The following is a 144,179-nucleotide window of genomic DNA, read 5'->3' as shown; positions in this document are numbered from 1 at the left end:
CATCTCTGGAACTTGGCCCAAGGGATAAGACTTCAGTCCAGTCCAAGATTCCACTGGCAAAGAACTGGAGTCAAGTTACCTGGGAAAAAGAGTCAACTAATAGTCATGGGAATGTGGAAAAGTGTAATATAGACAAGTGTGATGAATGAAAAACTGAGAGACAAAGTTTCCGGATAGTTAATAATCAATTCATTAATTAAGCTAGCTAATAAGCAATAAATTGATGGCCAACAGTTTCTCAGAGTGACCAAAAACAATGGAGATACTTAATGCCTTAAGTATTTTTTGAAAGGGAATGCCCCTCACAGGAGAACTCAACCCTTATTAGCGGACATTTAATGAGGAGGGGGGCTAAAAGTCCTTAGCTTCTCCTACTAAGAACATGACTTGATCATGAGACTCTGCAGTCTCTAGGAATCTGGACAGGGGAATCCCTCTCCACCCTGACCCCTCTGATTGATTTTCTCTTTCATAAACTAGGTCACCCTAAACTTCAATGTAGGGTTGCAAGGGCATGGGCTCATTGCTTTGGGGCAGGAATTCACCTTGATTAGATTCTGTTTACACTCTAACAGAAGTAAGGTCTCCTAGTTGGGGGTCCTGTCCAAGTTTGAGGAGCATGTACCCCAAGGATTAGGGCAATCTCTTCTATCAGTTATGTCTTTCAGAAACTGGTTTACTGACCTATAGGGGCTGGTCCCTGAATTAAAAAACCTGGATCCTGATTAATAATGGATTGTTAATATAATAAAAAACAATAATTTATCTCATTAGGACATAATTGAAGAATATTCATGCCCTTAACAATGTGAATCAGTTTTCCCCCAAAAGTATATATAATAGCTAGCTAGCATTTACATAGTGCTTTAAGATTTGCAAAGCATTTTAGATATATTATTTTATCCTTACAACCTTGGGAGGCCGATGCCATCATTATCCCCATTTTACAGGTGAAGAAACTGAGGCAGATAAATCACTTGTTTAGATTTCATACAGCCAGTAAGTGTTTGAGGTAGGTTTTGAACTCAGGCCTTCCTGCTTTGTAGGGCCAGTGTGCTCTCTTATGCATCACTTTGCTGCCTGTATGATCTTCTCATATACCCCCAAAGGAGGGCAAAGCAGAAAGAAATCTTAGGAAGATACTGTTAATGTACTGTTATCAGAGAAGAGAGTCAGCACCATGGCCAGGAGGTGGTTCAGTGATGCTGTAGTTAGCTGGTTGTTTCAGTTCTGAAGTAGCAGGTGATCGGTGATTGTATTGCCTCTGCTAGATGTATAATTATATCAGTTATAGTCACCTATAGAGGTAGCATTATTTGGGATATTTAAGGAAGAGGAAAGGTGTTCATCTGATTTAATTAAGCGGGACAACTTTTTTTCTGTTGGTCAGTTGTCCTGAGTGAGAATAGGTGTGAGAGCTACTGCATCATAATAAAACCAGTAATAAATAACTCACATTTCTCTAGCATCATAAGTTTTTAAATGCACTTTCCTCATCATAATCCTGTGAAATATGTGATGAAAGCTTTCCATCCTCAGTTTACAGAGAAGTAAGATTTCTGAAGAGGTCAATTAACTTGCCTTTGGCCATATGGGAAATACATTTCTGAGGTGGGATTCAATCCCAGGTCTCCTGATTCTAAATCCAGGACTGTTTCCATTATACCACACTGCCTGATGGAAAAAAAAAAAGCAGGTGGGGGTGAGGGAGGGGGAGGGCACTTTACATGCATTATATCAAAAGGCAGGCATTATGGGTAATATAATCTCTATTTTGCAGATTATGAAACAGACTCATAGAAACAAAAATAGCTTGCTTGTAGTCACATATCTAGTGGTAGAGACAGGATTAGAAGTGTAGCATTCTTTCCATTAAGCTACATTGCCTGAATTCTCTGGAGGGAGGATCTTCTTTGATGTGGCAGCTACATGGTACGCAGGGTAGAGCGATGGATCCGGAGTCAGGAAGACCTGGGTCCAAATCCCGCCTAAGACATTTACTAGCTATGTGATCCTGGGCAAGTCTTTTAATCTCTGTCTGCTTCAGTTTCCATTCCTGTAAAATATGGATAATAATAACAAATATCCCCCAGCGTTGTTATGAGGCTCAAATGAGATATTTATAAAGTGCTGCAAATGTTAGCGATTAGGATGATGATAATATGTCTCACCGTCTATCTCTTCACTATGTTCTAGACAGCTGGGAAAAGTGTATGTATCTATATATTCCTTCCCTAGGAGTCTAGTGTTTTGTGGCAGTGCTTAGAATGCGTCCTGTGTGACAAGGACATTGTCCTAATAATGGTTGAAAAAGTGAAGAGAGGAGCTTTTGGAAATTGCTTTCTCTTTCATTCTGAAAGTGTTTGCCCTGAGACTGCGCCTGATTACCCTAAGGGTATGTAATACTTAGCGTAGTGTCTTGCCAGTAGTAAACACTTAATAAATGCTTGGTAAATTGAATTGAATTGAATAAGTGTGCATCCTCTAGGCAATAAATTGTTGGAGTCTTTTAAATCTAGTTAAAGATACTTCTTTGTTACATTTAATGGAATAATTGATACATTTGCACCTCTGAAGCCTAGTAAATTTATTTTTATTGTTATTACTCTTTGCTTTTTTCTTTTTTAAATTAACAGGTTTCTGTAGTGGACTGCATGCCTCTTTAAGCTTGATCCTTAGGGAACTTTGTATAAATTACCTATCCTGACATTATTAGCATCAACATTCCCCCCCCCCCTCGATTTTTATTTTTTACAATTACATATAAAGGTAGTTTTCAACATTCACATTTACAAGCTTTTGAGTTCTAAATTTTTTTCTTCTTCTCTCCTTCCCTCCTTCCCCTCTACCCTCCCCAAGAAGACAAGAGATCTTGGGTTGTAACATAGCATCAGCATTTTTAACATGGCTGTTTCTTTTATTTCTTCTTCTTAGCTCATGTTGGGATAGAAATAGGGGATGTAACTGTGATTTTAGCGATATAGGGAGCTTTCTAGTGAGAGAACTCCCAACACCAATTTCAGACAACATCTTCCCTACAACTTTAGGATCTTACAGATTGTCTACAGTGTTGAGGTCAGAGTCGGGAGAGCTGGTTCAGATTTGAAAGAATTCGCTTAGACCTTCTCTGTAGCCATTGGGAGCTTTATTGACATACAAGCAACAGTCCTGAGATTTAGCAAAGAGCTAAAAAAAAAAAAGGCACTGATATAGGAGAAGAATCAGACTTATATAGGCAGAAAGCTATGTAGCCTGTAGGCTGATTTTAGGGTTTTTTATGGGGGTTGGAGATATAGAGACAGGATAAGTTTTGCAAGATAAGGACATAGGATGAAGACGATGAATGACACAAGATAAGGGAGACAAGGAATCTTGTGAGCCTGGATGGGGAGAGACAAGGAATTTTGTGGTCCAGGATAAGAAGGAAATTTTATGGTATTTCAAGATAAGAGGAAGAGATTCCAGGATGCCCTCAAGCTCAGGAGGGGCCTCACAAGGTACTGAAAAAGCAACCCTTAATATTAACTCTTAGAGCACCTTTGTATCCACATCAAGGACACTGACCAGATAAGTGAATGTGATGATCCAGTCAGAGTGTGTCAGAGGGAGAACTAGACCTTCCTGACTTTGAGAACTGCTGGCCATTCACTAGGTCAAGCTGTCTCTCTGGTTTCTATTATTGTATTAAAAAATTCAAAAAACAAAAAACCTTGGACTCCCTTCTAGAAATAACATGAAGTTAGCTTTTGAGATAAGCTCTCCTCTCTCCAGGCCCACATACGTTATTATAGCTAAGTATGCCGCAACTTTGAATGAAATTTTCTATTTATTACCCACAATTCTAACCCTGTTGTCTAATTTGCTGACAAATTTTACTTCATGGCATTATGTATACTTTATGTCCTTTGTTCATGTCCTAATCCACTTACTGAATCTTAAAGTTTTCTTCTGCTTGTGTCAGATTTCTACTGCTCTTTGTAGTTGTGGGAATTTATTGCCAAATTGTTTCCAGTCCTCTGTTTCTGACAGTACTCTTTCTTCAAAGAGTAAAGTAAGCTTGTCCAGTTATTGTATTTGCAGTTAAAAAAAAGTTCCATTTTTTTTTTTGGTCTTTGGGTAGATTTTTCTCCCAAATACTTCTTCAAAAGTCTTCGGGGAAGGTAGAAATGAAGTCATTCTTATCCTTACCTACAAATTCTCTCTCTCTCTCTCTCTCTCTCTCTCTCTCTCTCTCTCTCTCTCTCTCTCTCTCATTTTTGTTTTTTAAGTGTAGCTTCCACCCTCTATCCTCCTCTGCATAGGCCCCCCAGAAAATCATCCCAAGTTCACAGCACATTATTGCTTACCATCCATTCAAAACCATAGATCCTGAGACTCCATTGATGTATTTCCCTTTACTTTGCCAATCAGGACACATTAATTCAAAGTACATTCAATGATACTTCAAAGAAAAATAAATGATAAGAAAGATTTTCCTTCTTAAATACAGGGGTACATTTTCTCATAGATTACCCCTGGGGAAAGGGGCACACACAAAGAACACACATGAAGAGAACATGTAGAAAGGGACATCTAGATAGGGCACAGTTTTGGTGAGGCACATGTTTGGCCATAATAACTCATGCCTCTTATATTCCAGAAAATTGATGCCCACTGATGTTACTGGGTAAGCTACTTTCTCAGCCAGAGGGGTCCTCAGCAGGGTCCTCTGCTTCTCCATTTTTTCTGCCATACTGTTTTCTGATGAGAGTCTTTGCTGAGCTGTTTTCTGTTGGAAGTATCCACTGCTTCTGATACTAGTGCTTTTCTGTCATCTGCTATATATTGGCTTCTTATGTAGTTTCTTCCCTGGAATGCGAAGGGTTCATGAACTCTTTAGTTATAGCTCTAGGGTTATCTAACTCTTTCATGAGATAGACCCCAGCCAGGTACACTCAGACAAATAGCCAGAAAGCCCTTAGATTTTTCTAAGTTTGACCTTTGAATTCCGTTTTCCCCTCCTTGCTACTGTTTTCTTTGATGTAAGCTCATTAGTTATGGTCCACAGTTTCTTTTCTCTCTTGTCATATTTCTGGATCTGGAGTCTAGGTCTCCTTCAAGATCATTCTGGGGGTTCCACTTAGCAAAACTTCAAAGGAAATGTGTAGAACAGAAAGAAGGAAATTCTTTCCAACCCTTAAAATTCCATTGGTTTCTGTATCCATCAACACAGGAGTAAGACTGAAAAAATGACCACATAGAGCTCATGAAGCTGGAGAACTTTGCCCTATTTCCCATAAGCAATAAAACTCAATATACTCCCTACATAATTCTGAAGTCAATCTATCAATAAACATTTATTAAGCACCTACTATGTGCCAGGCACTGTGCTAATATTCTGCAAGTACATGTAGGTGTCTGGAGTAATATTATTTGAAAATACATCTAAACAGAACTTAGTGCAACCCTCTTAATATTCCATCATTCAGGTCATGAAAACTTTAAAAAATTATTTTCTGGATATAGTTTTCCTGTTTTGGGTTTTTCTACCTTTTCTAGTATTCCCATGCTGCTGTTCAATTGTTTCAGTTGTGTCTAACTCTTTATGACCTCATATGGGATTTTTTTGGCAAAGATATTGGTTTGCCATTTCTTTCTCCATTTTATTGATGAGGAAACTGAGGCAAACAGTGACTTGCCCAGGATCACACAGCTAAGTAAATGTCTGAGGTCAAATTTGAACTTAGGAAGAAGAGTCTTTCTAACTTCAGGCCTGGCACTATCTACTGTATTCACCTGGTACTCCCATACAGGGGTTGCCAATGGTGGAAGATAGAAAAATAAGATTAAGAGCTATGGAAATGAGGTGCAGAGGATCAGTCTCAGAGGGCATCTAGAGCTAGACTGAACACTATTAGCAGCCAGATTTACATGCTTAGAGCTATGGTCTTTGAACTGTGTCTGTGCACAAATACTATCTCTGCCCATGTATTTCTGCTGATTCTTAACACCTCTATTACTGGTGAGATTTAGAGATAGGTCAACATCTTCCATGAACCACTTTCCATTTTTCCATAGCCACCTCCCCCACACCCCTCACACTCCAACCTTTAGGCTACCTTTTGACAAATTCTCAAAAATACTTTCCTTCCTTCTTTGTATGCTTTTCTCATATAGCTTCAGACATTTCACTCTTTTAGTTTCCCTATTTCTCTAACTGAATCAATTTCTGTCAATAATGAGAGGTCCATGCAAATAAGCCTTGAACCAAGACTTATAGTTGTCTTTGCTTCTTGTTTTAATTTTTGTATTTTGTCATTTTTTGCTTTTTGAATTTTTGTATATTATATGTACAACATACTTTGTATTTGTATATGCTATATAATATGCTTTGTATATCCAATATAATATACTTTTTGTATTTTTTGCTTTTGCATTTTTATCTCGTCATCCTCTGCCATCAAACCCTTCCTTGTAACAAATAAAACATTCAAACATAATTGATTGACAAAATAATTGTATTTGACAGAAGCAACATTGTGGACACATAGCTCCAGGATAAAATGGAGTGCTTCAAAAAGACAGTAAACTTGAAGAGGTATGTGGGAATCTTAAATCTGTATCAGGATTCTGAAGGGTGGAAGACTGCCATACAGAGAAGGGAGGAGAAAGAATGCCAGGAGAAAATATTAAGCTACATAATAGGCCTGAGGTCTGCTTTACAGGAGTAGAGCTGAATACTTCAAAGAAGCAGCAGTTTCTTATGCTCCAAGGAATGATATTGGGAATCCATGTGTGCCACAAGGAGAGAGGGAATAGTCAGATATAGGGAAGATGATCAATGCTGTTTAGTTACTCCCTGCTGATGGGCACTGAAGCTGCATTTCTTGGGCTAACAACAGGGAGTTTGCTGTCTTCCTGGGATCTGTCTCCAGGATGTGACGAGAAGTTTCCAAGATATGTCAGTGATTCACATGGATAGAAATGACTCCCAGATGTAACCTACATCACAGGACACCTGAACATAAATGAGGAAATCAACGAGGAATTCAGGAAACAAATCATAAGTCTGGTGTAGACCTTATGCTATACCAGTGATGGGTCACTTACATCATTTGAGCAATAGCTGGACTTCTTTCACTTCAGGCTGATAAATGCTTGACTTACCTTTGTAATAATTTCATTATTCAAAAGACAGAGGAAGCAACAATAAAACTGTCTTTTGAACCTGGTTCTGACCAATGGGAAAAAGATAGTTGCTGAAGTAGAAATGATGGGAAAACTGAGGTACAGTGGGCATTCCATCTTATTATTTATTCTAGAGAAGGATAGAAAATTTGGGCACAATTGAATAGGCACCCTAGATTTTGAGACAGTAGATTTCAGAGATTTTAGAGCTGGGATACCTAAGATCTCAGCTTAAAATTTCTATAAAGGAAATCTGTGCAAAGGCAATGGGGAAGTTCTCAAGAATGACATTCTAAGCATGTAAAAAACCCAAATAATTATTATTTAAAAGAAAGGGAATAGAACAGTTTAACTTAGGGTATATGTAGAAGAATAGTGAGAAACAGAAAAGACAGGTGGCAGCCAGATCATGGACAACCTTGAATGCACAACTGAGGCATCTGATCTTGGTTCAAGACTCAGCGTCCTGAATGGAATCAGTAACAATTTTTGAGCAGGAGAATGATATTACTAGAAGTAGTTATCATACAACAAGAACTAAAATGCTCACCCTAGCAGCAGCGTTGAAAATAGAAAGACAGATGAAGTCATGAGGAGAGGTAACTGTGGCAGTTGACCAAGAAAGAGGTCACAAGTAATACCTTGCTCCCTGAGATGGCTGCAGGAAAAGAGGGATTATGTCAGAGGATTGACCACTGAACCAGGAGAACTGCCCAGCACAATAGACTTTAAAGGGAGAAACAACTTGTGCTCTCACTCTCTCCTCTTTTTGTTTGCCAAGGATGAGGGGACTTTGGAGACTCTCCTTTGAATTACCCAGGATAGGGGAACTTTTCCCAGAAGCTGTGAAAATTGTTGGCATGTGCTATCTTGGCAAGTCAGAATCTAGATCTTGGGCCCTTAGCTAACTCTTCTGCTTTGTGATTCTTTCCCAGGGGCATAGCTCTTTGAGCAGTGGTCATAAGATGATCATTTAGATGATGGTGACAATCTTGTGAGTTCAAGAGAAACTGAGCTCTTCAGTTCCTCAGTTGAAGCTAACTAGGTGTAGGAGGAATTTTCTGCAGCTGCGCCCTTTTTGGAGAAATGATCAATGACAAGAGCATAAACCAAGCCATGTCCCATCTTACTAGAAAATGTAGACCTCAAGGCATGAATCTGAGATGGAGGTGAATGTGAAATGGTTATTTAGTAGTCCTGTGAAATGTTTCATGTTTTGGTGTTTTAAGAACCTACCATTTGAGGATACAATAGGAACCAAGGATTTTCTGTTTTAAGTCTTTGTCAGAGCATGCTTGTAAGTCTTTTTTTTTGTCATAAACATTTCTTTTCTGGGGAAGAAATAAATAGCTGCCCTAGGCTTTATCTACAACTTACATAGAAAATCTCTTTAGCTCCTTTTGGGAAGATTCAGACTTGAGGCAAACCTCAGCTTTCTTTAAGTCGTTTTTCTCTAGGCTCTGAAATGAGGAACATGAAGACAATGAGAAAAACCCCCTGACACCTTTCTTTAAAGATCAGGCTCTTGTAGGAATGGCTTGTCTACATGAGTCAAAAACATTGGGCTCTTAATTGAAGAAGGTGCCTTACAGACCTTTGGGGACCAACTCTGGTTTTTTGTTGCATGAGACTAACCATATATCTTTTGTTGACGAAGGGACTAGATTGATTGGTCAAAGGGAGGCAGATTTGGACTTCATGTAAGGAAACTTTTCCTAACAAGTAGAGTTGCCTAAGGTGAATGAGTTGTTGGGGATAAAGATGGATTTCCCCCCTCACTGGAAGTTTTCAAGCATGGGTTGCTTACCTACTTATAACTTCTGTCATAGATGATATCCCCAATTAGGTTTGCGTTGGATTAAATGATGGCTGAGCTTCACACAATGACATTCTGGGGAAGAATTCTACCCCCTCCCCCATTTCCAGGTACAACCTCAAATTTTAAATATGATTTCTAGGGAAAGAAGTGTACTCTTTTAACTTCATTGCTTCTGGCTAGGGCTGTGCCTAGCTCAGGTTTGTTTATGCAGTTTTGTGTCAGGAACTACATTCATGTCATTCTAGCTATTTCTATTTACATACCTCCCCACCTCCCTGTCAGGGAGAGGACCCAGCGCACCTAGCCTGTACCACAAAGTGCTTTAGATGGATTATTTTGTTTGATGTCTATGGCAACTATCTAAGACAGGTAGTACACTATCAATTTCCATTTTGCAGATGGGGAAAACTGAGACTCAGGGTGGTGATAGTTGAAGAAACTGGGCATATTTAGCCTAGAGAAGAGAAAATTTAGGTGGGGGGGCCATGAGAGCTGATTTCAAATATTGGAAAACATAGGTTTTTGGCTTGCTCTGTTTGAGCAAGGTGGGAGTTGAAAAAAAAACAACCAAAAAGCAAATGCAGGCCAGATATCAGGAAAAACTCCATAAAAAATAAAGCTGTCCATAAACAGTATTGGCGCTGTTGAAAGGTGATGGGTTCTTTCTCCCTGGAGTTCCTCAAACTGGATGGCCACTAGTAGGACATTTTATGATATGAATTTTTTTTCATGTGTGTGTTGTATTCAAGGATGTGCTGGTACCAGATCAAACAAATTTCCTAGAACCAATTGTTAAATTTTCATCGTGAGCATTTACTCCTTAGAAATCAACAAATGCTACAAAGCAAGGCTTGATTTATTGTTTTATTGATTGTCAGGATTTAAGAGTGTAATGGAGAAAATGTTAATTATGCAAGTTAAAAATAAAAGCACATCGTATTTTTCTTTTCTTTTCTGAGAGCCAGTTTAACCTTTTATCAGTACCCTGTTGGTTGTATTAGTTGGTCACTGAGGTCCCTTCTAACTCTGAAATTCCATGTTTTTGCCTCTTGTCCAACATTAGAGCTGGGACTTAGGGGTCTTCTGACTTTAGGTGATCTTTCCACTATGTCACTTTATCTCTTGATATCAGAATTCTGTTTCTTAAGCCCAACTATTACTTAATATTCCTAAAACCAGTCATGCATAAATCCCTTGGCTTGCCTCCTTCCCTGTACCCAGCAGGAGGTTGAGATAATAGCACAGCAACACTCTGCCACACCTCTCTCATGGCTCTGTTAGAGCCATGTTTATAATGTGACCTTTGGGAGATTACCCAACTTGGCTTCGAATTGACTCAACCCTCTTTCACTTCTTAGAGCAGTTCATAACTAAGGCTAAATATGATTTAGTGGAGGTGCAGCTCATTCATTCATAGAGTAATGTAGCCAATATCCACTGCCTGTGTGATCCTCATCCCCTCACATGTGCCTGTGGCCCCAAGAACCCATGTTATGTTGGGGATAACACATCCTCAGGGCCCAAACATGAAACTTATGAAAACCTGTAACAGTGCAAAAAACTGATGTCAATGACCAACTTAGAAGGATGCTGGCCAGAATATATCATAGGAAGATTTTGTTAAAATAAAACCACTGAAGGTTAAATATTCTACAATCAGTAACTTGGACCAATGGACAGCCCTAAAGATCCCAAGATGAGTTTTATTCATTGTCATTCATGCATATTGCAGATGTTGCTTCTATGTCCCTAAATGGCTTCTTTTAGCCGAAGGGTTCTTAACCTGAAATCTATTAACTTCTTTTTTTTTCTTTTTTGCTAACATTTAAAAAATATGTATTTATAACTGTTATTTCAATAGTTTCTTTGGGATTCTATGTATTTTATTTTATTCATTTCCAAGTGGTCCTAGGTTTTATCACACTGCCAAAGTAGATATTTTATACACACTGAAAAGATTAAGAACCCTTATTTTACTCATTGTTTTTGTTCAGTTATTCCTGATGCCCATAACTCTTCTGGAACCCTAAATGTTAGTTAGTATGGAGATCCAGAGAGTTCCTCTCTTGGAATGGCCAGTGGTTATAGATCTTTCCCTTAATTCCATATCTCTAACAGTGAGATTCCAGACTAGACCAGGACTTTCCCCTTATCAGGAAAACTGGTCTTATTATTCTTCATACATAGCCATCTCCCATCTTTATAGCTTTGTATTCATTATTCCCCCACCTGAAAGGTAGTCTCTTTTCACCTCTGACTCTTGGAATCCCTAATTTCCTTCATGTCTCAGATTATATATCATATTCTACATTAAGCCTTCCCAGGTACCAATACCTCTCTCCCCTGCCTTGTATTTATTTTGTGTGTATCTGTATACATCTGTCTATCTGTCTGTCTATCTGTCTATCCATCTATCTTCTCTAATCAAATGGAAGGTCTTTGAGGGCAGAGATGATTTCACTTTCGTATTGTATCCCCACATAGTGACTAGCACTTTTTAAAAGTAGGACCTAGGATTTCATAGGTGTAGAGTACTTTGGGTGAGGATCTCCTATATCATTCCGGATCAGCATCTTCTCTGCAACTTAAAGTCCTAGAGAGCTGCCTTTGAGGCCCTGAAAAGGTAAATTGCTTGCACAGCATCACACAGGAAGTATATGTACATATGCACACATGTGTATGTATATGATATCGATATAGTATTTATCTATTGTAATATGTATGTGTGTATGTATGAGGTAGGATTTGAACCTGGTTCTTCCTGACTCCAAAGCCAGCTCTCTCAACTACGTCTCTTACTTGACACATAGTAGGTACTTAGTAAGTGCTTGCTGATTACTTAAATGATCAGTTGTCTACAGTCACTGATTTGTTGGTATAGTGGAGTGGTGGACTTGGAATCAAGAGACCTGAGTTCAAATCTCAACTCTGACCTTCATTAACTAAATGACTGAATAAGTTACTTATCTGTTCTGACCACGATTTTTCTTCTGTGAAATAGTGATTATAATGTTTGCCTACTTTACAAATCTGAGTTGGGTTTTTTTTTTTTTGAGGAAAGAGATGAGAATAAATATGACTTGTTTTTTATCACACACAGAGAATCATCCAGGGGTGGGGCTATTTGTTTCATGTTTGAGGAACATCACACCATTGTTCCCTAGGAGCTCCCTTTGCTTATACAGGAACTCCCTGAAACAAAGTTCTTATTATCACTTCCAAGCGTCTCTGAAGTCTTCCTGTTCATCATTTCTTATAGTAAAATAGTATTACCTTACATTCATATACCACAACTTGTTCAGCCATTCCCTAGTTGATGGACATCCCCTAGATCTCCAGTTCTTGGCAACCACAAAGAGAGCTGTTATAAATATTTTTGTACATATGGGGCCTTTTCCCATTTTTATGATGTCTTTGGGATACAGTCCTAGAAGCAATATTGCTAGGTCAAAGGGTTTGCACATTTTTGTAACTCTTTGGGCATAGTTCCAAATTGCTCTCTAGAATGGTTGGATCAGCTCACAACTCCACCAACAATGAATTAGTGTTCCATCTCTCTCACATCTTCTTCAACATTCATCACCTTCCTATTTTGTCATGTTATCCAATCTGATAGGTGTGATGTGATACCTCAGAGCTGTTTTGATTTGCATCTCTCTAATCAATAGGGATTTAGAGTATTTTTTTATATCACTATAGATAGTTTTAATTTCTTTCTCTGAAAACTGCCTGCTCATATCCTCTGACCATTTATCAATTGGGGAATGACTTATATTCTTGTACATTTGACTCAGTTCTCTTTATATTTTAGAAATGAGGCCTTTATCACAGACACTAGTTGCAAAAATTCTTTCCCAGTTGTCTGCTTCCCTCCTAATCTTGGTGCATTGGGTTTGTTTGTACAAAAACTTTTCAATTTAATGTAATCAAAATTATGCATTTTTCACTTCATGATGTTCTCTATCTCTTGTTTGGTCATAAATTTCTTCATTCTGCATAAATCTGACAAATACACTATTCCTTGTTCCCCTAATTTGTTTACAGTATCAGTCTTTACACCTAGATCATGTATCCATTTGGACTTTATTCTTGTGTATAATGTCAGGCATTGGTCTACTCCCAGTTTCCACCACACACTGTTATCCAGTTTTCCCAGCAGTTATTGTGAAACAGTGAATTTCTGTCACAGAAACTGGGGTCCTTTTGTTTATCAAACAATAGATTGATAGACAATAGGTATTCATGGACTACTGTGTCTTGAGTACCTAATCTATTCCACTGGTCTACCCCTCTGTTTCTTAACCAGTACCTAGTAGTTTTGATGATTGCTGCTTTATAATACAATTTGAGATCTGGTAGGGTTAGACCACCTTCCCTAGCATTTGTTTTCATTAATTCCTTTGATTTTCTGGACCTTTTGTTCTTCCAGATGAACTTTGATATTATTTTTTCTGGCTTTAGAAAATGTTTTTCTGATAGTTTCATTGGTATGGCACTGAATAAGTAAATTAGTTTAGGTAGAATTGTCATTTTTGTTATATTAGCTCAGCCTACCCATGAACAACTGATATTTTTCCACTTACTTAGATCTGACTGTGCAAAAAGTGTTTTGTAATTGTGTTCATGTAGTCCCTGGGTTTGTTTTGGCAGGTAGACTCCCAGATATTTTATAGTGTTTACTTAGTTTTAAATGGGATTTCTCTTTCTATCTCTTGCTGTTGGGCTGTTAGTAATATATAGAAATGCAGATGATTTATGTGGATTTTGTAACCTTCAACTTTGCCAAAGTTGTTTATTATTTCAAGTAGTTTTTTACTTGATTCTCTAGGATTCTCTAAGTATATCATCATATCACCTACAAAGAGTGATACCTTAGTTTCTTTTTTGCCTACTTGAATTTCTTCAATTTCTTTTCTTTCTCTTATTGCTAAAGTGAACATTTCTAGTACCATATTGAATAACAGTGGTGATAATGAACATTATCACCTTGTTTCACCCCTGATCTTACTGGAAATGCATCTAGCTTATCCCCATTGCATATAAAGCCTGCTGATGGTATTAGGTAGATATTGCTTATTATTTTATTGAAAGTACCATTTATTCCTCTGCTCTCCAGTGTTTTCAGTAGGAATGGATGTTGTATTCTGTTGAAAGCTTTTTCTGCATCTATTGAGATAATCATATGGTTTCTGTTAGTTTTATTGTTGATGTCAATGATCAATAATGCTGATAGTTTTCCTAATATTGAACCAGCCCTGCATTCCTGGTATAAATTCTACCTGATCATAATGTATTATTCTCATGATAAGTTGCTGTATGTTTTTTGCTAATATCTTATTTAAAATTTTTGCATCTATAGTCACTAGAGAAAGTGATCTATAATTTTCTTTCTCTGTTTTGGCTCTTCCTAGTTTAGGTATAAGAACCATATCTGTATCATAAAAAGAATTTGGTAGGACTCCCCCAATTTTCCCAAATAGTATATATAGTATTTGAATTAGCTGTTCTTTAAATGTTTGATAGAATAACCTTGTAAATCCATTAGGCCCTGGACATTTTTTCCTAGGCAGTTCATTGATGGCTTGTTCAATTTCTTTTTCTGAGATGGGGTTTTTTAATTATTTAACTTCCTCTTCTGTTAATTTGGGCAATTCATATTTTTAAAATATTCATCCATATGACTTAGATTATCAAATTTATGGGCATACAGTTGGGCAAAGTAATCTCTAATTATTGTTTTAATTTCTTCCTCATTGGAGGTAGTTGACCCTTTTCATTTTTGATGTTTGTAATTTGTTTTTTTTCTTTCTTTTTTTAAAATCAAATTGACCAAAGGCTTATCATTTTTATTGGTTTTTTCATAGTTTCTTAGTTTTATTTACTAGTTCAATAGTTTTCTTAATTTCAATTTTGTTAATCTCTCCTTTGTTTTTCAGTATTTCTAATTTGTTATTTACTTGGGAATTTTCAATTTGTTCTTTTTCTAGCTTTTTCAGCTGCATGCCCAATTCATTGATTCTCTCTTTCTCTATGTTGTTCATGTAGGTGTTGAATGATTTAAAACTTCCCTTAAAAACTACTTTTATAGCATTCCATAAGTTTTTGTAGGTTGTCTCATTATTGTCATTCTCTTCAATGAAGTTGTTGATTGTTTCCAAGATCTGTTGTTTAATCCACTCCTTCTTTAGGATTAGATTATTTAGTTTCCAATTAATTTTTGGTATATCTTTCCATGGCCTTTTATTACATATAATTTTTATTGCCTTATGATCTGAGAAGGGTGCATTGACTATCTCTGCCTTTCTGCACTGGATTGTGAGGTTTTATGCCCTAGTACATGGTCAATTTTTGTATATGTGCCATGTACCATTGAGAAAAAGGTATATTATTTTCTATCCCCATTCAGTTTTCTTCAGAAATCTTTCATATATACCTTATCCAGAGTCCTATTCACTGCCTTCATTTCTTTCTTATTTATTTTGAGGTTAAATGCATCAAGTTCAGAGAGGGGGAAGTTGAGGTCCCTCACTAGTATAGTTTTGCTTTTTCTTCCTGTAACTCCCTTAACTTCTCCTCTAAGAATTTAGATGCTATACCACTTGGTGCATATATGTTTAGTAATGATATTGCTTCATTGTTTTTGTTGCCTTTTTAGCAAGATACTTATCTCTTTTGATTAGAGCTATTTCTACTTTTATGTTTTCTGAAATTAGGATTGCTACCCCTACCTTTTTACATCAGTTGAAGCATAATATATTCTGCTCCAACCTTTTACCTTTACCCTGTGTGTATCTCCCTTTTTCAGATGTGTTTCTTGTAAACAACACATTGTTGGATTATGGTTTTTAATCCCTTCTGCTATCTCTCTCCATCTTATGGGAGAGTTCATCCCATTCACATTCAAAGTTATGATGACTATCTGTGTCTTTCCCTCTATCCTATTTCTCCCCTGTTTATGCTTTTAGTTCTCCCTTTTCCCTTCCCTCCACAATAGTTTTAGTTTTTAATCACCACTTCCCTCAGTCTTCCCTCCCTTCTATCAGCCCCCTCCCTTTATTTCTGCTCTTCCCTTACTACTTCTTCTGTCCCTTTTAGCCCTGCTTCCCTTTTCTTTCCCCTTTCCTCTCCTCCTGTCTACAGGGCTAGTTAGTTAGTTGATTTGGCTTTTAAACCTTCTTGAGCTCTTCCAAGAATGCTCTTTGGGCTTGAGACCAGTTTATGTTCCCTTCTGAGGTTTCAGATGGGAGTATAGTTTCAGTGCTGATCTCTTCAGTATTCGTGTTTTGGTCCTTGTCCCCATTGTAAGATTCTATGTTCTTTTCTTTTCTGGTTTGCTTCTTGCTCATGATTATTGCCTTTTTCCTGACTTTTATAGTGGATCTCTGCTTCTGGGACACAGAAGGCTGTGTCCCACAGTTCTTGAGCTTAGGACTTGAGGCTTTGTGTATTGTGGTTTTTGGTTCTTTCAGCTAGAAGCTAGAATGCTGCAGCTTACCTGGTACTAAGCTAACTGGTGTGCCAAAGCAGAGGCTAGGTAAAGTCTTTCCTGAGTTTCATCAGTTACCTTGGTGCTCGCTGCACAAGATACCTGGCAGGAGTGTTCTGGCCACAAGAGGTCTCCTTTCCTGAGCTAGAATGCAGACAGGCTCAGTAGCTGGTGAACCCCCATCTGTGCTGGTGTCTGCCCTATTCCCCTGGCTGTGCTAAGGCACGCTTGGGGTCCTGGTGTTGGTGTTTATGGGCTTCACCCCCTCCCCTCCTGGGACTTAGGATCTCCTCCTGGTTTGCTGAGGTCTGGGACAGCTCCAGTGCTGCACTGGTCCCTTTCAGCCACAGCAAAAGGGACCCCCCCACACTTGTGATTTTCCTAGTCTCACAGGCTAAGAGACTGTTTACTCCTTCTGCTGGTCCCACTATTCCAGGATTTTTTCCTGGGAAAATATTCTCTGAGTTGTTTTCAAGGTCAACAAGGGGAGGGTGAGAGCATTTACTGATCACTCTGCCATCTTGGCTCCTGGAAGTCAAAAGTTTCAATTTCTTTTTCCATAAAACATTGTCCAGTATCAGCAAACAATGATTGAAATTAACTGGGTGGCATCTTACCTTCTCTGGACCCAGGGCCTGTTTATATCAATTATTAAACACAATTATTATCCACAATGTGGATAGAATTCTGCCTCACTGGGTGGGGTATAACATTAGAGAGAGGGGGAATAAGAGGAAATAAACATTACCTGCTACATGCCAAGCACTGTGCTAAGTGCTTTATAGATATTATTTCATTTGATCCTCACAACAACCTAGAGCAAGGTAGGTGCCATTTTACAGTTAAAGAAATGGAGACAAATAGAGGTGAAATGACTTGTTCAGAGTCATAGAGCTAGCTAGTAAGTATCCATGAGGCTAGATATGAACTCTGGTCTTTCTGATTCCAGGCTCAACACTCTATTCAGTGCACTACCTGGCAGCCAAAAAAAAATATTACAGTGTCTTTTAATTTTTGATTTGTGACTTTTCAGAGGAAAGAACCCTCCTGGACAGTAAAAACATTGTCCTTTAGAAGCAACAGTTCTTTTGATATAGCTATTCTATAGCCTGGACTTGATTGAGTCTCAGAAGCTCAGTTGATGTTTGCCCTGAGTTGCCAGGTGCAGTTGGCGTCAGGGGTGTGTTGTAGCCAGCTTGACCTGGCTCTTGTACAAATCAGTTGTTAAACATTTGAAAACAACTATTATGTATTTACTTCCTGAGTCTTCTACACACTAAATATCTTCAGTTCCTTTAACTGACCTTTGCATTTATCTCATTTATCCTTGTTTCTTTCCCAAGGATGAGTAAAAATATATTATATAGCTGGTGCTTAATGAGTGCTTTTTCAAGGAATGATTAGCTTAATAGAAGTGTTCCTATTGCTCAGTAAATAGCTTTCAGATGAAATGTCCCTTGTTTGTCCTTTCCGCTTCCTACTGTTATGGACATTAGTTCTATTCAAGGCTATGTGACTTACCTCATCAGTGGACAAAGAATTGTTTGAATAAGAAAATGAGAGTGTTTTAGGTTTCCTTTTCCACAAGCTTCACAAAAATTCCTGTCTCTCAAATCAAATCAATGAGAATTTATTAAGTTCTTCCTGTGGTCCAGTCATTGTGCTACAAAATGGGGGGTATAAAGACAGGAGCAAAATATGGTTCTTACCCTTAAAAAGCTTATGTTCTAATGTGGAAGACAGCATGTAAATAGTCATGTACATACAAGATACATATATATATGTGTGTATACATATGTGTGTGTGTGTGTGGGCATAAATAGATAAATAAATATAGGTATCATATATATGGCAGCTAAGTGGCATAGCAGATAGAACACTGGCCCTGGAGTCAGGAGGACCTGAGTTTGAATTTGACCTGAGACACTTACTAGCTGTGTGACCCTTGGCAAATCACTTAACCTTGTTTGCCTCAGTTTCTTCATCTGTAAAATGAGCTGGAGAAGGAAATGATGAATCACTGTAGTATCTTTGCCAAGAAAACCCCAAATGTGATCAGCAAGAGTCAGATGTAAGTGAAACGACTGAACAACAACAAAGATAATACATATGTATATATAAAATTTTCTGGCTTTTAAAGCCTTTCATAACCTAGGTCTTCGTTATCTTTCTGGTCTTCTCACTCCCCTCCACATACTGGCTTCCTTAATGATTCTTGAGCTCAATACTCCATCTCCTGAGTTTGGGTCTTTTTCTTGGTTATCTCCCATGCTTGTAATATTCTACCTCCTCATTTTTGCCTCTTGGCTTCTCTGGCTTCCTTTAAGTCTCAGCTTGAATCTCATCTTGGGTTAATAGCTTTTCCCAGTCCCTCATTTCTTCACTGCTAGTTTCCTCCTTCTGAGATTATTTTTACTTTAACATATATATGTGTGTGTGTGTGTGTGTGTGTGTGTGTGTGTGTGTGTGTGGTGAATTAAGCAATTTGTCACTGGTTTGTTATTACTGGAAGGAGCCCAGAGTATAGCATCAAAATTGAATCATGGTTTAACCATCATGTTAATTCACGAAGTGGTGGAGGAAAAGAATATGAGTGAAAAGTACTGAAGAAGGAGGAAAACAAAAGCAATGTTGGCATGATAGAGAAGGTGAGGACACTGAGCCTGGAGCAAGAGGAAGTTGCTCTTCAGTTGTTCAGCTATGTCTGAGTCTTCATGACCTAATGGTTCATAGCATACCAGGCCCTTCTATCTTTCACTATCTCTTGAAATCTGTCCAAGGGAAAGGAAGTACTGTGGACAATATTTCTGGAAACTGTATCTACTGTTTTCCATCTTAGATCTTGCTATAGCAAGGACACGAAACTGCAAGAAGGTAGGGTTTCGCCATTGTTAAGCTCAAACTGATTTGCAATCAGGAAGACCTGGGATAAAATCCTACCTCATACACTTACTAACTGTGTAACACTGGGGCAATCAATTATTCTCTCTGGGCCTCAATTTCCTCATCTGCAAAATGACAGTCTCAATTACTGCTAAGGTCCAGTTCATCTCTAAAACCATAATCTTACTATTATCTTTGGAAGTCTTGACATAGATCTTGTCACCGGGGAATGGGAACAATGATGTCTTGAGTCCCTGGTTCAACTTTGAGTAGTGATATGATTGTATCAATTAAAACTGTTCCTCTTCCCTGATAAGTAGGGTACACTAGGAAGAAGCATTTCCCAAGTCCAAGCTGGCAGCTTTCGCCAGGAATCATTTTGTATAGAGGGGAACTGGGAAGCACAAATACAAAGTGCCAAGGATCAGATTAGTAACCTCAGTCAATTAGTCGAGCTAGTCCCCCTTAATCCTAGAGCATTCAACATGGCTTGGATGAATCCTGTGGAATTTGAGATCAGGAGAGTGATTCTTTGTTTGCTCTGGGATTGCTGGGAGCCTTCTGCTTATCCTTTCCAATGGAAAAATGCAGCTAAGGTGAGCATTTTCTTCTCCACGCCTTCCCACCTTCTCTCTTTCTTTGTGGTACTGTCTTCTCATCCTCCTAGTACGTGATCTCCTAGATCAAAAGTAAGATGATCCTAAGGTTTCAGTGACTCGTAAAGCTTAGAGTACTGCTCTGTGGGATGTTTTCATTTTAGCAGAGATCAAAACATTAAATTCCAATGGTACCATTCCCAGGATCAACTAGTTTAGGGGAGTTTTAGTCATTTACAAGGCTATCCCTGCCTTCTGTAACAATATCAGCTGACATTTATACAGGACTTTATGATTTGCAAAATATTTTGCATATTATACCTCATTTTGTCCTCACAGCAGCCTTGCAGGATAGGCATAATTATGCCTCTGTTACAGTTGAGTGAATTGAGGCTCAGAGAATTTAATGAGCTTGCTTAGTGTCATAGGACTATAAATATCAGCTGTGGGATTTGAATCCCAGGCTTTTCTGTCATCGGATCCAATGCTCCTAACACTCCTATATTGTATTTCCTCAGCTTAGAGAAGAGGAAATGTTTCCTATGTTTGAGTGTAGCCTTGAGTAGACTCCAAATGCACAGCTCCAGACGTGGGTGAGATTGAGGCTGAAGCAGAGCCGGCAGGTGTGTTAACTCAGTGTTCTTTTTAACCCCTCCATATATCCCTGTGACCTAGTAGACCCAACTGGGCTCACACAGTAGGGAGAGGGCCGAGGAGAGAGGCTGTTTCCTGGCAGGAGACCATGCTATGTAAAATTGAGTTTAGCATTTGTTGCCGTTATTTAGTTGTTTCAATCTGATTCTTCATGACCCCTCTTTGGGGTTTTATTGGCAAAGTCACTGGTTTGCCAAATGGTTGGCCATTTCCTCTTTAGCTCACTTTACAGATGATGAAACCGAGGCAAACAGAGTTAAGTGACTTGCCCAGGGTCACACCAGGTAGTAAATGTCTGAGGCTAGATTTGAACTCAGGTCTTCCTGACTCCAGGTCTGGGACCCTATTCATTGTGCCATTGAGCTGCCTTGTGCTTAGTATATATTCGTCAAATTAACCTTTACGGGGATTATACAAGGGATAATAAGTACTGTTTTCTTCCTATAAAATAATTGCTGAGGCTTAGAATTGATCACAATATATATATAATTTAACCTCAAAATAATAAGGGGAAGAAAGAGAGAGAAAGAGATGGGGGGAAGAGGGAGAGAAAGTGGCAGGGAGGCAAGATTATGTCGTGGAGAGAGAACTGGTCTCATAGCCAGGAAAACCTGGGTTCAAGTCCTGCCTCTGATAAATATTGATCATGTGATTCCTTGGCAGGTTACATAATGTCTTGATGTCCTAGAAACTCCCACAGACTATAAATTTTTGAAAAGGTGACAACTTGCATTGGTAGAGAGTTTCCTTATCTGGGAGTTTCCTGGATCACTGATAACACAGATCCAATCCATATCCTTTCAACATAGCCCTCAACCATTTCCATCTCTTCTCAGGAAGGTAGTATAGTTATCATTATCTCCATTTTACCAAGGAGGAAACTGAGATTTGAAGGCATGAAATAATTTGCCCTTAGTCACTCACCTAGTAAGCATCAGTCAAAATCCAGAGCTTAGCACAGTGGTTGGTACATAATAGGTGCTTAATGGATGTTTATCAAATCAAATTGAATTAAAACTCAGGCATCTTTGGTTCATGCTAATGTAGCTTCTGTAAGTTTTTTGGGGACAGGAAATGTTTCATTTTTGTCTTTTGCCTAGCATTGTACCTTGCACTTAGCAGGTGCATAATAAATGCTTGTTGAATTGGAGATAGGTGATGACTTACGTGTGAAAACCATTATGCTCATCTCCTTCTTACACCCCCAGAGGTTACCTCTAAAAGGTAACCAACTCCTAATAGAATCATATACGGTCTTTGTATGTATACTTTATAGATAATTTATACCTACATATATCCATCCTTTAAATTCCACAGCAAATATCACCTTTTCCATGAAACCTTTCCTAATTTCCAATCAGTAGTGAAATTTTTCTTCAGACCTCACATAGAATTTGACTTGTAACTCTCTAATATACCTATTACCTGATTTTATATATTATAGATATCTATGTTTTCAACTCCACAAAATTAATATTCTGATGCCTCATGTACTATGGAGATGAGGAGTCATCAAATTCTATACCAGTAAAGTTAAAGTCTGGGCAGAGTCCACTAAGCTGAACAGAGTCTGAGTACTAGTTTGGCAACATATTGCCTGCTGTCTGATGACCAGCCAGCAAAGAACAGTGCCCAGAAGGTAGGCTACCAAGAGATGCATTTTTTGGCCATGGTACCTCATGGAACAGATAATGCCAAATTCCCCTTAGTTCCATTATAGCCCCTTTCTTTCCACAATGATAGTGACAGAGTGGCAGAAATGGAAGTAGATGGTGGTAAGAATCATACAGTTCTTAGTTTTCAATCAATGGTGTAGCCACAGAGACTTTTAATGTGAAATCTTTGTCTTATAACCAAGAAGTTGATAGAGTATAAGAATGAAATCAGATCTGTATTGACATTCTCACTGTAATTAAAACTGGAAGACATAAAGTAGTTGAAGCTAAATGGAATGATGGTTCCCTTTAGAGAGACAAACAAAAGATTTGGCAGTTGATTTTATCATGCACCCAAAGAAAACAAGAAACTCTCTTTCATGAACATTTGGTCATCTTGCCTTTGCAGGGTTTGTGGTGAGCATAAGTGAAAAGATCACCAACAAAATGTTTGTAGCTTATGTACTAAAATATTAACAAAGACTTGATAAGACTTTCTAAATGAAGTCAATGCATATCTTGATATATGAATTGTGCTGCAATAATTTTGCTATAGTCAATGGTGAACCCCACCTCACCCAGGATCTTATGTCTCCTGCTAAGTATTTTCACTGGGTTATGGCTTTCCCTACAGGGGAAAAGAACTCAGAATTGCTAGAGAGTTGAGATATTCTGCTTCATCGAGTCACAGCTCCTCCTAGGGATCTATACAGTCCTCTAGAAGGTCCTTTACTCCTTGCAAGCAATGCTCTGGATTGCCAGATAGTCTACACTACAGGCAAGTAGGTGGTTCAATGGATAGCATGAAGATCTGGAATCAGTAAGACCTTAAGTCGCTTAACTTCTGTCTTCCTCAATGTCCTCATCTGTAAAATGATAATAAGGGTAGCTCCTACCTTTCAGGATTGTTGTGAGGATAAAAGTAGACAATATTTGTAAAACTTCTTTTCAGATCTTAAAGTGCTATCTAAATGCTAGGTATTATTATTGTACCCCTTTCCTACAAACCCACACAGCCATGTAACTCAAAGTACTCCTCTACATTGTGACTCTGTCCCTTGGTGCTCCTCAGTTCTGGCTCCTGATTGGTTGTCTCTGTCTAGCGATTCCTCCTTCATCCAAAAACCTGGTCTATGAATTCTTCTGCATGTTTGGGAACTGCTTTCTGACTGCTTCATATACCTGTAACTCACAGCTTGGCCAAGGATCTCTTGAACATTCCACTGCTTTCTTCATCTCCACCTCTGGGGCCAGGGATTCCCTGGAGAGCTTAACAGATGAATAGCTTCCCTTTCAGAGAACCAAATCAAAATCTCTGAGTAAATAGTTCATCTCTAACCCGAGTCTTTCTTAGCACAGGACTCCTTCCATCTCTGTGCCTCTTTTTAAAGGCCAAGACATAGTGCAATGGTAGAGGCCAGATATATAAACAATGCCCTTCTGTGGTGTTAAAGGTGAGAAGTGGGACATACGCAGAGTAATCCCTCATGAAAGAACTAACTTGTCAAAGAGATTTACACCTTGTTAAAGAGATGCAAGATGAGTTCGGGAAGACTTTATCACACTGGTGCATGACCTCTACATCATAATGGTTGTACTATAAAATGTCTCAATTAACAAGGCAGTCTCTTCACAACAGCCCTTTCAGGTACATATTCTCTATCTCCACTTATATAGTTAAGGCAACTAAACCTGAAGAGATTAAGTAAATTGTTCAACATAACACTTAGTAACAGAACTAGAACTCAAACTCAGGCTTTCCCCTTTGAAGTTCTGTTTAATATAGCTGAAATAATTATTGTGAACACCAACAGAAAACATTATTGTTGCCAGTGTACGGTATTTCGTCTATGTTATGGGTTATATAAGGGATGTTTGTAAGTCAAGGATTCTTTAGCTTGAAAGACTTGCCAGGCAGTATCCCTGCCTAGCTCCAAAGTCTGAGTGGGTCCCTGAGTAGTAATAACAGCTGACATTTTTATAACACTTTAAAATTCACAAAGTGCTTTAATACAGTATCTCATTTGACCCTCCCAATAACCCTGCAAGGTAGGTACTTATAGGTATTATTATCTCCGTTTATTCTTTGTTATAAGGGATGGGTCTCTGGAAAGGCAAAGGGGAAAGGGATACAGGAGCAAATGTGGGCCATGTAAATGGCCTAAAACCTTCCTTTAGCTTGATAATATTAAAATATCCTTGTTCACTTAAGAATAGAAATCGGGATTAAATGTATGATTTTGTTTCTAAAGAGAATTTCTTTACCAATTTCCTTATTAAAAACAAACAAACTAACTAACTAACTCAGTTTACCAATGCAAGTCAGAGCCTTACAAAGGTAACTTACCTACAGAACACTTCCTAGAGCCTTGAGGGGGTTAGTGACTGACCCATATTTACAACTACTGCATGTTAGAAACAGAACTTGAATCCAGTTTTTCCTATCCGCTCTATGCATTCTCTAGGCATTTTAAGTCCTTCACAACTTATTCCCCTATTACTTGTCCAGCCTTCTTATAATTCACTTTCCACTGCATATTCTTTGATTCCGCCCCCTCCCTCCACCCGCCAGCCTCCTGGCTGTAACACAAACAAGACTTTCCCTCTCTCAGCTTGGGGCATTTTCTCTGGTTGTCCCCCATGCCTGGAATATGCTCTGACCACTGACCTCCCTGGCTTCCTCTAAATCCAACTACAATCCCCTCTTCTACAGGAGCCTCCTTCCCTAAAACCTCTTCATTCTAGTGCTTTTCAGCTGTTAGCTGTTTCTTTATCCTGCATACTGCTTGCTTTGTATGTGTTTGTTTGTATGTTGTCTCCCTCACTAGACTGTAAGTTCCTTGAGGGCAGGGATTTTGTTTTTTTCCTCTTTTAGTATGCCTAGTGCCTAGCCTAGTGCCTGGAACATAATGAATATTTATTGACCGATTGATTATATCACACTAGCTCTCTAAAAAAAAGATTAAAAAATTCTTTGTATACACATCCTGATGAATTGCTATATGCATGTCTACACAGTTCACTCTGTTGCTGTATGGGGGCATCTAGGTGGTGCAGCAGATAGAGGAGCGTTGGTTCTAGAGTCAGGAAGACTCCTCTTTATGAGTTCACATCTGGCCTCAGACACTTACTAGATGTGTGATCCTGGGCAAGTTTCCTCATCTGGAAAATGAGCTGGAGAAGGAAATGGCAAACCACTCCTTGGCATCTTAGTCAAGTAAACCCCAAATGGGATCACAAAGAGTCAAATGTGACTGAAAAAAAAAGATTCAGTAACAACTTCCCTGTTTGGGCTCATTATCCACCTGCCTCTGGGAGAGAGCAGACCTTGCCTTCCTCAACCTTTGAAGCATTTCTTTTCCACAGTTCACTTTGCATATCCAAACAGCAACTAGTTGCAGAATATAACTTTTAATTTGGAGGAATATTCTTCCAGGCTGCTTTAGATCCATCTTTGAAAAGGAGAGGAGCAAGGATTTCATCAGAGATCAAAGAGGCAGGCTACAAAGGGAATTCTAAGCCTGTTAGCAGATCCCTAGGAGCGGGGGTGGGCTTGTCTTTGTCCTGGACTTCAAGGTGGTCAGTCCCCCATTTCTGGGCCTGCCCAAGTGAATGGAAGGACAAGACAGAACTTGCTTTCCTTTGGCTTAAATCCCACCATCATTTGAAACAGTTTGCACACCAGCGGGTGATTGATTTTGAGCACACGTCAAGCGTCTGTTTTGCACATAGTAACCTTCCCCACCTCCCGTCCACCTTGCCTCGTCCCCACACCCCACACAAGGCTGGCGAATTGGACAACTTTATCCTGCCACAGTGGGGAAGTGAGTCTTCTTTAGAGTTATACATTGGACATCCCACACATCACTCCAAGCTTAGGCAGAGAAGATGGACTGCCCTTATCCCCATTATCTGCCCCCAAGCAGGCAGTGAGAGAAAGTCTGATCGATAAAGACAGCTGCTGTGAACCTAGAAATGTAAACCTGTTCCCAATTAGAAACCCATGTTATGTTGTACTTAAAGGCACTCAAAATGCCATTTATCTTCATGTAGACTTTGGGAGCCCCAGGCCTCTGACAGAAAAGTTTCAGCACTTAGTATGAGGTGAGATGACTTCAAAAGCATTGAGCTAATGAAGATGGCATTTATGGGAACAAGGACATTTGGGTTCAAATCTCAGTTCTGCTACTTGTAAACTTTGTGACCCTAAGAAAGTCATATACTGACTGAGTCTGAATTTCCTCATTTGCAAAAGGTGAGTAATGCATCCCCACCCACTTTAAAGGCTTCTGAAAATCAAAGGGAGACGATGTATGTGAAAGCCCTTTATAAATAGTAAAGCATTATAAAAATGTGAGACATTATCACTATGACTAGGCTAGAATTTTGTACAACAGGAGGATGATAAATGTTGACTGAAATGACTAATAGCCTAGGAAGCCAACCTAAGGAAAAATATTACTGATGGGACTCAGGAGCTCTACATGCAACTTGAGAATCAACATGCTATGTCGATAAATGAAATGAGATAGAAATCTAAAGTAGTAGGCTACAGGGATGATTTTTTTCTTTTTTAAAAAAATTCTCATTAATTTAATTGGTTTTTTTATATTACTTTCATTTCCCAATATAGCCCCTCCTTCAACTCCACCCAGAGAACAGTCTCATAACAAAGAAGACAGTTGCTCTTCCAAAAGTAGCCTCCATACTAATCAAGTACAATAGCACATACTGTGTTCCATCCTTAATTTTCCTCAGCTTTTATGATAAAGAAATATTTTGTTATGTTCATGGACCACAATTTGTCAAACCATTCCTCAACTGATGAAAGTCTACTTTACTTCTCACTCTGCCACTCCAAAAAGTGCTGCTATAAATATTTTGGTGCATGTGGGATATTTCTATCTTCCTTAGGGCATATTCCTAGCAAAGGGAACTCTGAGTCAAATGGTATGAACATGTTATTTTAACATAATTCCAAATTGCTCCCCAGAATGGCTGGACCAGGTTACAGTTCCTCCAACAGTATATTAATCTTCCTGTCTTTCTACAATCCTCTAACATTGATTATTTCTGTCTTATGTCACTTTTGCCAGTTTGCTGAGTGTGTCCTGAAAGAGTTGTTTTAATTTATTTCTCTTATTATTAGTGATTTAGAGGAATCTTTTATACAATTGTTAAGAATTTTTAATGCTTTAAAAAACAAACTACGTTCACGTCCTTAAACTGCTCAGAATATTTTAAAAATGATAGTTTTCACCCATTTCCTATGAAATTTCCTAAAATGTATCTAATATCAAGGTTTTTATTCATACTGTGTATGTGGGGGGAAAAGCACGAACTCCCTTACTCAAATTGACTACTCAAAGGGGTCTCAAGGTAAAAACAGAAAATCTCCTTTATTCGGTTCTCCCGAGAAACTGGGGCAGTCCCTTCACCAGTAAAGCTGGAGTAGGGAGGCACCTTAAGAAGCAGAATGGCAATTTATATAGACCCTGACGTGAAAATCCCCCTCCCACCACTGACCATTATTCTCATTGGCTGAGAAGCAAGGGCTTACATTCTAGGCGCAAAATCTAACCAATCCCTTTTGAAACCCTGTTCAAATTTCCTGCTCCTGGACGTTAGAAAGCCCTCGAAAATACACGTCATTATATGCAAATTAGGCATTGAGGAGTTAGTGAGTCATATCTAATCACTGATCCTAAAGCAATACATGGCCTTATATGGAAATCACCCGACTCTGGAGGAATGGAAACCTGGGCCCAAGGTCTCCTCCACTCCAGGGAGAAGGCTCCACATTCCTGAGAAGTCTTCACTAAATCTGTTCCCATTCAATACCATATACCTGCATAGTCAGTATTGTGATCCCATATAGGTACCAAATATGTTTGTAAAGACTTCTCAGTAATGTGCTTATGACGATGGCTCACAGGCATCCCTCAAAAGTTTTTTGTGAGGGCCTAGGTCTCCTGTAACTGAACAGGGCTGGTACTTAGTCACCCTAACCCACAATTATCCAGTGCTCCTCTGTGTTCATACCTACCATAGTGATTGCAAGAGACTTTCTATACATTGCAGGAAACCTAGGCTCTCAAACAGAAAATCAGAATTTAAAAATTGTAGATGAGTCCTTCCAAAGTCAGCTCATATGATACAGTTTTGGAGGATCTATTCCAGAGGTTACCAAACTTATTTGACCTACTACCCCTTTTTCAAAAAACATTACTCAGTACCCCCTCAAAATCTTTAACCTTAGATTTTTTTGGAAATTTGCCTAATTTCAAAAAATATATAAAATATGTATTTTTAAAATGATGTCTTAAATTTAATAATTAATTGTAAACTTGTGGGATTTTTCCTACATCAAAATTTTGATGATGGGATAAACATTGTGTGATGTAACTGTATAGTATCATATTGTAAATAAGTCATTACACACACATATTCTTGCCAATTCATGCTGGATTTCTCAACAATGCATGACACATTTGCCTGTCAATAGTTGCTTGTTAAGACCTGTCATTGGACTTGACCTCTGATTGGATATAACTTGCATTTTGTGTGTTTATTTGGAAAATAATATAATCACTATGATTTTAACTCTATTATAAAACATGTACGTACAGTTTTTCTAAATTTTCTTCTCTCCTTTCCTTATGTTTCCACCACCCCCTTAAATTATTCAGTGACTCTCAATTGCACCCAAGGCTACAGCTGCCACCCATCATTCCAGTACCCCCCCCCCAGGGGGTGGTATTGCCCACTTTGGAAACCTCTGCTCTATTCTGATTCATACAATCCTCATTCTTGCTGCATAGACCTCAGAATACATACATACCTACGTACACACACACACACACACACACACACACTCACACACTCATACACACTCACAAAACTTAAAAAAAATCCTTGAAAAATAATCCAAATACGGTACATGTCCTATACCACAGAAAAGCATATCTAGGGTTTACAGAAATTAGGTTCTTGGAAGATTTTCAGTAAAAAAAAAAACCAAACACACAAACAAAAAAAATCTTTTGGGTTCATGGTTTCACACAATTTTTTCCCCCCTAAAACATCATAATTTGACTTCTTTCGTTTCTCACCCATGGTCTTCCCTTAGGAATGTCAAAATTTGACTTGTGTCTACATTTCCACATAGAAAAGAGTATGCCACAGAGCTTCCTTTCAAGTGCTCAAGCTAACAAGGCATCTAAGACTGAACAAGCTTTATTAAACTTGACCAACATATGGAAAGAACTTCACATCCAGAACCACATTCAAAATAGCTCTCCTTCCCCATCTGGTGTGCTCTCTCCTTGCCTCAGAATCTATAGTCCTCTAAACTTTTAGCACTATTCTGAGAGTAAGAGCATCCTAAAAAGGGAAATCATTCACTGACAATTAGAGGTTGACCCAGTTACCCAGCACCTCAACAATTCACAGAACTTAGTGACACTGACAAGGCCCAATTTCACTTTTCATTTGTTGCCCTATTCCTTGTTCTTCCTTGGTTCCAGTTCTTTCACAGTCAAGGAATCCTTCTTGGTCTCAGAAATAAGGTCTAATTAGTCTAATTATCTAGGAACTCCTTGGTCCCTCTCCTACCATTGTTCTGCTGCTGCCTCCTTATATTCCTACAGTCTTTGGCTATTATCCAAGAACTCCTTGATGGTCCATTGCTGCTTCCATTTACTGCTATCCAGGAGCATGCTGGTAAATGTTTAACAACTGACTCAAAAAAAATAAAGAAAAGGAATTTAAATTTTATAAATTTAAATTTCTATTGTAAATTATATTTATATTTATAATTTTTATAAATCCAATCTGCATTACTAACGTTTTTCTCCATCAATTTCCAGAGTCTAGACAATCAATAAAACAATAAATTAAGTCCTGATTTGTAGAGTTTGCAGATTTTCAAGGTATAAATGCTCACATTGAAAAATTTAACAATTGGCTCTCATGAGTCAGCTGGAGCTGGCTCCCACACAATCCTGATTCTATTTCTGGGACCATGTGGTTTCCTGGAGGAGCTTTACAGATGAACAGTCTTTCCAGAAGTAGCATAATCTAGTAGAAAGAAGACTGAGTCTGGAACCAGAGGATCTACAGTCAAATATGACCTCTGATACTTAGTACTTCTGTGACATTGGACAAGTCACTTAACCTCCCTCAGCCTCAGTTTCCTTATCTATAAAATCAGGGAGTTGGTCTGGATGACCTCTAAGGTTCCTTCCAGTTCCATACCTATGTTCTTACAACAAGGTCTGGTATTCTCTGTACCTTTCATATTCTGCATATATTCTGTATGTATAATAGGTATATTACATATTGCATATATTTTGCGCATATAATAGGTATATCTTGTACCTAGTTTGCTTTAAATGCTCATTTTCAAAAACCTCCCTATTACTGTCACTACATACCTTCAGTCTGAGGCAAGCACAATAGACTAATAGTAGAACCAGTCTTAAGTTAATAAAGGTATTATAAAGATGAGAAAAAAACTGCTAAATATGATACAAACTTCTAGCTTATGTGGAAATTAATAAAAAGTGAGATAGTCCCTGCCCTCAAGGAGCTAACATTTCACAGATAAGTATGTAGCACAGATAGGGATAGGGACTGGACATGTGTGTGTTTTGCATGGATGTGCACACACACACATATGTGTGTGTGATGTGTATAGACATAGGGTATTCCAAAAGTCTTACTGCAATGTAAACTTTAGTAGTTTTAACAGCTTAGAATTATCCTAAGACTTTTTGGGACACCCTGTATATATGTATAGAACATATATAAAATAAATACACAGAGATTTAGGCCAGGAAACTAAAAGTTGGAAGAATCAGAAAAGATTTTTTTGAAGAAAATGGAATTTGAACTGAGCTATGAAAATTACTTGAAGTTCCATGAATCCAAAGTGAGGTGGAAGAGCATTCCAGGGATAGAAAACAGATTATGAAAAAGCATGGAGGTAGGAGCTGGAAGCAGTAAAGGTCCAAGGGGAGTATTTAGACCTAGGTAAGTTTGCTTCTTATCAGACTTACTCCTTGAAGGAAAACTATAGCAAATCTGGACAGCATACTAAAAAGCAGAGACATCACTTGGGCAACAATGGTCTGTATAGTCAAAGTTATATAAAGAAAACTGAATGCCACAGAATCGATGCTTTCAAATTGTGATGCTGGAGAGGACTTTTGAGTGTCTCTTGGACATCAAAGAGATCAAATCAGTCAATAGTTAAAGAAATCAATTCAGGCTACTTACTGAAAGGTCAAATACTGAAGTTGAAGCTTAAGTGCTTTGGCCACATAACAAGAAGGTGGGACTCATTGGAAAAGATCCTGATGTTGGAAAAGATTGAAGGCAATAGGAAAAGTAGATGACAGAGGATGAGATGGATAGATGGTGTCATAGAAACAATGAATATGAACTTGGACAGACTTGGAGAGACAGTGAAGGATAGAGGGGCCTGATGTGCTCTGGAGTAATGAAGACTTGCATGCGATTGAACAACTACAACAAATGAGATTTTAAAAAAGAAACGAGACTTCTAAAAGACTTTACGAGGGTAAACACTCCATGTAGTCTACATCATTTCACAGGTCATAAGTTAAATGAGCTCTTTTGGGATAACCTGAGAACTTAACTATGGGGTAGAGCAGTTTTTTCTGTAGGAATATTCATTCTGGTCTCTAATTGACTAATTTACAAAAGGACTTTCCTTTTTTTCTCATCTATAAAATAAAGGCATTGGTACTGGACTAGGTCATTTCTAAGATTCTTTCCAGCTGGACTAGTCTATGAAGCTAGGAAACATGTGAAACAGAGTCATTGGTAAGTTGGAAAATGACCACAGGCAAGTTCCAAGTAAGACCATTTTGTATAGCCTACGTCATTATAGTGACTCTGTTCATAGTAGGCACTGGAGCATTTGTTGAATGAATTAATGGAACAAACTGCGCAAAAAAAACTTCCTAAACTGGCAACTAAAATCACAGAGACAGCCTTGACACGAGCTCTGCCTGTATCTGACACAGCTACATTATTAGAAGAAGAAAAAGAGACTTTACTCTGCAGGAGGTAGGGAAAAAATAGACTTGGCTCAATATGCTTTTTGTTCATCACTAGCCTTCATGGTAGAATTTTGGTGCAGCCTTCCTTTAGCTTCGGGGTTTATGGGTCTTTGGTCAGAGGTAGACTCAGACAAAAGAACAGTATTATAGTCTAGAACCAACCTCAGGGGTTAGAAATGGACTTTCTCATTGAGTGATGTAGTCTTATCACAAACTTTATAACAAATTCCCAGATGTGACCCTTGTGATCTTAGAGACTGGCAAGTCAAGTGGAAGGAGATCATTTTGTGCTGTCATGGAGAACGGGGCATTAAGAAGGAAAAAAACACTGTGCAGCCAGGCTGAAAATTAAACAGATATGAATTTCTTTCATTCAGATTCCTAGTTATTTTGATGTCTTGCTGTAACTTAATCTGAGCCATCATTTCAGCTGTAATTATATGTTACAGAATGGATTATTTTCAATACCTAATATGGTAAGAAAAAAGCTAGGGAAACCGGATTTTGGAACGTAGCTGATGTTCATTCATTGGAGACAGATATGTTGAATCACTTCTATGTGCAAGGCACTGTACAAGATTCAGGGGATGGAGTGGGGTGATATAAGGAAAATTAAGTCATAGTAAGAAAAAAATTAAGTGATTTTTCCAGGATCAGGGGTGAGCATATTTCATCATTAGTGGTGAATTATTGGCTGTTGGTCAGTTATGATGGTAATAAGAATTCCTAAGTCTTACAAAGCTGTTTATTTTTTTAGTATTGTTGTATAAATTCTTCTCCTGTTTCTACTTACTTCACTCTTCATCAGTTCATACAAGTCTTCCAAGTTTTTCTGAAATCATTTCCTTCATCTTTTACAACACAATAATATTGTATCACATTTATATACACCATAACTTATTCAGCCATTTCTCAATTGAGGGACACCTCCTCACAGTTTCCAATTCTTTGCCACCACAAATTCATCTCCTATCAATATTTTTGTATCTCATAAGTTAGGATTTGTTTCACTTAGGACTAATCCCTCTTATTCTCTACATTTTCCATTATCCTTTTTCCCTCCTGTTTCTCTGCTTAATGAAATGTATTTCAGTGCTCAATAGTGTGTGTGTGTGTGTGTGTGTGTGTGTGTGCGCGTGTGTGGGTGTGTGGGTATTCTTCTTCCTCTTTGACCAATTCAGATAAGAGTCCAGTTTGTATTACTCACTCCCACCCAATCCCTTCTTCCTGGTTTGTTTCAACTTCTCCTTGTGCACCAGATTTATGTAAAATACTTTTCCACCTTCATCTGGTGCATTCCTCTTTCCTTCCTTTTCCATTCTCCTTTTAAGATCATCAAGACATAACAAAACCACTCCCAGGCCCTTGTCTAATTAAACTCCCTCTAGGATCCCAGATGGTGAGAGAGGGTTCAGAGAGGACACATATATCATCTCCTCAGATTAGAATAGAAAGTTTGTCCTTGTTTAGTCCCTTATGATTGTTTCCTTATGCTTGCCCTTTTGTGTTTCTCTCATCTAATCTATTCTCTTCTAGATTTGTGTCTAGAGTGTCCCTGTTACCATAATGCATTTTATGGTGGGAATCTTTTTTGGTGTGTGTGCTCATTCTTTCAGCCTACTTTCTGACTTCAGATTAATGTTAGGCTGGGCACTTCTGAAGGAAATGTTTGAATCCTGTTGATTCTTTCTTTGGATAGATACTAAGTGTTGTTATTCTAGGCTCTCAGGGACATCTCAGGCTGGGAAGCCACAAAGTTCCAATGCTCCCAAAGTAGTTTGATCCAGAGTAAAATCTGATTGCTGCCCTTCAGTCTGACCTATACAAGTTCCTGAATGGGCTTTGAGTTTGAGCAATATGTCTATGGGTTTGCCCAATTTGGAGTTCCAGTAGACTGTTGCTGGACTTGACCATCATCAGCCAACTGGAAACCTCTGTTGGTTCAGAGTGGCAGAGCCATAGGTTTCTCTTTGGTCTTAGATCTTACCTTAGTTATTCCTTTCTAGGCTTCTGAAGGTTTGGAAGTTGCAGTTGAGACCCCACTCCACTCTTAGGACCTGAGCTACACACCTGCTGCTTGCTTGGTACACAGGTTATTATTCACAATGGCTTCTTACCTTGGAGCAGTATGCCTAGGCACAGGTGCCTTCCTCAGCCTGCCCCCAATCTATGACTTGGAGCTAAGTATTGAGCATCTGAACTATTAGTAGGTACTTATTCCTGTACCCTACACAAGCTGAGGTCCCTCTATGCTGGATCTGAAACATTTCCTGCTCTGTATAGGGTACTCCTACATATCCCTGTGTAGGGTACTCCTGACCATTATGTAGTAGCTGTACTACTTTTGGATTTCTCTGGACTCTTCATAATGCCCTTATGCCTGGTGCCTTTTCCTCTTACCCCGTTTCAGCTTCTTTTTGTGTATTATCTTCACCCATTACATTGTAAGCTCCTTGAGGGCAAGGACTGTTTTTATTTGTGCCAAACACATCCTCAGTAATTAGCACTGTGTTTGGCACATAGTCATTGTTTAATAAATGTTTGTTGACTGACTGACCAAAACTCATCCCCAGTATTTGCAGATCTCTCCATCTTTCTCCCTATGCTGACTTGGCCTGGGCAAAGTGACTTACTGTGATTTCTTTGTGTTTCTTGATCAGATTAATTCTGGTGCATTTTCTAGGTCTGTTTGGAGGAGTTGTGGAGGATAGGGACGTGGTTGAGAAGATATTTGTTGTACTTTCTTCTACTCAGCCATCTTGATTCCACTTCTCAAAAGAAAGGATTTTGATAAGAGTACAGTGAGGCAAAGGGATGAAAGAGCTCAAGGTAGAAGAAATGATAAGAGCAGAAGCATGGAGGGGTGTATTTGGGTAATGATGAAATGACTGGATCACAGACTATAGTTAGGAGAGTAGGGAGAGACAAATATAGGAAAGAGAGGTTGGGGCCATGGCAAGTAGGGCCATGAATACTAAACTGAGGAATCTGAACTTAATTCAGAATGGGAATAGTAAGACAAAAGATATTTTTGAGCAAAGGAGTGACTTAGCATGATCCATCTTGCAGCAGCATTTTGGATGTTTTGGAAGGAAAGGCTATAACCAGTGAAATCAGTTTAAAAGGTTGTTGTAATTGATGGGAAAGAGGAAAAAAGTACCTAAATTAGAGTGGTGGCATTGGGAATAGAAATGTGATGAATAATGCTTTAAACTTTTTGGAGGTAATCTCATTAATGTTGTTGTTGAGTTGTTTTTCAGTGGTGTCTGACTCTGTGTGACCCCTCTGGGGTTTTCTTGACAAAGCTACTGGAGTGGTTTGCCTTTTCCTTCTTCAGCTCAGATGAGGAAACTGGGAAAAGGGTGAAGTGATTTGCCCAGGGTCACACAGCTAGTAAGTGTGTAGGCCAGATTTGAACTTAGGAAGATAAGTCTTTCTGACTCCAGGTCTGACACTTTATCCTTTGTACCACCTTGCTGCCCCACAATATCAGTCGTACTTAGAAGTTATTGGATGTAGAGAACAACAGAGAAAGAAAAAAATTCCTAACATCCTGGATTATCATTACAATGAAAAAACAAAAGACTGAAAGTGGTGCCTGATAAGTGTAGGTCTCTGAGCTTAACTTTAATTCCAGGACAAATTCAAGGAAATACTAATGGGATGGTTTGTGAACACTGAAGTAGAGGAAGTAGTAATAACTAAGATTCAGTATGTCTTTAGCAAGAGCAGGATATTCCAGACTAATCACATTTCCTTTTCTGACAGGGTAATTAGACTAGACTAGAAGATTGAGACAATGCTATATTTCTCATCTAGCAAGTGTGCTGTGGTTCACTCTTGCAGATTGAGGCCAGCTCATTTGTTCCCTCTTGGTTTCTGGGCTATCCAAGCTATCTTAGGGTATATCTCTACTCTAAAGCTCTTATCTCAAGCTCCCTCTAGCTATGTCCCCTTCACTGTTAGGTATCACTGAGTTGTGCCTCAGTTTCCTTTGGCCACTTAGCACCACTTACCTTTTACAAAGGGATATTTCATTCAAAGATAGGCAAGAACTGAAGTATAAAATATTTCCCCCAAACACCTCAGAAGTCCACGCTCCCCTTTCCTGCCTCAGTCTTTGGGGAGAGTGGGCTCAAAATGAGCTCAGTTTCTAAATAACAGTGGTTCAAATAAGTTCATATCCAAATACAGCATTGCACTGGACAAGTCCTTATCTCAGTCACCATGGCCTAGGTCCAGAAGGTGACTATTTGTTCCTTGGGTCATTAGTATTGAGCTGGTTGCAAAACCTAGTTGCTGGGACACTGAGATACTTCACCTAAAACAGAAGAAAATAAATGCTGAGGTAGTCAAAGAACTGAGGCCTATATTCATATGGCCGAATGGCCTTGGAGGGGAGAAGGTACAAGGCATTTCTCCTTAAAGCATTATCTCTCACTGGATGCCAAGAGTGAAGGAGTCAACAAGATCTGCCAAGACTGAGCAAAGAGAATGACTGAGGTCAATGGACTCCTTTTGGAAGGTGCCCCTCATTCTAGCTATGCAGTCAATCAAAAAAGACTTCTTCTACGCAATTTGTTGTCGTTCAGTCATTTCAGTTGTATATGATTCTTCATGACCTGCTTGGGGTTTTCCAAAGATGCTGGAGTAATTTGCCAATTTCTTCTCCAGCTCATTTTACAGATGAGGAACTGAGGCAAACAGGGTTAAGTGACATGCCCAGGCTCATACAGCTAATAAGTATCAGAGGCCGAATTTGAATTATGGAGGATGAGTCTTCCCAGCTTCAGGTGTGGTATTCTATCAACTGTGCCACCTAGGCTCTCTATTAACACACTTGACAATTAGCAGACTAGAACCAGATACAGAATGTCTACCCATGCTCCACAATTTCTCCAAGATATATCCAATTCATGTCATCACATGCTAGGCCTAGAGGCCTGAGGGCTACCCGAGTCTTACCTTACCTATCACAGGTCTTCGGCTGGCCAAACCGGATAAACGTATGAGAGAAGAGACTTTCCGGAGTCGAACAAGGGTTAGGCTTTATTCAGGGTCCTGGTTACATGTGCAGGGGGAACTCTTCCTTAGGAGAGAGAGAGAAATCTCCCAAGGAGGCAAGATCTTACAGTAAGAGAATGAAAGCAGAAGTGGAAGTGGGGAGAGAGGGGGGAGGGAAGAGCGAAGAGAGGAAAAGGGGCCTTCTGTCCTGTAAGGGCCCCTCAGTGCTAAGAGCGCCTTCAGGCTTCCCTGACCCTACTTAAGCTCTCTGGCCGCATAGTTTGCACCTGAATACCGTGCCTGTTAGATAACAATAGGTGTGCCCAGATCTGGGCCAGTCTCGAGGGCAGGGATGCTCTCTCCCATCACGTTTCTCACGGGAAGAGGCGGAAATACACGAGATCTCACTCCTCAATTCCCTGCTGTTTCCTGGGGGGCCTCATGAGAACTCTAAGGTTTAGAAGCTCTCACCTTTACCCGCCTGAGACTGTCCACATGGAACTGAGCTTACACCCCAACAATCACAACTCTCCTATATGGAAAATTTGCGTTAGTTGAACATGCAAGATGTATCCTGTGTTTACATCAGTCTCTTTCACAATAGTTTATTGAGATTTTGTGTGAAGGATTTGGCAAAGGTAAAAAAGAGCCAGGTTGCGAGGGTCTTTAAGCACTAAATAGAGGAGTTTACTTTTGATGCTAGAGTGAATAGGAAGTCCCTGGACTTAATGAGGAGGAGAATGACATGTTCGGACCTACGCTCAAGGAATTTTACTTTGGCAGCTATGTGGAGAGTGGATGAGAGGGGGTAGAGGCTTGAGGCACAGAGACCAGTTAGGAGGCTGTTGTAACAATGGTCCATGGGAAACATGATGAGGGCTTGACCTAAGGTGGTGCCTGTTTGAGGAGAGAAAAGGGTAGTGATGGAAGACATGTTGTGGAGGTAGAAATGGCAAAATTTTGTGATTGATCTATATGTGGAGTGAGAGAGAAAGTGAGGAGTTAAGGATAACACTGAAGTTGAAAACCTGGGAGATAGGAAGGATGGTATCATACTCTATGGAGATAAGAAAGTTTAGAAGAGGGTGGGTTCAAGGGAAGGAAATTATTTCTGTTTTAGACAGATTGAATTTGAGATGTTTATGAGACAGCCTGTTTGAAATATCTAATAGTCAGTTGGTGTTGTGGGACTGGAGCTCAGGATACTGACGATCAAGAAAAGACCATCTGATGTGACAATTAAGAGAACATTGCTAACTTTTTAGTGAATAGTTCAGCTGAGTAAAACTAGATATTGCCATGTATTGAGAAGCAACCGAGAGGAGAGGAAGAAGAAGCCAGGCAATTAATTAACTTTATCTTGTAGTTTGTCCGAGAAAGGGAGGTATGCTGGCTGTGTTTTTTTTTAAATGATGGGGTAGTTTGGCATGTTGGCAAGCATCAGGGAATGAACCAGGAGGTAAGAAAAGATTGAAGGTTAAAGAGGAAAGGGGTTAGAAGGTAGACCAGAGAGGTGAGTGATGTGCCTAAGACCACACAGATAGGAAATGGTGGAGCTAGAACTCTAGGTCCTTTGACTCCTAAGCTGTCATCACTCTTTCCCATTATACTGGGCTGCCCCTTTTATCAGAGGCAGCCAGGTGGTGCAATGGATAGAGCACTAGACCTGAGTTCAAATCTAGCTTTAGAAATTTACCAGCAGTGTAACCCTGGGCAAGTCACTTAACCTCTGTCTGTCTTAGTTTCCTCATCTATAAAATGAGGGTAAACCTCCTCCCAGGGTTGTTGTGAGGATCAAATGAGATAACAATTATAAAGTACTTAGCGTAGTGCCTGCCACATAGTAAATGCTATAAATATTAGCTATTATTTTTATTATTTTTACATTCAAGTGAGAAATGAAATTCCTTGAGAATCCTTTTAAGAGAAGAGTTGCATGATGACTAACACATTTGACACTCAGGTACCGTTTATCCGTGACAGGAGAATAATAAGCCAGCCAGTGTTTAGAACCTCCCTTAGATACAAGTGAGAAGTTTTGTTTGATTTCTTACTTGGTAGCAGGACTAGCAGGGTAAAAAATAAAGACGAGTGTCACAGGCTTTGGGAGATCAGCTTCTCACTAATATGCTGGCCCCTGGAACAGCAGTGAGCTAAGAAATATGCAGGAAACAGTCTGTCTCCTTGTCCTGCTAGGGATGGTATCGGGTAAGAACTCAGTCTTTTTTTCCCCCGAATTTATTAATTTATTTGTTTTCAGTTTTCAACATTCACTTCCATAAGTTTTAAATTTTCTCCCCCTCTATTCACCCTTCCCCACTCCCAAGACGGCATGCAATCTAATATGGGCTTTATAATACATTACTATTAAACACATTTTCACATTAGTCTTGTTGCATAGAAGAATTATAATGAATGAGAGGAACCGTGGAACCCAATATTATTGCTCATTTTACATTGGATGCACTGTATGATCTATTCCAGTTTGTTGAAAGAGATGGTTGGTATTATAATATCTTTGGGGATTAAATTGCATAGAGTTGAAAGTCAACAGCTTAAAAGAATATCATGAGATGCTCTGTTAAGCCAGAAATGACTTTGACATTGAATTAGCTGGTTTGGAGCTTGAGACTGTTTCAGGAACTAGGAACATAGGAGAATCATTTTAAAAAAATATTTTCTTCTGAACTTAGCAAATATCAAACAAAACAGGCATTTCCAAATACATTGTAGAATGGAAAAAAGAGAATTGCACACGAAACTGCAGATCTCTATTATGTACAGTTTACTTTTCTTTTAAAATAGGTCCCAAATTCAATATGTAACTTTCAAAGTTGTACTGATTGTGATTCTTTCTGACTCCCCCTTATGTCCTCTTTCATGCATTTAAAAATGTTTCAATGATAATTTTTCCTTCCTTCTTTCTTTCTTTCCTTTCATTTCTCTCTTTTTTCCTTTTTTCCATCCTTCCATCTTTTCTCCTTTCTTCTCTCTCTTTCTCTTTCCCTCTTCCCCTTCCTTCCTTCCTTCCTTCCTTCCTTCCTTCCTTCCTTCCTTCCTTCCTTCCTTCCTTCCTCCCTCCCTCCCTCCCTCCCTTCCTTCCTCCCTCCCTTCCTCCCTCCCTCCCTCCCTCCCTCCCTCCCTCCCTTCCTTCCTTCTTTCCTTCCTTCCTTCCTTCCTTCCTTCCTTCCTTCCTTCCTTCCTTCCTTCCTTCCTTCCTTCCTTCCTTCCTCCCTTCTCTCTTTCTTTCTTTTTTCTTCCTTGGGCTACACTTTCCCTATTCCTCATCCCTCCCACTCACTTCTCTCAAACTGTAAAAAAAAAAAAAAATAAAGCCTACATCTTCTCTAAGAAGTCACACTAATTTGTTGAGGTTGCTTCAACTTTGCTTATATTTCTCCTACCATTTTCATTGGGCTGTAGGTGAAGGTCTTAAAAGTACTTGAGGGGAAAAACCCCATTTTTGTGGTTTTCACTTGGGCATGTTGTCAAAGAGGTTGAGACCTCAGTTAGTGGTTGAACTGGATGAATAACGTCCCTTCTACCTCTAAGTCTCTGAGTCTACATTTCTTCATGGTTATGTAAGTTCATTCTTTCAGAAGATTCTGAAATTCTTCAACCCATTCAATTCAACAAATCCGAAAGAATCTAAGCTCCTCAATTGGGGGCTGTTCTTTATTTTTATGTTTATATCCCCAATCCTCAGTATAATATTTTGCACAAAGTAAATGTTTATTAAATATTTTCCAGATTGGAGAAGAATATGTGAGAGGATTATGGTGTAGGGAATAGCATCTGGAATTTAGAAGCAGGAAGATCTTGGTTAAATAATAATAGCTGGCATTTCTATAGAACATCTGGGTGGCAAAGTGGATAGTGTGCTAGCCCTGGAGTCAGGGGGACCTGAGTTCAAATTCTATCTCATGCACTTACTAGCTGTGTCCCCAGACAAGTTACTTATCCTGTTTGCCTCAGTTTCTTCATCTGCAAAATGAGCTGGAGAAGAAAATAGCAAACTACTCCAGGATCTTTACCAAAAAAAACCCCAAATGGGGTCACAAAGAGTCAGACACAAATAATCGACTAAACAACAACGAAGCATTTATGTAGTGTTAATATTTGCAAAACACTTTACAATAATATCTCATTTTATTATTACAACCTGGGAGGGAAGTGCTCCTATAGCCCAACTTTACAGATAAGGAAACTGAGGTTAAATGACTTGCCCAGGGTCACACAGCCATTAGTGTCTGAGGCCAGATTTGAATTCTATGACCCTGAGCAAAGCACTTAACTATAAACAGCATTCTAAGAATATAAGTCTACAATGGTGTAGAGTGTTTCCTTATCTGGGTTCCCTGTATTAGTGAAATCAGAAGTTCAGGCCCTAAACTTTAAAATTATGCCAGAAATGGAAATTTTAAAAGGATGAGATAAAGGTAAAATATTTGATCCTACAGTCAATAAGGGATCTTTGGAGTTTCTCAATGAAAGGATTGATAATGTCCGACCAGTGCTGAAGAAAAATCTCTTTGACAGCTGTGTGGAGAATGATTGGAGAGGGAAGGGACTTGAGACTAGGAGCCCTATTAAGAGGTTATTGCAAATAATCTAGGGGAGTTGTAGTTATGACTGGAGCTAGGGTGATATCTCTGTGAGTAGAAAGAAGGGTATGGATGTAAGAGGTGTTATGAAAGCAGAAATGACAAGAGGCTATGTGAGACAAGAGGGAACAAGGATAAAACCAAGTTTGCAAGTTCCTAGCTTGGGAGACTGGAAAGCTGATGGTACTCTCTACAGCTATGAGAAAGTTTGGAAGAGGGATGGGTTTGGGGAGGGAACAATTAATGAGATCTGTTTTGGACATGTTGAGTTTGAGATGTCAATGGGACTCAAGGAGTGTATTGGGAGACAAGATAATATAATGAGTTCTGCAATACAGATCTATGCCCATTCATCCTGTGCCTGTACCCTATCCTGCAAAACAAAAAGGAGGGAAACAGGACTCCTACTGGTCTGTGCTGGAGTCAGATCTCCAAGGGGTAGCTATGATAGCTACCAGGTGATCTGGGAGATAGGAAGTGGTTATTCTGGAAAGTGTGTGTGGGGAGAACTTTTCGTATAACACTGGCAGAGATGTTGTTGCAGGTATTTTGTGTACTTAGGTTTTTAACTGAGGAGCTAATATTGAGAGGACAGGGAAGATTTGGAGTGGATGAGGCTAGATGAGGTTGTATTTTAGACAAGATATTCTGAGGAAGGCATGATCCATCTTCCCACTCTCCCAAATGATTGATCACAAACCCCTTAGGATCAATTCACAGCCCTCTTAGGGTTAGTTCACGACTCTCCAGAAGGCCTAGTCCCCACTTTGAAGACCACTGATCTAGTCCATCCCTCTGTTGTGTTAATCCTTTGTTTTGAAGAGGATCAATGACATCGCTGGTGATGTCTTGGCTTGTATGTGAATTGGATTTAAGTGAGATAGAGTTTTTGCATAGTCAACAGATTCATTTTCTTTCTGAGTAACTGAAGTCCAGTGGCAAAACAGAAATCAAGACAACTGATGATGGCCCAGGATGCAGTAGATGACCCTGGTGTCTTCAATGTCTGACCAGGCTCTAAGTACTCCACAGCTCCTGCTTCAGCTACTTTCATGGCCATTGGAACAAATTGTTCTCATCTACCCATTCTGCTGGGGAAAGTCTTCACATGCTTGGGGTAGATAATCCCCAACTCACTGACAGGTTTGAGGTCTCAACCTGGTTTAATCATGCTATAGCTTCTTAGAGCTGGTAAGACATAGGCCACCTCTCTATTTCCAGTAAGGAATACGTTTTAACCTTCAATAAATGTTTAATTGAATTTAAACACCTGTGTTATGGGAGTCATGTAGATTAAACATTAGGTAGATGATATATGGACATATCTTTTCTCTATGTTAGTTACTCTACACCATGGCAATAAGAGCCCTAGGAAGAGGTTGTATATATAGGATACTGTAGTGCCTTAATTATATTTTCCCCTAGAAAGTGTATTTGAAAACATATTTTTAGTTCATTACTATCTTACCAGAGAGAGTTAGCAAATACCTGGTATGCTCCTCCTCTGAGCAGTTCCATTGTAGTGACTGAGGTCAGAGGTAAAGGTTTTATCTTCTGAACCTACCAGGGAGAGGGAAAAAGATTCCATCATATATTTATGAAATCATATTCCACGTCTGTAGTATATGGATGATAAGCATCCTAGTAAGAAAATTTTGAAGAGAACCTTAAGGATGATTCCACAGCAGTGGCTATTAAAGTCTAATTTTTTCTACAACACTGGTTTTAAGTGAGACAGCCCTATTTGTAAATTACTGAAATGGCCTTAATACAAGCGAAACAAGATAGATACATCATCCATCTAGATCTTAATCACAATTGAGGAGATGTTTCAGTGAGTTCAGTGACTGATAATAAATCTTTTGCATATTATTTCTTTTTTTGGGGGGTATGCTTCAAGTAATTCTAATTTGGATCTTAATTAAGATGTATTTGTAAGTCAAATTCCATTAAAGTCTCTCTCTCTCTCTCTCTCTCTCTCTCTCTCTCTCTCTCTCTCTCTCTCTCTCTCTCTTGCTCTCTGTCTCACAGATCACCAAATTTTGGGAGAACACTCTGGTAGGAAAGAGGGTGGTATAATGGAGACATGTTTTGCTGAGAGTCAAGAGACCTCTGCTCCTGCCCATGTTCTATTGCTAACTAGTTGTATCCTTGAGTAACTCACTTCCCCACTGGGCTTAAAAGGAGGCGGAGGGCAGGGGGGAGTTGACTATATGATCTCTAAGGTCACTTCCATTTTTAACATTGCATGACCAAGGGAATGGAAAGCCCAAGATATAAGTATGAATATTGTGTATATGTGAACCAATCCTTTCATATATTCTGTCCTGTCAAATCCCTGCCCTCTATGGTGGAAGATGTTGGCATATGTTGATGGCTAGAGACTATCAGGAGGGCTCAAGAGGAGCAAGGAGTAAACATTTAGTGCCTACTACATGTGAGGCCTTGTGCTAGGCACTTTAACAATATTATCTCATTTGATCCTTACAACAATACAGCAAAATAGGTACTATTACTATTTTCATTTTACAGTTGAGGGAACTGAGGCAGAGAGATGTTAAGTGATGTGTGCAGGGTCACACAGCTAGCATGTGTCTGAAATCAGATTTTAACTCAGGTTTTCCCAACTTCAGGCCCAGCATTCTATCCACTTTACCACCTAACTGCCTCAAGAGAAATAACCCTGGTGGTCCAAGAGTGGTCCAAGTGCTGCAGAGACATAGCAAGTAGGAGGTCCTTATGGATCAAACCATAATGGGATAATTAAATCCAAAGGGTTTGCTAAAGAGAAGGAAAGGGAGTTTATAGCAGTGTCCTAACACCGACTTAGTTAACATCAAGTCAGGAACAAAATATGAAGAAGGGTGACTAGATTTCAGTGAAATGATGGTTTGACTCATAACTCTTCTGCCTGGGTTGTTTTTTTTATGGTGGTGCCATGCTAGCCATGTCATATTTCCTTATGATGCTTTACCTCTGGGCCTGGACTACAAAACTCCCATTGTTGTCATTACACTTCCTCATTCTAAATGGAGAGAGGCAAAATTCTGAATTTGTAAGACTGGAATCTTGTAAGTTTGTAGTTTTGGAATTTGTAAGTTTGTAATGTTAGGAATTTGTAAGTTTGGAGGCTGGCTGTTGGTCTTTAAGCTGGGCTGACAACTTTGCACAATGTTGCCTCACTTAAATCCAATTCACAAGCATGTCAAGACATCTCCCATGATGTCAATGGTCCTCTTGGAAAATGAATGACGAACAACAGCTACTGGTGGCAAGGGAATTGTCACACTTCTTATGACACCCTAACTGCTTTGAGAGGAGGATTAGGATTTCTCCAGACCCCTTGGGGGTTTTGTGGCTAAGAGAGACCCCTTTTCTCCTTCCTACTCAGTGTCTTTCTCTCTACCCCAAATGTTCACATGAACTATATGTACCTGATCTGTGGTAGAGCATTCTGAGCTCGTATTGTTCTGATCAGCCAGGCAGACACACCATCTTGACTCCAGCATTGTGATATCATTTTGGTCCTCTTCAAGAATGAAGATAACAACCAACCAACCAACTCAATGTCATCCAGAGGTAGCTTTATGCATAGACAAAAACATTCTAATGACAGTACCACAATATCTGAAATTACATTGAGATTCATATCTTTGAGCAATTTGTTGTCCTTTCTCTCAGAAAGTTTCTTTCAGAAACTGTATATTACTGCTTTTGACTTAATATCAGAGGAGGGAAAAGAAGAGGAAAAGAGCTGGAAGGGGTCTCAGTAATCACCTAGCTAGTTCAACATCTTCATTTTATAGGTAAGGAAAACAGAGTCTAGAGAGATTTAATTACTTGTCCAAAGTCACACACAGCCAGAAAGTGTCCAATGTCAGAATTATAAAGAAGCAATTCCTACCACAAAAACAATTTTGGTGGCACCAGAAAGTCTTAGTTTTTATCTTTCAGAACAGGGAAGATGACAAAAAATTTTTAATCTGATCACAGCCCCAAGACACTAGATTCTTGACAGAATTTTTGATATTCTGAAGCAGTATACCATAGTAACTAAAGTGTTAAGAAGAGTATTAGACTCAGGACAGGAAATCTTGTGTTCAAATGTGATTCTAGTATTTGATGTGACCATGGGAAAGTCACTTATTCCATAGCCATAGTTTCTTCAGTCAGAAAATGAAGGGGTTGTATAAATGGCCTCTGAGGCTCCTTCCAGCTTTGAATCTATGATCCCATGATCCAAATCTTATCCCTGACACTAGATGTGTTACCCTGGGCAAGTCACTGAAACCCTCAGTTTCTTCATCTATTAAATGGGGATGAAAAGAACACTTTTAAGTACCTAATGGTTGTGAGTCTAAAATGAAGTCCTTTGCACACTTTAAAGCAGTATATAGATGATATTTATTATTTTTATATTTGTTCCCAATTTGTAGGGGGAGATTGTCTACAACTAAACCAGTTTCCAGCGAGCTGCTCTGTCCAAGAGAATGTTTCACCTGGCACTAGAGTCTACAGCTTTAATGTGACCTTGTCATTATCAGCATCTCCTGTGAGCTTTGGCTTTCCTCTTCTAGTAAATTCAGATCCTTTGACTCAAGCCTTTTCCATTAATGGATTATCAGAGAAAAACTTTGAAGTAAGTCTCCTCAACTTCATCAAGGGGCAGGTGGTTTTGTTTAGGTTTCCTGTCGCACAGGAAAATTTGTTACCAGTGAAAAGAGTTGGATTGAATTCTTGATAAAGGAAAATTTCTTCCTCTCACAACCCTTGGTTTTCTTCAAGTGGTCTAGGAACTTTGAGGTCTTAAGAGTCTCTGATGGAGATACCACATTACATGTACATCTGGAGCACTTTCCACCAGAGACCACACATCTGATAGGGTTCTCTCTTTTTCCCAAAGTTCACCCCTCTGAAGACCAGTGACCAACCTGTTTGCCAGATATGACTTATTACTAATAGCATCTGACACAGTGGAATGGAAAGAATTTGGGTGTGGAATCATAGGAACAAGAGCTGTAAGGAACTTCAAAGGACATTGAGTTCAACTCCCTCATTTTAGAGTTGAAGAAGCTGAGACCAAGGGATATTAAGTGATTTGTTCATGGTCATGTGTGTCAAGAGGCAGGTTTTGAACTCAGTTCCTCTTCAGAGTGCTCTTTTCATTGTACCACCCTGAATCTGGAGCCCGTGGTTAGATTTGTGACTCAATCACTTACTATGCGATCCTTGGCAAGACACAGATCTTTGAATCTCATCTTCCTTTTCTATAAAACAGAGATGATAATACTTTCACTATATAGCTTACATTGTAACTGGAGGAAAGTACTTTGTAAACTATTAAGTGCTATAGAAGAGTTATTGTGATCAACCCCAGTGTTAGGCTAGCAGGTAAGACAATGGAATTATTTACTATGGGTAGATCTTCCTGATAGCAGGTAAGATGGTGGAATTATTTGCTATAATATGTTCCATATATATGTTCCCTATGTAAGTTCCCATAGCTCAGATGATGACTCAAGGTCCCTGCCAGTTCTTATTCTCATTGTGTGGTTCTTTTTCTCAGTTTGACTTCATAATGTGACGAAGACATTTCTATATTTTTGGAATTTTAATTTTTTTAATTAACACATTTTTTTCTTCCTCTCAGAACCTCAGCCCTCAATTAAGAAAAAAAAACCAAGACCCTTATGTAGCATATATGCATATGGTTTATGTAAGTGTGCATGTATATCTAGTTAAACAAAACAAATTCCTTCATTGACCATGTCAAAAAACGTATGTCATTCTGAGTCTGGAGTCCTTCATTTCTCTATCAGGAGATTGGTAACTTGTTTCATCACCAGGTCTCTGGAATTATGGTATGTCATTGCATTGATCAGAATTTTGTCATTCAGAGTTGTTTGTCTTTTTAATGGTGTTGTTATTGTATAAATTTTTCTCCTGGTACTGCTTGATTCACTTGGTATTAGTTCATACCTGGAAGACCAGTTTTTATTGAAAACACATGTCACTAATAAAGAAATACTGCATCAAAGAACTCTAAACATATAGGCACCTAGGTTCTGACTGTATAAATATTCTCCTTTTAGAATAGATAGATAGTCACATCTGCTTACAGTTATTTAGCTTTCCACATCTTCTGAGTGATTCCTAAAGCTGCCATTTTCCCTTAAGTAAGGGTACTAGTGTGCTTTTTAAATTTCCAGCTGAAATAGAAAATGTCGTTCTACAGCAGCTAACATTTCCCATGGAGACAGATGTCAAAAATCTATAATGATAGCTTTGCTCATTCTAGCTATAGCTCATTCTTATTGAGCAGTTTACAATGTCCATCACAATAGCTCTGTGAGGTCACTATTGAAAGTCAAATCATCTGAATTTTCCAGATGAGGAAACTGAGGTTCTAAGACAGTCAGTGACTTCCCCAGGGTCACATGGTAAGCATGTGCTAAGTCATCTGGTTCCAAATCTTGGGCTCTTTCAAGTACATCACATGGCCTTTTCTGACCCTGGATCTAGCATTGCCGATCACCTAGTTTCTTGCCTGAGTCCTCAAGGTCTACCCTGCCATGGTATCTGGAGTTTCTGGTTATTTAGCATGGAGCAGGACAAGTTCAAACCCAACATGACTGAATCAAAACCAGGTACCTTCGGTCTGAAATTGCCTCCCTGTCTCAACTTCTGCCTTCATGCTTTTTGTACCCCCTTCATTCCTCAGGTCTTTCAGGTACAAATCCTTGAGATCACCTTTGATTTCTCATTTCACCCTTTTATATTCAGTCCTGTTGATGCCTTTGTGGGTAATATCACTCAGAGCTGTTTCCTTTCACTTCCCAGTGCCATCATCCCTCATCACCTCTTCTCTGGACTGCTACTGACTTTCTTGCCTCTAGCCTCATCTTCTTCAGATATCATGCAAACCATTTCTTCATTGTTTATTCTGTCACTTTTCTGCTTTCATTGGTCAGTTGTTTTTTAGTCATATCTGACTCTTTGTGATCCCTTTTCTGGAATTGTCTTGGCAAAGATACTGGAGTTGTTTACCATTTCCTTCTCCAGCACAAATGAGGAAACTGAGGTAAAGTGTTATGTGACTTGCCCAAGGTCACACAGCTAATAAGTGCCTCAGGAAGGATTTTAACTTAGGTCTTCCTGACTCCAGGCCCAGTGCTCTATCCCCTGCACCACCCAGCTGCCCCAGAGTTCTCACTAGAGCTATATTACTGAACTTCTAACTGCTCTCAGGAAGTCGTCATCTAAATGCTCATTTGGAACATCAGATAACAAATGCAGACCTGAACTTATCACCTCTACAAAACTTGTCCTTTTTCCTATCTTCCCTATTTCTTCCATTTTCCCTCCTTTCTTCCCTCCTCTTCCTTTCTTTTTTCTTCCTTCCTTTCTCCCTTCCTCCCTCTCTCCTTTCCTTCCTTCATTCTTTTTCTTCTTTCATTTCTTTCTTCCTTCTTTCCTCCCTTCCTTTCTTCCTCCCTCCCTTCCTTCTATCTTCCTTTTTTTCTAAGACTGGGTCTCCCTCTCTTTTCCAGATGCTACCTATGGGCCTGATCCTACTCTGATCAGCATGGGAGCTTTGATCTACTTTGACCTTTCTGACCTGAGCTGCCTTTCCCCTACCTAGCCAACCTTATCACTTCCAATTCTCAGAGGACTCAGCATATTAATACTGGATGAGAATTTAGTAAGGGCTGTGTTCACATCTTGCTTCAGAAGTCACTTAATGTTTCTATGCTCCAGTCTCTTCATTTGTAAAATTAGGCCACTGAACTTGATCATCTCTAAGGTCTATTCAGTATCTAAATCTATGATCCTAAGAAATGTAAAGCCTTATATATGTCTAAAAATATATCAACTGCATAAGGTCAACTTAGAGGAGATATAGCTATTGACTAGCTATTCACATTGGGGAGGGGGGAAACCACGTAATTTTAGTGGATTGAAACCTCAAGGTGAATAAGCAGTATCGAGTGACAGATAATAGTTAATGTGATGTAAGACTGCGGTGATTGAAGCTTAGTGTCCAGAAGGACAGACAACAAGAAAGGCACACCCCTCTGCCCTGCTTGGTTTATGTGTGGAGTACTGTGTTCAGTTCTATGGGGAAGGGATCATAATTTAGGAATATTGACAAAACTGGAATGACTCTTGTGGCAGGTGACCAGGAGAGTGAGGAGACTAGGAAATATGTCATATGGGCATTGGATGGAAGAAATGGTGATGTTTGGCCTGGCCTAAAGAGGAGTGTAATCTTGGCCTTCTGAAGTAGATCAAAGTTCCCATGCAGATCAGAACAGGATCAGGCAAAAATAAATAAACAAATAAATAGATGAGCAAGTAAATAAACAAACAAACAAATAAATGAATAGATAGATAGATAGATAGACAGATAGGTAGATAGGATCAGGCCCATGAGTAGCACCTGGAAAAGACAGGGTGACCCAATCTTAAAAAAAAAACCCAAACTAGAAAGAGAAGATAGAAGGAAGGGAGGGAGGAGGAAAGGAAGATGGGAAAAGAGGAAGAAAGAAATGAAGGAAGTACTTTCTACTCTTAGTCCCCTTCATCTGATTTGCTGGTTCTTTTTAGAACTTCCATCTTAAGGAAAATGCCCAAGTCAGTCCCATCTTCATCCTCTTCTGGCTCCACTTCTGACTCTAGACTTTCTCTACCATGCTCCTATGCTGGTCTTCCCCCTCATCATCTTTCCAGCTCTCTTTGATGAGTTTTCTTCCCCCATTAGAATGTAAGCTCCTTGAGGGTAGGGACTAGCTTTCTTTCTGCTTATATCTGTACTCCCAGTACTTAGCACAGTGCCTGGCACATAGTCAGTCCTTAACTTAAGATCATTGACTTGATCAGACTAAAAAAAAGGAAAGACTTAGGAGAGCCACAATACTCCATCTTGAAAGACTGCCATGTAGAAGAGAACTTAGGCTTATTTTGCTTCATGCCAGAGTTTAGAACTAGGAACAGTGGGTGGGTGGTTATTTGGCCTAACATGAGAAAAAGCTTCCTAACAATCTAAGAGTGGAATGAGCTGCTTCCCACTGGAGAGCTTCAAGCTGGATAATTACTTGCTAAGAATGCTGCCGAGGAAATTCTTAATTAGGTATGATTTGGAGTACATAACCTCAGAGGTTGTTTTGAATCCTAAGAATCTATTGGCTTCTTTCCAATCTCTCTCCACTCCAATCCATCTTTCATCCCAATGCTCATGTATCCTAATGCACTATCCTGATCACATCACTCTCTTGCTCTTCAATGAGTCTTCATTATCTGCTGAATAAAGTACATATTCATTAACCTAGTGTTCAATGCCTTCTCCAGTCTGCTTTATGACATCCTCTTTCTCCTTCTGATGAAATCAATGTGCTTTCTAGACCGGACTATTCATGAGTACCTTGTTCTCTTCTGCCCTCTCCTATCACTGTGATTTTGCTCAAGACTGTTGAAAACCTTCTCTTCCTTCAAGGAACAAGTCAGGTCCCTTTCTTTTTCTAGTTTAATACTTAAGTGCAATTATCCCTTCCTCCCCAGCCCTCCATGCTCGTTTCCACCTTTATACCTTAGCTCTTGCCTTTCCTCTCCTTCTCTCCTGCCATAGTACTTCATTCTTTTTAACCAGATCTTAAGGATATTACACTTCCTTCAAAGCCAAGGTCAAGGTTCACCTCTCATATGAAGCCTTGATTGGTCAACCCCAGCTTACAGTGCACTTTTTATTCTTTGAATTGTTATGGTCTTTTAGTCTACATCACTAGCAACTGGGGGCAGTCAGGGGATGAATTGGTTGGGTCACTGGTCCTGGAGATGGGAAGATCTGGGTTTAAATCCAGCCACAGACACTAGCTGTGTGACCCTGGGCAAATCACTTAACTCCTGCTTGTCTGGGGGGGAAAAGCCCTTCCTGGATCATTGCCTTGTTGTGGTAGAGGGACTTGCATAGCTCAATGAAACTATGAGCTATGTCATGCAAGGTTACCCAAGTTGGACGGGTCATAGTGGACATCTCTGACAAAAAAAAAAAGGGTGATCCACACAAGAAGGAAATGGTTAACCACTCTAGTAACTTTGCCAAGAAAACCTCATGGGAAAAATAGTGCATAGGGCCACAAAAATTCAGACACAACTGTATAACTGTACTACACCACCAATAAGTCTATATTATACACCTGGTTATGTGGTTTTTTATTTGTTTCATGTACATATATTCTCCCCCTCCCCAAATAGAGTATAAGTATCTCAAAGAGAGGGGCCCTAGATCTATTTATTTTGTATTTCTGTATTATTTCTTACAAATATTCAATAATAATATGAAATTTGTTTAGCTCTATGCTTTAAAAAAAATGCTCTTTCCCATAGTCCACCCTGATGACCAGCTACATTTTCATGTGGAAATTAGGGGACCACATCCAGAGAAGCTAAGTCTCATTGGATGTTTGGTACATATCTTAGCCGTGGGAAGGCAAAGTAAACTTCCCTATGTTAACTGTTCAATAAATCATCAATGCCTCATTTCATGCCAATGTTGAACCCAGTGTTAGTGTCACCTGTCAAGGAGCATCTTTAGATGGTTGAAAGTATCCAGACACAATCCAGCCCATTTTACACCTCCTCCTATTCAATTGTGTATCCATTTTAGTTTTACAGTCAAGAAAATTAAAGTAATTTCAGGGAAGACTAATGACATTTCCAGTGTTTGAACTTAATAGCCTTTAACTGTCCAGCATGGTGCTGACTCTATGATGCTATTTTTGGGAGGACAAAGAGGAATCATACCTGTGATTGCATTGGTATAGGAAAATCCCAGGGAGGAAACTCCCTCTCCCAATTCGGGTTAGCACCTACTCTGCAACTTTTAGTCTTAAAGAATTGTTTGGGGTAAACAGGTGAGGGGAGAAACAAGCATTTATTAAGCTCTTGTTATATACCAGGCACTATGCTAAGTGCTTTACAAACATTATCTCATTTGATCCTCATAACAACCTTGGGAGGTAACTGCTGTTATTATCCATTTTACAGTTGAGGAAATTGAAGCAGATAGAAGTTAAATGATTTGTGCAGGCTAGAAAGTGTCAGAGGTCACATTTCAACTCAGGTCTTCCAGACCGCAGGCCCAGTATGAGATACATGGAGCTACTTAACTACTTCTAAAGAGAGGTTGAGTGATTTACGCAGGGTTATACATCAGTGGCTGACTATGCACTTATCTTCTAGGCTATAAGAGTCCCCCAAAGTTTACTTCACAGTGTACCATTGTGGTCAACCTATTCAAGTACTAATGTTCTTTGGGTTAGGGCTCTTTGAAATGGATGATGCTAATTAAGTCTGAACCGTTTGACAGTCAAGGAAAAGATCATTCACAAGTCATTCATTATCGACCTCTTGAAATGATCCCATTTCAAATCCATGTCTAAACCTCCCTTCTTTTCACAGTCCCACTAAGAATCTTTGTTTTCTCTTTTCAGGTAGTCACCACTGGGAAGCCTCCACTTGATTTTGAAACAATGCCAAACAGGTTTGAATTGCAGGTTTATGTTAAAGATGAAGCTGGAGCTATGGACGTGGGACTCTTGACTGTTCATTTAAAAGATGTTAATGAGCCTCCTCTGTTTCTAGACAACTTGGCAAAAGGAAGTAAGATATGGAGTATCTGTGATGTAGAACAAAGAATAGTGTTTTGGGGTTCTGGGAGACAGATAAAAATGATTAAACAAGCAGATGTTTTCAGTGGAGAAGGCAGCTGCTGGACAGACAGAAAAATAAAGGCACAACTTCTAGTCATCAATCCCTTTCTGTTTTCTTTACACTTGGGTGTTAAAAAAAAATGAAAACCAAGTAAGTGACCCACCCAAAGATGCAGAGTATAGAATGTAGTAGTCAGGTCCAATTATGAAGTATTCCTTGGGCATCTTCCCATCTTCCCCCTCAAAACCACCTTTTTTCCCTCTTTTCCAGGGCCTTTTTTCCACTCCAGACATGAGTTCAGAGTCTTCCAGTCAGGTGGCTCTTAGCTAATTCTTTTTTACAATATTAAAAAAAAGCCCCAACAAACTCACAAATTAGCTGAAAAAATCATTAAAGGTGTAAGAATTCCCAAGGGTAATTTTACATTTTAAAGTAGGATATTTGGAGTTAGGAAAACCTTACATCAAAGAGTTTCTAAGGGTGACCTTCTAGTGACTTTTACCGCTGCTGCTGGTAGATAGCAAGAATGAGAATTTAGTACACCAGCTCTGAAAAGCCTTCTTAGCCAACACTGCATGATTTCCTATAATTTGTTTGAATGTATCCTGTAAACAAGGTGCTTCTTCATATGTCAACATTTTGTTGGTTTGGGAATTCGGTCAACTAATGGATTTAGATTGTAACCTTTCTTCAGTTTAGTAGAGTTGTCTGAGAAGCGTAGAAATTAAGAGACTTGCTTAAAATCACACAGCAAAGGAAATTTAAACCCAGGTCCTCCTGAATCAAGATCTAGCCCATGAAGTCAGTTTGCCTGTCTATTTCTTTCTAAATGCATACTGATTCCTTGGGTTCAATAAATTAAGCCATACTTGAGAAACTTTGGCTTCTTATTTGTTTTTCTTATATGCATCAGAATTACATATTTGCTTTATATCTTTAAATACTTTGAACTCCTATGTAGCTGTAGAGCTCTACATTTTGGAGGGAACAAATCCTAAACCCATTTACCAGATGGAGGCAGTTGATCCTGAGAATGAGCCCCTTGTGGTAAGTCTTATTAAAATGCAGATATTGTTGGCCTGTTCTGGCTCTAGTGTGTTATTGTGGGCTAAGATTTTCCCCTACACACACACACACACACACACACACACACACACACACACACACACACACACACACACACACACACACACACCCTTACCACCAGCCAAGACTGCTTCAAGCAAAGAGTTGCAGATGTGGGCAGTTCATGTTTACTCTGCCCTGAGGTGACTTGATCTATGACCTATCTGTTGGTTCTTTTTTAAGCCTTCAGTGGAAGGCTCCAGAGAACCCATGGGACCTACTTTGCCTTATCTATTTTTATCTTTTACCTGAAGACATTGGAATATGTTTTTAGTATAAAAAAGATTGTTTGAATTCTAGGACTTTGAGTGATCCATTTTATCACTTGGGAACCTGGACTACCACATGTGTGAACTTGACATCCAGTGTTTGTATAGGATGACTTTGGGTTTTGGAACTGGAGAAAATATATTTTATGTTTCAAAGTTGGAAGTTTAAATCTGATCTCCTTTATTTTCAGTACCCGGCTGAACAAGGATGACCCCTGGTGAGATAATGTAGCAAACAAAATGTGTCTTGAGACCCAGTGTTCTCTTTCTGTGCCCCTCTCTTACTTCCTAATGACATCTCCCCTACTTATAAACTCATGGGTCTGGGTCAGGCTCTAGCAAGGATATTAGAGGTCACCTCGATCGAGTTCTTTGTGTGGAAACTGAGGCCTTGAGAGATGAAATTACTTACCTAAGGTCACACAGGGAGTATGTAGCAGAACCTGATTCAGATTCATGTTTTCTGACTTTAAGTTAGGCTCTCTATTCAGTGAGTTTTCCAACTGTATAGGGCTTCCAAATCCCTTTATTGTGTCTCACTCAGATTTCCTTTCTCTCCATGGTTTCCCAAACTGCCTTTCTCTCTAGCACTACCAATCAAAACTCCTATTCTTTCAGTAAATCTAATTTCAGGTCCCCATTAATAAAAGAAAAGTCTTATTAAACTAATTTCTACCAATGTGTAAGTGGTAGATACTTCTCTTAACTCTACCAAGAATATTTGCATTTTTTAAAAATGTTGAAACAAATTAACATCTAATTGTTGAAATTTCAAGTATTGGAATAGAAAGAGGGGGAGATCTTTATGTTGTTGTACTTCAGTTGTTTTCAACTGTGTCCTACTCTTCCTGATCCCATTTGGGACTTTCTTGGCAAAAATACTGGAATGATTTGTCACTTCCTTCTCCAGCTTATTTTACAGATGAGGAACTAAGGCAAACAGGGTTAAGTGACTTGCCCAGGGTCACACAACTAGTTAAGTATCTGAGTTCAGATCTTTGTAACCTGCCTTGATTCATAAGGTGACTGCTCTGTCCACATGTAAGAACAACTCTGAGATCAAGGCAATTTTTCCTTTCCTCTTCTCTTCAAGGAACAGGGCTTTGACCTTCGGTATAAGGAATTCTCAGTAAGGGTAGTCCCTCTACCAATGTAGGTCAGGACTTTCTCTGCAATGTATGGTCTTAAAGAGTTGCCTAGAACCTGAAAAGATTGAGTGATGTTCTCAGGGGAATGAGACCACTGTATACATCAGAGGTTTCCCTGACCTATTGGCCAATTCAATATCCACTACTCCATGCTGTCTCCTCCTCACATTTATCTTTGGAAGATACCAAATTGGAAATAAAAAAAACCCCGCATCTTTTTTTTATTTTTCATTTTAATAGATTTTATCAACATCTTTTGCTTTTCTTAGCCTGCGTTCCCCCCCCCTCTATCTCTCTCCCTGTGACCCTTCCCAGAGATCCATACTTTAAAACAAAGATTGTTTTCTTAAAAAGAAAGAAGAGGGGGAAAAGTCTGTAAAAACCACAGACAGATCAAAGAAATTTGATGATGTATACAATGTTCCATATCCACAGACCCCTACCTCTGGGGTCTTTAGGACCACACTTGTCCTTTATAATTTCACAATATCAAGTTTTAATCTTTTTATGGTTGTTCCTTCCATTATATTGTCAAAGTCATTGTGTCTATTTTTGTATCAGTTCATACAAGTCTTTCCATGCTTATCCATACATATCACGATCATCTTTTCTCATAGCAGAGTATTTACTGCATTATATTCATGTACCACATCTTGTTTAGCTGTTCCCCAATCAATGGGTATCTACTTTGTTTTCAGTTTTTTGCTACAACAGAAAGTACTATTTTAGTCCATATGGAACCTTTCTTCTTGTCAGTGGTCTTGAGATATACGCTAAGTGGACTCTCTGGGTCAATTCCAAATTGTATTCCAGAACGGTGGTGCCAATTTAGAGCTTCACTAACAATGCATTAGTTTGCCTGTCTTTCTATAACCTCTTTAACATTTCCTATTCTCATCTTTTTTCATCTTTGCCAATTCGCTGGACATGCAGTGAAACTTTTGGGTTTCTTCCACTTGTGTCTTTCTAATTATTGATGATTTGGGACGTTCTTTCATCTGATTGTTAATAGTTTATTTACCATTCTACTTTAGAGAATTGATTGTTCATATCCTTTGATCACACATCCAAAGTTTTATCCCTTGCCAAAACCATATATGTGAATAACCAAGCCTGGACTTCCAGAGAGTTGAAAAAAACTTTGCAGAGTTGGGGGATGATGGGTATGAACATTCTCTCAATACTTAGCTGATACGTTAGTTGGTTTTGTTGAACCTCTTTTTCAGCTAGATAGTGCAGTGGATAGAATACCCAGCCTGGAGTCAGAAAACCTTGAATTCAAAACTAGCCTTAGATATTTACTAGCTGTATGACCCTGGGGCAAGTCACATTAACCTCTCTTTGCCTCAGTTTCCTTATCCTTATCCATAATGAGGATAATAACAGCACCTACCTCTCAGGCTGTTGTAAGGATCAAATAAATATTTATAAAATTCTTAGCACAGTACTTGGCATATAAGTGCTATGGTTATTATTTTCCTTTTTTTCATTTCTTTTCTTTTTTTGATTTCTTTTTTATGATTCATTTAATATTTTATTTTTCCCCAGTTACTTGTAAAACAAATTTTTAACATTCTTTTTTGAAACTTTGAGTTCCAAATCCTCTCCCTTCCTTCCTCTCTGCCCCTCTCACTGAGAAGGTGGTAAGCAATTCGATATAGGTTATACACGTGTAGTCATGCAAAACATATTTATAGTAGTCATGTTGTGAAAGAAAACTTAGACTAAAAAAAAACTCAAGAAAAATGAAGAAAGCAAAAAAAAGTATGCTTCAGTCTGTATTTGGACACCATCAGTTCTTTCTCTGGGGGTGGATAGCATTTTTCATTGTAAGCCTTCAGAGTTGTCTTGGATCACTATATGCTGAGAATGGCTGAGTCATTCAGGGCTGATCATCTTACAATGTTTCTGTTACTTCGTATCCAGTACATTTCACTTTGCATCCACCCATGCAAGTCTTTCCAGTCTTTCCAGGCTTTCCTGAGAGCATCCTGCTCATCGTTTCTTATTGTACAATAGCATTCCGTAACTGCATACCGCATTTGTTCAGCCATTCCTTAATTGATAGACAACTTTCAATGACTAATCATTTTCCTTTTTTCAATCAATCAATTGATAAGCATTTATTAAGTACTTACTATGTTCCAGGCACTGTGCTAAGTGTTTCGGGTACAAAAAGAGAAAGAGGGCTTGTTGGGCATGGGAGGGGGATGGACATTTTTAGAAATAAATGTGATGTAAAAACAAAGCATATGAATAAAGATAAGATTTTTTAAAACCTCATGTGTACATACAATCAGCTTTTAAACCCTACCACCATCTTTAAGGCAAAACGGGGTTTCTACCTTTTCCCTCTTTCTGCATATGTCCCTCAGGCTGCATGTTGTCTTTTTTGTGACTTTCCCCCACTCCCTTTCCAGGTCGGCTGATAGCAATTCCTCACTTTATTTGCTGCTATAAAATGGAGGGAGAAGAAGCATACCATCTAGTTTGCCCTCAAATCCAACGCCCAACTTGGCACATTTCCGTGGGCTGAGTAAAGGATCGACCCCCAAATAAGAAGCCTTGCGTCAGGCTTCAGAATCTGGTCTAGCCCATAGCTTCCTCTACCTCTTACTGAGGGAATCGAAGTTTTATGTAATTTGTAAAAGTGAAGCAATAAAACATTGGCATGGAAGTTGTTGGATTATAGTTTTCCAACACTGGCAACATTTTTGTCTGGTTATTGAATTGGCCTGGATGGAAATGTAAGATGTGAAACCTCTGAATTTTCCAAGATTCTGTGGCTCTCTGATTTCTACAGAAGAGCAGTTTCTCTTTCCTTTTCAGAGGGGTCCTGTACTTAAGGCTCCTAGGAAAAACAAAAGATGCTGGACCAATGATAAAGAAATCACCAAGGTTGCCGTAGCTTATTTGTACACAGCTGTTTGTAAGTTGCCTTTTCCATTTGACTGTGAGTTCCTTGAGGGCAGGGTCTATCTTTTACCTTTTTCTGAATCCTTCTTGGTGTTTAATAAATACTTAACAACTGACTGACTAAAAGGGGTGGGAAGGGATTAGATTAGATAGCCTCCAAGGGCTGATCTATGATCCTATCACCTTCTTTTTAATGTATTTATCATGTGATGTCATGTATGATACCTGTCTACGATTATATCTTATCCTCCCATTAGACCCTAAGATCAATGGCATCAGGGACTGTATCTTAGCCAGAATTTGTATCTTTCCAGCAAGTAGTAGAGTACTCTGTTCATAAGGACTAGACTTGTAGTTTCAGGGGTGTAGGGAACTCCTCCCAAGGGAGGAAACTATCCATTAATGCATGCCAGAGTCTTTCACTGAAGTCTTAGAGAGCCACCTAGAACATTGTAAAGTGACTTGATCAGGGTCATCCAACCAGTGTGTGTCAGAGGTGGGATTGAGCTAAGGTCTTTCTGGTTTCCAGGACATTACGTTCCTCTCTCCAATTACACCAGGCTGTCCATCCCATAGTAAGTGCTAACTAAATGTTTGTAGTTAAATGTTTATTCCCCAAGGTCTAAGATGAACAGTTCTGAAATACAAATGCTCACTAAGGGTCTTGCCACCTCTAAAATACTATCACTCTCTGGAGTCTCCTCTTTGAAATCCCAACAGGTAGAAATAAACCATCCACTTTGAGATTCTCAGTACAACTTACTTAGCTAGTTCAGAGCAATGGAGGTTAAAGAACAAAAGGCAGATGAGAATATAGCTATGGTCCATGGAACATTGCCTTAAGAATACTCTCACAGACATAACAAATCTTGTTTTCCTATTCTGCATCCCCACAATCCTTCCCCCCATTCCCCCCATTCTATTCTCCACCACTCCAGCTTCTGTTAAAGAGGTCATCCTTCTCCTCACCAAGAACAACCCCCGTTGACTTGTATTCTTGATCATTTGATCCAGACCACTTCCATCTCCTTCTGGAAGATTTCCTCCATAATCATCCCCCCCTCCCCAATCTTCAGTCTCTTCTCATCTACTGGTTCCTTTTCAGCTACCTGCAAACATTCCCAGGGCTCCCCACACTTAAAGGAAAAAATGCTCTCTGGACCCTTCCATTCCCTTAAGCAATCATCCTGTATCTTTTCTTCCTTTTTCAGCCAAACTTAGAAAAAGTTGTTTGTGCTCAGTGCCTCCACTTCTCTCATTTACTCATTTCTCATAGCTTTGAAATCTGGCTTCTGACTTTATCACCTAGTGAAAACTGCTTACTCCAGAGTTATCTATGAGCTCTTAATGGCCAAACCTGATGGCGTTTTCTCAGTCATCATCCTACTTGAATTCTCTACTGCAACATGGCAGACTGCTCTCTCCTCCTTTATTCTCTCCTTCTCCTGGAAACTCTTTCATTTCAGGGATTTTTTTGCTGTCTCATGGTTATCCTGACTGTCTGACTGCTCCTGCTCAGTTTCTCTTGCTATCAATCATTCATATCCTCAGCCCCACAATTGTAGGTATTACCCCCAAGGCTCTGTCCAGAGCCCTCTTTCCTTCTCTCCTCTCCTCTCCTCTCTCCTCTCCGTCTCTGTCTCTTAGTGACCTCAACTCCTTTGTGTTTAGAAATAGACATCATCTCTACACAGGAGATTCCCAGATCTACCTATCCAGTCATTTCTTCTCAGTTCTTCTGACATCTCCAGTTGTCTGCTAGACATTTTAAACTGGATGTCCCATAGATATTGCAACCCGAGCATTTCTAAAGAAATGTATTTTCTTCCTCATTCTTTCCAACATCCCTATTTCTGTAGATGGTACCACCATCCTTTCAGCCTTCCAGTTTTAGAACCACAGGCTCATCCCTGAGTCTTCACCTTTCCTAACCCTTCATACCCCACCACTTGCCAAGACTTTATCATTCTACCTTCACATCATCTCATATCCATCCTCTTCATTGCACTTACACCATCATCACCTTGGTACAGTAGAAAGAGCACAGATGCTGGAGTCAAAAGATCTTGGTTCTAATTCCATGTCTGATATTTAGTACCTGTATGACCTTGGGCAAGTGTTTCCTCATGTGTTGTGTTTCCTCATGTGTACAATGAGGGAGTTGGACTAGATATCCTTTAAGGTCCCTCTAGGTTTAAATATATCATCCTATGACATCTCACTTGTATTCTTTCAATAGACTCCTAATTGGCCTCTTTGCCTGAGGTCTCTACCCTCTCTAGTTCATCCTGCACACAGCTGCCAAAGTGAAATTCCTAAAGCACAGATCTAAGCATCTTGTTTTAGCTCCACAACATCTCTTGTATAGATCCATTTCTTGCCACTCATACAGTCCCAAACCTAGTGCAGCCCCCCATCTTCTCTTGCATGGACTATTGCAATGGTGTTTTAACTGGCCTCCTTGTCTCAAATCTCTCCCTGCTCCAATTATTTCTCCTCTTAGCTGCCCAAAGTAATTTTCCTAATAGACATGACCACATGACCCTTCATGGCCAGTGAGGCCCAGTTATTGTTGACCCAACATGAACTCCTTTATTTAATATTTAAAGCTCTTCCCTGCCCCTCCCTGCCTTTCCAGTCTTCTAAAACCTCATTCCCCTACATGTGTTCTATAATGGAGCCACACTGACCTACCTACACTTCTTCTGCCTCTCCTTTCTGTCTCTTCACACTGACCACATCTGTCATTCTTCAAAGGTTCTGCCCCCTCAAATTTACTTTAGATTTTGATTTTGCTGGCTTCTTTTAAGACTAAAGGAGGGAAGAGAGAAAAAAAATGGGGGAAAAATTTACACGTTAACTTTATTATATATTTAAAAGGAATGGCAAATTGTATATAATAGATTTGCAATTTTATGCACAATCTTTTTTTATTGTACTATCTTATGGAAATCCTTGTTTTATTCTATAAATGAAAAATAAAATAAACAAAACAAAACAAAACAAGAAAGACAGCTCAAGTATTGCCTTCTGCAAGAGGACTTTCCCAGCCCTCTCCACTTCTAGGCAAGGGTGGGGAACCTATGACCTTGAGGACACATGTAGACTTCTAGGTCCTTGGATGGGACCTTTTGACTGAGCCCAAGTTTTACAGAATAAATCCTTGCATTAAGTGGATTTGTTGTGTGAAGTCTGGATTCAATTAAAGGGCCACACTTGAAGACATAGAGAGTCACATGTGACTTCAGGCCACAGATTCCCTGCCCCTGTACCTAGTGCCTTCTCTTCTTATATTGCCTTTCAACTACTCTGTATGTCTTTCATATGTCTAGTTAGTTACCTGTCACATGCACAAGGAATGAGTGTTCCTTGAGGGCCGGAACTGTTTTTGCCTTTCTTTGTAACCCTGCTGTTTTGCACAGTGCAGGGTAAATATTGAATGCTTAATAAAGACTTGTTGACTGGCTGACAGCTCAGTACATTCCAGTGGTTCCCTATTACTTCCTGGGTTTGTTTGGTTTTTTGGAGGAAATTGGGGTTAAGTGACTTGCCCAGGATCACACAGCTAATAAGTATCTGAGGCTGGCTTTAAACGCAGATCCTCCTGATTCCAGGACTGTTGCCCTGTCTACTGCATCACGTAGCTGCCCCATTCTTTGTAACTTCTATGATCAAATACAAACTCTTCTTCCTGGCTTCAACACCCTTTACAACCTGGTTCTAACTCACCTTTCTAGATTTGTATTCATTGTTGTTGTTCAGTCATGTTCCAACTCTTTGTGACTCCATGAACTTGTCCATGGGTTTTTCTTGGCAAAGACACTGGCATGTTTTACCATTTCCTTCTCCAGTGTGTTCCCATTTTACAGATGAGGAACTAAGACAAGTAGGAGTTAAATGATTTGCCTAGGGTCACACAGCAAGTAAGTGTCTGAGGACAAATTTGAACTCAGGGCCTCCTGACTTCAGGCCTGATGCTGTATCCAATGCACCACCTAACTGCCCCCTTTTAGGTACACTTTCAGCCAAACTGGCTTTCTTGTTCCTCATAGATGAAAATATCTCCACTGTTTTAGTCCCACTCAGTGCCTTTGCACTGTCCCCCATCCCCTCCTCACTGCCTCCTTTTAGAATCCCTAATATCCTTCAAAGATCAGTTTACACATAGCACAGTGCCTGGTAGGCATCTAATAAATACCTGATGGAGAATCTTGTCTTGTATGAGCCTTTTTCTGATCTGCACTAGCCTCTAGAGCAGGGGCAGGAACCTGCTGCGTCAAGGTCACATATGACCCTTTAGGTCCTCAAGTTTGGATTCAGTCAAAGGGTTACACTTGAGGACCTAAAGGACCACGCTTGAGGACCTAAAGGACTGCAGTTGAAGACCTGAAAGGGCCACACTTGAGGACCTGAAGGGCCACATGTGGCCTTGAGGCTGCAGGCTCCCCACCCCTGTACTAAAGCCTCCCCTACAAAATCAGCTTGTATCTCCTTTGAATATGTGCGTTTTTTGTTCATCAGATAGAACATAAGCCCTTTAAAGGCTCTTCTTTCTTTGTTTCCCCAGAACTTACTACAGTGCCTGGCAAATAGCAGACATTTAATTAATGTTCACTGACTGACTGACAATGCCTTCCTACTCTTTTTCATAGTAAAAGGGGAAGTATATGACCATCTGGTACCTACTAGTCAACTTTCATAAACCTTTGATCTTCTCATCATGATGTTGTAGATAGAAAAAACGGAATGATAATGAGAAGGTCGGGGTTGTAATCTCAGTTCTACCACTAACTAGCTATGTAACTTTGGTCTGTATTTATATTTCTGGGCACATTTCCTCATGGATAAAGTGAATATATGAATGAATGAATCTAAAAGCATTAATCATTACCTTGTATCAAATACTGTGGAGGCAGCTGGATGACAGTGGATAGAGGATTGGTTCTGGAGTCAGAAGGACCTGAGTTCGAATGCAGTCTCAGATACTTACTAACTGTGTGACCCTGGGCAAATCACCTAACCTCGATTGCCTCCAAAAAAATTCCCACTATGCTAAGCATTAGGGATCCAAATAAAAAAGAAACAAAGTTCTTAACTTAATTAAAGTTAATTAACTAAAAATTAAAGTCCCTAAATTAATTAAACTCAGAGAGAATAAATGACTTATAGCTGGTCAATATCAGAATCAGGACTAAAACTTAAATCTTCTGAATCTAAGAATGGTGAAGAACGCTGACTCTGTCATATGAAGCTTGAATTAAAATCCCACATTTAACATTTGTTGTATGTATGACCTTAGTAGGCAAATCATTTTACTTCCCTGAATAAATGTCATCATAGATCATAGAAATAGAGTTGAGAAAGTCATCAGTCCAACACTCTCCTTTTACTGTTGGGGAAAGCGAGGCTCAGAAATGGTCTCTTTCCCAAGGTCACATAAGTAAGTGGCAAAGGCAGGGTTTGAACCCAGTTCATCTGGCTCCAGAGATGATGTTCTTTCTCCTCAGTCATAAAATGAATAACTAATAACTAGAACAGCTGATAACCAGAGGTCCTTCAAGTTCTCTTCAAGCCCTAGATTCCTTACTGGTGATAACAAAAACAAACTTCACTAGCAAGTAGTAAGTCAGGAGATCTGAGTTCTAGTCTGTCACTAATGAGCCGTGTGGCCTAAGCAAGTCTCTTGGAACCCCAGCTTCCTCAGCTATAAAATGAGAGTTGAGCTAGATAATTACACAAGTCTCTCTCACCTTTATGACTCTATATGACTGAAAACTGGTCTTGACATTTTGATTTTCTTTTTCCTCTGAGTTTCAGGTATATGATTGAAATATCTTTGGCAGAAGGGAAGAAGGACTACTCATGGTTCACTGCCAGCTCAAGGGAAGTAAGAGAGGGAGAGAGGGAAATATCAAAACTAAAAAACAAACAAAATAGTTAGACAAGAAGACAAGAGTGACTGCTTCTCCCCCAACGCCCACTCAACCCTCCTCCCCCTACCTCCCCCACCTTTCTCCTTAACTCTCCTACCAGTCCAGATAGCTCACAAGGATCCTCTAACTTAATCCTCTCTCTGCAGGGGAGGACAATATCCATTTTACCATCTACAAAAGGTGTTCATTCCCTAATGGGAGGGTTCAATCATAGTGGAAGAGAAAGCACTTTAATTTAAGAATTGCTGTAGTAAATCACTCTGTCTCCAGCTGTGAAACAGACTCATGTCTTCATAGTGTCTGAGGAGCCTCTCCTGGCATCCAGGACTACTATTTCAAAGAAGGAAAGAGAAAAAAAGAAAAAAAAAGGAAGAGGGGAAAAAATGACAGGGGGAATTATGGGAAAATAATATTTTCTTGATCTTCCCCAAAAAGAGAAAGTAGAGGTGAGAGGAAGGGGGAAAAAGTGATTATTGAAGTGGTCCACACGTAGATTATTTGTTTTCTGAATTACCCATATCACTAATATATTTTTAAAATAGTATTTTACTTCTTTTTCCAATTACATGTCAAGACAATTTTTAGCATTCATTTTTACAAGATTTTGAGTTCCAGATTTTTCTCCCTCCCCTTCCCTATTCTTAAAATGGTAGGCAATTTGATATAGGTTGTACATGTTCTACATGTAAAATATATTTCCATATTAGTCACAGTTGTGAAAAGAAGAAACAGACCAAAAAGAAAAAAACCACAAAAAAGAATAAAGTAACTGAAACAGTATGCTTCAAACTACGTTCAGAATCCATCAGTTCTTTAACTGGATATGGATAGCATTTTGTTTCATGAATCCTCTGTACTTATCTGGGATCATTGTGTTGCTGAGAAGAGCTGAGTCATTTATAGGATCATCATGCAATATTGCTGATAATGTGTACAGTATTTTCCTGGTTCTGCTCTTTTCACTTTGCATCAGTTTATACAAATCTTTCCAGGTTTTTCTGAAATCTGCCTGTTGATCATTTCTTATTGCACAATAGTATTCCATTACATTCATATACTACAGCTTGTTCAGCCATTCCCCAATTGATGGGCATCCCCTCATTTTCCAATATTTTGCCACCACAAAAAGGGCTGTTATAAATATATTTGAACATGTAGGTCCTTTCTCTTTTTTTATTATCTCTTTCAGATATAGATCTAGTAGTGGGATTGCTGGATCAAAGGGTATGGACAGTTTGCCCTTTGGGCATAGTTCCTCTTTTAGCTTTTTAGGCTCCTATTTGGTCTTGATATTGCAGATCAATTTTTTTATTCAATTCTGGTCTTCTCCTTTTGAAAGCTTGAAATCCTTCTATTTCACTGAATGATAACTTTTTTCCCTTGGAGTATTATGCTTAATTTCACTGGGTAAGTTATTCTTCGTTGTAGTCCTAGCTCCTTTGCCTTCTGGAATATCATGTCCATAACCTCCAATCCTTTAATGCTGAAGCTGCTAAGTCCTATGTAATCTTGATTGTGGCTCTCCCAATATTTGAATTGTTTCTTTCTGGCCACCATTTTTTCCTTGACCTGATAGTTCTGTAATTTGGGTATAATGTTCCTTATAGTTTTTATTTTGGGATCTCTTTCCTGAAGTGATTGGTAGATTTTTTCAGATGCCTTTCATGTAGCCTAATGATTCTGACATTGTCTCTCCTGGATCTATTTTCCAGTCAGTTGTTTTTCCAATGAGGTATTTTACATTTTCTTCTTTTTTTTTCATTCTTTTGATTTTGTATGGTGGACCGTCTCCTGTCATCCTGATGAATATCTGGTCCCTGGATTCAGATGGCTCTGGAGGAGAAATGAGGCTAGTGACCTGCATGGCTCCCCCCACCCCACTCAAAAAACCAAGTGAAGTGCAAGTCATGTCATCATTTCTCTGATGTCATGGTCCTCTTCAAAAACAAAGGACGAACACAGCAATGACAGCAAAGCTTCTACTTGCCCAGTTCCAACTTCTATAGAGTTGTTTTCCTCAGCTGGTTTTTATACTTCCCTTTTTGGCCAATTGTACTTTTCAGGGAGTTGTTTTCTTCAATGAATTTTTGTATCTCCTTTCCCATTTAGCCAATTCCACTTTCTAAGCAGGTGTTTTCTTTTTCCAAGCGGTTGGCTCTTTTTTTATAATTCTCTTGCATCACTTTCATTTCTTTCCCCAGTTTTTCTTCTACCTCCCATATATGATTTTTAGATCCTTTTGGAGCTCTTCCATGAGTACTATCAGTATTGAGACCACTTCCTCTTTTTCTTTAGGGTTTTGCCCATTGGTGTGTTGACATCATTGTCCTCTTCTGAGTTTGTGTCTTCATCTTCCTTGTTACTATTAAAATAACCTTCTCTGGTCAGGTTCTTTTTGTTGTTGTTTTTTGCTCAGTTGTTTTGGCCTTTTTCCTTTCTTTCAAATCTGTACTTTGCTCCCAGAGTGGAAAGGGGACTGTCTCAGGTTTTTTGTGCCAGGAGCTACAGGTTCTGCTGTTTACATAATGCTATACTGATATTGCCCTGAGGCCCATGGGGGACCCTCAAGTCTGGTGCTGCTCTGAGGGGTTGGGCTGGGGGATAGCTGGTGCTACTGGATGCCATAGGGGTTTGGCAGCTTACCTGGTGCTGAACTGGGGTCCTACTGCTGGTGTCTGGAATGTGCTGTGGCTGGTGGAGTGTTTCTTTGTTTCCCCTGGGCTACACTGAAGCAAGTGACTGTCTGGACACTGGCAGCTGCCTGTTTGCCAAGGGCTATGCTGGAGCACATGGACTTCTGCTGGAGGTTGCCTGTTGCCCAGGGCTGCATTGAAGTACTTGATGATTCTTGAAGTTGAAGTCTGCCTAGTCCCTGGCTATGCTGAGGCCCGTGTGGGATCCTGGTGTTGGTGTTTGCCTGTTCCATCACATTGGAGCTCAGGATTTCTTGCTGGTTTGCTGAGGTAGGGCTTGCTCTTAGCTTGCTGGGATGCTTCCTGTCCTGGAATGTGCTATCCTTTTACCCAAGTGAGACAGATCTTTCTTGCCAATCTCCCAAGTTTCTTAGATTAAAAGATTGTTTGCTGTCTTTTTGCTGGTTCTACTGTTCCACATTTGTTTTAGGGTGCTGTTTATGGTTGTTTGGAGGTGAAGATGGGAGAGTTACAGCAATTTATTGCCTACTTAGCCCTCTTGGCTCCAGGAAGTCCAAATCTCCAATATATTTTTAATCCTCCCTCATTCCCTTCTTCTCCTCCCAACCCCTATTCAGCATCCAGGCTATGCCTCTCAGGGGATACAAACCAATCTTATTAACCTAAAGTAATACCCATGTAAATGCTACAGAACTAATTGTATGCCCCTAGATAAAAGATTTCTAATTGGCCATATTTTGGTTTATCTATACCACTACTCTTACCCATCAGCGTGAATAAGTGGCCAGCTGACTGCTATGTTTTATATGGGGTTGAATATATAGGGTATTTTCTAGAAATTAAAAAAATCCTCTTAGGTACTCTACCTTCACTTAAAGTAGCTGCCACTGGGAGATTGATTAGTGGTACCTCAATGGGATAACTAATCAACAGTAGTCAGGCAAAGATAATTGAGAAAACTCTGGCTATTCCACTTAATATACTAACTCAAATAATTTTTTTCAATGACGATGTCATTGTTGATTTAGATAATAGCACATACTGCTATTATGTTATTGTGTTCACTGCTTTCTACTTATGATTTGCAACTTATGCCATTTTAAGAAAGTATTAAAAGAAAAATAATTTCCAAGTACAAATGCTACATCTTAAAAGAAAAATAATTTCCAAGTACAAATGCTATATCTTGTAAACTTTTAAAATCTATTTCAAAAAAGAAAGAATTCCAGCAAGGAGTTTCTCTAGATGATAACCACCAGTTTCTAAGTACAAAAGGCAGACCTTGTTTTCACTAGCTTAAACTGTTTTCAAGTCTATCGCTATAAAGAAAGAATCCTAGCTTGGAGTTTCTCTAGATGGTCATCCTAATTTCTAAGTACAAAAGGTATACCTTGTTACTAACTTAAACTGTTTTCAAATATTTCCCAAGTTTCTCCCAGTGATTATCACTATTTGTGGCAGGCTCTGTCTATTTTAATTTATAGGTAGCTACAAGTTAGAGTAGTGGTGTTAAATACTTCAGTAGTACTTTTCTGTCACTTTGAGCATGAAATGATTTTAATTAACTCTTAAATTACATCATCTTAAACTATTTTCCCAGTACTCAGTTCCAAGTCTCCCTAGTAGCTCCCAAGGAAGTTGCTGGGGTAAGGCAAAAAAGAACAATATATTTAGAATCAAAAGATCAGCATTCAAATTCTGACTGATCTATCAGTTTCGTAACTTTATCAAAAGAGGAAATAAAGGTCTTCTAGCCTAACCTGTTCTTAGGGAAGCCATACTGATACTTCTGGTCACCACTTCTTTTTCTAAATCATTTATAAAATTAGAATTGGACTCATTGGTCCTTGAGATCTCTTCCAGCTCTAAATCTATTATCCTGCAATCCATGTTCATTAATTATCCCTTTAATATAATATATTCTAGTTGGAGTTTTGTTGGGGTTTTTTTGCTTGCCCAGAATTAAAATTAATCTCATTAGCCCATAGTTTGAAGCTGCATTCTCTTCCCTTTTGAAAATTAGGGCAAGTTGTTATCATGTCTTCTGTTACCTTGAGCTATGCCTTGCTACTTTGACCTTGCCATGGCCTCCTGGGAGATGGTGTCCATTGAATCCTTCTTTTGTTCCTTCAAGACCCCATCCTGTCTCCTCTTCTCTTTCTTGAATTAAAATGCTTGTGACAAATGAGATTAATTGCTAAAGCTAGCAAGGTTCTTTCTTAAAAAAAAAAAAAAGTATTTTTTCTATTCTGAATTCAATAAACACCAAACAGAATGAGCACTGCTATACGCAAAGCAGGGCAGGGAAAGAGTACTGCACATGAACCGTGGATCTCCACTATGGACAGCTGGCTTTTCTCTACAGGGACAACATATTCAATGTATAACTTTCAAAGATTTCTTACTTGTTGGTATTTTCTTCTGGCCTTCCTGTTAATCTAGTCGGTGTAATTTAAAAAATTACTTTAATTTTCTTTCACCCTTCCTCTTTTTTCTTTGTTTCTTTCTCTCTTTCTTTCTCCCCTTCTTTCTTCTTTCCTTCTATCATCCCTTCCTTCCTTTCCCCCATTCCTTCTCCTCTTTCCTCCCTCTATTCCTCCCTCTCTCTTCCTTCTTTCCCTTCCCTTCTCTTTCCTTCCTCCTTTTCTCTTTCTTTCCCTTCCTTTTTCATTCCCTTTTTCTTCCATCCCTCCATTCTTCTCTTCCTTCATTCTTCTTTTTTATTCTTTCCCCTCTTTGCTCCTCTCTCCCTTCCCTTCTTTCTCTTCCTTCACTTTTCCCTCCTTCCCTCCAGCAACCTTACTGCTATCTTCTCTCTCCCTCTGACCTTCTCTTCCTGTATCCCCCAAGTCATTTTTGAATATTATAGAGGCCCATCCTGGAACATGAGCAAACCATTGCCCTAACCAGGGGTGGGGAACCTGTGGCCTCCAGGCCACATGTGACCCTCTGGGTCCTCAAATGCAGCCCTTTGATTGAATCCAAGCTTCACAGAACTAATCCCCTTAATAAAAGGATTTGTTCTGTAAAATTTGGACTTAGTCAAAAGGCTGCACCCAAGGACCTAGAAGGTCACATGTGGCCTCTAGGTTCCAGTTTCCCCACCCCTGCTAGCCTCTTGCCCAAGGTAGCTAGATAGAGCAGTATATTGAGAGATGAGCCTGGAATCAAAAAGATTTGAATTCAAATGTGGCCTCTGTCTGTAGGACAAAGACACTCAACCTCTGTCTTAGTTTCCTCTTCTATAAATTAGGGGTGATTATAGTATCTGCCTCTCAGGATTGTAGTAATGCCTACATGAGAGATTCATAAAGCACTTGGCACATAGTAGGCACTTAATAAATGCTTGTTTCCTTTCTCAGCCCCCTTCCCATTTTGTTTATGACACTTAAAAAGGTTACTATAATACGTACATGTCCTTTGAAAATCTGAGCTGCTGCTGATCTCTCAATGAAAGCATATTGGTCTTTTTTAGACAAGTTGTTTTTGGTCATTTGTAATGAAATCATCAGAATTTTCTTTTCCAGAGTCTCCTCTTCTTCTTGGGTTGACTTTCTTGTAGCATCTCAGACCTTGGGATCCTAATATTATCACTGAAATCTTTGAAATTTACTCTCTCCAAATCTCTGAAACTTGAAAAATATGTCCAGAATTTCTATCTTCTCTCTTACAAACTCTAAGATGGCGTTCTGCCCTGCCCACAAGATTCCCCTTTGGTTTCCAACATTTCCAAAGTTTTACAATCCCGTTTTGGAGAAGAGAAAACAGCTTTAAACAAAAGCAGTGTTCTGATTAAAGTGAGAACTAAAAAACAAGGGATTGGGGCATCCTATTTTAAAATGGAAACATGAAGTTGGAATACTAAGAAGGAGCTGTTTGCTGTTCTGGGCCCAGATTTCAAGACAGAGAGAGCCTGACTCCTCTGGGGATACTGACATTTCAGGAAACTGGGACATGACTTTATTTTAACTCCCCTCTGAGACCAACTATCCAATAAAGGGTGATCAGGGCAGGAAATGCTAACTCAGTCTCCCAAACTGCAGCCTTTGAGTGGCTGAGCAAACCACAGTTATAATAAAGAACTGCAAATGTAGAAACATTGGGTGGCTGGTAAAGTAATATTCCCAGCAGGGAAACTGGAGAGGCCATTTGACAAGAATTTGTTAACGGAATTGATCTGATTACTCAGCGACTTTCTCAGCAACTGCAGTTAATGTATCAGGCAAAGAGAGGGGCTGGGATTGCTTTCCATTCTATTTAATTTCTGTTTTCGAAGAATGAATATCAGGGGAGCTGCTTTGGTTAAACAATCCTTTAAAAATGGAGAATGCCAGAATGTTCAGAAAGCAGTACAGATGTATTGGCAAATGTCCACGTTGCACAATATTTTTAGTCTAGCTACTTCTCTTTTTGTCTTAGTACAAAAGGACCATTTCCATTGACATGGCAAATAGATTCAAGGATGAAAGAAATAAGCCTGACCCTAAAATAAATTGAGATGTGGGGAAAGCAGACAATAAAAAAAATAACAAAAAAGATCCTTAACTAGCATTTTTCATTTAGGGCAAGCTTCATGATAGAAACCAGGGCAAGCAACACATCATACATCCCCCAAGTCAATTTTTTAAGATAAAATCAGATGTGGGTGTGGAGGAGGGGTCAGGGTGAAAAAGATAGTAGAAACTCCAGGACATACTGAAACTGGTTGGAGAAAACTCACCATGGATGTGGCAGCCAGGAGGTGGAAGCTCCTGGTAGCTTCATATTTTAAGTAATTATTCTTGCTAACTTCATGCTAAACTCAGCTATTTCCACCTGCTGCTGAAGTCTAAGTGCTGTCAGAAACCTCTAAATTTTGGTGCCCTGGGGCAAAACCCCATTTAGCCCAGCCTAGTTACAGGTCTGAAAAAAAAATCAGCACCCTTAGCTCTCTTCCTCTAGGCCATCACTGTATGTTCTTGCAAAATTTATTGTCAAGGGGAATTCATTAGTGGTGAGATTGAAGAAAATTTCCTAGGCTAATAAAATATCACTAGGAACAAATATATATGCATATATATACCCACATATACACATATTCATACATATATTGTATATACATACATACACATGTAAAATTTATCTACAAATAATTTTTTTCTTTTTCCCAAAAAGGAACTTTGAGGTCTTAAATACAAAAGCTATTCTAACATAGGTATGTGTGTGTGTATGTGTGTGCGTGTGTGTGTGTGTGTAGAAGAGAAGAAATGTATAGTCTGTATTCTATCTCCATAGTGTTTCTTGGTGCCCTAATCAGTTTCCATGTGTTTAACTATCATTTCTATGAAGATGACTCCTAGATCTATATATCCTAATCTCCTTCCTAGTCTAGCCCTACTATTTATTGGCTATTTTGAACTGAATTCTTTTAGGCATTTCCATCTCAAAATATCCAAAATGGAACTCAGTGATCACTTTTCTGAACTTCTCTATTTCTGTACTGTACACTGCCATCCTTCCACTTATCCAGATTTGCAGCTTCAGAACTATCCTGGATTCTTCACTCTCACTGGGCATACCCAATCAGTTGCCAAAGCTGTCAGTTCTACCTTTAGTGGATAGAATCTCTCAAATCTGTTCCTCTTTCTTGCACTCATACCATAACCATTCTAGATCAGGCTGTCATCACCTTCTGCCTAGTCTATTACAATAACATGCTAATTGGCCTCTGCATCCAGTCTCCCCTCTCCAATTCATCCTCCACACAGCTACTGAAGTGGTATTATTAAATCATAGGTCTGACCATGCCATTGCCCTGATTAGCAAATGCCAGTGGTTTCCAATCAACTTGTATCAAATATGAACACTTTTGTTTGTCATTTCAAGTCCTTTACGACATGACTCCAACTTCACCTTCTAGCTTTATTGCACATTAATCTCCTTCATGCACTCTTTAGTCTAGCTAAACTGGTCATCTCGCTGTTCTTCACATATGACAACACATATCCCATCTCCAGGCTTTTACTCTGACCCTGCCTTATACCTGGTATACAAATCCTTCTCATCACCACCTCATAGAAATCCTGAGTTACCTTCAGAGTGCATCTTAAATACCACATCCTACCCAAAGCCTTTCCTGATCCACCCAGTTGCTAGTGCCTATTTCCAAAATGAACTTGCGTACTTTGTGTGTGTATATGTGTGTGTGTGTGTAAATGTGAGTACATGTTGCTTTCCATTGTTAAAATTTAAGTTTCTGCGGAGAAGGGACTATCACTTTTATCTCTATATCCTCCAGCATCTAGTACAATGCCTGGCACAGAATTCTTGCTTAATAAAGTCTTGTTTATTGATTTAAGGAGGACAAGGATTATTACCCCATTTTACAAATGAAGAAATGAGATTGGTGGCTGTGAGTTATTTCATTTTCACCCTCATATCCCCAGGGCTTAGTACCAAATGTCTGGCATTTAGTAAGTGCTTAATAAACACTTCTTGATTGACTGATCCCCTGAAGTCGAATGAGTGGCAGACCTGGGACTCAAATCCAAGTCTTTTGTCTACTGACCGAAACATTGCCCATTGTTTTTCATTTACTCCACTGGAGTTTCCTCTCTAATCCAAGAAACTGTGCAGAAGATCCTGATGTCTGATGGCCAAGGGCTTTGAGAAATTTTTCTCCAGGGCCTAGGGTTTAAGTAAGAGGGTAGATTTCATCCAGACTGCTTTGTTGTCATTATTTGCTTCTCAATTGTGCTTAGATTGTATTAGATGAAACAAGGGGTAGAGAATGTATGGAAAAATTATGTATGGAAGGAACCCTCAAGGCAATTTCACACAGAGAAGTAAGCAGGGGACATGGTATAGTTTTTTTTAATGGTTAGAGGACTAAAGTCCACATCCCAGAACTGGTATTTATTATCTGTATTACCACAGGTAGATAACTTTTTGGGGTCTCAACTTTCTTACCTATCAAATAAAGGGTTTGGACTACTTCAGGTATTCTTAACCATTTTGTGTGTGTGTTATGGATCCCTTTGGCATCCACTGACTAAAGTCTATGGTCCTCTTCTCATAATAATTTTTTAAATGCATGGAATAAAATGCATAGGTTAACAAAGGAAACCAATTATGTTGAAATACAGTTATAAAAGTATTTTTTAAAAAATAAAAAAACAAGTTCATGGACCTTGTGTTAAGAACTCTTTGACTAATTGAATTCCAAGGTCCCTCCCAGTTCTATAACCAAGGATCTTTCATCTGTCTAGTCCTATATACTGGAATTATTCTTTTTGGTATTATGAAGTGTTTCTGCCAAAAACAAAGCTTAAGAACTTTAAACTGACCTCAAAGGAATTTTTCACTCTATTTTCTGTGCATTCTCTCTCTTTCCCACTGGGCACTGAGTTGAGTAGTCCAGTAACTGCACTAGAAATCCCTGGATAATGAATAGTGACTATAGCCAGAATCAGATTATCTGATCCGCATACTAAGGCACTATCTGGAGCAATGGGTGAATTTTATTCAACAGTGACAGATGGTGGGGCTTTGTATTTTTTTTGGATTGGTCCCTTGTGTACTGGCTCACCAGCCAGGGCATCCCTCTCCTGCTGGGCTGTCCCTGAGATAGAGTGACAAGCTAGGCCTCATGGGGGCCAAAGTAGATGAATCAGAGCCAGGAAGCACACAGAAACCATGGATGAAGCCAAGGCAGTAAATGGGGGTCAAAGCCAGGTATGTATTTAGGAAAACAGAAGTAGTCACAATGTGCCAGTAACAAGGGGACTTTCAATTGAAGCAAGGTCTCTCTTAGACTGGACACCTTTTATAGTCAACCTGTGACAAGAGCCAATGGCTTCCTTCCCAGGGCAGCACCTCAATGCATTTGGCACGTCCTGATAGCTCCTAGCCAAGAAACTATAAAGTCTGAGAATTGCTATTTTGGAAGATCATTCCAGAAAAACCAAGCGTATTCTATTGACCAAAACTATTTGTTCAGGTACTAGTTTACAGGGACCAGACAAATATGTCTTTGGTAAAAAGAGATATTGACTCTCACTCATAGTCATTTTTTTTTTTTAGTTTTCCTTGACCTCTCCCTTGAAGTACTTCAGTGTCTCTACAAATGGCATCCTTTTCTCCACAACAACATTTGATTTTGAAGCAGGACACAAGAGGTAGGGACTGGCCAATGCCCTTTCTTTTGGATGCATTAGTGGGGATAGGCAGGAACTCAAGAAGGAACAATTATTAAATGGGTAATTTCTTCTCCTGCCTGTCCCTTCCTCTGGTTTTTCTTGTTCTAATCTTATCCAAAAGCACTGAATCTATAGTTCTAGGATCTGAGTTTGAATGTCTCATTGCCATTTTCTATTGGTGGGACCTTGGGCAGATCTCTTCATCTCACCAGGACTATTTCCTCATCTGTAAAATGAGGGCTTTGGACTAGATGACTACTAGGGTCCTTTCCAATTCTACATTTATTATCATATGAACTATGCCGCCATCTTAGCTTTCTTTTTTACCTTTGGTGCTCTTTTGCTGTTATGAGGAAAAGCAGCGCTTCACCATTCCCTCTCACCCCATTTTTCACAATTATTTAAAATATGAAATCCTAACTTGAGTTTATTTTTCCCTAATAGTTACGTGATTGATGTGGAAGTAGAGGACAGTGGGAAGCTTAAAGCCAAGAGAACATTCCTAGTAAATATCATAAATGTTAACGATGAAAGTCCTTATTTTACCAGGTAAGCCCACCCTCCTATTCTGGTTCTTTGCAAGAGATCCCTCACTGAGGTGGGAAAGTGGAGGAATACAGTTTCCAAGAGCTTTTGTGCTTACTGACCTGCGTTTTCTTTATCCTAAGGGAAAGACAAGAAAGCAATGGATGATTTTTCAGTTTCTCTGTCTCTGTTTCTCTCTGTGTGTCTCTCTTAGACTCTGTCTCTTTCTGTGTATCTGTCTTGGCCTCTCTGTTTCTGTTTTTCTAAATCTGTCTGTCTCTCTCATCAATTCGTTCTGACTCCAGACTTTTATATTTCTCATTTCCCTGCCTTTTGAGGAAAATAGATGTTGGGATGGTTCCCTGTGGTGAAGAAGGCCTGGTATCTATTTTTGGATAAGAGGGAAAGGATATAATTTTATTTGATGGCTCAACCCAGCAGGCAAAGTCACCATTACATGCTCTGATCTTTCATATTCCACCTTTGAAGTCCTACCCTAGTATACTTTTGTTATTTGGCTATAGAGACAGAGTATCTTTTATTGCCTGTGTCTTTGGTCCCCAAAAACACATGCAAGAGACCTGTTAGTTACTAGGAAAATGTGAAAAACAGTTGCTCAGTTTAACTACATTTACAGACATATATAAAGCCAATGTAAGATGAAAGCCAGCCTAGTCTAAGTGGACAAAGTGCTGGACTTAGAAGCAGGAAATTGAGAGACATTGTGGCATGACAGAGAATGAGCTTTGGAGTCAGGACCAGAGTACAGTTCCTGCCTCTCACTCTTACTATCTTGAGCAACCTTGAGCAAGTTGGCTTTCAACTTGCTCTTGGGTCAAATGAGGAGTTGGTCTGGAGGACCTTCCACCTATTGACCCCATCTCTGACACAATGGTTCTGTGATTATGAACAAAGTCACTTAACTTTGCTTACCCTGTTTCCTCATCTGTAAAATGAGGATGATACTTATAAGATCATTTTTGGGCAAGTCACTTAACCTCCCTCAGCTGTAAAAATGAGAGTATTAGACTGGATAATCCTTTCAAGCTCTCCTGTGACCTCCACTTTAATGTTCTTGACACATCAGTCCTGCACCTTAGCTTATATAACTTAAATATGAAACTCCTGGGAGCCTGGATGGTGAAAAATTTGCCTGGTCTAAGCTTAGACAAAATCAGGCAAACTCCCATTTTGTGCCTCCCAGAAGGAGCCAACAACACATCAGCACTGATTCCCGGATGAAAGCTAGACAGATAGGGATAGGGATTTTAGCTGACATCTCACATCCCCAAGCACACAGCACGGTCTATTTATAAATAGGTTGTGACATCAAAGGCTGGATGTGGGGTCAGGAACTGTCACCGTACATCACTGCTGACGCACAAGCAACCCTTTAGCGAAAGGTGAAGTGTGACTTGAGCTGAGTGCATTCTGCTGCACTACTCTAATCAGGGAGGTGGAAAATCAGGTTAACAGGATCTCTAAGGGAAAAGTGAGTTGGTTTTCAGAGTTCATAGGAGACAGAATTTGTAAAGGTTCTTGGCTCATACTAAATCTTCCCTAAGTCAAGTGATTGACTCACAGTACAGTTCACAGATAGCAGCACCCTGGCTGGGTGTTTTCTCACCTTTGAGATCTGTCAGAAACCTTTTTCATTGCTCTGCTTTTAGGAAAAGAAACTAGCAGAGGTTTTCTTTAGATGACACCTAATCATCCAGATGGAAAATGGTGAGGCTGTCAGTTGCCCAGATGCTCTGCCCACGCAAAGAGCAAACATGTTTGTAAACAGCTGCATGGGTCTATCAGGTCCTAAAAAGTAGAAATTCTTTAGGGAGTTTCTGTTGTTTATTTTATAAAGTAGTGCATTATCTAATTGAATTCCAATAAATATTTATTAAAGACTTATTATATAAAAGTCTTTATTATATCTGATATCAAATTGCTAATAGGGCACTGAGAAGTGACTTGCCCAAGGTCACACAGCCAGGTGTGAGAGGCAGGACTTGAACCCAGGTCTCTGAACTCTACTCATCTTGTTTCTCCTCTTACCCTCCCCTCCAGAGGCCCTACCAGGGAAGAGCTAAACCACTCAGCTCTCATGAATCTTTCTCTTTACCCCAGCTATTTTCTGCCTTGTTGAGTCTATCAGCCCCATCTTTCCATCACTTGCTCTTTAGAGCTGAGCCACCACCATTGTTTCTGGAAAAGATGTGCTCCTGGTGGACCACTCTCTAGTTCTACTCACCATTTTTGTGACTTCCTGGATCACGCCTCATTCTCTTGGTTCATATTCCCCTTTATTTATTGTCTCTCCCATTGGAATGACATTTCTTATTGAACTCATTAATTTCTAGGAGTTTAATTATCTCATCTGATGCTCACAACAACCTTGTGAAGTAGGTGTTGTTGTTACCTCCATTTTACACATGAAGAAACTGAGACACAAATAAATGAAATTATTGGCCCAGGGCCATACAGTTAACTAGAATATGAGGCAGGATTTGAACTTTCTTCTTCCTTACTGCAAGTCCAGCATGTTATGCATTAGGCCACCTATGGTATATAACAGAGCTGTACAAAGTAGAGATCTGAGGTCCATGCACAGTCCTCTGTTTTTTCTTTGTCGCTCTTTCTCTATCTATTTATGTACACACACACATACACATAGACACACATTCCCATTCTCCCTCTTTGGGGTTTAATGTCAGAATAAAAGAAATTTTAAAACCCCCAAAAGCTTTGAATGCAATAGAACCAAAGTACTACATAGAATTCTGAAGTGTGTTTATACTTCACAAGAATTCGTATTTATAATCCTGATAAACCAGGGGTGATGATTTGTATTACCAAAACATTCTATTTTGCAGGATTGTAGTCATTGTTGTTTTTAAATACACTCCCTTTATTACGTTAAAAGTAGGACTTTTTTCACCACAACTGGATTTCAATTTCTCAGGTGCAGCTAGGCAGTTATCTTGTTACAAGGGTTGCGGCAGCATCCACAGCCCTTCTGGGTTGACCTTGAGAAGAATTCCCTATGAAATTCCAGAGCATCATAGTCAGAGATTGGGTAGAGGAGAGAGTGTGAATACTTGCCTCATTTTCTCTCTACATACCTTCCTCCCCCCACCCCCGGCATCCAATCACTGACTTGCTTCTCTGCTGTATTTGTGTTTCAGCTCAATAAAGGTTTATAGAATTCCAGAGGAGCTGAGCCCTGGGACTATTGTAGCCAACATCACAGCTGAGGATCCTGATGACAGAGACTCTATGGGCAGGCTCCTCTATCAGCTCACCACCCCCAATGAGTATTTCATAATAAACCAGTGTAAGACATACACATGTACATATGTACATACAGAGCCTGCCATATACGTCCTTCAATTTGGTCAATGAGGTGGCTTTTTTATACTTTTCAGTCTTCTGGCACTGGGCATGTTACTACAGGGGCCATTTTGAATTCTTCTGTAAAATAGGAAAATAATAGCACTTACCTCACAAATTTGTTGTGAGGAACAAATTTTATATGCGTGTGTATATGAATATATATACGTATATATGTTTGCATGTATGCCTAGCATTTACCAGTGCTTTAAAGTTGGTAAAGCATGTTACAAATATCTCGTATCCTCATCACAACCTTGAGAAGTAGGTGCTATGATCATCTCCATTTTACAGATGAGGAAACTAAGGCAGATAAAAGTTAATTACCTTGGGTCACAAAGCTGAAAGGTGACTAAGCCCAGATTTGAACCCAAATTTTCCTCACTCCAAGTCTTTCCACTGCCTCACCTAAGTGCCTCCAGCTATATGTGAAGTCCCTAGCAAACATTAGAGTGCTAGATAAATGTGAGATGGGATTATGGATGTTCTCTGATAACCCTGGCCTACCAGTTGGCTACACTTCTTGGATATTCGGGCAGCCCCATCCAGTCCCACCCAGCCCTATTACAGCCACAGTTCTCTGTAACAACTGATTTTAAAGTCTATAATACTAATTTGGACTCCCCAGGAACATCTCTATTTATAACACTGTTGCTAGGGAACTCATGGACTCCTGCAATATGGATTTTTGTTATAGTGTTTGCCCTTATTGTTGTTTTTCCCCCTACAATGTTAATTTACCTTTTGCTGAGGAGCTGGCTAAAGATATTAAAGGGAAGTATGCCTGGACAAACGTGGGTGTTGTTAGAGATGAGTCAGTTGATGTAAATAGCACTTTCGTCTCTTTGAAAGGAGCAACATAAATCCAATGCTTTATTGGGTTCTTTTGTCTCCATTACAAGAATGTACCCTGGTCATGTTACTGGAAAGAGTTGAATAGAATGCTTCTGGGTTGCAAAAAAGGACACTCTCTTTCACATGGCTTCTTTGCACAAGCCCATAGGCTTCTATAGGCCCTAATAGAACAATAAGGCATTTGCCCGGTAGCCTTTGGAGCTGTGTGCACTTTGTTTACCTTTCTTTAAGGGATAGGATAGAGGAATCCTTTGCCTAGTGTGATGGAAATTTATAGAGCTTACTTAGGAGGGGTTGTACAATTAAATTTTAACATATTCTTTAAACTTGTCAGAGAACTGGGGACATTACTGCTAAAGTATAGTATGGCATAGGATCACATTGACCAATAGGCAAATGGGCTCTTTTTTTCTAATCAATTTCCTCTTTGGGAGCAAGTAGTCTTAGAATAAGAGAGAAAACTCCTTTGGCCATACTTAGTCAAGACTTCCCTCCCTTCATCCTTTTCCTGCCCCTTCCTCCATACCACTATATTTGGCGTAGTGGATATATAGACAAGACCTGGGTTCCAATTTATCTCTGTCACATACTGGCTATGTGACCCCAGGCAAGTCACTCACCTTTTCATTGTCCTAGGAAGCTCTCAAAGACTAGACGTGGCAGGGGAGATGACAGTTTGCATTGGTCGAGGAAGCAGCATGGTACAATGGGGAATGGGGTGATACTCCATCCAGTGCCTCTCCTAGGTGCCTCCAGCTGTATGTAAAACCCTTGATAAATCTTAAGAGTGCTAGATACATGTGAGGTATGATTGTAATTATTCACTGACAACATGATATACCAGATATCTACACTTATTAGACATTCAAGCAGCCCTGTCCAATCCAGTCCAGTTGTATTACAGTCTCAGTTTTCTGTAACAACTGATTTTAATGTTCTATAATACTAATTTTAGAGGGACAGCTAGGTGACACAGTGGATATAATGCCAGTCCTGGAGTCTGGAGGACCTGAATTCAAATCCAGCTTTAGACACTTATTAGCTAGCTGTGTGACTGTGGGTAAATCATTTAACCCTGCTTGCCTCAGTTGCTCATCTGTAAAATGAACTAGAGAAGGAAATGGCAAACCATTCTAACATCTTTGCTAAGAAAACTTCAAATTGGGTCATGAAGAAAATTATTGAACACTACCACAATGCTAATTTGGACTCCCAAGGAACATGGGAGCCATATTTATAACATGGTGGGAAAAGCATTATATTTGAATTCAAAAGACTTTAGTTTGAATCCACTCACTGCTGCTAGCTCTCTATTGTGAGCTTGGAAACTTAACTACTCTGGGTCTCAAATTCCTTATCCATAAAATGAAGGACCTCTAAAGGTTCTTTTAGCTCTAAGTCTATGGTCCTATGAGGTTCCAAAATTGATGAAATCCAATCCCATCCCACCATACATCATCCTCATATAAGGACATCTTATTCCTATTTTTCCTGAGCTTTTAAGCTCTAGATAAGCACCTATGTAACCATTCTTCCTTCCTTTTCAAGATGTCAAGTTCTTACCTTTGTCTCCTGTTTTCTTAGTGACTGGTACCATTCAAATAGCCAGTAGGCTAAATCGAGATGCTGGTAAATTGAAACAGAATCCCATCATCCTTCTGGAAGTTCTTGTGAAGGATAGACCCAAAGGGGGTCAGGAGAACCGCACTCAGATAACCTTCATCATCGAAGACATTAATGACAACCCTTCTGCATGCAATTCCTTTACCTTCAGGTACTCAAGTCTTTGCCTCTTTTGTTTTACTTAATTTCCCTAATGAGGCTCCAGCCTAGCCTTCTGGTTTCTCTGAAACTTAACCCACTTTCAGTGAATTCTAAGGGAAGCAAAGAAGATTTTAAGGATATTAGGGAATGGCTCTTTAAAAAACTAAAGGCCATCTGTGGTATTTTCACCTCCATCAAAGTTCTACTCCTCTGCTTTGTCACAACCTGCTGATGACCCTGGGATTTCAAAGGCTATGCAGTAGAGGACTACAAGTTTTAGAAAGTCCTATCAAGAAAGGAAGGAGAATAGAACTAGCAATGAACTAAATGGTTGTCATCTGAGGATCAGCCTAGCTAAGAGGCACATCAACAGAAGTTTGGTTCCCTGGTTATGAATTTATTTTTGACCCTAAATTTGTAAAGACATCTAAGGTATATGGGGAAGGGTTAGCATAGAGAGTACTCACACTGATTAAATCACAGATCTTTCAAAGTATTAAAGAAGTGCGATTTTGGCTATTTTCTTTATCCTGTTTGCTTCTCCTTTTATATTGTTTCCCTCATCCTCCCTCTCCCCTCCTATTTTTTTCTATTTCTCATCTTTCTACCTTAAGAGTTGGCAACCCCACCTGCTTTTTTTTAATCACAGCAATGATACTCCTCTCACTGTTTGTGCTAAGTCTTAGAGAGACCTGTTAGAACTTCTGTGTGATTTGCCTCTCCCTTGATTATGGATACCAGTGATAAGTTGTGGAGTCAGTATGATGGGCACTGAACCTAGAATCACAGGATCAAAGTTAACAGCCCAACTCTACCACTTCTTACCTTTGTGATCTTAGGCAAGTCACTTAAGCTTTGTGAAGTTTTGCCTTTTTTTCATATCTCCAGTGCTATATAGTACAGAGTAAGCATTTAATAAATTCTTGCTGTTTGACTTACTGAGGGAATTAAACTACATAACCTTCAAGATCCCTTGTAGTGCTAGAGTTAGGGTTAATTAATCATATAGTATTATTATTATTATCCTGAGAATCTTTACATGAATGGTGATAATTTGAGGAACAAATTATATGAATATGAATCTGGACTGACAACTTAAGATTAATAACTAAGAATATGTTGATTCAGTAGTATAGACCATGATCCATCCATGGATTCTTATCCTGTGAGACCTTAGTTCATCCCCTTCCATAAAAACTCCCAAGATGATCTACTGAATGCACTAGAAACCTCTCTCGGTGTCTCTACACATCCCATGGGTACCAGTCCAACCTTTGGATTGTCATCTGTTATTCTTTGTTCCACTTCTGGTCATGTAATTTCAGGATAATGTCTTTCACCGATATTCTTGTGGGTAAGTCATAGCAGGTCATGTGCTAAAGCCTACTTATACCCAGTATGGGTCTTCTCATTGTTCTTTGGGACATCTGCATTTTCTATTTTTCAGACATGGTGGTGGGAAATGGTAGTGTAATACAGCATGGTGTAGTTGAAAGAATGCTAGACTGGGAGTCCAACATGACCTGGGTTCAAATCCTATTGCCAACATTCCCTAGGTCTGTAACCATAAAAGTCATAGTTTCCTCATCTGCAATATGGAGATGATTTTAACAACACTTACCTGACAGGGCTGTTGTAAGGATTGAGTGAAGTAATTTATGAGAAGTGCTTTATAAGCCTTTCACGTACTATGTAAATGATATTTACAACTAAAAAGTCTCAGGAAAATGCTATACCAGTGTTATGGATAAACCAAACTAAATACTTATTTGTGAAAACAAAACAGAGTAGTTAATTTACTTTTTACTCCAGGATTGCCACAATTAATAACAAAATATAAGCAAAAGGAAAACAAAACCAAACCCAAGTACATGTAGCCTCCTGTTTCTTTCTAACCTAACTTTTAGCATATTGATTTTTGACTCTCTCCTTCACATAGCTGGAACATGCCTGACTTTTTAAATAGTCAGCGACTATTTTTGATTCCTAGCTAATAATATACTTTTTAATTTAATTTTTATTTTAAACAAATTTTTTATTTAATTTTTAATTTTTATTTTAAATAAATTAGAATCTTCATATACAAAGTCAAACGGAAAAAGAGGATCATATGTGAAAACATAAATCTCTATCATGCACTGCTTTTCTTTTTAAGTAGATTACAAACAACAGATAACTTTCAAAAACTGTCTTGCTCATCTGTGTTACCTTTTAGTTTTCTTTTTGTTATCTGTGCCTTTTTTTTTTTAAAGACATGCTTCAAAGGCCCTCTTTTATTTCTTTTCTTTTGGGCAACCCTATCACTAACTTTCCTCTGCTACCAATCCCTCCTTGTTGGAAAAAGAAAAAAGAAAAAAACTTTGTACTGTCAACCTGAAAGTTTGGTTAAGAAAAGGCAACAGGCTAAATGCATACAGTTTATTCCCTTAAAGCCAGCAGTTACATGATCACAGAGCCAGAATAAAATTCTGGCTGACTAATACAAGAATGACCAGGCCTAAATCTGTTTAGGACAATCCAAGATGGTCTGTGCCCTTCAGATTTATGATCTCCATGAGTGATTAACTAGACTATGAGAAAGGAATTTCTTAATTGCTTAGGTTGTACATACAATAAGATAACAGAGTTGACAAAGTTTCAGTTGAAATTATGACCCAAGATATCTGTGTTTTCTTTACCATTAACATGCTATAACATAGTATACGTCCACAAAATATTAAGATATGGAAAATGTCCCATTATTCAAGATAGTGTTTTGGGTTAAGGGTCTTGTAAGGAATGCTGAGTCAGCCTCATCTGGCTTTGTTGACATAGGAAGAGATATTCTCTGAGTTTACTTCAGAGAACGAAGAGACCGTTAGGCCCATGTTCTTCTTAATTCAAGCTCTGGCCCTTATTAAAGTCCAAAATTTATATTAAATGATTACCAATAGCAAATAAATGTAACCAAACAAACAACTTCCTACATTATCCAGGTCTGAAAATGCACATCTCTTTACACCTTGTGTTCCTCACTCTCTGTCTTGCTTCCTAGGTAGTATACTTCATCATCAGTCCTTTGGAAATGTATGGGTCATTGCACTGATAAGAGTTTAGTCTTAAACCGTTATTTTTTATTAGTGTTATTGTTATTGTATAAATCATTCCCCAGGACCTACTCACTTTACTTTGCATCACTGCATATACAAGTTTTCCCAGTTTTCTCTGCAACCATCCATTTCCTCATTTCTTACATCTCAATAACATTTCATTTCTTTCAGATACCATAATTTTTCCAATTGTACTCTAAATGCCTTTGTTTCTTTGCTACAAGAAGAACTACTATAAATATTTTTTTTCTTTTATCTCTTTGGGGCTAAAGGGTAAACCTGGTTTAGTGATTTCTGAGGTATAGTTCCAAATTGCTTTACAGATGGTTGGATCAATTCACAGCTTTACCAGTGGTACGTTGGGTGACTCTTTTTCCCAGCCACCCCAATTATTGTCATTTTCCTTTTTGGTCATCTTTGGCAATCTAACGGATGGGAGGTGAAATTTGCATTTCTCTCAGTATTAGTATTTAGGAACATTTTTTCCATGTGGTGTTGCTAGGTTGGATTTTTTCCTTTGAGAATTGCCTGCTCTTGCCCTTTGACCACTTATTTATTAGGGAATGGCTATTATTCATGCATATTTGTTAGAAAAACACTGGCTATTCTATCTTAATCAATTCTCTATATACTTTGGCTATTCAGATCTTTATCAGAAAAAAACCTTGCTTGGAAGATTTTTTTCTTTAATAACTGTTTCCCTTCCAGTTTTAATTAGTTTTATTTGTGGAAAAATTTTCCAATTTTATATAATCAACATTTCCAGTTTATCTTCTGTGATACCCTTGTTTGGTTAGGAGCTCTTCTTCTATTCATAGTTTACCAAACTATTTTCTTTTTTTCCTCTAATTTATTTATGGTAGGCCCTTTTATATCTATCATGTATCCATTTGATGATTTTTGTGGCATATAGTGTGAGATGATGACCTAAGGCTAATTTCTCCGAGACTTATTTTCCAGTTTTCCTAGCTGTTTTTGTCAAATTGTGAGTTCTTCACCCAGTAGTTAGAGTCCTTGGATTCACTGAGGTATAATATGATTTGTGTATCCTCAGTATTGTGTGTTTGTATTGCGTACATTGTATTTATATATTCTCTGTATGGACAGTATTCTCTGTTCTCACTTTTCCCTGAGGGCTTGTATTAACATCTGCTATGCCATCAATGCAAACCCCAATTCCACTGTGTTCTCACTGTTAACCACCATTGACTAGTTATTCCTTCCACTTTGTGACTTTTCTGTCTCAGTTTCAATATATGACAGGTCAGCATAAGTAATTAAATGGGAATGTAGGGGGAGTTTTGTGGTGCTGCATACTACATAGGAAGGCCAGCAGACACCAGAACTTATGACCAAACACTTAACCCAAATTTTTTTTTTATTTATTTAACTTTTAACATTCATTTTCACAAAATTTTGGGTTACAAATTTTCTCCCCTTTTATCCCCTCCCCCCCCAAACCCAAGCATTCTAATTGCCCCTGTGACCAATCTGCTCTCTCTTCTATCATCCCTCTCTGCCCTTGTCTCCATCTTCTCTTTTGTCCTGTAGGGCCAGATAGCTTTCTTTACCCCTTTACCTGTATTTCTTATTTCCTAGTGGTAAGAACATTACAGTTGATCCTAACACTTTGAGTTCCAACTTCTTTAGCTCCCTCCCTCTCCACCCCTTCCCTTTGGAAGGCAAGCAATTCAATATAGGCCAAATCTGTGTAGTTTTGCAAATGACTTCCATAATAGTTGTGTTGTATAGGACTAACTATATTTCCCTCCATCCTATCCTGTCCCCCATTACTTCTATTCTCTTTTGATCCTATCCCTCCCCATGAGTGTCGACCTCGAATTGCATTCTCCTCCCCATGCCCTCCCTTCTCTCATCCCCCCTACCCTGCTTGTCCCCTTGTCCCCCACTTTCCTGTATTGTGAGATAGGTTTTCCTACCAAAATGAGTGTGCATTTTATTCTTTCCTTTAGTGGAATGTGATGAGAGTAGACTTCATGTTTTTCTCTCACCTCCCCTCTTTATCCCTCCACTAATGAGTCTTTTGCTTGCCTCTTTTATGAGAGATAATTTGCCCCATTCAATTTCTCCCTTTCTCCTCCCAATATATTTCTCTCTCACTGCTTGATTTCATTTTTTTTTTAAGATATGATCCCATCCTCTTCAATTCACTCTGTGCACTCTGTCTCTATGTATGTGTGCGTGTGTGCATGTGTATGTGTGTACTCCCACCCAGTACCCAGATACTGAAATGTTTCAAGAGTTACAAATATTGTCTTTCCATGTAGGAATGTAAACAGTTCAACTTTAGTAAGTCCCTTATGACTTCTCTTTGCTGTTCACCTTTTCATGGTTCTCTTCATTCTTGTGTTTGAAAGTCAAATTTTCTTTTCAGCTCTGGTCTTTTCATCAAGAAAATTTGAAAATCCTCTATTTCATTGAAAGACCATTTTTTCCCCTCAAGTATTATACTCAGTTTTGCTGGGTAGGTGATTCTTGGTTTTAGTCCTAGTTCCTTTGACTTCTGGAATATCCTATTCCATGCCCTTCGATCCCTTAATGTAGAGGGTGCTAGATCTTGTGTTATCCTAATTGTATTCCCACAATACTTGAATTGTTTCTTTCTAGCTGCTTGCAATATTTTCTCCTTGACCTGGGAACTCTGGAATTTGGCCACAATGTTCCTAGGAGTTTCTCTTTTTGGATCTCTTTCATGCGGTGTTCTGTGGATTCCTTGAATATTTATTTTGCCCTCTGGTTCTAGAATCTCAGGGCACTTTTCCTTGATAATTTCATGGAAGATGATGTCTAGGCTCTTCTTTTGATCATGGCTTTCAGGTAGTCCCAAAATTTTTAAATTGTCTCTCCTGAATCTATTTTCCAGGTCAGTTGTTTTTCCAATGAGATATTTCACATTATCTTCCATTTTTCCACTCTTTTGGTTTTGTATTGTGATATCATGCTTTCTCACAAAGTCCTTAGCCTCCATCTGTGCCATTCTAGTTTTGAAAGAACTATTTTCTTCAGTGAGCTTTTGAATCTCCTTTTCCATTTGGCTAATTCTGCTTTTGAAAGTATTCTTCTCCTCATTGGCTTTTTGAACCTCTTTTGCCAATTGAGTTAGGCTAGTTTTCAAGGTGTTAACTTCTTCAACATTTTTTTGGTTCTCCTTTAGCAGGGAGCTGATCTGCTTTTCATGCTTTTCTTTCATCTCTCTCATTTCTCTTCCCAGTTTTTCCTCCACCTCTCTAACTTGATTTTCAAAATTCCTTTTGAGCTCTTCCATGGCCTGAGCCCATTGGGTGGGCTGGGACACAGAAGCCTTGATTTCTGTGTCTTTGCCTGATGGTAAGCATTGTTCTTCCTCATCAGGAAGGAAGGGAGGAAATGTCTGTTCTCCAAGAAAGTAGCCTTCAATAGTCTTATTTCTTTTCCCTTTTCTGGGCATTTTCCCAGACAGTGATTTGACCTTTGAATATTCTCCTCACACCCACCTGCCTCCTGGTCCTCCCAGCCAGTGTTTGGGGTCTGAGATTCAAATGGTGCTTCCAGCCTTAGGGCTTTTGGCGGGGGCAGGGCTGCTATTCAGTGTGAGAATTGAGTTCAGGTGGTCAGGTTGGGGCAGGGCCGCCTCTCAGGCTCAGTTCCCTCAGGGGGTTTATGCACAGACCTTCCACAATGGATCCAGGCTCCCACCCGCTTGGGGAGCCCCTGTCTGCAGCCACCTCTCAGCTTCTACCTCCCTGGGGGGCCCGAATCATGGGGGCACCCCACTCCCCTCTCGACCCGCCAAAGAGACTCTCTCACTGACCCCTGTCACCTGTGGGTGGAGGGGCTTGTGCTGCTGCTGGAGATCCCGTCCCTGAAGCCAGCTCGGATCTTTTCCTCTCGGTGCCGCGGCCGCTGCAGGGCTGCCCTCAGCTCCCAGTCCCGGCGCCCAGTCCGCAGCGTGAAGGACCCTCTGCGAGAGGTTTGTAGGTCTCTCTGGAACAGAAATCTCCCTCGCTCCAATATTCCGTGGCCTCTGGGTGCAGAATTCGCCATGAGTTACTCCCCTGTAGCCGTTCTGTGGGTTGTGGGTTCGGAGCTATGTGTATGTCACTTAACCCAAATTTTACAAATTAAGGTATTATAAACATCCTATAAAAGATAAAAAAAATCAGACTTCTCTTGTATGAAGGGAGGGCTAAAAATTTTTCCGCAGATTTTTCAGATCACAAGGTTGGAGTCCCCCTAACCTCTGGGATATAGTAACCTTGTTCTACTTAACTAAGCAACTAACTTTAACAAAGGGACATTTACCTTCAATATACAGCCAAAAACAAAAAAGATATTTTCCCTAACCTCCAGGAGTGCGCCCTCCCCTTTACCACTTCAGTGTCTGGGCAGAGTGGACTCTGATTAAACACCATTACTTGATAGTTTTGGTTCCACTAAGTTCGGATCCAAATAGAGAGTCTTCTCATCAGCTACTGTTACAAGTCACGCTTTCTCCTCAGGACTTCAGTGCTAGATTATCTGCAAAACCTGGAATGGACTTAACTCCTGGATTCTCTCACTTTTAATGGCTTACTTTCTTGATCTTTTCAGACTAATAAATTCTTAGCTAGCTTCAGTATCCTTCTCCTAAAACGGAAGGACAGATACTGAGTACTGAATCTATGTTTTTTTAAAGTGCTGGGGTCTATATTTTTTTAAATAGTATTTTACCCCCAGTCACATGATCAAGAAAATTTTTAGCATTCATTTATATAAGATTTTGAGTTCCAAAATTTTCTTCCTCCCCTCTTGTGAAAATGGTAGAAAGTTTGATATACTTTATATATGTACTATCATGTCAAAAATATTTCCACATTAGTCACAAGAAGAAACAGATTTTTAAAAGCCACAAGAAAAAATAAAAGTTAAGTGAAAAAATGCTTCAATCTGCATTCAGAGTTCATCAGCTCTTTGTCTGGATATGGATAGCATTTTCCTTCATGAGTCCTATGTACTTGTCTTAGATCATTGTGTTACTGAGAAGAACGGACTCATTCATAGTCGATCATCACACAATGTTACTGATATTATGTACAATGTTTTCCTAGTTCTGCTCATTTCAGTTTGCATCAGTTCATACAAGGTCTTTCCAGGATTTTCTGGAATCTGCCTGTTCATCATTTCTTATTGCACAATAGTATTCAATTACATTCATATACCACAGCTTGTTCAGTCATTCCTCAATTGATGAGCATCCCTTCAGTTTTCAATATTTTACCACCGTTAATAGGTGCTATAAATATTTTTGCACATGTAGGTCCTTTTCCCTTTTTTATGATCTCTTTGGGATACAGTAGTGAAGTTTATGTTGACATGCACATGTCAGTCTAAGATGGGGAGGGCACAATGCCTCTCTCCTTAGAGCACTATTTCTCTTCTCTCACTAGAAGTCCCACCTCAGTTAAAAGTCAGACAAATAGAGAGGGCCACACCAAGAGAAAGGGAAAGGCTGATGACTGCATTTTGAATACTTTCCCCACTCAGTTCTGACTACACAGTTCATTGGAAGGCTAGAAAAATAGGAAGGGCTAGGTTATGAAAGGCTTTAAAAGTCTGCAAATTTTATATTTGATCCTTTGATATGATTTATATTTTATATCAATTTTATAATTGATAGGGAGCCACTGGAATTTATTGAATTGTGTTTTAGGAATGTGGATTTGAGTAGCTATGAAGTATTCTACCCAGTGTGCACTTGCCTCCCCCACCATTTCCTCTTACTCTTAAAGGCTTAAACTTATCATTTCAAAGTTTGTCAGAGATGATAGTATTGCTACCTTTGTTGTTGACAATGACTTCTGAATGTGCAAAGCTGGCTTCGCAGGAGAGGACGCCTTTTGGGCTGTCTTCCCTTCCACTGTTAGGCAACTCATACATTAGGGTATAAAGGTGAGTATGGGCCAGAAAGACAATTACATGAGGCCCACAGCAGGAGAGGTATTCTGACCCTGAAGTACCCTGCTGAATATTGTACTGTCACCAACTGGGACGACATGGAGAAGATCTGGCATCATACTTTCTACAGTGAGCTCCGTGTGGTCCCTGAAGAGCACCTTGTGCTGTTCACAGAAGCCCCCCTGAGTCCCAAAGCCAATAGAGAAATAATGAGAAGATAATGAGTTGAGCTTTGGATATGTTAAGTAAAAGATGTCTATGAGACATCCACATTGAGATGTCTAATAGGCAGTTAGAGATGTGAGATTGGAGGTCAGCAGAACTGGACAAAAAAAAATCAGTCTTCCATTACATTTAATTCTGTATGTTGTGTACCTATTCTTTTCCACTGATTGGCTTTTGTACTCTTTCATCAGTTCCAAAGAGTTTTAATGAATATTGGTTTGTAGTATAGTTTTAAATCTGTTACTGCTAGGCCCCTTTTCTTACCGCTTTTTTCATTATTTCCCTGGTAATTCTTTATTTTTTCCCTCTAGTTGAATTTTGTTAGTATTTTCCCCAGATTTATAACATAATCTTTTGGAAGTTTACTTGCTATGATGCTGTAAAAGAAAAATTTATTTAGGTAGTATTTTTTATTTTGTCATTTTTTATTATATTGTGGTGTGTGTGCCCTAACCATAATCAATTAGCATTTCTCTAATTATTAAGATCTGTCTTTATTTTTGTAAAGATGATTTCATATTTGTGTTGATATGATTCTTGCATGTGATTTGGAAGGTAGCATCCCAAATATTTCATACATCTTGCAATTATTTTGAACTATTTTTATCTTTCTATCTCTGCCTTTTTAGTTTTGTTGCTAATATACTGAAAGTCACAAAGTCAACAGTTCTTTGGGCAAGCAGCTTCTGTAGGATTTCAAAATTGTGAGACTTCTGACATTTTGAAAGAAATCTCTACCAGAAGCAAAATCTTTTAGAAAAAAAGTCCCTTCTATGATTTTTGTTGAAGCAATCCTGTCCTTTATACTCCCTCTGGATTAAATCTCTTCTTTGAACTATTCTCTGTGTAACACCAGTTTCATTTAACTCTACCAAGGAAACTATAGATACTATTACTCTATTTTTAAGAGTCAAATGAAATATTGTGGAAAAGGCAATTTGTGCTGGCAGATAGAATATGCAGCTGAAAATGTCTTGCTATGAGTTGTTTTCTTACTAGTCAAGAAAAGAGGGCATGTTTTTTCTTTTGATCTGTGAAGATCTATGAGATAAACTATGGAGAGAGACTATTAAAAATGACAGCTTGAGAGAAAACGAGGAGATTGTTTCTTGTCATGGTTAGAGAGAAGCTGGAGAAGAAAGAGAAAAATTAGGTGGAGAAATCCTTTTTGATCAAGCTATTTCACCTTTATTTTATGAAAAGGATTTTTGGGGGAGTGAGGATCAATCAAGGTTAAGTGACTTGTCCAGGGTCATACAGTTAGAAAGGGTCAAGTGTATTTGGGGCGGGATTTGAATTCATGTCCTCATGATTGTAGGGCTGGTGCTCTATCTATTGAGTTGCTACCTAGCTGACCCATGAAGATGATTTTTAAAAGAAGATTTTACTTGGTATCTTTAAAGAAACTAAATGGTGTGAGACTTCATCTCGACAAATGAAGAGAAGCAAATTGCTGATTTAGTGAGGGATTGAGGTGACCCTGGGCATGACATTTCTTACAGCAAAAATATTGCAAATTATTTTTTATATGTTTATGTTATCATGTATTTCATTTATCAATAAACTGTATATTTTAAATAACTTTAGTATGTATTAAATTATGGGAAATTAATAGATTTGCCATGTAGAAAAATAAGTAATTACTATTAGCAAAGGAGGTCTCTCTAATTTATTAAATAAATAATGCTTGAGAAAGTGGAGTGGGAAGGCAAGCTAATTAATTACTGAGAAAGAAGTCACAATTTTTATGAATTTCTTCATATCTAATATTACGTATCCTTTAAACTGAAAAGTACAGTTTAAAATAGGGGATTTTGTATAAGATGAAAACAATTGCATTTTTTGTGTAACTCAAATCAAAGTATTTCTACATCAGGAAAGGGGTAGTTCTACTTTGGGGAGTTTCTATGTGTTTATTCTTTGCCCTCCTAAAGGTGGAACTGGGAAACTTTAGTATCTGGCTCTTTTCATGATTAATCATCAGCTTTCTTTCCAAGCATACAAATTTGGGAAAAGGATGAGGTACATGCCATCCCTATTTTCCTGTTGTGCTGAAGATGCTTTCAATGAGATTTTATGTAATAAGTGACTGGTCAGTAAGTACCCAGACCTTATTAGCATGTGCAACATGTTCTGCCTGAAGCAATATCCATCATGGACTTTGGTGCATGACTGATTCCTGTCCTCTTATTCTGTGGCAAAGAGAGGTTTTTTGATCAGCTGCTAAACTGGAACTTGGTATGGCCTTAGGCATTTTGGTCCCCACCCAGTCCATGGTCCATAATAAGCCCACGACTTTGCCCTTATTTCTGTCTTTGTTGTGTCATTTCTTTCCTGCTTTTAGTTGAAGGAATATTGGAGACATCTATAACCTTCTGAACTTTAGAAGGCCAGATAAGCAAGCTTCCATCAAGTCCAGAAGCTGGAGTCCATAGTAGAGTATGCTAATAGCTGAACCCAACGAGGCACCAGCATGATATTGAAAGTAACCCATTTTACCCCATCACAGCTGTAAATCATCCTAGTGGCCAAGATACTATACTTTGCAGTAAGGAAACAATCCATCCAATGGCTAGTCTGCATTTAGAAATGAGCTTATCATGCAATTAATTAAATTAATAAATTAAATTTTAAAAATTAAATAGATTAAATTAAGTAAAATAGAAGTTAAATTAGCAAGTGCTTTGTAGCAAACACTGGTTTAAGCCCACTCTTCCCAGGGACCACAGCAATGTAGGGGTGAGCATGTCCCTATATAGGAGAACTTTTCCCATAGAGGAAAGAGCAGGTGGAGGTTTTGTATTTCAGGTCTTGACATATAATTTCAGCAAACATAACTCTATACAGGATAATTGGTGTTACTGGTTACCTGACATTACAACATTAATCATTGGGTCAATCAATGACATAATGATGATAGTAACTGTAACTGGTGATATTGGGGACAACACTAAATGGGGGCTTGAGTGGATAATATTAGGGGAGTATTCCAACTTCTACTTGCACTGGCAAGCCAGGTCTCTAGAGGACTCCCAGTATCTATATGAAGACTATCTATAGAACATGAGATTTTATTCCAATATCCTCATTTAATTAAAAAAAAACAATTACTCTCTCCATGTGCTCAACAGACTATAGAATATGAATTATAAGAGAATAACAGAGAGATTGCAACTTGTCCTTAGACCATTATTTTATGGAATCCACCAACAAAGAAGGAGACAATCAACAAACATTTATTAAGCATTTATTCTGTGCTAGGCACTGTACACAATACTAGAGAAACAAAGACAAAGTTTAGTACTTTCATAGACTCTGTCCAGAAGTGATCTACTTTCAGCTATAAGTGACAAATCCGGTGACATATAACAATTGTCATCCACAAGTGAGATAACATATATACGACACTTTGCAAGATCTTGAAGTGCTGAACACTATCTATTAGTCTTATCGTAAACGCTTTCTGAAGTGTGAGGTCTATGTATTCCAGAAGTATTTCTGTAAATTTTAAACTGTTCAATGTGTGATCTGAGAACATTCATCAATCCTCTTTCTCCTTTTTTTTTTTTTTAAACTAGGAAGTACTAATCTTTCCATAGCTCAATAACGTCTTACCTGGAGAAAACCAAAGGATTTTCAGTATTGTCTTCATCCAGTGGTTTAATTTGATCCCTGTATTCAAATCTATAGTCTTTATTCTTCCTTAGCAAACACTGAGAAGGTATAGGCTATAACCCAAATGACATTTTCCTATCAGTGGAGAAAGTTTCCACCAGTTGAAGTAGCTGTTCAATGCGTTGTCATTTTTCAGTCATGACAGCTTCCTCGTGACCTCCTTTGGGGTTTCCTTGCCAAGGATACTAGAGTAGTTGTCCATTTTCTTTTCCAGCTCATGTTACCATGAGGAAACTGAGGTAAACAGTTAAGTGATTTGCCCAGGGTCACACAGCTAGTCAGCGTCTGAGACCAGATTCAAATTCAGAAAGATGAGACTTCTTGATTCCCAGCTCAGCACTCTATTTACTGCACCACCTAACTGCCCCCATATACCTTGATGTTATACATATAGATCAAGTAATTAATACAGTGCTTTGCTATGACTTCCTTTTTGACTTGGAAGCTGTACTTAATTCTGTTCCCGAACAACGATAAAAGGTTTCAGGCTAAGTTGAATTGTAACAGGCTTACACTATCTCTCTGGAAGATGCCACCTTTTATGTTGAATTGTCTTGACACTATTGTGCTGGAGGTATGTTTTGATCAGAGAAGAGCTTTCTATATGGTCATCAGATCTTCCAGCTTTCTTTCAATGCTTCAATCTATTTTATATATTTGATTGTTGTCCTTCGTTCTCAGAGAGAATCAAAACGACATTATTGTGTTGGAATCAAGGCACACTGTGTCCAACAGTGGCTGATCAGACCAGTATGAGTTTGGAAGACTCTACCACAGGTTGTGCACAAGTAGTCCACATTTTTATATATTTTACATATTTATATTTTTTTATTTTATATATTTACAGTGTATGACAAAACTATGAATGCAAAACTGAGTCAAAGGCTTTGTGAAAATAAAGGAGGTATAAATGTTAGAGCAGTTCTGAGCGATTTGATCTATGATCATCAAGGTAATAACGAATCGCTCTCTACATCCATGAGACTTCTTGCCATACTCTTATTGCTTCTCAATTGATGCTGTTTTCTTGTGTTTATATTTTTAGCTATATGTGTGTATACATATATATACATACATATACATAAACATTTACTGTGAAGTACATAAATAAGTAGTTGGCTGATATTTGGAGAAGGTCATTGGTGTGTTCTCGTCACTTAGAGATAAATTAGTGATACTTTCTGTTAAGAAAGATGAGATCAGTCTTGCATTAGAGAGGAAGGAAAGTAGAAAATCACTTTGTTAGGAATTCATATGTCACCATGAAGCATTTCAGTCAATGGATATACCACTTTCCAATTTTTCAGGGAAGTTAAAATTACCTCCCTTTATATTGCTCATCATGTTACTATAGTACACAAAGTTTCTTCAAACTTTCTTTTTTTGTTGTGTTGGATTTCTTTCAACCCTCTGACTGACCAGAAATATTCTACACTTCCTTTTTTAGGGGCTTTTCTTCTCCTCTAATTTCTTTGCCTCTGAAGCCTCTACTATATAGTTTTTGATTGATATTGAATTGTTTATTTTGAGTTTTTCATGCTGCTTTGACTTCTATTGCCTTACCCTTTTGGCTTTTACTTTGGGTTGTTGATTAATGGTATGGATAATTTCTGATATAATTTTATTTTCCAGATTTCATTCTGTATGTTTATTTTTTGTTCAGGCAATAAGATATTCAAATCTCCTATGGCTTTACAGGAGAGATATTGATGGAACCTTTCAATGTCATTTCACAGATCTTTGCTAGTTCTTGTTAACATCATCAGCCATGGTAGTATTTAACATCAGTCCTTAGGAGTATCACTGGCTAACTCTTTCTTTCTGTGGTTCTTACCATGGCAATGACCATAATATGCGAGTAGTCTTGTGTACAGGTCTTGTACATGAACTGGTCTTGAAAAGTTTTTGCACTCTCAATCAAATATTGCTTGTTGGTAATGTTACTGGCAGAAGTCAGTTTTTTGAATTGCCTCCTTGTGATATATTTGGGCTATTAGTCATATTTCTGTCATCAGTAGAAGAGGAGAAGGGAAGGGAATAAGGCTTTAGTAGTGCTCACCATGTGCAAGGCACTGTGCTAAGTACTTTACAAATATCTTGTTTGATCCTTACAGCAATGCTGGGAGACGGGTGTGATTATAATCCCCATTTAAAGTTGAGGAAACTGAGGCAAATAAGTGACTTGCCCAGGTTCACACAGTTAGAAAGTGTCAGAGGCTGGATTTGCACTCAGATCTTCCTGAATTCAAATTCCATTTGAAATGCTACTTAGCTGCCTAGATATATATTACTCATATTCCTATTAAAACTAAACAAGATTTTGAAATTCCTGTCCAAATATGCCCATCTCTTCTTCAGAATCATTTAAGGCAGTGGCATTATTTTGTCCATCTGTTTCATTATTAGGTAGCACTTCTGTAGTTTTTGTAAAGGGTAGATTTTCAGTGCCTTCAAATTCTTCAGCTTTTCTTGCTTCAGACTTAGATAATACTTTAATTTCCTCTCGTATTTATCTAATCTGGGTTTAAGAAGGGAATTACTTCTTCAGTCAGCTGTTTTGCTACTCAGAGCTGAAAGTACCAGTTACAAAAAGCTACATGGAGCCCATGCTTATGACAGGTAATATCTGTTTCCCATGTTGTCATAATCTAACACTGGCACATAACAAAAACATTCACATCTTGAGTACATTTCATGCATACCTGCTTTGCCTGCTTTGTCAGTGCCATCTGCACCAAGGCATTTCTAGCAGATGGGGTACTGGTATTATTGAGTTTTTTCCAACATACCTTGCCAACTTGTGGTTCCAGGACTTTGAAGGGGCATGATTTACTCCACTGTCCCCCATATCAAGGTAGCTTTAGGTAGCACAGTGGATAGAGTGCTGGACTTGGGAGTCAGGAAGACCTGAGTTCAGATCTCCACCTCAGACACTTCTTGAGCCATGTGACCCTGGGCAAGTTACTAAACCCCTCAGCCTCAGTTTCCTTATCTGTAAAATGGGCATAAAAATAACATTGTGTCTGTCATGGTTATGAGGATGAAATGAGATAATATTTGCAAAGAATTTTGCAAATATAGATTCTGCTATAATAAAAACAGTATTATTATTATTATTGTAATTAATCAAGCTGATCATCATAATGATTCCAAGGAGGGCTAGTTTGCAACTCTCTAGCTCCTCTTCTATTTCTTAGATTCATAGGAACAGTTATATCTCACCAACCGGACTGCAAACTCAATCAGTGGGATCACCAGAGCCTAACTGGATAATGTTTCACAATTCCTTCTAGGCTTTCATAGTTACTGTAGATGTCTCAGAGCACAGGCAGTCCTTGCTATATATCATATACCTTTACTTTGATGTTGCCCTCCCCACCCCACCCCCCATCCATGACATGGATGATGCCTTGGGCTTTGAAGGAGCTATTATTATCATCATTACCATCACTGCAGTTATTATCACTACTCACAGTTGATAGAATAATAGGACTTAGAGTCAGAAAGACCTGCATTCAAATCTTGCCTCAATCACTGACTAGCTGTGTGAACCTTGTCAAGTTACTTTTCTTAGCCTCAGTTTCCTCATCTGTAAAGTAGGGATAAAAATAGCACCCACTTCCTTGTGATGATCCAATGGGATAACCTATATAAAGCACTTTGCAAACCTTAAAGTGATATTTCAATGCTAGCTATTACTGTTATGATCACTAATACTATCTGCCTGCCATGTGTTAGGCACTGTGCTAGGCACTGGAGTCCAAAGACAAAACAAAAACCATCTTCACCCTAATAGAACTTAAAGGATCTTCAAATGCATGCTTTAAGTCTCTTCCAGAATATGTAACCATGAGGGAAATGACCAACATCTAGGTGAGCAGAGGGGCAGCAGAATGAGACTTTTTTTCCATTACGGTTGGAGTGAAATCCTTCACATTGAACAAAAGAATGCAGAGATTGTAAAAATTCTGTCCAAGGGCACCCAGCCAGTGAGCGGAAGTCAGGAACTGAAACCAGGCTTTGCAACTTTTGATACAAATCTATCTCCCCTCTTGTCCATTTTACTTATAAGTTGTCAGCAGATCTGTGATGTTAAGAAAAAGAGGGAGTATGCTGGAGTGAGCCTGAAGTGGCTTTTGAGAGCTGATTGTTAAATTTTTAGTGTGAGCATTGACACCTTGAAGATTGCCTAATGCTACAAATTAGGACCTGATTTATTGTTATTTTATTTACTGTCTAGATTTAAGAAAGTAATGAAGAAAATGTTAATCCTTCAGATTACACTGAAAAGTGTGTCTTGTGAACATTTTTTTCCCCAAAGATCTGGTTATTAAACATTCACCAGCATATTTCTGGTATTACCTCATATTTCTCCCATCCTCACTGCCTCCTGCATTCCTACCATTATCTATATTCAGGTTGCAAGTCTTCTTTATTTATTTGTTTGAATAAAAAGAGGGTCACGTTGGGGATATTAAAAGCAAACTCCCCCTCCACAAGTTCTCAGATGAATCTTGGCCCTTGAGTATTTATTTCTCTATCATGAGACCAGAGAAGCATCCTTCTTTCTGAGAGAGTGTTCAAGAGCTGGCAGAGTGGCAAGTGAGATGTGAAATCAAGCCTAGTGAGAGCAGCTGGGATTGTCGAGGTCGCACTGGCTCTGTGCCAGAGAATCAGGAAGCTCCCATTGATAAGAGAACAGGAGCATAAACCTCATTCTGTTCTCAACTACTTGCTTCAAGCTCTCGGGAAGGTCTCCAGAGTTTGACAGCTCTTATCCATGACGGAGGGTCTACTCCTGTGCCTAACAGGTGATGAACAAGCATTACTGGTTGGAAGCATCAAAGGCTCTGCCTGACAGCTCATGTTCTGGTCGTAAATTGTCAGGCATTTGGCTGAGAGCACATCACAAGCTGTTTGCGAGCAAGAGCAGAAACTAATGACAGCCCATTCTGCAACACAGCCTGGCTTTTTCACCTTTGGATGGCAAAGAAACCAAGGTCATGTTTGCGAGGTAGCCAAAGCAGCTGCTTTCAGTGGCAGGTGACATGATGGATGGGGACAGTGTTTTAAATGATGCCAGTTGGGATTAAAAATAGCACGTGGCAGGGAAGAAACCAAAAGCCGCCCCCAGCATGGCCCTGAAGGACAGGTCTCCTCTCCCTGTCCCTGAACTTTTTGGTTCCCAAACATGTGGGTCTTCAAATGCTGCAGCCTCAAACCTCTCAGATAGTGGCATACCTCCCTTGACTCCTAAATGAGGTCTTGTACTGCTCAATCTCCAGCTTTGTTTTTCTAAACAATGAACGGTTTGGGTTTTTGTGTTGGGTTTTTTTTTAATTTTAGAAAATAGCCTGCTGCAGCTGATAAATCAGCTAAAACCACAACAGTGTAGATGCTCAGCCCAGGACTCAAAATGCATGGATACCAGTTTGTATGCCTCACAAAGCATTTTGGCTGAGGAAGGCATCAGGCAGCCTCAGTTACCCATGCTAGGATGGCTTCTTTCCAGAAAGTAAAACCCTTCTCTTCTCAGCAGCCAACAGCCGTCCTTGCTGTCAGACTTTGCTCAGCTTCTGGTGAGCTATTTCCAGGCTTATCTGGGAACACTGTGGAGATGATGAAAGAGAATCCTTTGCTCGCAGAAGTAAAAGAGACAGTGATGGCCTAAAGATTCTCCATTATTATCTCCATTTTAGAGATACAGAAACTCAATTTGATGCAAGTGCAATATTTCTCATTGTCTCTATCATATTCTTCCCAGCTTGTTGATCCACATTCTATTTTGGGGGTTCACCTCAAACAGTAACTTTGAATAAAGCTGAATTTCCCTAACAATAATAGGGAATTTACAAAATTTTATAAATTTTACAAATTTGTAAAATTTACAAAAAATTATAAAAATAGGAACATTTACATAAGCATTTTTCAAAATACTTCCTATGCATAACTCTCATGTGTCCTTTTGACCCGAAGGGTCCAGGTATACCTTGAGAGATATCTCATTTCTCTGGCTTCTTGTCCCCACCAAGACGATTTTGGAACTGTGGTACCTGATAGCTTTTCCTCCCAAGGAGATTCACTGTTTTTCTTTACAAGCACATAAGATCAGAGGATCAAAACATAAATAATTTGATTGGGAAGGTAACAGATCTGGAAATAGACAAGACATTTTTGAACCCATGGAAAGCAATGAGCAACTCTTCCCTCAGAGACCTGCACCATGTCTGTGACTTATAGTACTACCCTGTGTGGGGCTCTAGCAAGGAAGTGGCCAGGGCATTATTATCTTCCACATAACTGCTTCCCTCTGTCTCTCCTTGGTTCTTATTAATCACTGCCTGCCACTCATCACTGTTCCTTGTGGCCCTATGCCCTCTGCAATTCTACCATAGCCCTCCTTAGTTCCCAGCAAGTGGTAGTTGCTTCCCCACCAGCTCCTCTTCACTATCTTCTGTCATTCCTATTTCCTGATACTCTCAGCAGCAACTCTGAGCCTTATTCTCTGTCCTCCATGGTTAGTTTTGCCATTTTCCTCTAGCTCCATGAGGTGGCATTCATTGTCTTTCTCAAGGGACCAGCTCTCTAACAACCAGTGTTTATGGGAAGAACCTGCAGTTATGTCTACGATTCAGAAAAAGACATTATTTTTAAACCTTGTGCAAAACCTGGATTGGAAAGCATGCTCCTGATAATACATCATGGGGTCAGGAGGCACTTCTCTGATGTCAGAGTCCTTGAAACACACCAACACCATCCAAGTTGAGCATGATACAGTAGAGAAAGCGCTAAATTTGGAATTAGGGAATCTAGGTTTAAATCTACTTGCTTCCTCTTTGACATTAGGCAGATTTATTCCCTCTGGGCCTCAGTTTTCTCGTGTGTAAACTATATCTAAGTAGACTAGATCTACTGATCCTATGAAGTCAGATCATACCAATGAAAAATTGTGGCACTGCAAATCTCCCCAAGAGGGAAGAACTCTCTCTGATATCTGATGTAGACCGAAAGTCTTCCCTTCTCTAAACTCAACAGCCTCAGTTCCTTAGCACAGTGCCGAGCACAGACTATGTTTAATAAATGGTTTTCTTCCTCCCTTCTCTTTTCTTCTCTCTCTTTGTCCTTTCCTTCCTTCTCCCTTCCCTTCCTTTCCCTTCTTCCTTCCTTTCCTTCCCCTTTCCCCTTCCCTTCCCTTTTTCACTTCTCTTCCCCATACTACCTAGCACACTCCTGGGTCCACAGTAGATACTTAATAAATGCTTGTTAAATATAAACAAATTGAAGTTGAAGTACCCCACACATGGCTAGTGGCAGATGCTTAGTAGCCATTTGTCAATTGGGAAAAACATTGAACCAGATCTTTTCAACAGCTTCTCTGTGCCTGAACAAACCAAGAAAATGCTGCTTCTAGATCTGGTGAACCATTGCTTTGATAATGATGCCGAAGCACCAAACAACCAGTTCAATTTCACTGATCTAACTGGAGTAGGAAGCAATGAAAAATTTTTTCAGAATCCAGGTGGCTCTGGGAAAATTTGGGTAAGTTAATGGTCTCTCTGTCATTAAAGGGGAATCTTGGGAATGTTGCTGTCGACTATAGGGTATGTTGTCTACCCCCAGGAAAGACATATATGAGCTAACTCCTGAAGCCAGAGAATGTGGCAGTTAGGTAACAAATGATGTAGAAACAAAATATATGTATACAAAAAAATTATTTGAGGAAAACTGGAGTAAGAAGTAGAATATCAACATTCCACTTTGGACTGTTAATCTAGAGTTTGGGATGAGGAAAAAGAATCAAACCAATTTTTTTAACCTTCTAGAGTCATTCATAACTACTCAACACTTAAACTGAATGAGAGCCTGGAAAGGAAATAGGAAGTGGGAGGGGGAGAGATAAAGAAAAAGGAAGGCGGATAAAAAGAAAAGAAGGTGGGAGGGAATTTTATATTGTAAGATCAAGTCTAATGGAAAGGAATAGCATAGGTCAATGAGAATATTAGACTCAGAGGCAGGAAATCCTGGGTTTAAAATCTACCTCTTAACCAAGTACGATGGGCAAGTCACCTAATACCTCTCAGTCTCAGTTTCCTTGTCTGGAAAATAGGGATAAAAATATCTATAGTAGCTAGTTTGCAAGGTTGCTGTGAGACTCACAATGTATGTACGGTATCCCAAAAGCTTTACTAGCTTAAAAGAGCACTAAAAGTTTTGGGGCATCTTGAACATAAGACATTTTAGAAACTTGAAAGTTTCTTGAAAGCTATATATGATTTGGAAGAATTTGTCTGATTTGTCTTCCCCATTCACCACCATCCTATCTGTACCACCTCAATTTTTTGAAAGGAAGGATAATGTTGCTAATGTTATTTACAGTGTGTGAGTTTCTCCCAGTATGACCTAAGATCTGTTAATTTTTCATCTAGCTGATAGGTGATCTGGATTATGAAGATTCAAATAATCTAGCAGTTGGAAATGAATATGCTTTAATAATCCAGGTGCAGGACATTGCATCTCCTTACTATAAAAGTAAGTGCACCCTTGACTTCTTGCCTAACAGATGTTCTGCCATGAGAGAAGAAATAAATAAGTTAGTTGACACGTGTTCAAAAAAAGAAACCAGAAGAGAAGCTTTAGATTTCAAAAGATTCTCTCTGCTTCTTTTTCAGATACCATCTACATTTATATTCAGACCACTCCAGTAAATGAACATCCTCTAGAGTTTGATAGTGCAGCCTATGTATTTGAAGTTTTAGAATTAAAGTCAGGTGAGTAAGCAGATAGGTAATAAAATGATGGCAGTTAGGTGCCAAAATGGATAAAGCACCGGTCTAGGAACCAGGAAGACTCATCTTCCTGAGTTCAAATCTGGCCTCAGACACTTTCTAGCTGTGTGACTCTGGGCAAGTCACTTAACTCTATTTGCCTCAGTCTCCTCATCTGCAAAATGAGCTAGAGAAGGAAATGACAAACTACTCCTGTATCTTTGCCAGGATAACTCCAAACGGGGTCATGAAGAATTGGACATGACTGCACAACAACAACAAAATAAAATAATAGTGCTTTTGATAGAAATCTAGAGCCAAAGGGTGCATTCTTTTGGGGGCAGGAGAAGGGAACAAGCACGCACTGTGTGCCAGGCCCTGTGCTGTTATCTCATCAGGAATCATAGACCTAGTGCTGGCAGGAAACTCAGAAGCTATCTAGTGCATTTTACAGGGACTCCCCTGTAAAATGAGGTCCCTATAGGCTAAGGGACTTACCCAAGGTCACACAGCTAATAAGTATGAGAGATGGGATTATCACCAAGATCTTCTCAGTCCAGAGTTAATGCTTTTTCCACTGAGTCCTAAGAGAGAGCACTCACTGGTAATTGTATGGGTCTCACTTTACAGTTACTCACAGTTGGGAAATGCCTATTGTACCTCTTAGCTTCAAATATGGACACAGATGCCCAGGTGTCATTTACTGAAGAAAATTTCAATTCTCTCACCTGTTATTTACTGAAAAAAACATGAGATTCCATTTTTTGCCTATTTGCCTTTTTTGCACCCCAAGTTCTCCTGTTATTTTCACTGTTTACCCCTCAGATTTTTACCTGACTGCTCTTTTTAAAAAGGGAAAAAAGATTTTCTTTCATAACTTTCCTCTGATATAGATGAAAACTAGAATATAGCCTCCTTGAAGGCAGGTTTTGATTTGTGTGTTTTGTACTGTCAGCTGCTTTTGTAATTATATTCATAGCACTTGGCACATAGTATACACTTAATAAATGCATTTTCATTCTTTCCTTCATTCATAAGGAAATTTTTTTTCCTCCATGTTCATTTGTCTTGAAGTTTCTTAAATTCTCTGCTTAGCAACAACGTGATTTATATGATCTCTCTCATTTTAACAATGAACTCTTTAGCTAATGTTCTGATTGATACCTTCCCATCTCTCCCAGTTCAAAAGTTAATTTACAAAAATAACCCTCGAATGACAACTTCAGTCTGAGTTAGAAGAGCGGCTCTTTCCTTAGGTTTTTGCCATTTCTCTCAGCCTTGAACCTCAAACAACATGGTCCTTAAAAACACAAACTACTTACAGCATAGTACTTCTCCATTTCATTTTCTTTCCCTGCTGACTCTCTTTCTCTGATATTCAGCTTACCCAAAGAAAGGAAAACAAAATCTTTTCTAATCTCTTTGCCTTAGCTTCAGGGAGTCAGTAGGGCATGTGCTTAGAAGTTTTTTGGATAAATTGTATTTTACGCAGTTTAGAGATGGAAGGAGGAAACTAAAGTATCCTGTTTTCTGGCCAATCTCTCTCACCCTCCTCCAGCTAACTTGTCTGACCTTTCATTTGAACTGTATGTATCTTGTATGTAGAAGGTTGTTTGCATGTTGTCTCCCCCTATCTGTTTGTCTTTCTTTGTATCCCCAGCACTTAACATAGTGCCTGGCACATAGTAGTAGCACTTAAATGTTTGTCGAATGATTCAGTGACTGACTTGGGAATTGATTTAATCTGCTTTGTGAAGTTTGTTTAGAAAATATACTGAATAATATAGTGTGACAGAAGTTTAAAAGAGTATAAAGGCAGCTAGGCAGTGCAGGCGGTAGAGCACAAATCCTGAAGTCACAGTGGATAGAGTTGTGGTCCTGAAGTCAGGAAGACTCATCTTTCTGAGTTCAAACCCAGCCTCAGACACTTACTAGCTGTGTTTCTCTAGACAAGACACTTAAACTTGTTTGCCTCAGTTTCCTCATCTGTAAAACAAGCTAGAGAAGGAAATGGCAAACCACTCCAGTATCTTTGCCAAGAAAAATACAAATGGAGTTATGAAGAGTTGAACATGACTGAAATGACTTAATAACAACAAAAACTCTGGGCAAATCACTTTTATCTCAATGAGATTCAGTTTTCTCATCTGTGTAACATAGATGTGGATACTTCCATATTATAAAAATGGCTAGCCTACATGTGGCATGAATATATGGATATCTGATCTCAGATCTGGTCTACCCTATTTTAAGGGAGACTAGGATTTGTGTCTTTGTGGGGAGCAAAGGGAAGGATGTGGCCGAATGATCAGGCCCTCACTCTTCTCTCTCCAGGAGGGAATTAGGCTCAAATTGTGTCTGTCTACCACACATCAAATATTTGTAGTCTAGGAGTCTGATTCTTTTGAAGATCAGGATAAACACCACTTTCACTGATCACTCTAAAGAGGAGAGTAACACTTAGATTACTCTTGGCCACCTAGGGAGTTAACTCCCTCTTCATGCTGGTTTCACACAAAACAGTCTCAGATATCAAGCAAACACATTTATCTAAGCAAACAGTAAGCAGAAATCAGAGGTAGTTATACAGATCAGTGCAGAGGAAAGAAGACAAATGAGTAGATGAGTTCTTTGACTAGAAGTAAAGTAAAATCTCACTTCAACCAAGGGGAGAATTATCTCATTAGAAGAGTTCATTCTTAACTTTTCTCATATTTTAGCTTATATCAGCACCTAGGATTGCATGTGCAGGGACTTAAGGGACATGTCAAGGGCTAGTTTCCCACACATCTGCGGCTCCAGAGAGATCTCCCATCTGACATTCAAAAGTTTTCTCTCTGCCTGTTTTCTTTCCGTCTTAAATGGTCTCTCAGTCAAGAAGGAACCAAATCCTCCCTTCTCTGATATAGTGTGTCACAAGTTTGTCCTTAAGGGAATCACCCTGGGCCTGGGAAGGATTAAGGTTATATTGTGGTGTACTGTAGGTTGCATTATATAGTGCAGTAGATAGATTATTAGACAGTCAGAAGACCTGAGTTCAAGTCCCAGAGGTTACATTCCTCCTCTGTGCCAAAACTTTTTGTAATCCCTTAAAAAAAATCATTCAGGGTAAACTTGAAACTAGTAAACTATACAGCATAAACACAAAATGAAGTGACAAAAAAACTATAAGTGAAGAACTAAAGCCCTTGAAGATGCTGGCAGAGTATCCTTTGAGGTCCACAAATGGCAGTGATAAGGATTGGGACTCTAGTACTCCACGGACCTTAAAAAGAAGGCTCCAAAATCTTTAGCCCTACAGTAACAATACTAATGAACATCCTTATGCTGCTAAGAACTTTGCAAAATAATTTAGATACATTGGAACCTTATAACAACTCTATGAGGTAGGTACTACAAGACCACAGTCAGTTCACCAATAGGAAAAGTAAGGATCCAAGTTTATAACTGGCACAGGGTCACAGCGATGGTAAATTCCAGGCTCAGGTTTTAAACTCAGGTAGAACTATGGGCCTGGAGTCAGGAAGACCTGAGTTCCAATCCAGACTCAGACTGGGGCAGTTGAACAACTATCTAATTCTAGCACTCTAGCCACGGTTATAATACTGCCTCCCTGTGGTGGTTGGAGACATATCTATTCCAACATAGGTTCTTTCCCTCTGCAAAAAAAAAGTACTCATCTAAAATGCTTTCTTCCTTTCAGTTCGATCACGCATTGGGCAGGTTCACGCAAGGGATAAAGACTACCCACAAAGTGACATCACTTACTCCATTCTCACTGGGGGCTCCACCGTCCAGTACATGGGCCTGTTTTGGATTAACCCTAAAACAGGGGTTCTCCACCTTGTGACTATGGCTGACTTTGAATCAGACCCACAGCACGTCCTTACAGTACAGGCTGCTAACAAAGAGGAGAGCAGCACAGCCACTGTGAGTAAAGAGAGCCTACCTGTTGGGTTTTCCTTAAGCTTTTCAGACATCATTGGCTGAAAAAAGTTAGGGGCAGAATCTCAGAGCTCAGAAGGAAGTCATACTAATGGTTAAACATGACCCATAGGTCTTGGATTAGGTACAGTTTCGAGGATTCAATACATTTCCCAAACAATTGCAGTGTTTCCAGGAGAATGAAAGTAGCCAGCAGCAAGCATTCCTGTCACATGTTGAAATGGAAAAAGTTAAAGTCTCTATGCCCAAGGGCACGTCTTGAGTCAAGATAAGAGCTAGGATCAATGGGCAGACTGCCTAATTCCCAAACTACTGCTTTCATCCATTAATAAATTCTAGTGCACAGCATACGTTCCTATGCATAGTAAACCTGGCTATGCTTACAAAGTGCTGTGAAACCAAAAAAAAAAAAAAAGTGACAGGTTGTCACCTACATGGGATGTAGTAACTAGACATTTTTTCACCTACAGCAAAAACACCTGAGTGAGCAAAGTGGAAAAGTATTGTGGTTATAGTTGTTGCAAGACAGAAGGCAATCTGCCCTTTGTCCCCATATGAGTTGGATGGAAAAGTGGACCCAGAAAAGAGGCACCTCCTGGATAGGACCCAGTGGAGTGGGGGTGGAGAGACATGATTATGTTGCTTTGCAGCTACTCTGGTGTGGTGGCCATACCACATGGCAAAACAGGCCAGCAGAAAACAGTTTAGGTAAAGTGGGAAATTGGTGATCAATCTAGGAAAGAAGGGTGTCCTTTCAGGAAGAAGGTGCACTCCCCTATCTCCCTAACCCATGTCATTCCAATCCAATCCAATTCAGTCAACATTAAGTTCCTACTATGTGTCAGGCACATAGTGTTAAATGCTGGGGATACAATAAATAAAAGCAAAGACAATCCCTGCCCTCAAGGAAATTACAATTTAAAGGGGAAAACAACACACAAAAAGAGGCAAGAAAGCATTGAGGTGGGGAGGATATCAGAAGATACCTGGTGGAGAAAGAATTTGTCACTTCATTTTGTGTTTATGCTTTATAGTTTCAAGTTTACCCTGACAGATTTTTTAAAGGGACTGCAAGAAGTTTTGGCACAGAGGAGGAATGTAACCAATTTAATTATAGTACGATACAGGGCAACAGATACAAAGTGGAGTGGTTAGTTCAGTTTCTGACCTTTATAAAGGAAGGCATTGGGAGTTTAGTGCTCAGTCCTCCAATCTGAGAGAGATGAGCGTGAGGGAGGCAGTGCCAGTCAAGGATTTAATTGACAGCATGGTAGAGTTTAAAAGTGATGAATTTTTCCTGGGTGGGGGCAACCTGTTCCATGGAGTTGAAACCAGGCAATGCAGCAGATGCAGAGTGGAGTGTAGACTCTGGGACAAGATCCTTTTTGTTCTCTGCTGGCTACAGCTGCACCACCAGCAATGCAGTTTCACAACTCTCAGTCTTATTGTTTAGATGCTGCAGCAGGATATATCCAGGCATGTCTGGAAAAGAAGGCAGCCAATGGATCAGTTGCACTGTCAATAATTAAAAGTAGTTGAAGATAATGGGATGACTGCACTTATAGGGAACCATTTCTCCCCCTATTCTATCAGCAAACCCAGAAAAGTGCGAAAGAAACAAACTGAACTAATGGCTAGTCTGGCCAAGTGGAGAGGATGTTTGGGAAGAAGTCAAGAAATTGCCTTTAGTTCTCAGCTTTCTTCCTAATTTTCCATGGCATTTTGAGCAATACGGAATTCTCCTGATTCCTCTACCTACTAAGCAGAAATTAAAATTATAATTAGATGCCAACAAGGTCCAGGCCCAGAAACAACTTGTTTTGAATCAATGGGTTTTAAGTTTTTAATTGTTGTTTTTTTTTTTAATGAAACCAAGGGTTCAGAATTGCTGGCTTGGCTGGAGATAGATAGTATTAAATCAGAGACTAACTGGGGATTTTGTAGTTCTCTAAAAAAATCAATAGATTCCTGATTGGGGGACTAAGTAAGTTAAAAATTTATTTCAATCCTAAATTCACAAATAGTTGAAATGCCTAAATTCCAGAGTGAGACTAAATTTATCTATGTTTTGAAAAAGGATGTAGGTACTAGTGGGTCAAGGTGGAAACTGAACTGAATGACCTGCCAGGTTATATACTCCAATTTACCAGCCCTAGAAGAAAGCAATAAGAGATCAGACTATGATCACTATCTGAGGCTGCCTAGCTTAGTTGGTTAGAGTCTCAAGGTAATGAAATCAAAGTCCTGGATTTGATCTCAGTGGGACCAGTTGTGTCCAGTCTGCTGTGACCACATAGACTATAACCTGAACTCAGGTTTCTCACTGGCAGTAAGGAAGAAAGTAGAATGGGCAATCTACAACCATTCCTGGGGAAACAGCTTAGCATCATTTTTGTATATCTAGAATTTAAATAGCACTTTGAGGTTTGCAAAGTATTGTTTCTTTACCAATATCATCATATTTTATTTTCACAACTATCCTGGAAGGTATGTACTATCATTATGCCCATTTTATAGATGAGGAGATTGGGGCTGACAGATGTTAAATGGCTTGCCCAGGATCAGGTAGCTAGTAAATGTCTGAGGTGGGATTTGAATTCAGTGTACCACCTTGCTGTTTCATGTATATGTGTGTGTGTGTATGTGTGTGTGTGAGTGTGTGTGTATGTGTGTAAGTGTGTGTATGTGTGTGCATGTGTGTGCATGTGTGTACGTGTGTGTATGCGTGTATGTGTGTGTGTGTGTGTGTGTGTGATGTCTAATTATTATGGCAGAGGAAAACGGTTCCGTGAAAGAGATTGGGAATCCCTCCTCTAACCGGTGATTTCTCCTCTCTCTAGGTGACTGTGAACATTATTGATGAAAACGATGAAAAACCAATATGTGATCCGAATGTCTATTTCCTGACAATCCCCGTGGACCTAAGAGTTGGCACAAACATTCAGAATTTCAAATTAAGGTGCATTGACAAAGATTCCAGCCCCAGATCTTTCCGCTACTTCATTGGCCAAGGTAAAGTGTTTTACTCAGAATCACAGAATCTCGGTCGGGGCTTTACAGGTCACCTAGTCCCACCCACGTAAGTATTGACACCGTAATGTACCCAACAAGTAGTCCTGGTCTGCTTCAAATCTTTTACTTATGGGAAATACACTTTCTTCAGAGATATTGGGATTGTTCTAATGGATAGGAAGGATTTCCCTACAGCAAGACTAAGTCTCTATCTGTGTAATCTGCACTTTTTGTTCCTAATTCTGTCCTCTGGGGTTGAGGAGAGCAAATTGGATCCTTCTTCTACGTGACAGCCCTTCAAATATTAAAAAACAGCTATCATGCTTTCCTTAGGTTTTTTTCTCCTGGCTAGACATTCATTTCTATCATATAGTCTTTAAAATGGCAGAGCTCAGAGCCCTTCTCCATTCTAGTTGGCCTCTCTAGACACCCACTGGCTTATCGACATCCTACCTATAAGCAAACATGATAGTCTGACAAGGGTAGCATAAAGTAGTAGCATTACCTTCCTGCTCCTGGATACCATGTCTCTGTTAATGTAGACAAACATCACATTAACTTAGCTGCCATATTGATGAATCATGTATTCCACTAAAATCCCTAGATCCTTTTCAGATGAATTGCTGTCTTGACATGATTCTCTGATTTTGTACTTTCATCATTGGTTTTTGAACCCAAATAGGATGCTTTGCACATATCTGTATTGAATTTCATACTATTCTATTCAGCCTGATATTCTAGCCTATCCAGATGTTTTTGAATCTTGATTTTTGGGTCATCCACAAATCTGATCTAAATTAGCATGCAACCAATACATGGTTTTATACAAATTATCATATACCCTGTTTGCCTCAGTTCCTCATCAGTAAAATGAGCTGGAAAAGGAAATTGTAAGCCATTCAAAAAATCCCAAACCCAAATAGGGTCATGAAGAGTCAGATGTGACTGAAAATGACTGCACAAGAAATATGTATGAGATAGAGGTGGGGGAGAGAAGGAGGAGGAGGAGGAGGGGGAGGAGGAGGAGGAGGAGGAGGAGGAGGAGGCAGTGATTGGCAGGACAGTGGATAGAGTGCCAAACCTGGAATGAGGAAGATATGAATTCAAATATGGCCTCAAACACTTACTAGCTGTGAGACCCTGGGTGAATCACTTCACCTCAATTTGGCTCAGTTTCGTAAAATGGGGAAACTGTAAAATAATAGCACCTGTCTTGCAGGATTATTGTGAGGATCAAGTGTTTTGTAAAAAGCACTTAGCACAGTGCCTAGCCCAAAGCAAGAGCTATGTGAATACTTATTCCCCCTTCCTTCCCTTTCACTTGTCTAATAAATTAATGCATACTTACAAATTCACATATAAACATATACATTAAGTTGTATGCCAACGAGGGTATATCTGTATATATACTCCCTATATTTTTATTAACATACATGTATATGCATACACACATTAGTACATACATAATACATAGTTTCCTACAGCCCCCAAACCGTTATAGTTTGAGGTCTCATAAAGCCGTTTTGGAAGATGTGCACAGCCCAATGCCTTTGGACATAAAAACACTCACTAAATGTAGAATGAATGAGTGACTGTGCTTATGGACCGATATAGGCTATGGGCTTGTGATAACTAGATATTATGTGAAGCCAGAAGGGTTTGAGAAGGGAAAATTAAACTTTCCTAGTGTTGCCATGGCCGTGCTTCTGCTTCCTCTTATACCCCTTTCTCTTCCCATGACTCCCCCAGTCACAGTTTGCCTAAGGTAAGGACGTCTATGTCATTGATGGTGATCCCTTGACCCAATGCACAGACCATTCCCAAGATTCAGGAATCCATATTAGTTTCATTGTGTTTTCATTTTAGACGAACTCCCTGATCACCTCCTTTTGTGAGGGCTTATAATGGCTTTCGGGGAATCAGAGTCATCTGTCAGGGTAACAATGGATTAAATGAATTTTGAGAAATTTGCCCTCTGGGATTCTCCTATGCCTCATTCATTTTCTTCCTTAAAAAGGCAGTACCATGGAAAAGGGAAAAAAGAAAGAATATCTCTCAATGGAAATTAGGCCAAAAATAACTTCACTAATGAAATGTTAAAGGCCAGAGATTTAAGCCCAAACACGTAAAAGAGTTTCAAGTAAAAGAAGAAAATCTATTCTTTGTCCCCTGCTGAATTCTGGAGTGGCAGGATCCCAAAGCAGTGGGGGCTCTCACCGAGCTTGTGCGTCACAAAACCCAGAGGTAAAAACTGCCTCTAGATTGCAAGTCTTCTAAGATGAAAATAATCCAAACTCAGCAAGACCCCAAAGGCCTTTTGGTGAGCCCTGCTGCAATGAGAGAGAAAATTGCATCATCCCCTGCTCCATTTACTAGTTTTCACTCCGCAACAAGTCCGGAGCCACTGGAGAAATCAATTGAATATAATGGGTGCAGGAAATATGACCAAACCTCATAGGCCTCACTCAGACAAGACTGAAATGAATGAAAAATCATTGAAAAAGTCAGGTACCCTGTAGAGAACTGAGAATACAGATACAAGCAAGCAAGGCAGCCCTCTGCCCTCAAGGAACTTACTTTCCAACGAGGAGGCACCACATCTAAAGGGGAGATAGAGTAGTGGGATGATATTTTAGCGTGATTTGGAAGTACAGGGAGTGATGTGGAGACACGATACTAGGTAGGATGAAAAACTCAGCTGTTCATCATCATCATGATAACGAACATATAGTGCTTACGCTGTTTCAGGCACTGGGCTAAACACTTTATAATTATTATCTCATCTGATCCTCCAACAACTCCCTGGACATAGGTGTTACTATTGTCTCCATCTTACAGATGAGGACACTGAGGGAAACAGAGGTTAAGAGACTTGCCCAGGGCCACACTGCTAGGAAGTGTATGAGACTGGATTTGAACCCAGGTTTTCTTGATTCTAGGCCTTGATTCTGCAGCCCAAAGTCTTAAGGGCTGAGTCTAGGATTCAATGGAAGGGAAATGAAGATAACATAAAGCTGGGCAGGAATAGGAAGCAGATGGGAAGATTCTAGGAAAGCTTTATAGCATGAAGAAGGACCCCAATAGTGTCTGGTAAATTCTTTCTTTCTAGAGGCACCAGAAATCTCTCCTTGCGGATTAGCTGTGGGGCCTGGCCCAGAAGGGGCAGCTAGGTGGCACAGTGGAGAGTGTTGGTCCTGGAATCAGAAAGGCTCATCTTTGTGAGTTCAAATTCAGTCTCAGATACTTACTAGCAGTGTGATCCTGGGCAAGTCACTTACCCCTGTTTGCCTCAGTTTCCTCATCTGTAAAATGAACTAGAGAAGGAAATGGCAAACTACTACCTTATCTTTGCCAAGGAAACCCCAAATAGGGTCAAAAGAATTAGACAGGACTGAAACAAGCGAATAACTGGTTCTGTGCATGTTATACTGCTCAGGCAAGGCTCTCTGTATCATGAAGTCAGGGGATTGCATCCCATGGAGCTGCATCGTCCTTACCTCTTGGTCTTAACCATGGGCTGTTGGGTACTTAGAGTCAACATAAGGTGAACACAGCTTTCTTAAGGGGCTTGTAGTTTTGTTCATCTGCAGATTCATAAGGGAATGCCCTGGGGTGAGCTACCAAATACACCGAGTGAGTCTCCTGTTCATTCCCTTCCCATTGACTCCTTGACTGCCCTGGGACTCTGGGCTCTACTAGTAAGCCTTCCATTTAGCTTGCCTGGAAAATTCAAAGGGCTGGGACTGTCTTGATGCTTGTATTTTTATCCTCCTTAAGTAAATGCTTATTATGATAAAGACAAAAATCACTGAAGAGCCTTCATGGAGGTAATTTAATTCATATCTAAGCATTCCCACAGTGATGTTCATATAGCACATGTCTTTTTGTCTCCTTATTTTAATCCTCAACAAAATTGAATATCCTGGAAGTTCGTTGCTGTTTCTAAACTAAATCAAGACACAGGGATGTCACTAGGGGAATAGACACATTGTTCACCAAAAATGTAGGATTGTGTTTGTTTTTTTTGTTTTGGGAAGGATGGAGTGGTACAGGGCAGGCCTGGGAGGTAGGAAAAGGCAAACTCTCCAGTAATGGGAGGTGTCCTATCATGGAAAGGGCTGCCTTGTCAGGTAATGAATTCCCTTTCACCAACAGTTTTCAGGAGGCAGCAGGATGACCACTTGTCAGGGATATTGCAGAAAGTTCCGAACTGGTCTCATTTCTGCCAGTCTCTCCCCAATCCAATCCATCCTTTACCCATTTCCCAAAGTGATTTTCCTTAAGTTCAAGTCTGATCATATTAATCCTTTACTTAATAAACACCAGAAGCTACCTTTTGATCCTAGGATCACATATAAACTCCTCTGGTTTTTAAAGTCCTTCACAACCTGCCCCAACTTATCTTCCTGGCTTCATTATATGTTATCCCCTTTCCCATACCCCTGGACTAGTCATACTAACCTTCCCGCTCTTCCTGACTCATCACACTCTGGCTGTTGTCCTTCATTCTTGAAGAGGACCAAAATGACATCACTATGCTAGAGTCAACTTTCAATGTAACTAACTGTGGCTGATCAGACCAATGTGAGCTCAGAAGGCTCTACCACAGGTTGGGCACAAATAATCTGGGCGAACATTTGGGGTGGATATTCTACATGTGAAGATCCTGCATTTCCTTTGAGCTATTTCAATTCTACTTTGCTCATAGACCGGATCACCTTCTTTGATGTGGGCATGCCATACTGAGCGGTCCTATGCCAGTGTCTCCCATGTCACATGATCTATGCTCCCCCTCGATGCCTTTGCACTGACCATCCCTGGGCATTCTGGGAATGCTCTCGCTAGCCACTTTTATTATAGAATCCCTTACTTCCTTCAGCATTCAGCTCAATCAGTATCTTCCACATGAAGCCCTTCCTGATCCCTTGAATTATTACAGTCTACCCTCCCAGATCTACCTTGTATCGATCTCACATTTATTCTGTACATATACATATACAACCACACATATGTTGTCTACCTTAATAAACCATAAACCTTTTGAGAGTGGCACCTATTTTGTTTCTATCTTCATATATCTAGAGTAGGTGCTTAAGAAATGCTTGTTGATTGACTGATTGTTGATTATATGATTTTTGCTTAGGTATGAATTGGACTAGATCACTTCTGAAGTCTTTTAAAATACATTACCATTGGCTTGCTTATCTCTTTTTTCTCTCCCCTCTCTTCACATCTTGCCTCGGCGATCTTGTTCTAAAAACCTATTTAGGGAACAAGAACAATCATTTCACTTTCTCCCCCAATGCTGGGTCAAATATCACAAGTCTCCTGCTCGCAACACCTTTTGATTATTCCAGTGGTTTTGATAAAGCCTGGGACTACAAGCTGCTCATTTACATAACAGATGACAACTTGCTGACCGGCAGGAAGAAAGCAGAGGCTTTTGTTCAAACAGGAACAGTGACACTGAATATCCAAGTCATCCCTTACCCAACCACAATCATCACTACCACTTCCATGGTAAGAGCCTTGGCCTCCAACCACATTCTTAGAGTTCTTTGACCATGGAGGAAATGCTATGGATTTGAGAAGACCTCTGTGGAGAGGAAGTGTGTCAGAAGATGGAATCTTGTATGTGCTAGAGCCAAGCAATTCCTCGGAAGGGGAGCAGGCCCTATACTCCAATGGAAATGTATATTCCTTGGCTGCTCCATTCATAAAAGTCAGCAAGAATGTAACTTCTCATGTTCTGGTCATGTAACTCAGAGTAACAACTTGTTCTTTCTTAAGTGACCACTGATAAGCCATAGCTTGGTTGATGACCGATTTTTATTGTCCAGTTGATACCACCACAGCCAGTAACAGGCACTCACCAAGCTGACAAGTATTGTGTTAACCCTCCCCCCCCTTTTTAGAAGAATGTCATAGGAAGCAGAAGGAAATTTAGTCACTGTTTGGCGATCACCCAGCTTGCTCACTAACTTTGAAGTGATAACATGAAGCTGAAGGAACCTAAGAGTAACTACTCTTGAGAGGATTGAAAGAGACGAGTGACGTTGTGCCTTTTCAGTGAAATTCTTGTCCACTAAGCCAGACTTTTGTGTATGCATGTGCTGGCAAGAGCCAATGGTATTTGGGCACTTGGTTCTTTGGGGAGGCATGTGATATAGTGGATAGACAGCTAGCCTTGGACTCAGGAAAGCCTGTGTTAAAATCCTGCTCTGATATACATTAGCTCTCTGGGTCCCAGGCAATTCTCCAAGATATTAAGTTGCAGAAAAGTTATAAATTTTCACTGGTAGAGGGAATTTTTCTCATCAGAAGTTTCCTCAATTGATGTAATCATATGTGTGTATATACATGTGTATATATATAGGCATGCACAGATTGCATCATGCTTAAATGTATATGTATACATATATGTGTGTGTTTGCATATGCATAGTGTATATTACACATGTATACATTCCCATATATTTATGCATGTATATGTATCTCTTTGAGATGCCAGATTGGGATAAAGTTTAAAGTAGGGACTAGTAGCCCTTATATATTCTTTAACTTTTCTGTACTTTGAACTAATAGATACTTGGGAATATATATATGTATATGTATATGTATGTATGTATGTATGTATGTATATATATTACACCAGAATATATGTGTGTATATGTGTGTCTATATGTATATATATTTTTTTGCACCAGAGCACAGGATGAGATTTATCTTTAGATGAATAGAAGCAGAAAGACTCCCAGATCTACCTCTATCCAATTTCTAAACAAAATTTATGAGTAGAAATGGAAATGAAGCCTCACGAGTAGAAAGCATAAGCTCTAATTTATACACCACTACCACCACCGCCTTCCCTCTCCCTCTTTTCTTTTCAAGCCCAGAGTCACATACCTGATTCAGAGACAAAATGTTTATTCTTCATCAGCTTGGTACATACCATTCATTATTACTGTGGGCTCCATGCTATTCTTGGGTCTCCTGGGATACCAGTTCTTCCTACTGGTGAAATTCATCCGAAGACACTGCTCCTTCAAGGCCAAGGAAGATAAAGAATCTCTGTAAGTCACTCTGTGAGCCTGATCCTGAGGGAACCAATTCCAGTTATACCAACTTATAGGAAGAAGATAACCTTTTCCTGCATAACCTGGGCCCCCTAGGGAGAAGGGAAGGGACAGGAAGATGGCAAAGAAATAGATGCTTTTCACAGGCTCAAAAATATCAAGTAATTACTCTTCATTGAGAAACCATTCCTTCTCTTTTCCTGGTAAAATGACCTGTGCTGATATGGCAGGAACTCTATGGAATTAGGCCTTCTAATCTTTTGTGCCTCTGCCATTGTCTCTAATTACTGACGAGTACCATTTTGAATACTAATAGAAAAGCATGTTTACTTATTTATTTTCTGCTTAGAAAAGGACTTGAAAGACAGTGTGGTGTAGTGGTTAGAGAGCTAGCCTTGGAGTCAGGAAGACCTGAGTTCAAATTCTACATCTGGCTCACACTATGTAACCTCCCAATAAGTCTCTGAACATTTTAGTGGCACAGACAATTCATTAAGACTATGAACTGCAAAGCAGGTGCTGATCTACAAAGGTAAAGGGAGTTTCCTTATTTTTAGAGCCATATAATGACTAAATTACAGCTCCAGGTCAAAAAAAAATTGTTTAATTTTTTAAAAGTAGGGGTCAATAGAGATGGAATTGGAGGAAGCATCAAGGTCTAATAATATGCTACCTCCAGAGGCAGCTAGGTGGTGCAGTAGAAAGCATGAGCCCTGGAGTCAGGGGGTCTTGAGTTCAAATTCAGCCTCGGATACTTGGTACTTACTAGCTGTGTGACACTGGGCAAATCACTTAACCCCAATTGCCTTGGCCCCCTAAAAAAAAGAATCTAACCCCAGTTCCTAGCACAGTGACTGGCACATAGTAGCTATGGAATAAATGCTTGATTGACTGCTTTATCCTGTGCTCTCAAAGGCAGTGTCAATGAAGTTAAGACTTTGGAAGATCCTACCAAGCTGGGAATGTTTCTTCAAGGATTGGTCTGGTGATGCACTATGTGTACACAATCTGAGGGCTAGCTTAATTAAGTTGGGAAAGAGTTAGATACTAGGTGATTTTTCATTTCTTTCTTTCTTTTTTGGCCCATAGCAATTCTTTACTATTTGTAGATTCTTTACTATTATGTAGAGAAGTTGATAAGCTGTGTTGGTAGAGTACATTACTACACTGTTAAAACCACAGATCCTTAACACATGGAAGAAGTATCTTGCCCTCCTGTGTTGGGCTCTAAAATAAGGCAGCATGGCAGCCTTGGAGTATCTATTCCTGGTGTATCTAGAGTTCTGGATTTTAATCTTAGTCTTTTTCAGCATAAACTTTTTACATGTCTTAGTTTCTTTTTTTCATCGGGAAGATGGTGATGAGACATGTTTATGGGGTAGTAGAGGAAAGGAAAGTTGTGCTATAATCAATGAGACTTGGATTCTAGTCCTACATCTGCCACACAGTAGCTGGGTGACCTTAGGCTAGTCACTTTAGGCAGCATCAGGCAACTCTGTAAATCTATAAACAACAGATGGGCAATTTACAAACTGCATCAATGGAAAGAGTTTTCACATTGGAGATCCCCCATACCATTGAAATAGGTTTAGACCAAAAAAAATGGGATGATAATAACCACATGTTTCATGGAAATATTCTAAAGATTCTTTAGTATTCTTCAAATGGTTTGAAATCAATGGATGAATGACTAGACCATGAAAAGCATGAGGATTTGGCATGAGTTATCCCTTCCATTACGTATTGGGGAAATTACTTCCACTGGTAGTATTAGCTTCATGATAGAATGGAGGGGAATGGTTTTTATGTTGACAAACATGGCAGTGATCCATGGTGGGGAGGGGGTAAAGGGGTTGGGGAGAGCGGCTTAGGTACATTAAATGTTTTAGGCTAGGAGCAGCTACCAGGAGACCAGGACCTGCATGAATTGCCTGGTCTCATATTAAATGTGCAAATGATTCTGGTCATTTTAACACGCATTCCCAAAGCTAATCATTTCTAATATGGTTTATTTAATAAAAGGAAACCTGCAAGAAATTCTGAACTAAGCCTGATCTGTCTGAAAATGAGTTGTAATGTGATAAGACAGGCAGCATTTATCAAATGAAATTGCCAGAGGAAGAAATATTATATTTCTGAAAAAAGCTCCCCAAAGAAGCCCGTCTGGTTATGTGTGTAGTGATGTACAATAGTCTCCTGGTAATTAATGTCAATCTTTTATTTTGTCATAGGGTGAAAAAAGGAGGTATGTATGCTGTCTGTTCTACTGGCTTCTGGGACTTGGTGGGTGTGCATGGAAGCAATTCTGCTCAGTGGAGCATAAAAGAGCAATGCGGGTTCTCACAGTGTCTGGTACTGAGGAGATGCTCACTATGTACTTACTGAACTGAATTGAATTGAATTGAACTGCGTAATCGGCATCTGTAGGAAAGCAAGAGTCAGAATGTAGCCTGAGAGGGTGGTGCTTATTAAATTTTAAGGCACAATAGAAAGGAGGAGGAGGAGGAAGAGGGAGAAGAAAAAAAAGAAGAAGAAGAAGAAGATGATGATGATGATGATGATGATGATGATGATGATGATGATGATGATGATGAGATGGTGGTGGTACAGTGAATGGAGTGCTGGATCTGGAGGCAGGAAGACCTGAGCTCAAATCCAGGCTTCACACACTTATTAACTATGTGATCCTGTGCAAGTTATTTAACCCATATTTATCTTAGTATCTTCATCTGTAAAATGGGAGTAACCATAATACCTATCTTCCAGGATTGTTGCGAGTATCAAATCAGATAATATCTGTAATGTATTTAGTACAGTACCTGGCACATAGTGGGTACTATATAAATGTTAGGTGTTAATATTTTTATCTCTAATAATAATCATCATTCAACAAAGACTTTATTAATTACTTCCTATGTGCCAGGCACTGTGCTAGGTGCTAGGTATATAAAAATATCTCCACCTTTACAATTTACATTTTACTGGGAGTTACAACATACATGCAAGTAAGTGAAATACTGAATAATATGTATCAATTTCGAGAGTGAGAGAGGGCTAAAAGCTGGGGACTTTGAGGGGACATAGGGATTTCTACCTTCTAGGCTGAGGGGAGACAGGAGTGCATTTCAGACCTAGGGGAAAACTAAGATGAACCAGTGTTGCTAAGCAGCTAGAACTCCTTCAATTGGATGTGTCTGTAGGCTTAAGGCACCTGCTGGATTTCATCTGACCACCTAGAAGGCACTCCCTTGCAGAGTAATGAAAACTGGTGTAATGAATTAGAAATATGTTTTAACTGAACAGTGTACTTGGGGGCAGAACTTGAAAGAGGCTAGCTCCTGCCCTCCTTTTATAACTGGAAATGTGAACTAGCTTTTTTAAGGAAGAAAAACTCACCTGAATAAGACTGTGATCAAAAGGTAATTGTCAGGGTGCGATGGAAAAGTGCTGGATTTAGTCAAAGGGCCTGGATTCAGATCCTAGCACTACTACTTATTACCTTGTGACCCTGAGGAAGTCACTTTACCTCTAAAGGGCTTTGGCTTACTCAATCACAAAATAAGGGGGTTGGATTAGATGCCTTTGAAGATTCCTTCCATCTCCAAGTCTATGATCAGGTGAGTTCAATGGGGATAATATTTTGACTTTATAGCTTCCACCTTGATAGTATGATTCCAACTAATGACTGCCCTAAACTGTTGAATAATGGTGGGAGGAAAAGTGGAGGCAGAGAATGGAAAGGCATTTTCAAGTGCCTGAAGGAGATACTTAATTTAATCAATCAAACAATAAATATCATATTTATGGAGCATCTTGAGTTCCCTTTACTGATTGAGCATTCAATACTGAAATATACTGGGGAAGATGTCCCTTAAAGAAGAATACAGGATCAGAAATTGAAAGTTAGAAAGGACCTTAGAGGTAAATACTTCAATTCCTCATTTTTAACTCAGACCCATAGAGGTTAGAAAATTTGCCCTGTATCACAGAGATCATAAGTAACAGAGCTGGAATGTGAACAAGTTCCTCTGAGTCTGAATCCCACCCTCTTTCCATACCTCCTGTGCACTTGAAAACAAATTCTCTTCCTTTTTCCCATCCCTTTTCAATGAGTTATACATAGACAGTGTTCTTGGGGGCTGAGTTTGAAGGAGGATAGCTCCTACTCTCCTTATGTAACTCAAAACAAAAAATAATTTTGAGGGAAAATGACTTCTTAAGATCTGTTAGTAGGGAAAAAGTAAATAAGAGGGCAAATTAAAACACTATTCTTTATTCGACTTCTCAATTTCCCCATTGGAAATTTCTCTGGCTCATCATTCTTCTCTCCCCTTCGTCATATATTTTTAGGGGATTCCCATACATAGAGGACTAGACCTGTTGAAAATGGGTACACAAAAGAAGGGAAAAGGGCAAAGCATATGGCAGAGAGAGAGAGAGAGAGAGAGAGAGAGAGAGAGAGAGAGAGAGAGAGAGAGAGAGAGAGAGAGAGAGAGAGAGAGAGTTTAGAGTTAGAAAACTCAAGTTTGAATTTTGGTTCTGCTGCTCATTGACTCTATGACTGTGGGCAAAGCCCTTTCTCTGCCTCACTTTCCTAATTTATAAAATGATGAGGTGGGACTCCATAACTTCTAAGATCCATTTGATCTCCAGAAGTGAAATACGTATGGTCTAAGATTTCAGATTCTTTTGCTTTATGAGATGGAGATCAGCAGTGGGGGGTAAAGAAAATTCATAGATTTAAGGACTTTATAGGTCATCGAATCCAACCCCATCATTTCATAGATGAGAAAGCTGAGGACCAGTGAAGTGACTCACCCAGAGCCATAGAATAAGTTAATATTTGAAGCGGGATTCAAACTCACTTCTTGCTGACCCTAAGTCCAGCCCTTTATCTGCTATACCAGGATCCCAGGATGACTGGGGAATTCATTAACCTGATTCATCCTTCTTAGTTTTGACCCATTAAAAAGCCTTGTATATAATCCAAACACCCACTTCTCCTTCCCACACCTGGCACTGCCAGTATGCCAGATAGAATAAGGGAAAAAATATGGATTTCATTTCCAGGAAGGATGGCAGGCTGCTAAAACATTTCCATGAGCTGATAAATTCTTTGCTATGTTTGCAACACTGAACTGGAAGCCTGCTTAAGGGAACCCCACTGTGGGAGGTGGGATTTTAAAGGGAGTGAGGTACAGACAGCTTGACTTTCATCTGTCTTCTTCCCTGCAGAAACCAAGAAGGCAAAGAGAGAAGTTGTGCTGGTAAGTGTGGCCAGTCATCGAATGAGTCCCATTTGAGGATGTTGCTGTTTTCTCCCCAAACCAGCCTTTCCGCATTATCCTCTAGGGGTGTTTATTATTCAGTGAGATGCTTGTATTTGGCCACTGGAACAGATTGCTGTGTGACGAGCTCTTGATAGAATTGGTTCCCTCCACTGAACATGTCTTGTGATATATTTGCAGAAGAACTGGATTTCATAAATATTGAATAGTGATGTTTATTATCTCCATCAGCCCTCCAGGAGAGAAAGTAGGATGGGGGAATGATGCTTAAAGATCAGAACTCCACTTCAGTACTTCCAAAGACTCTATTTCTCTGCTCTCCCAGAGCATTATAGAAAGGAATATGAGAAGGGTATAGGGCTAGAGTCAGGAGACCTGAATTCTAGTCACACCTGTGATCATGCACTTAACCTCTTGGGGCCCGGTTCCTCATCTATGGGCAGAGGTCAAAAGAAGTGGGGCTAGAGGGCTAGTCTTTGAGTCCAGAAATGTGGGTTCCAAGCATAGCTTTGCACTAAAAAGTTGTGTGACTTTGGACAGGTCACTTAGTTCTCCATTTCCTCATCTGTAAAATGTGAGTGATAATGCCTGTTTTACCTTCCTTATAGGGATGTTGTAAGAATCTGATGATAGACTGCAAATAAAAGAGGCTTTGAAAAGTTTAAAAAGTAGGGTGGGAGGGAGAGAAAATTAATTTTGTTAATTGAAAAATGAAATGAAATTTAAAAAGAAAAAGTTTAAAGGATTATGAGAATAAGGGATCATGAAAGAGTAAAACAGGTTATGCTTATCTTTTCCTGGCTTAAATTCCCCAAATGAGAATTGAGGGATTAATATATGGTAATAAGGAAATGTCTTGTCTTGACCCTTACCTCTTATTTAGAAAAGCAGACAGGACGTATTTATTCTGATCCAGGTGTCATGAAATCTTTGGGTGAAATGCACACTTATGGAACCCAAAGCATTGTCATCAAATATCCTAAGTATTTTACCATCCTTAGCATAATTTTTTTTTGTCAGAACCTACAATTTTATACATGCAGAGAATTCCTTGTATGGGAACTCCTTCCACTAATGCAAATCAGCAACTCCTCTAACTTATAGTCAGAATATGACCTGGGCACTGAACAGTTACTTCTGTGACTTGCCTAAGGTTACATACATAGGATGTCAGAGACAGTATTTGTACTTTTACTTTCCTGACTCTAAGTAAAGTCTTCTGTACCATCCTGTATATGCTAGACCTCTAAATAGCATAATCCAAAAGAATTTTTCAAAAATATACAACTCCTACTCTCCAAGAACTTAAAGCCTAAGGTGCTTTGCTGATGCCACAGGAAAACTGGCTTTAGTCATTGAATACATTCCTAAGCACATAAGAAACTGAAAAATTATCCTTCTGATAAAATGATTAAAATTTAAATCATGTTCACTGCCTATCCCCTCTGAGCTCATGACCAGTGTTAGCCCAAAGGGCAGGTAGAGTAGTTGGTCACCTCTCTGGTAAAATCTGACCCCTCTAGGGTCCCAGTAAGGGTTCTACCTACCTATTCATCAATTTGCTATAGAACATAATATTTCTGCCATTGTTTCCCCCATCAGGCTATGAGTTCTTGAGAGCTGGAACTGGGTTTGTTTCGTTTTGTTTTACTTTATGTCTTTCCTTGTATCCCCAGTGCCTGGGATATTTTTGGTTGTCCGGTCATTTCAGTCATGTCCTACTCTCCATAAGCCCATTTGGGGTTTTCTTGGCAGAGATACCAGAGTGGTTTGTCATTTCCATCTCCAGCTCATTTTATGGATGAACTGAGACAAACAGGGTTAAATGTTTTGCCCAGGATCACACAGGTAGCAAGTATCTGAGGCTGAATTTGAACTCAGGGCTTCCTGACTCTCCACTCAGCTGTCTATCTGCTGCACCACTTAGCTGTCCCACCTGGCACATAGTTAAATGCTTAATAAATGCTAGTTGGCTGACTGACTGGTTATTACTTCAGAAAGAAGGAATCAGAGTCTTCAGGGGCATGGGAAGGTATGAACACAGGAATAGTGAAGGAAAAGCAAGTCCATGGAGAAGTACCTTCTGAGAACCTGAGAGGATGCATGAGAACACTGAGTGCCTGATGCAAGGAGAAGCCAGGAAAAGAGACGGGAGCCTGTGGAAATCAATCTTAGCCTCCACTGTTTTGCCTGAAGTAATCTCTGTCAAGGAGAGATAGGAAGGAAGGAAGGAAAAAAGAAAGGAAGGAAGGAGAGAAGGAAGGAAGGAAGGGGGGAGGGAGGAAGGGAAGAAGATGTAGACCTTGGAGTAGAGCAGCCTGGGGGCGGCAGATGGGGAGGGGGTTGGCATAATCGGCATCTTCCAGAACCTGAAGAGCTGTCACAGGGCCCCAGAAAACAGTATGAGGAGCACAGGGCAGGTGGGGGTGGGGGTTGGGGGATGGGATCAGTTGTCATGAGACTGAATTAAGGCTTCACATAAGGAAATACCTCCCCCCACCAAAATCAGCTATCCCAAAGTGAAATGTGCTATTTCAGGAAAGCGTCGGTTTCCCTCCACTAATGGTCTTCAAGCAGAGGCTGCTTGGGCATTGCCAGGAAAGCTGTAAAGGGGCTTGGGGCCCAGGTCCCTTCCAGTTCTGAGCTTCTGTGATCTCTGAGAAGGCTGTGGAGCGGTGGGGGTTGGGGTGGCGGAAGCACAGCCACTGTGTCCCTGCTCGTCTTTCACGGTTGGGTTGACTATGTCACAGTAACTCTGAGAAAGAAGGGCTGGGAGATAAATGAAATGGGGAATGGCAGCGCAAAGGCTGAGGAGGCAGATGGGTGGCAGCTGCCTCAGTGTGCATGCCTAAGCAGTCAGACTGGCCAGAGGGGTGAGCCAGCTGCTGCCCACCTGGCTGTCTCTGTGTGCGGCAAAGGGCAGAAGAATTGTGCAGCACACAGAGGGCCCCCTCTGCCTCCCCCAGGCCAAAGGGGCACTTACCCCACACCAGCCTGGCTGAAACTCGAGGATCTGGCGGGATACTGACTAGGGACCAGGCAGTCAGTGACGTTAAGGAATAGGAGGAGTAAATCTAAACATATAATTGTTACTAATAATGATGATGACATCTAGCATTTGTACAGAGCTTTGAGGTTTGCGAAGCATTTCATCTATTCTCATTGATCCTCACAACCACCTAACGAAATAGGTGCTATTATTAACCCCATTTTACAGATGAGGAAACTGAGGCCCATGGACATTAAATGATATGTCTAAGGTCATACAGATCATAACTGAAGGAGTTGGGGTTGGAAGCCATGCCCAAAGACTCCCAATCATTCTGCCACAGCAAGCTGCCTCCTGACTGTTGAATACCCATTCTTTATTAATTATCTATTAGAGTCTAATCAACAAGGCTCCATTACCCATGACAAATGGGACATGATTTTGGCTTTTTCTTGTATGACCCATCCTAGAAGATAAACCATCCAGGCTCTTTTTACATGGACATCCAGAGTAAAAGCCGTGGAATCAGGAGACTGGGTTCAAATCCTGATATAACTACTATTAGGCAGCTAGGTGGTACTTTAGGGTACAGTATTGGGCCTAGAGTCAGGAAGACTCATCCTCGAGTTCAAATCTGATCTCAGACACTTAATAGCTTTGTAACCTTGGGCAAGTCACTTAACTCTGCCTCAGTTTCCTCATCTGTAAAATGAGTGAAGAAGGAAATGGCAAACTACTCCAGTATCTTTGCCAAGAAAACCCCAAATGAGTTCATGAAGAGTCAGACACAACCAAAACAACTTAGCAACAACACTACGACCACTAAACTCTACCATTACACACACTAGTATTTTCTAGTTGTGTACTTGTTATCCCCCCCTTCCCAACAAGTCACCCATCTGGGACTCAGTTTCCCCAGCTATAAAATGTCAACAATCATATTTGAGCTACCTACTTCATAAAGTTGTAGGAAGGAAAGCACTTACAAAACCTTAAAATGCTGTCGAAAGTTGCTATTATTGGTCTTTGGCATGAATTAGCATCTAGCACAGCCCCCTACCACGCAGAACCCTTTCTCCAATATCCCCAAAGCATGGTTGTTCAGCCTCCGATTAAATAACTCCAGGGATGGATAACTCATTACTTCATGAAGCGGTCTGTTCCATTTTTTGGTCAGCTCTAATTATTAAGAATTTTTCCTTTATGTTGAGCCAAAAATCTGTCTCTGGCTTCCTGAACCTGCTTCTCTCTGCTAGAACCAAGCAGAATAAATGTAATCCCTCATTCACCAGGAAACCCTTCAGAATGTGGAAGACAGAACTTTTGTGTCCCCCAAGCCTCCCCAGTTCCCTCCTCAAGTGACACTGTCAATCAGTCAGTCATAAGCATTTATTAAGTCTCCACTACTCTCCAGGCACAGTGCTAAGTGACAGGGATACAAAGAAAGGTAAAAGACAACCCCTGCTCTCAAGGAGCTGTCTAATGTTGTTTTGAAATCCTTCATCAAGCTTGTTACCCTCCTCTGAATGTGCCTCGGCTTGTCAAAGTGCCCAGAACTGAACACATTATTCCAGGCATGGTCTGACCAGTGAAAATATAGTAGGATTATTGTCTCCCTTGATCTGAATACTTCTTTTCCAAACCCTAAAATCCGGGACTAGAGAGCCTCCTTCTGCCTAGGTCTTTTGAAATCTTAGCCAGCTGTGGGGCCATATGGAATGTGTGGAGGGTGGCACACGCCACAGGCTGGGGCCCCTGGAGAGGATTGTCGCTGTTGGTTTAAGTGGTATTAAATGGAATAGAAAGTCCATTGAATTCTTTGTCAGGAGCACTTGGTAGCTGTGTAATGTTGGGGAAGTCACTTAACATCTCTGGGCCTCAGTATGTTAAAAAAAAAAAAAAAAGGTGGTGGGGGAGAATTGAACTAGATGCTTTCAATATTCCTTCCAGCTTGAATAGGCTAATTATTCTTCAAGCACAGCCCTGCTTGGCATCAGATGTCTGAGAACTGCTTTTCCTTCCCTTGTAGTCTATTAGGCACCCCTCCTCAGTTCTGATTCTACCCACCTCCCAACAGGGAACTCCTAGGCCCTTTGCCCAGAGGAGGTGACCCTCTCTGATTGCCTATTCGAAGTCACTTAGACTGTCAAACGTGATTAGTTCTCACTTGAGCATTAGGCAGGCCCACAGAAATTTCTGTGGCTTTTTCCTGATCGAGCTCAGTCGCTGAACATTCGGCAGGCAGAGGTACCATGTGGCTTGGCTACCAAGATCACCCAGGTTTGAATTTCTCAGAGTAATGACAGCCTTCTCTTGGGTCAGCGCCTAGCTTCATTTCATGTTGTGTCTCTCTGTCTTCTTAGGAAATGACCAAGATTAACACTGTCTTTGATGGAGAAGCCCTAGACCCAGGTAATGTAAATGGAAAATACCGTTTCAAAAGGAGATAGTACCATTATTGATAAACGAGACAGAAGTACAACATTTTCCCCTTCATCTTTTGTTGATCTTGATTTGCCGTTTTCAAAGAGATATTTGATTTTCCATGTGGGTCCCACTTGGCTGATTTGTGGAATAGAGAGCAGCGAGGCATATAGTACATTGAACATGGGTCTTAGAGTCATAAGATCTGGGTTCAAATCTCAGATTCAACACTTACTACCTGTTTGGTGCTGGGCAAGCAACTTTAATTCTCTGGGCTGAAGTTTCTGGGCCTCATCTGTAAAATGGGAAATAATACTTAGACTGCCTACCACACCAGGCAAGAGTGAGAAAAACACTTTGCAAGCCTTAATACATTATAATAATAGCTAATATTTGCAAAGTGCTTTAAAGATTTGGCAAATTATGTCTCATTTGAAAGTCATCAAGATGGCCCAGTGATTAGACTAACTTCTACATTTGAAGTTAGGAAGACCTAAGTTCAAATCTGATCTCAGCTGCTGCCTAGCTCTGTGACTCTAGGCAAGTCCCATACTCCTCTATTTGTCTCCATTTTCTCAGCTTTAAAATGGGGATAATAAGAGCACCTACCTCATAGGTAGGGTCAAATAGAATAATCGAATTGATCAAGGGAATCAAATATTTGTAAAGCACTTAGCACATTGCCTGGCACATAGTAGGCACTATATAAATGCTTATTCTCTCTCTCTCTCTCTCTCTCTCTCTCTCTCTCTCTCTTTCTCTCTAAGATATTATGGATGAGGATAAGATAAGATAGATGTCATGTAACAAAAGTCTTAGTTCCATTTAAAGCTATTAGCTTAAGTTCTTTTTCATTTTTACTTATTTACTTAGTTTATGAATGTATTTTAATTTTAAAAGCTATTTTAATAAACTATATTTTTTATTTAAAAAACCGTATTTTAAATTTAATAAACTCTACTAACACTTTTGTAACATCCTATATAAAATTCTCTGAGGCATTTCATGCCCATATAGACCCGATATTAGGGTGATGATAGTGTCTCCCTAAGATTGTAGGATTTAGAACTTGAAATTCAATTTGATATTTATTAAGTTCTTATTGTGTTCAAGGCAGACACTGTTTTGAGTTACTTGAGATAAAGACAAAAATTAATCCATCTCTGTCCTCAGGGACCTAAATTCAGAGGAAACGCGGGATGAAAATAGCATGTAAAAATTGGGAGAATCTGAGAAGGCTTCATGTAGGAAGTGGCACTCAGGTCATTAAGATGAACTTGAAGGAAAAAGCAGAGAAATGGGAGGCCTGCACACTTATTTCAGGGGAGCAGCTAGTAGGTTATTTTGTCTGGAATGTAGACTATTAGGAAGGGGAGAAGTAAGTCTGGAAAGGGAGATGGTAAGACAGATTGTGCATGACTTTAAATGCACAGATTGAGAAGTCTGTTTTCTTCTTAGAGGTAATAGAGAGTTACTGGGGGAAGAAAGACCACGACTACAAACCTGTTTTAGGAATATTAATTTGGCAGTTGTGTGAATGATCAGTAGGAGAGGAGAAGAGGCTAGACACAAGAAGGCCAATCTGAAGGTTATTGCAATAGTGCAGACCAGGGACGGGGAACCTACAGCCTTGAGGCCACATGTAGAGGTCCTCAAGTGCAGCTCTTTGAATCCAATTCAGGGCCCCATTTGAGGACCTAGAGGGCCACATATGGCCTTGAGGCAGCAGGTTCCCCACTCCTGATCCAGACAGAACCTTAGTGATCACTTAGTCCAATTCTCAGCCTACCCTATGGCCTCATACCACTGCCATTTTACTGACGAGGAAATTTAGACTCAGGTTAAAGAAGCGACTCACCTATAGTCACTCAGCTATCTAGCATCTTGGCTAGTTTTCAGGTAGGTTCAGCCAATAGAATGTAAAGTCCTTGAAGCTGGGAACGGTTTGTTTTTTTCTCTTTGTCTAAAGCAATGCACGGCACATTGTAGGAGCTTTGTAAATGGCTTCTTGCTTGATTGAGAAAGTGAAAAAAAAAATAAACCTACATTTTTTTCTTGCCTCTTCCCCTAAGAAATAAATCACCTACCAAGGATGGTGTCCCTTGAGAACATAATTCTTCCCCACATGGTTACAGAATGAATCCATTTTCCCCATTAGATAGATGGTTGAGTTATAGGTGAAATGCGGTGTTCAATGTATGAGTTTCCAGATAGCACAGCCCAGCATCCCTTTGGCTGGAAAAGATACATGAAAGGTAAAGACAGACAGTCTCCCCGAGCTCACATAACCTCCTTGAAGTCAGCCACCAGATTTAGCTCCTTTACACACATTCCTGCCACTTACAAAGGCTCAATTATAGATGGAAATAAAGGGAAGGAAACCAAATTCAGGAGGCAAGTGTTTTGGCTCCTGGCCACCTTCATATGCAAAACGCTTCAGTCCTTCTCTGAAGGAGAATGGCTCCTCTCCAGCAAGAGGCTGCAGTAGGAATTAAATTTCCCTCTATTATTAGGTACTTGTTACCATAATGTGCCCACATTAACATAAGTGCTGGAGGAATCCAGAGCAGACAGCCTCAGAGGTTTCAGGGAAATGACACCAGCAGAGTCTCCCCCGACCCTTCTGTTTCCCTAGACAGATACCTGGTCAAGGAAACATACATATTCAGGGGGGAGACAGAGGTGTCCTGTGTGTAGATGTATCTATGATAAAAAATGAAATCTGGGAGCCAGCTGGAATATCAAGAACAAACAAACCTTTGGGGAAGGGGGAGTGACATAATGAGAATGTGGATCCTATGACTTTAGGCTTTAGGGAGGTCGTGTAGTCTAGCTTCCAAGAAACCAAGGCATGGAGGATGTAACTTGCCCATTGGTGATAAACAGGAAAGACAGAATTCAAACCTCATCCTCTGGTACCAAACCAGTGCTCCAGCCATCATACCTTAGAAATAAGATCTCAACTTGTGTCACATCTTAGCACCTGGGTTTAGAGAGTTCTGTGCAATGCTTACACACACACACACGTGCACATGCACACACATGCATGCATGCACACACACACGTGCACATGCACACACATGCATGCATGCACACACGCACACACACACATGCACCATTTGGACTGGGGGACCTATCCCTAAATCCTGCCTCTGTCATTTATTCCCTGGGGGTCCTTGGGCAAGGTTTCTTTGAATCTCAGTTTCTTCACCTGTAAAATGAGAGATGGACTATATGCTTTATATACTATATATACTCTATATGCTCTATATACTATATACTTTAAGGCCCTTTCCATCTTTAAATTTATGATCACGGGTCCATAGATAAGCTGTTGTTGTGCACCATTTTTCAAACCTGTCCTACTCTTCATGACCCCATTTGGGGTTTTCTTAGCCAATATATTGGAGAGGTTTGTCATTTCCTTCTCCAGCTCATTTTACAGATAAGGAACTGAGGCAAACAGGGTTAAGTGACTTGCCCAAGGTCACATAGCTAGTAAGAGTCTGAGGTCGGATTTGAAATTATGAAGTGCCCAGGTGGGGTACTTCATTCACTGTGCCACCTCGATGCCCTCATAAACATGCCCGTACTATTTTTTCACTGTTGGTTTTCTTTGTAATCCTGTGTCTTTTGTTTTATGCATTTAAAAACAATATGATGAGAAGGTGTCCTTAGGCTTTGTCAAACAGCCAAAGGGGTCCTTGACACAAAAAAAGGTTAAGAACCTCTGGCTTAGAGTCTCAAAATAAAGTCACAATTTGTAAACTGTTCACACAGCCAGGGACTATGAATTGTAGGCTATTCATTTAATTTCTTTTACTCCCTGTGTTGTCTAAATTGTGTAATCCTTGGAAGGAGCAGTTTAGCTAGACTTTTATGGGCGAGCAAATGGCCTCTGCTTATCTGCAAGGCTGTTTTATGTCATTGGGTCATTCAGAGCTTCCGGTTTACTTCTTTTGAGAAGAAATAGGCCTAACTATTGCTCTCTTTTTCTTCTAGTTACTGGCAAAATATATGAATTCAATTCAAAATCTGGTGCCAGGAGGTGGAAAAATCCGTCACTCCAAATATGGTCAGAAGAGAAAGACTTGAGTGAACAAGGAGCTGTTTGGACTGTGACAAATAATGGTGATGGGATGAACCCCCTGGAAGGGACTAACAAGCAAGTAGATGGGAAGCCTGGGAAAATGGAAGCTGATGACATCAGTGTGGGGCTCAAGAGTGATGAAGGGAAGATGGAGTCATCACAAAGCCTAGGTACCCCTAGAGTTCAGAAATCCAGAGAAGGAATAATGGGACAGGGGTCTTCCCCAGTCCTCCTGGGAAGGGCTTCCCCCAAAATACACTCCCATTCTCCAATGAAAACCACTGGGAAGTAAATAGCATTTTGGCATTTGTGGATGTAAGAACCAAGCATCTCAGATTTTCTGAGGTAGCCTTCAACTTAAAAAAAAATGTATATAATGAAACTTTGCAAAAGGAATATACTTTGTTGGACCATGTATTTCAGGATGGGGTTGGAAAAATTTTTGGCATGGTATTTAGTACTTACATAAAAGGAAACTGACCTTAGCTGCTTCTGCTCAGAGGGATAGATCTTTATCCTAAAACCTTGTCTAAAAGAGAAAGAAAGGTGGGATGGGGTGTCTAGGGGTCCCCAACAAGATGTGTTGCCTCCTCCTACAACTAATAGATATGTGTCTGTGTAGTTCATGAGATAACTCCATAGAAAGTCCAACTTAATTCAAGTATTGATTAAGCAGTGGGGTAGATAGATAAGTGGTGCAGCGGATAGAACACTAGACTTGGTGTCAGTAAGGTCTGAATTCAAATCTAGCCTTAGACATTTACCAGCTGTGCATGCTTGGGCAAGTCACTTAACCTCTGTTTGCCTCAGTTTCTTCATCTGTAAAATGGGGATAATAATAGCACTTACCTCCCAGGTTGTCATGAGAATCAAGTGAGATAACATTTGTGAAACACTTAGCCTAGTGCCTGGCCCAGGATAAGCTCTATATAAATGTTAGCTAGTAGTAGTAGTGGCAGTAGTAGTGGCAGTAGTAGTAGTAGTAGTAGTAGTAGTAGTAGTAGTAGTAGTAGTAATATGTACAATGCACAGCTAGGTGGTACAGTGAATAGACTGCCAGACATAGACTCAGGAAAACTCATCTTCCTTAGTTCAAATCTGGCCTCACACACATCCTAGCTGTATGACCCTGGGTAAATCACTTAACCCTGTTTGCCTCAGTTTGTCATCTATAAAATGATCTGGAGAAGGAAATGGCCAACCACTCCATTATCTTTGCCAAGAAAACCCCAAATGGGATCACAAAGAGCTGGACCCAACCAAACAAATTTGCACAAATTCTGTGCAAAGGAAGTGACTGTATTAGGCACCGGAAGTACAAGGGTCAAAAACAAAACAGTCCATACCTTTAAGGAGCTTATTAGGGACATAGGTATAGTAAATAAATTGAAAATTATGCACAAAATAATTTTGAAAAATAGAGATCTCTAACTATTTTGAGGAATAGAGAAAGGTCTGGTTTAGGAGGAGGTAGTGTCTTAGCTGTGTTTTGATGGAAGACAGGATTCTAAGAGACGAGGAGGGAAGGCCTCCCGGGTCTGATCTGGGGGTGGGGGTGAGGGATAGCTTGGGCAAAGGAATGGAGCAGGAGGTAGATTGTCATGTGCCCCTCTCTGTACTTAACAACAACAAGGGATTTTTATCCCCCCCAATCTTCACCCAGCCCATCTGTTCTTTTCCTCTGCAACTCTTTGTTTCATTGGGAACATCAGAGCGCTGACTCAAGGCACAGTGTGAAACCCACCTCAGCCAGCTAACACAGACTTTCACCTGTCAGTCGGAGTGATGAACCAAAAATAAACAGCCTCAGAATGAAAGGGAGATGAAGCTTTAAAATGTGCAGTCAGCCGAGGCCTCACATAAGCCTTGAGTGTATCCCCTCTTCTCTCCCTCCTCCTAAACCACATTATACATAGATATATGTATAGATATAGATATGATAACTATATATTAGATAATAGTATATATACATATGCATACACATATATATAGATAGATAGATATATACATACATACATGCACACATATATATGTAAGATAACTAATTGAGGGAACAAGGTCCAGTCCTATAAAACCCACAGCCTCTCCTGTGGGCCTCAAGTCAGGGTCCCATCATCAGAAGTCTGACTCACCTGCCTGAATTAGGAAAATGGATTTTGACTTTTTTCTTTTCAGATGTGGAGACAGTATCTGTCTCTTCATTTAAGTGAGATACTTTTAAAGTCTCTCTGTGCATGTATGTGTTTCTCCCAGTAGAAGGTAAACTCCTTGAAGACGGGTTGTTTCATATTTGTCTTTATTGCCAGTGCCTGACATGGAATAGTTGCTTGATAAATGCTCTTTTGGTTGATTGATTGATTGACCAATGGATTCATTCCTTCCTTCTCTGACCCAGAGTGGTTTATTTAATTCAGGTGATAGCCAGGAAATTTCCCTCCCATCCATTAAATTTTGGCAAAAGAACGCAGACTGACTTATCTGTTTAGGTTAAAGCAGGCAGTTGGATGACCAAAGTGGCTGATTAGCCATTTGAGATTCCTGCTATTTCTCTGTGTGCTTATAACTGAAATGCTTTGCTTGGAAGCTCTCAACCTCCATCTAAATAAAATAAGACTAAGAGAAAGTTGAAGGGTGACTTAGTAACTTTATAAATCCATTAAATCCATTAAACAGAGGATGGTGAGCAGCTGTTACTCTGTCACCGCGGATGATGAATGACGGGCACAAGAGGGAACAGTGTTTAATGATCACTGAAGAGATTTAGTTAGACTTAGGAAGGAACTTCCTAGTGGGCAAAGTAGACACTCAAATCTGTGAAGGGATCACTTTCTCTGATGATCTTAAATGGCGTCTTGGGGCAGCCAGGTGGGGCAATGGATTCAGGAAGACTCATCTTCCTGAGTTCAAACCTGGCCTCAGACACTTACTAGCTGTGTCACCCTGGGCAAGTCTCTTCATCCTGTTTGCCTCAGTTTCCTCATCTATAAAATGAGTTGGAGAAGGAAATGGCAGACCATTCCATTATCTTTGCGAAGAAAACCTCAAATAGAGTAACAAAGAGTCAGACACAACTGAAAAATAACTCAGCAACAACAAGGGTATTTTGGAAACCCTGAGCACTGATGAAGCTATGCTCTTGAGGGAATCTGAGAAGTCAAGTTAATAAGTCAATAAACAGATGACAGCTGCAAGGAAGAGTGTCTCTTTTTTTTGGTATATTTAGGTCTGAATACCTCAAAGTGGAACATAATAAATAGCAAACAGACCTTGGAGTTATAGGATTATAGATTTAGAGCTGAAAGGAACCATAAACAGCAGCTCATCCAATCCATACAGATGAGGAAACTGAGGCCCAGAAAAACTCAGTGACTTACCCAAGGACATATGGAGACTAAGTGACAGGGGCAGGTGTTAAATACAGGTCCTCTGACTCCAGATCCAGTGCTGTTCTGTAGTACTGTCCCAGACTTGAGTTCAAGTCCCATCTCTGACACATATTGGCTGTGTGACACTCAGTAAATCACTTCACCTTTCAGGTACTTTTTTTTATCCATTTAATTTTCAGGTTCTGTCCACCAATATCCTCTCTCCTTACTACCCTTCTCCCTGAATCTGTTGATCAGCACTAGAAAGCTGGTCTTTTCTCTTTTCCACCCATTTTAGACAAAAACTCTTTCCTGTCTAATGACCTTGGTCTCGGGCTGGAAAGTGGGGTATCTTTGCCTCATACTTGTTAGCCCATCCTTGAGAAGGACCCAATAGGATCATAGATCTAGAGCCAGAAGTTACTTCTGAGGTTATCTATTCCAACCTCCTCATTTTACAGGTGAGGAAACTGAGGCCCAGAGAGATAAAGTCATTTCCCCAAGTCACCAGGTAGTAAACATCAGAAGAAGAATTTGAATCCAGTTCCCATGATTCCAGGGTCAATGCTTTTTCAATTGTTGCCTATTTCTTCTTCCCAGGCTATCATCCATTAAGGGGTAGCATTGTCTGTCATAATGATAACAAACAATTCTAGCATCCGCAGAAAATATCCCACAACATTCTACAGCAAGCTCAGTTGAGAAGAATTTGAGGAGAGACGTTAAACTTTAGAACATAAGATGTTAGGATACCTCATGGAGGGTGAGAGAGATCTATAGATACCAAGAGACCACCCCAGGCAAGAAGCCCTGAGAAAGGGAAATCACAACAGGGAAAAGATTAGCTAGCTGGTGGGGGGAGGAAGTAAAAGGTTGGCACATGGAGGAAGCATACCATTTCCTAGTGTAGTTTCCTATTTTCAGTAATTATTCTTGCTAAGCTCGGTTGTTTCTACCAGGAGAAAGAGAACTAGTGTCCCAACACCTTCCATATTTTAGCGCCTAGGGAAAAGCCTAATTGTCCCAAACTAGTTGTGGCTCTGCTCTTTATATCAATAGACCAAAAGCTCAACCTCCACCTTAAAAACTTGGGTCTGGGTAGGCTTAGTGTGGCTAAGCCCTGGGTATCTGAAGCCCCAGCCTGACCCCTAGTGGCTATTTCCCTGTCCTCCGCAGCTTCTCCACAGGTCCTTCTAGAGATGCTGAACCTATGTACAATAACACTGATGTACCAGATGATATGGGGTTCGATGCTGAAAGCCAAGATTATACTATATCCTGTATTGCCAACATTAGGATGCCTGCCCATGCTGGGTGATTCTCAGCTACATAGATTTGTTTGTTTATTTTTTACCACCACCATCCCTATAGCCCCCAATAGATCTTTTGGGTCCAATACTCTCTTCCTCCTTTGGTATTTTAGTTTATTTTCCACCTGGATTAGTATGCCAATCAGACCTGTCAGATCATCAAGTGGAAGATGACTGCTAGGTGATCTTAGTTTGCCACTGAACTTAAAGTTTCTGCCAAGGCCACCTCCTCTCAACTTAAAATAATTCTCAAATGTCTGAATTCATTTGTGTATTCTGGCATGGACCTTATTTCCTTCCTAATGCTTTGGCATCAAAGCTTCAGCCTTCCTGTGAGCATATGCAAACTTTTCTCAGTCTTCAGCTTCAAAGAACTGGTGTTTATCCAGCATAATGCTACCCTTTTCTACCAAGAGTACGATGGTCTGCTCCAATTTGTGGACGATACAAGCTACCTGGGCCTGTTCAGTTGTTAATATGGGGAACTGTACCAACACTGGTTGGCACTATCCCAGAAAGGATAGAGTCTCCTGTTGCTCCTGGAAAATGGGGAACACCACGAGGAACATAAGTATTGGCTACTGTGGAGGTGCCAAGACTGTGGAAGCAGTCAATGCAGTGTTGTGCTGGTAAATGTTTAACAACCAGCCCTCTAGAGGGGAGAAAAATGTACCTACAACACACTTTTAAGTTTAATCTTCATTATTAACATTTTTTCCATCACTTTCTTAGCTCTACCGGGGTGGGGAACTTGCGACCTCAAAGTCACATGTGGCCCTCTAGGTCCTCGGGTGTGACCTTTTGATTGAGTCTAAGTTTTTTTAAACTCAGTCAAAAGGTCACACCTGAGGACCTAGAGGGCCATATGTGGCCTTGAGGCTGCAGGTTCCTCATCCCTGCTTTAGACAATGGACAAAACAATAAATCAGGTCCTGATTTATAAATCAGCATTTGCTGAGATTTCCAAGGTGTAAATCCTCACACTGAAAGTTTAATAATAAACTGTCTTCCAGGCTAAGCAGGCTCCACCACCTCCCTAATTATGTAACCTGTTCCAGGAAATCTTGTTGCTCCACTTCCGTCTCCAGCCTCTACAATGTTTCCAAAAACCAGGATGGTGGATAAGAGAGTTGCCTCCAAGTAGCGCCATCACATTACTGTCATGCACGCCTTTGCCCTGGATCAACCTGTGATTACCCAGAAGTCCACAGGCAATCTCATCTCACACCAAACTAGCAGATTATTACTAAGAGTATCACACTCAGTCTTCCTCTTCCTATCCCAAATTACAACGACTGAAAACATGGTTATGTTCGGCTCCTCCCTAGCAGCACCACTTTCCTCTAACTCTCATTCCCTCAAATAATCAGAAAGTTCTCCTTTCATGTTTCCTTAATATCGATTCACAGGCAGGGATTTCAATTTCTAGTCCCTTAAACTCAGTCCAGATGCTACAGTTTGATTTTCTTAAATGGAGACTGGACCTGTGATTTCATATATATAGAGAAGCCCCAAATGAGGAAGCTCCCTCTACAAATTCATGTCAGCACCCTATGGGGTAGTGACTTGCCCAGGGTCACCTAGCCAGTGTGAATCAGAGACAGGATCCAAACCCAGGTTTTTCTGGTTCTAGTACCAGCTCTCATGATAGCCCTATACCATACAGGTAAATACATCTAGGGCACAGCTTATTCTCATTTTTCCTTTTTTGGTCACAACCTCCCCAGAGTCTGGTAATAGGATTTAAGACCAGAAAGGACATTAGAGATCATACAGTACAACTGTTTCATTGTACAGATGAGGAAACTGAGAATCTAGAAGAGAATTTATTTAGTCATGTAGCTATTAATCTCAGAGCCCGGATTCATACATAGGTCTCCTGGCTGAAAGTTTGGTTCTTTTCTAAACACATCATATTCTACTTGATAGGAACTAGGTCTAAAGATTTATCAGCTTTGGGCAAGGGGCAGGGGAAAATGGGAGAAGTTGTCTGGGTAAGGTGAAATGAATATCAAAGTCATTCTCTTGTAAGAGATTTTCCTACATTTATCTAATCAACGCCTTAGTTGGCGGGACTTTATCATAGCGTCTGTTTGTTCCCTGGATTCATTACTGTCTTGAAATTGGGGCAGTTTGCTTAAGGAAAAGGAAGGGGGAGGGGAGTGTGTATTAGGTACCATTTGTGAACAGTTTTAACCTTGACAATGAAATCTGAAGTTTAAACTGTATACAGTGCCAGTAGGAAGCAGGATACAAGTATTAGTCTACATTGCCAAAAATACTTATGATTCACAAATAAAGCTGGGCAAATATCACCTTAGGTCCTCGACAACTCATCTCTTTCTTATCTGTGTTTCTACTGTTTGCCTTTTGGAATTATTTAATACATTGTATGACAGCAAGATCAGGAAAGACTGAATATGATCACTGTTGAACATCAACATTTTCAAGGTACGAGCTCGTTCTGGAAGCAACTGGCAGGAAAGCCATAATTAGTGTGGCCCACCAGCTCTCCTCCCTGCTGAATGGACTCTCAGGTGTTGTGTGGTCTCCCTGACCCTGGGCAAGTCAGTCAATTTCTTGGTCCACACCTCAGTCAAATTTTTGATTCATCATGCTGTCTCTCTCTCTCTCTGAAAAATAGGCTAATACAACTTGGAATGTCCTTTCCAGAGAACAGGATAGTCAGTTATGACTGTGAAGTATAATAGCCCTTCCCAGAGCCAAGGGGATGGAAAGGGTGGGAGGGAGAAAGCACTTCTAGAGCCAATGACTTTTCCCACAATAAGTGCTGATCCACAAGTAGGAAGTTATGGAGGTTAATTAGTATTTGTATCTTAGAGAAAGTGTAATGTTTTAGGCTATTAATAATTTGAGTTGGTATCACACCTTTCATCCCAAGACCTTCAGTAGACTTTCTGAAGGTCCAGGAACATTCAGTGGGGAGGGTGAGGTTGAGGGTGAGATTGTCTAAACCAAGTGCTGCCTTGAGAGCATGACTAGGAAGGTGGATGGCAGGGGGAGAAAAATATTGAAGGATATTGGAAATTTGTTTATATTTCTGTAAACCTTTATGGCTAAAAAGCCATTGAACACAGTGTCTACTTACAAATGCTGACTGATTAATTGATTAAAGTCACTTTCCCATACATTATTTCACTGGACTTTCCCAATGACCCAATGAGATAGGTAGTTGCAAGTATGATCATCTCCATTCTATAGATGAGAAAACTAAGACTCAGGGAGGTTAAATAACTTGCCCTGAGTCACACAGATACTTTAGTGGTAGAGTCAGGTTTTGAACTCTTTCTCACTGTTCACACTGACTCTTTTACACCATACACAAGGGTTGAAAAGGGATCAGTCTGGAAGCTAAGGGTGACCATTAATAGTTGAGGTTCCTGCTAGTGAGAACAAGGAAGAACTTCTAGTCAATTGAACTTATTAGACATTAGGGAAGGTTGTGAAATTACCTTCTCTGAAGATCTTTATAAACAGATAGGAATGAAAAGTAGAAAAAAGAGGGGAAGGTATTTTAAGAGTTTTGTTGTTCAGTTGTTTCAGTTATATCTGACTCTTTGTTGACCCCATTTGGGGTTTTCTTGGCAAAGATACTAGAGTAGTTCGCCATTTCCTTCACCAGCTCATTTTACAATTGAAGAAACTGAGGCAAATAGGGACAAGTGACTTGCCAAGGGTCATATGCAGTTAAGTATCTGAGGCCAGATTTGAACTCAGGAAAAGAGTCTTCCTGATTCCAGGTCTGGCATCCTACCCACCTAGCTGCATTTTAAGAGTAATTATATAATAGCAACCATATTTTTGTAGTGCCTCCTATAGTGCCAGACACCATGCTAAGCTCTTGACAAATATTATCTCATTTGATCCTCACAACAACTCTGCTAAGTAGGTGATATTATTAACCTCATTTCACAGATGAAGAAACAGGCAAACAGGGTTAAGTGACTTGCCTGGGGTCACACAGTCTAGTAAGTGTCTGGAACTATATTTGAATTCAGGTCTTCCTGACTCTAGGCCCAGCCCTCTATCCACCGTACCACCTGAATAAAGTGGGCTTCCAGGGCTGGGGTCCTGTGATTCATAGGATTGAGAGGATGAGAGGACCTTAGAAATTGTCCTGATTTTATAAATGAAAAACTTGAGGCCCAGAGAGATCTCAGGATCATATGATTGAAGGCTTAGAGCTGGAAGGCATTTTAAAAGGACATCACCTTCATTAGACAGCTAAGGGCACTGACGGTCAGGGATAGAACATGTCCACACTATTATATAATAGCCAGGATTAAACTCAGATTCTCTTCCTCCAGGTCTTTCCCCTCCATCATACTGCCTGCATCATAATTCCTGAGTACCTTGAAATTAGTAATTTAATCAATCTCCTCATAGTTTCCTTGAAAGATCAGATGGAATTAACAGCCTCCCAAGATGAAGCCATACAAAAATGGCACACCCAATGGAAAAAGTCTTGAGGGGGAAGGCAAAGGCCCATATGACCCATGGTTCCTTGAGACGAAATAAAAGAAATGAGTCCACCTGGAAAAGTAACTTGGATAGAATGACTGGAGCATTGCAGTTATACCTTTGGAGGGGTATTGGCAGGCATATCCTTCCTGAAGTGGACCAGGCATTGTCATCTCCATACCTTGTTGTCCTTCACTGGACAGAATCATGCTACTTCCTCCCCACTCTCAGCTGTCATTCATAAGGTCCTGCCAATGGGTCTGCCTTCTGCTGTAATCCCCAGAGACTCTTGGACTAGTCTGTCTAGGGAAATGGACAGCACCATTGCACAGTATAAATTTCCCCATGCTCATTCTGCCCTTTGCATTATTATTTGCCTCACCCATCTTAACTCTTGTCCGTGAAATCAACTGAGTTTTCACCAGATGAAAGAATTTCTAGTTATGGATCTGGCCCAACCAGGCTCAGACTTGCCTAGAGGAAGCAGCCAAATGCAATTGCTTGGCCAATGACAGGCCCTTCCCAAAGCAGATGCATCATGGATTTGTTTGTGGTCCCTCCTGCTGCTTGTGGGTGGGTTAATGTAAACAGAACCCCAGAGTGTTTCTGCCCCACTAGCTTCCTGGCAAGATTGCAATGCTTGTGCCATGGTAACAGGGCAAGGATTGTTCCTTTGCTCCTAGCTTCTGCTGGCTCCATTGCAAAGATGGCTGTAAGCCCCTACTCTCCTTCCAAGGCAAGTCAGAGCCTGAGCCAGTAGAATTCGGTCCATGACACCTTTGATTAGGAGAAGGAGCCTCATGTACGTTGGGGTTGGGGGCAGAGGAGGAGGAGGCAGGGAGGGTTGGTTTCCACAGGGCCCCAAAGAGTGTTGGGTGTTATGTTGTTTCTGGTGGAGAGGGAGAATTTTGGGAGCCACAAGACTCACCAAATTACCGCCTGTTCTCCTGTCTTCTTATTTGATGTTCATGTCACTGAGGCGGGCTGAGAGCTTGGAGGCTCAGGTGGCTGCTGCCAGAAGGTCCTGCTCTGGGTCCCTCCACACACAGAAGCCTTCATTTGTCCACTATGTGGAAAATGTCTGCTTGCAAGGTCGTCCCTTCAGGACTGGCCCTGTCTGCTTGAGGGCCAGGAGGGTGGTTTATCTGATTTATCTGTGGAACTCATAAAGAGCCTGCATTCCCTGTCCTGCCAACTTCATTTGTTCATCCCTGTCAATGGCGTTTCCCAGATGGCTGGCTAACTGGCCTTTAAAGCAGAAAATATGAGGGGCAGCTTGGTCCTACAGTGCTCACGTTCTCAGCACAGTTGCCTAACCTGGGACCTCTTCACAGGAAACATCCTGCACATAATTCTGCTGTCAGCACTGGGAAACTCTTCTTCATTTCATCCAAAGGAAAGGACCCTGGCTGTGGTCTGGGTCTGTTAGCTTTAGGATTATGGTTTTCCCAGGTTCTGCATCAAAAATCATGTTGGTGGTGAAAAAAGTAACAACTCTTCTCTCAATAATCCAAAGGGCTTTGTAAATGTGGTCTGAAAGACTGTGGCAAGTAGCACTCATTCACACTTCTTTTCAGATGGGAAAAGGTGGAACGTGGACGATGCTACCTAATAATAAGAGTGTTCTCTGTCTCTGTGTCTCTGTCTCTCTCTGCTCTTTTTGCCTCTGTCTATATCTCTGCTTCTGTATTTTCTTCCCTCCCTCCCTCTCTTTCCCCCTTCCCCCTGGTTTTCTCCCAGACCTCTTGGAAATAGGGGGATATGTATTAATTTTCTTGATAATGAGAAAATCAAGGCTTTCTCTAAGCTGCAGAAATCAGTTTGAAAGACACAGATGTCAACATAGGCTTCTGGCTGGGCAGATGTGTTCTGAGAGAGTAGCCTCCACCTGCCAGAGCTGGTTTGGGTATAGATCTGAAGCAGCCTCACAAACTGACCTCTGCTTAACAGCCAAGCTGTGCATATGCCCTGGACATGTGGCTTTAGGCTTGTGTGACTTAGGCATGACAGAGAAAGAATCATTATTTGTTTTTCCACCCACAGAATCACAAAATTTCAGAATCTGAGGGGACCTCAGCAACTATCTGGTCTAATCC

General features: G+C 39.8%; 1 protein-coding gene across 5 annotated transcripts; it reads left to right on the top strand.

The window, feature by feature from the left end:
- Positions 1–39,419: 39,419 nt before the first annotated feature.
- Positions 39,420–139,921, top strand: CDHR3 (cadherin related family member 3). 5 transcript variants are annotated; one of them, XM_072653086.1, is made up of 19 exons: positions 39,420–39,560; positions 46,393–46,595; positions 53,446–53,614; positions 54,627–54,712; positions 75,772–75,866; positions 76,332–76,436; positions 79,592–79,740; positions 82,236–82,425; positions 102,709–102,877; positions 103,765–103,867; positions 104,008–104,106; positions 107,807–108,033; positions 110,889–111,060; positions 116,465–116,580; positions 117,951–118,132; positions 120,367–120,380; positions 123,371–123,402; positions 128,776–128,824; positions 132,839–139,921. In XM_072653086.1, the coding sequence occupies exons 1-19, from the start codon at positions 39,515–39,517 to the stop codon at positions 133,216–133,218; spliced, it is 2,586 nt and encodes an 861-aa protein (XP_072509187.1). In that variant the 5' UTR covers positions 39,420–39,514; the 3' UTR covers positions 133,219–139,921. The 5 variants fall into 5 exon arrangements, with proteins under 5 accessions (XP_072509187.1, XP_072509184.1, XP_072509185.1 ...); XM_072653083.1 differs by having other exon boundaries at positions 116,330–116,580; XM_072653084.1 differs by lacking the exon at positions 104,008–104,106 and having other exon boundaries at positions 116,330–116,580.
- The last annotated feature ends 4,258 nt before the right edge of the window (positions 139,922–144,179 follow it).

The sequence above is a fragment of the Notamacropus eugenii genome, chromosome 3 (assembly GCF_028372415.1).
Source record: "Notamacropus eugenii isolate mMacEug1 chromosome 3, mMacEug1.pri_v2, whole genome shotgun sequence".
Lineage (NCBI taxonomy): Eukaryota > Metazoa > Chordata > Mammalia > Diprotodontia > Macropodidae > Notamacropus > Notamacropus eugenii.
This window is presented reverse-complemented; position numbering and strand designations above follow the sequence as displayed.

Bases quoted from the DNA above. Each gene is read 5' to 3' on its own strand.
- CDHR3 (XM_072653083.1), top strand. From the start codon at position 39,515: ATGCAGGAAACAGTCTGTCTCCTTGTCCTGCTAGGGATGGTATCGG. The intron at 46,596-53,445 runs GTAAGTCTCCTC...TTCTCTTTTCAG, and splicing joins TATCAGAGAAAAACTTTGAA to GTAGTCACCACTGGGAAGCC. The intron at 75,867-76,331 runs GTAGGGACTGGC...TTTCCCTAATAG, and splicing joins TTTGAAGCAGGACACAAGAG to TTACGTGATTGATGTGGAAG.